This window comes from Equus caballus, chromosome 4 (genome assembly GCF_041296265.1).
Source record: "Equus caballus isolate H_3958 breed thoroughbred chromosome 4, TB-T2T, whole genome shotgun sequence".
Lineage (NCBI taxonomy): Eukaryota > Metazoa > Chordata > Mammalia > Perissodactyla > Equidae > Equus > Equus caballus.
In genome coordinates this window covers 58785221-58929399 of record NC_091687.1, presented here as the reverse complement: position 1 = coordinate 58929399, position 144179 = coordinate 58785221, and the positions used below count along the sequence as shown (strand labels likewise).

At 37.2% G+C, this 144179-nt stretch overlaps 1 protein-coding gene across 6 annotated transcripts; it reads left to right on the top strand.

Moving 5' to 3' along the window:
• The first annotated feature begins 59040 nt into the window (after nt 1-59040).
• On the top strand, nt 59041-134374 carry HYCC1 (hyccin PI4KA lipid kinase complex subunit 1). Of its 6 annotated transcripts, none has more exons than XM_005609256.4 (12): nt 59139-59396; nt 91877-91955; nt 98339-98440; nt 102976-103155; nt 104244-104324; nt 104812-104927; nt 105313-105408; nt 110371-110487; nt 113464-113551; nt 114066-114225; nt 128430-128725; nt 129528-134374. In XM_005609256.4, exons 2-11 carry the CDS (start codon nt 91905-91907, stop codon nt 128696-128698), a joined length of 1260 nt encoding a protein of 419 aa, XP_005609313.1. In that variant the 5' UTR covers nt 59139-59396; nt 91877-91904; the 3' UTR covers nt 128699-128725; nt 129528-134374. The 6 variants fall into 6 exon arrangements, with proteins under 6 accessions (XP_001916158.3, XP_005609313.1, XP_023495125.2 ...); XM_070264699.1 differs by lacking the exon at nt 59139-59396 and adding an exon at nt 59573-60325; XM_001916123.6 differs by lacking the exon at nt 128430-128725 and having other exon boundaries at nt 59041-59396.
• The last annotated feature ends 9805 nt before the right edge of the window (nt 134375-144179 follow it).

Below are 144179 nucleotides of genomic sequence, written 5' to 3'. Positions count from 1 at the left end.
AGATTTAAGTTGGTAACTAGTCTTAATTATTTAAGCCATTTTTTCCTGCAATAAAATCAACAAAAACTGACATTTCCCGAGCACTTACTACATGCCGATCACTGTTACCTGTTTTCTCTGTATTGTCTCACTTCATCGTCACATGGCCCTCTGAGCTAACAGACACCTTAGGCACTGACAATTTGGATTTCACAAAAACTGAGAACTTCTTCTCTTCAAAAGACACTGTTAAAAGAATGAAAAGACAAGCTACAGACTGGGAGAAAATATTTGCAAATCACATATCTGATAAAAGACTCATTTCCAGAAGATATAGAGAACTCTCAAAATTCAATAGGAAGAAAACAAACAAACCATTTGGGGGTGCGGGGGAAACAAGCAAAAGATGAGTAGATACTTCCCCAAAGAATATATTTGGATAGGAAACTAGCACACAAGATGCTCAACATCATTAGCCATCAGAAAATACAAATTAAAACCACAATATGATACCACTTCACACCTAGAAGAATGTCTCAACTTAAAAAGACTGACTATATCAAGTGTTGGCGAGGGTATAGAAAAAGTGGCACTCTCACACACTGACAGCAGGAATGTAAAATGTATAACCACTTTGTAAAACAGTTTGGAAGTTTCTTAAAGTTAAACATATACCCACTGGATGAATCAGCCATTCTACCTCCAGGTATTTACACAAAAGGAATGAAAGCACATGTCCTTACAAAGACTTGTAAAAAATATTTATAGAAGATTTATTTGTAATAGGCCAAAACTGGAAACAACCCCATGTTCAACAGGTGAAGATATTAAAAGAAAGTGATGTATCCATACAATGGAATACTACACAGCAATAAAAAGGAATTAACTATTGATACATGAAAAAAATGGATGAATATCAAAATAATTTTGCTGAGTAGCAGAGGACAGACAAAAAAGAATATACATCGTATGATTCCATTTATATAATTCTAGAAAATACAGACTAATCTGTAGTTACAGAAAGCAGAACAGTAGTTGCCTGGGCCATGGGTTGGGAACAGGGAGGGATGAGATGGAAAGATTACAAGGTGGAAAGGGGCATGAAGAAAAACTGGGGGAGCTCTAGGGTTGATGTCAACAAGATGGCTGATTCAGACTTCCCTCACTTGTATCTCCCCCTCAACAACAATAATTTGGCATTCATCCGTGGACAAAAGTGCCTTTGTGGAAGCTGTGGGGTTCAAGTAGGTGATTGTAAAATTCCTGTGCAGTCCATGAATGAGGAGAGCTGTTTTGAGAAGACAGGCCTGCACTCAAGTGGCTGGCCCACCTACCATGGTCCCAGCTATAGACCCAAAGCATCTCCCTACCCCTGACGACTTAGCTACAGTCCTGTTTGGCTTCGATTCTGACATTAGCACCATACACCAAGGGACCTGGGAGGAGAGTTGCCTAATGTGGGTCAGGTAATAAACATACAGACCTCAGTCCAATCTGTGAACCCCAAAGAGGCCCATGAACTGGCTCCAGCTTCTCTCAGCCAAAGTCCAGGAGCTCCTGGAGAACACTGATTTAAGACAATCATCTGCAGATGACAGAGCCTTTGTGGAGGTCCAGGAGCCCAACAGAGAAGGTTCAGCACCTGTTGGAGCAAAAAAAAAAATCCAAGGTTGAATGCATTAGAGAGAGTAAGAGAAACAGTTTGACTTTACCTGTGTCAACCCTCCTACAAGGGAGCACAGTTCAAGCCCAAGAGAGCCCTTCTCAGCCCATGATTTCTCCTGTGGCAGAAAGTGAAAGCATGTGAGTGAGCACCTGACTATCCCACCTGTGCAGGCTGCTGCCAAAGAGGCCCATTTCTCTCTCATCCCAATCCAGAGTACTGAGTCATGAGCTGCATGATTGAAGGGTGGTAGTGGCTGGGAGAACAGCAGCCAGGATTCAGAATGACTGTATCAAAGGGACATAGATCTCACTGACCATAACGCAGACTCCATTGGGAGGCCTGCCTGTGAGCCACTGGGGACATCTTGCCTGCAGATCCCCCTGACTGGCCCATAAGTACCCCCAGTACTCTACATGCCTCACTCACATACACCACCACCATGTGGCCAACTCCCTGTGCACACTCTCAATGGCAGTGAGAAGGAGCTTTTGCAGACAGCTAGTGAGCATATGTAGAAAGTCAACCAAAATCTGTGAGCCTGGGAGAGACCACAAACTCAAGCATTTAGTACCACCCTTGGGAAAGCAAGAGGGAGGCTATCAGCACTAGACCTGGTGCTTTGCAAGATCCAGACAAGGCATATAAGCTTGAGAATTCTGCCACAGAGGGACCAAAAGGTGTGAAGCAGGCATATCTGTACAAGCTCTGAAAAAGCCTCAGAATCCCTGGCAGGCCTGATGGAAGGTATATCTCTCCCAAAGTTAGTCACTAAATGCAAAGGCAGCAACAGAAGACTCCAAGGAGGAGTAAAAATCAAGAAAATATGACACCACCAGAAGATCACAATAATTTTCCTATAACCGACACTGAACACGTGATTTACCTGGTAAAGAATTCAAAATAAGTATTTTAAGGAAGCTCAATTAGCCAACAGAAAACACAGAAAAATAATTCAATGAAATTAGGAAAACAATACATGAACAAAATGAGAAATTTAACAAAGAGAAATCATAACATAGAACCAAACAGAAATTCTGAAGCTGAAGAGTACAATGAATGAAGTGAAAAATGCAATAGAGAGCACCAACAATAGAATGGGTCAAGCAGAAGAAAGAATCTGTGAAGTAGAAGACAAGACCTTTGAAATTATCAAGTCAGAGGAGAACAAAGAAAAAAAATTTAAAAAGTGAAGAAAGCCTATATGAACTATGGGATCAAGAGAAGCAATCTGTGAATTACTAAAGTCACAGAAGTACAAGAGAGAGAGAAGGAGAGCAGAAAGCTTATTTAGAGAAATAAAGTCTAAGAACTTCTCAAATCTAGGTAGAGGTTTGGCCATCCAAGGTTGTGAAGCTCATGGGTCCCTGCAAAAATTCAACTCAAAAAGATCTTCTCCAAGACACAATATAATAAAACTGTCAAAAATGAAAGACAAAGAGAGAATCTTAAAAGTGGCAGGAGAAAAGAAGCTTGTCACTTACAAGTGAACCCCCATAGCCTATCAGCAGATTTCTCAGCAGAAATCTTATAGGCCAGTAGCAAGTGGGATGATATATTCAAAGAGCTAAAAGAAAAAAGCTGCCATCCAAGAATACTTTATTCAGCAAAGTCATCCTTTGGAAATGAAGAAGGTAAAGACTTTCCCAGACTAACAAAAACTGAGGGAGTTCATCACCACTAGACCTGCCTTACAAGAAATCCTGAAAGGAATTCTTCAAACTGAAATGAAAGGATGATAACTAGTAACATAAAACATGTGAAAATATACAACAGACTGGTAAAGGTAAGCATATAGTCAAATTCAAAATCCTCTAATACTGTAATATGGTGGTATGTTTACAGTTAACTCTAGTAAAATGGTTAAAGAGCAAAAGTATTAAAAACAACTATAGCTACAATAATTTGTTAATGAATAAACAATATAAAAAGAGGAATTTTGTGACATCAAAAATATAAAAGGGGAGGGAGTAAAAGAGGAGAGTTGCGGGGCCAGCCCAGTGGCACAGTGGTTAAGTTCCAATGTTCCACTTCAGTGGCTCGGGGTTTGCTGGTTCAGATCCTGGGTACGGACATGGCACCACTTGGCAAGCCATGCTGTGGTAGGCATCCCACATATAAAGTCGAAGAAGATGGGCACAGATGTTAGCTCAGGGCCAGTCTTCCTCAGCAAAAGGAAGAGGATTGGCAGCAGATGTTAGCTCAGGGCTAATCTTCCTGAAAAAAAAAAAAAAGAGGAGAGTTGTATATAAAATTGAAGTTAAATTGTTATCAGTATAAAATAGACTTTCATATCTATAAAATGTTTTTTGTAGCCTCATGGCAACAACAAAGCAAAACCTACAACAGATAAACAAAAGACAAAGAGAAGGAATCAAAGAATACCACTATGGAAAATTATCACTTCACAAAGGAAGACACCAAGAGAGGAAGACAGGAACAAGGGAACTACAAAAATAGTATTCGTTTCAGTTCAATTCAATTCAATAGGACAGAATTCTCATTCATTCATTACAATGAATGAGATGGCATTAGTAAGTCTTGCCTATCAATAATTACTCAAAATGTAAATGGATTAAATTCTCCAATCAAAAGGCTTAGAGTGGCTGAATGAATAAAAAAGCAGGACTCAACAATATATTGCCTACAAGAGACTCACTTCAGCTTTAAAGACACACATAGTCTCAAAGTAAAGGGATGGAAAAAAATATTCCATGTAAGTGGAAACCAAAAATAGAAGGGTAGCTATGCTTATATCAGACAAAATAGACTTTAACTCAAAATCTGCAAGAAGAGACAAAGAAGGCCATTATATAATGATAAATAGGTAAATTCATCCAGAAGATAAAACAACCATAAATATATATGTACCCAACGTTGTAGCACCTAATATATTAAGCAAATATCAAAAGATCTGAAGGGAGAAAGAAATAATATGATGATATTAGGGGACCTCAATCCTCCACTTTCAACAATAGATAAACCATCCAGCCTGAAAATCAATATGGAAATTTTGGACTTGAACTCACTTTAGACCAAATGGACCTAACAGACAATACAGAACATTCTATCCAACAGCAGCAGAATACACATTCTTCTCATGCACGCACAGAACGTTCTCCAGGATAGATCATATGTTAGGTCACAAAACAAGTCTCAGCAAATTTAAGAAGATTGAAATCATACCAAATATCTTTTCTGTCCACAATGGTCTGAAAGTAGAAATCAATAACAGGAGGCAAATTGGAAAATTCACAAATATATGGAAATTAAAGAACACACTGCTGAACAACCGAGTCAAAAAAGAAATCACAAGGGAAATTTTTTAAAATCTTAAAACAAACAATAATGGAAACACAACATACCAAAACTTATGAAATGTAGCAAAAGCAGTTCTAAGAGAGACGTTTATAGTGATAAATGCCTAAATCAAAGAAAAAAACCTTCAAATAAACAACCTAACTTTGCATCTCAAGAAACTAGAAAAATAAGATCAAACTAAGCCTAGATTAGCTGCAAGAAGGAAAAAACAAAGATCAGAGCAAAAACAAATGAAATAAAGATCAGAAAAAAACAATAGAAAAATATCAGCAAAACCAACAGCTTTTTTTTGAAAAGATAAACAAAATTGACAAACCTTTAGGTAGACTAACCAAGAAAAAAATGATAGAATGCTCAAATAAACAAAATCAGTAAATGAAAGGAGACATTACAACTGATACCACAGAAATATAAAGGATCAAACCTGGATGATATAGGCTACTATACCCCTAGGGTGTGTGTTATTAATCTTATGGGACCACCAGCACATATGCAGTCCATCATTGACTGAAACATTGTTATGCAGTGTATGATTGTATGTTCCAGTGAATTTGATAAACTAGAAGAAATGGATACATTCCTAGAAACATACAACCTACGAAGACTGAATTATGAAGAAATAGGAAATCTAAACAGACCAATAATGAGTAAGGAGATTGAATCAGTAATCAGAAACCTCCCAACCAAGAAAGGCTAGGACCAGATGGTTTCTCTGGTGAATTCTCCCAAACGTTTAAAAAAGAATTAATACTAACCCTTCTCAAATTCTTCCAAAAAACAGAACAGGGTGGAACACTTCCAAACACATTTTTTGAGGCCAGCATTATCCTGATATCAAAGCCAGATAACGACACTACAAGAAAAGAGCCATAGGCCAATATTCCTGATGAATATAGATGTAAAAATTCTCAACAAAATATTAGCAAACCAAGTTCAATAGCATTTTAAAGGATCATACACCATGATCAAGTGGGATTTAACCTTTGAATGCAGGATGGTTTGACATACACAAGTCAATAAATGTGATACACCACATTAATAGAACGAAAGATAAAAATCATATGATCATCTCAATAGATGCAGAAAAAGCATTTGACAAAATACAACATCCTTTCATGATAAAAACTCCCAAAAAATTAGGTATAGAAGGAATGAACCTCAACATAATAAAGGCCATATATGACAAGCTCACAGCTAACATCAAATTCAATGGTGAAAGGCTGAACGCTTTTCCCCTAAAATCAGGAAAAGATAAGGATGCCCACTCTCACCACTCCTGTTCAACATGGTACTGGAAGTCCTAGCCAGAGCATTAGGCAAGACAAAGACATAAAAGACATCCAAATCAGAAAGGAAGAAGTAAAATTGTCTCTGTTTGCACATGATATGATCTCACATATAGAAAGTCCTAAAGATGCCACCAGAAAACTGTTAGAACTTATCAATGAATTCAATAAAGTTGAAGGATACAAAATCAACATATAAAAATCAGTTGTGTATCTGTATGCTAACAACAAACTGAAAAAGAAATAAACAAAACAATTCTATTTATAATAGCATCAAACCCAACAAAATTCTAAGGAACAAGTTTAACCAGGAGGTAAAAGATTTGTACACTGAAAACTATTCGACTTTGATCAAAGAAACTGGGGAAGACACAAATAAATAAAATGTCCCTACTACCCAAAGCCATCTATAGTTTTAATGCAATCCCTATCAAAATTCCAATGGCATTTTTCACAGGAATAGAAAAAACAATCCTAAAATTTTTATGGAACCACAGAAGACTAACTAAAGCAATCCTGAGAAAGAAGAACAAAACTGAAGGCACCACACTTCCTGATTTTAAACTATACTACAAAGCTATAGTAATCAAACAGTATGATACTGGCGTAAAAACAGACTTGTAGACCAATGGAACATAATTGAGAGCCCAGAAATAGACCCTCACCTAAAAGTCAACTAATATTTGACAAGGGAGCCAAGAATACTCAATGGGTAAAGGATAGTCTCTTCAACAAATGGTCTGGAAAAACTGGATAACCACATGCAGAAGAATGAAGTGGGACCCCTAACTTACACAACTCACAAAAATGAACTCAAAAGTGGATTAAAGACTTAAACATAAAACTTGAAACTGTAAAACTCCTAGATGAAAACAGAGGGCAAAGACTCCATGACATGGTCATGGCAATGATTTTTTTGATAGAACACCAACAGCACAGGTAACAAAGGTGAAAATGAACAAGTGGGACTACATAAATTAAAAAGCTGCAGGGCAAAAGAAACAATCAACAAAATGAAAAGGCAGCCTATGGAATGAGAGAAGATATTTGCAAACAATCTATCCAATAAGGGATTAATATTCAAAATATATAAGGAACTCATACAACTCAATGGCAAAAAACAAACAATCTGATTAAAAAATGGGCAGAGGACCTGAATAGATCTTTCTCCAAAGAAGATATACAAATGACCAACAGGTACATTAAAAGATGCTCAACTAAACATCAGGGAAATGCAAATCGAAACCACAATGAGATATCACCTCACATCGGTTAGAAGCCCTATTCACCAAAAAGACAAGAGATAATAGGTGTTGGCAAGGATGTGGGGAAAAGAGAACTCTTTTGTACTGTTGGTGGAAATGTACAGCAACTATATAAAACTGTATGGAGACTCTTCAAAAAATTAAAAATAGAATTGCCATATAATCTAGCAATCCCACTTCTGGGAATATGTCCAAAGGAAATGAAATCAGGATCTCAAAGAGACATCTGCATTCCTATGTTCATTGAACCATTATTCACAACAGCCAAGATATGGAAACAACCAAGTGTCCATTCACAGATGAATAGATAAAGAAGATGTGACATACGTATATTATTCAGCCACAAGAAAGAGGAAACTCTTGCCATTTGTGACAACATGAATGGACCCTGAGGCATTATGCTAAGTGAAATAAGTCAGACAGAGAAAGACAAATATTGTATGATCTCCCCATATGTGGAATCTAAAAAGGGCAAAGTTATAGAAACAGAGTAAAATGGTAGTTGTCAGGGGCTGGGGGGTGGGGGAAATAGGGAGATGTTGGTCAAAGAGTATAAATTTCTAGTTATAAGATGACTAAGTTTTGGGATCTAATGTACAGCATGGTAACTATAGTCAGTAATACTGTATTATATACTTGAAAGTTGCTAAGAGAGTAGATCTTAAATGTTCTCACCACACACACGAAAAAGGTAAGTATGTGAGGTGATGGAGGTGTCAACTATCCCTATTGGGCAATCATTTCACAGTATATGTCTATCAAATCATCACATTGTACTCCTTAACCTTACATATGTCAATTATAAATACATACGTACGTATATGTCAATTATATCTCAATAAAACTGTAAAAAAAGAAAACAATTTTGAGTGCTGGATACATTATTATCTGTGGTTATTATTTCATAGTTGCATACATGCCTCAAAAATTGTCAAGTTGTACACTTTAAACATGTGCAGTTTATTATATGTCCATTATACCTCAATGAAGTTGTTTTAAAAAAACTATGAGGTCATGGATCCTTTTGTATATATATCAGCAATAACACTTTGTTATTTGAACTGCTTGTATTTTTAAAAAGCATCTAAGGATTTAACAGATTTAAGTGTTGCAGCTTGTTTACTAGATGCAAGATGTCTTCTCAAATCTAACACTTACCGAGTACTTTGTGTCAAGAACCATACTACTATTTTCCTCATTTTGTAGATAAGAAGACGAGGCTTAGGAAAGTTAAGAAACAGCTGGGAAATGGCAGTGCCAAGATTTTTTTTTTTTTCAAAGATTGGCACCTGGGCTAACAACTGTTGCCAATCTTTTTTTTTTTTTTTTCTGCTTTATCTCCCCAAACTCTCCCTGTACATAGTTGTATATCTTAGTTGCAGGTCCTTCTAGTTGTGAGATATGGGATGCCGCCTCAATGTGGCCTGACGAGCAGTGCCATGTCCACACCCAGGATCTGAACTTAACCACTCGGCCACGGAGCTGGCCCCCGTGCCAAGATTTTAAACTAAATCTGCCCAGCTCTAGGGCTCAGGTGCTTAACAACCATGCCATATGCTCTTTTGAATTATATTTATTGTTGAAATTTATATACTGTGTGGAAGGTAATCAAGAAATGAACAAACATTTATCTCTCATTTTCTATGAGAAATACCATAGGGGAAGTCAAAGAAATATAACATGGTTCCTGGCTCCCTCTACCTCCCTCAAAGGCTTCAATTCTCTTTAGGATTACAAGACACCTGAAAGCGTCAAAGGTAGCAAGTGAAAATAGTCAGAGGAGTGGTTTGCAAGACTGTCTTTTTATCTATCTCTGTCCTGTGCTGTGCTCAAGGGTAAGTGAAAGAATGGACACTGAGAAGAAATCGGTTGTTTAGTTGGACCCACATTGTTTTCTTAGCTTTTAAATGTCAGATGACTTCCCTTGTTCGTTTTGTTAAAATAATTGATGAATGGAAGATCGTTCACCTGGAGGGAAGGGTCCTGAGTAACAAAGGAAGCTGGTAACAAGTTCGGAGACAGTGGGATCACCTTTTTAAAGAGCTCTATAACTGGGGAACCCTTGGTTTTGGAAACCTTTACCAATATGACAGGCAAAAAATGATTTTGCAGTGTTATTTTTAAATTTCCTAGTGAGATTGAACATCTCTTCATATGTTTATTGGCCATTTGTGTTTTTTTCTTTTGTGAATTGCCTATTTAGATCCTTGGTGCATTTTTCTTTTGGACTTTTTTTGCTTATCTATTTGTATGCATTCTTTGTTGAGGTGGGTTTTAGGCAAATTGAATTTGAGTTAATGTATGTGTAAAAATGTCCAGTAAATCACTGAAGATGCAGGATGAGGTCTCCAAGAAAAGAATACAAATGATCAAAAGCAGATTGCTGATCATAGCTCAAGGAGGAACTGGATCCAGCAGAGGCAAAGTATTCAGAGTGACGTGAAAAAACATGTCTTCGTATGATCCTTATCAGCCACACTTCCTTTTACTGTACAATTTAGTGTGGCATGCATGACTGCAGGAAGCCCAGTGTTTTTCTAGTTTTCCTCTCCAAGTATATCCAAGAAGCCCCAGGGGTGCTGATTCATGTCCAAATGTTTGTCCTTCTAGGTATCATTTTTTCTTAGCAAACCCAAAACTCACTATGCCCCCTGGAGGCTAGAGGATTCCACAGAGTGGCCCTGATGCTGTAACTCTAGAATGTGCTCTGATGCAGTGCTAGACTAAGACACCGGGTGCACCACCTTCTGAAACCTGACCAGTCTGAAGACATGCCCTTACCGGGCCATGCTCCCATTGCCCACTGACCGTCTGCACCATCGCTACTGTTGCTGAAGCTGAATCTCACAATTGCTGTCTGCTGACCCAAGCTAAGCCAAACAGCTGTGGCTCTAATTATGCCACCAGGGATATTGCAGATCCTGACCGAGGCTGTGGTTGTTCCTCACTGTACAGAGGAGAAATGCAAAATTTGTTGGCAAATAGGATCTACACCAAATTAGGGCCACACTTTACCACCTTCAAATTCTTACTCACACAGCTGCTTCCCTGGAACCTGAGCTTGTCTCTGGGTGGCTGTGCTGGGGACGTATTCACTAATGAATCCAGACTCGGGATTCGCCTTTCCCGGCTGATCGCTTCACCTATCTTTTCCTGTTTTCATCGTAAATTAAACCCTAGGGATCTTGTTGCTCTTTCCTGTTTCCTAATTTGGGTTGGTCCTCTTGAACTTGGGAGCGAAAGTGACAAGTTCTCATTTCCATTCCTCTCAAGAGCACCATTATGTGTTGAGGGCGCTAACTGACTCACCCTCATTCCCAGCAGCATCTAAATTTTCAACAGCAATGGACACGTTTGGGGATGGGAGGGTGCTATCAAAATGTCCTGTTGCATCACAAAAGCACCTTCTCTCTCTCTCTTAACCTGGCAGAGTTGACCTGAACGTTTGAATCCCCAGCTGAGGTGGGCTTTCTATGATGTCAATGAAGCTTAAGTGTCACTAGCCCTGGCCCCTTCCAGGTGACAGGGCCTTCAGAATGTATTCACACGCTCATATATTTTTGTAAAATTTGCAAAGTAAGATATTTTTGTATCCTTTTTCTTAAAGAGTTCTTTCTCCCCAATTATATAAATTTTAGGCTCCACAAAACCTGGGTCCATTACCTGATCTCAGGCAAAACTTTATTTTAAATTTTAAGAGGCAAAGTGGCATAATAGAATCAGGCTGACCTGATTCCATCCCTGCTTCCACTTCTTACTAGCTGTGCAATGCTAGGCATGTTACTTAACCTCTTTGAACCTGAGGTTCCTCAGCTAGAAAATGGAGATGGTAACGTGTGTCTTGCAGCATTGTTGTGGGAATTAGACCACTTAGTATGGTGTTTGGCACACAGTAGGTAATCAAAAAGTGTTGTATGTTATTGTGGTTTTTATTATTATTGTTTTATTAACTGCATAAATATCTTTCTTGGAGAGTGGGAACTTATTTCCCATGTTTCCTACATATTGATTTATTCTCACTTCATACCTAGACCTGATCAAAATGAGCCTTGAACGAGAAAGAAGAAGCAGCCAGAAAAATGGGGCTCTGCTCTGAGCTCTTAGCTGAGTAATTCAATTACCAAACACTATTTTCTTCTTTCATATCTCAAATTTGAGGTTTTCTGGGTGACTACTGTTGACCAGTTATGAGGTAGGCTCTGATAGAGTTAAACAAAAAGAAGTTCATTTGGGGTTTGTTGGGGCTGCAGCCCAGGAACACAGTTTCAAGTAGCACTTGAATTGCGTTCCGGTGGTTGGTCGAAGGGAAAGGAAAGGTTTTATAGTCATGGTAACAAAGGCAAAATAAAAAAGGGAAAGGAATGTGCTTTAACAAATCCCAGGCACAAGGCAATTTAATCATCAGGGTGAGGGTTGGTTGAAACGAGCCATTAAAACTTAGGAATGTGGGAGATGATTCTGATAGGAAGAACATCTCTGTCCCAATAATCTTGGTGAGGAAGATTGGCCCTGAGCTAACATCTGTTGCCAATTTTCCTCTTTTTTTTCTCCCCAAAGCCCCAGTACATAGTTGTATGTCCTAGTTATAAGTCATTGCAGTTCTTCTATGTGGGACGCTGCCCACAGCATGGCTTAATGAGTGGTGTATAGGTCTGCACCCAGGATCCAAACTGGAAACACAGGCCGCTGAAGTAGAGCGTGCGAACTTAACCAGTCGGCTAAGGGGCCAGCCCCCAATAATCTTATTGTCCTTGGGAATGAAGTCTCTGTCTCGATAATCTTATGGTCCTTGAGAAGACTTACAGGTGTATTTCAGGCATGTAATGAGTTCAAGAGTTCATCCTGAAGGAGCAATTTGTTCCTCTCCTCTTCATGTCCACCCGGCTCCATTTTAGTGCCTTAACATGAGAGACTCCATCATTTTTTCAATTGCACACTAGATTTCCTTGACTTTCCCAATGTTATACTACAAAAAATTTTCACATCCAGGCAAGAAGGCTAGAAAATGTCTTTCAAAACCATTCACTTTTGGTCTAAATCTCAAAATGAAAATCTGATATTGAAAGTATAAGGTGTCAACATTCTTTCAAATGCAATGGGAAAGTGACAAGATGGTAGTCTTCAACCTATATGTCAATATGTCAATTCAAGTGGCCATGCCCGGGAATGTAGTGGTTCTTTTATTTTCCCATTAAAGTTCCAAACATATTTAGTCTTCCAAACTCAGATGTGTCTTAAGGGGCGGGGGGAGTATAATTTAGTCACATCCTCAGTTTAAAAGATGTGAATTATATGCACAGGTGCTCTAGTGAAAAAGACTCAAGAGTGAAAGACAATATCTCATATACCTTCAAGCAATTATTTGGAACACAGGGGAAATCCAAGGAGATTGAAACCTTTCTTATAATTGCTTAATTGACTGTTTTGCTTGCGGGTCATACACTAATTCATTGTAACCATTGCTTGTAAATGAAATGCTGTTTTAGTTAAGAAAACAACATGACAACGAATCCTTCTATGAAAGGATTTCAGTCCAAGGCACTTAGTTCTGCCTCAGAATTCAGATCAAGCTGGCTGGAGGAAGCACATGCTTTTCCTGAATTCCTTCCCACCAAGCTTCAACATCTTTGTCCAGCTTATCTTGAATATCCATCTGCTGCCTCTTTCCTCCAGCCTCCCCCCCCTTTTAAGAACAGTTGTGTTCTCCCACACTTAAGTTTATCTTCATTCTTCCTTACTGCCCTCCCGTCTATGCCACAAACCCACATCAGAGTGACTCTGTAAAGTCAGTAGGAATTCTGCTCCCCACTCTCTTCTCACTGAGGACTTGCAGACCAGATTTTCTAGGTAACTCTTTCCAGCTTCTCTAGACTTATTCCCTATCCTCTTCACCTCCACGTTTCCACCTGCCTTTCCCCATAGGCCGCAAGTGTTTCTAACAATAGATAAAAAAACAGAAAAATTGCAAACAGTGATTTGCTAAATCCCCAAATAGGTTGAACACAATTCCCGAGTATTCCACTGCTATCTGTTTCCAAACATTCAAAATCTGTTGGGAAAATCTTTCATAATTATGAAGAAATGGTTCAAAAAGACAGGCTTTTGGCGTGGCAAGATAGCCGAACATATTGAACATACATAGAAAAAACTATCTGGAAACCAAATTATAAACCAAATTGTTAACAGTACTTGTATATAGGGGATGAGAGATATTTGAACAGAAATAAATAAATAAACAAATATATATTCTTATAACCCCTCGACATAGGTTCTTCTTATTTTAAGTTTTACCACTTATTTGAGACAAACAAATAAGGAGTAACAGAAACAGAAAATATAAGAAAATTACAAATATTGCAAAGTTCATTCAGAAAGGTCCCCTGGGCCCATTTCTCTTGGCACAGAGCTTTGGTAGTTTATTATAGTGAGATCTTGATATTTTTTCACAGCAAGATGGTTATAGCGTTGTGTTTAAAACTCCAGGTCAGATCCTTCACAGCGGCAGTCAGCTGATGAGAGGCTGACAAAGAGAGGTCTGGGGAGCTGCCGTTAGCCAAAAATCTCTCTCTTGCTCACAAGCACAAAGGCATCCAAACTATCAAGAAAGCAATACTCTGGAGTGGATGTTAAGATGGCTTCCTCCTTCTATTGACAGGTAGGAGCTAAGAAGAAAGTGACATAGGTCAAGTACCTGTGTACTTCTGTAAGTCTTTGAAGGGTGGTAGGTATGTCAGATAATGTGTGGAACAATCAGAGCTTTAAAAACAAAATTCTTGAACAAGTTATTTGTTAGAGTGTATCTAATTTTAATTTAAATCACTAATGAAGGAACCAGGAATTAGACAATTGACAAAAGGATTGGTTTCCGTGAATGCTTTCAGACACACACATGCACAAATTTGCGTACAGTTAGTAAAAGAAAAAATTGCTAATTGAGATACAAAACTGGTTAACATTTGACAGGGCAAGAGAACCATAACATATTCTGTGTTAATTCCTCTAAAGGATATAAAATCATAACCCCTTATCAAATCCTTCAAGGTAACCTCCAACTTTACAGGGCTGTAGCACCGTTTGCCCGTTTGCCCTTTTATCGGTTGTGGGTTGTTAGTCAAATATACTTTGAAAACAAAGTTACAGTAGGCACTAGAAACAGGTGAGGTAAACCAGGACTGCACGGTTTTGCTCTGCCTTCCTGCTGGAGAGTCTCCTTCCAATGTTAACCTGAGAGTTCTCAAAATTGATCTTTGTAAGGGAGCCGGTATTTTCGTATGCCAATATTACTAGAATTGTGTATAGAGTAGGAATAAACAGGCTCCAGGAGGCGTGTCTAGGAATTCAACCCATGACTTTTAGTATTTGGAATGTGTGCAATCGGTTTTGGCTGCTCAGAAACCTCTTTTGCTCACCAGCTAATTCCCCACTGAGTTCTCTTTAGGCAAAATGACCGTTCCCTTTCTAGCTGCCTTCACATGTAGTGCTGCTTCTCTTAAATGCAAGAGTCAGAGAACCGTTTTACAAAGGACCAAGGGAAATCTTGGTGGCAGGGATTTATTCCTCCTAACCTTTGTATCCTTAGTCCTAACATGGGGACTGGCCCATAGTAGGCATTCAGTAAATGAAGTAAGCTGAGCTAGATGATAAATACCGCTTGTCCAGGAAGTTGACCTAGTACTGGAATGTGATAAAATTGGGTAAATGGAGTTTGTGAATTGCCTGTTCAAATTTCAGTATCTTTTCAGAAAGGGGGGCAATCCAGTATCCTGTAAACCTCACCCTCATGTCTTTGATTATGCAAAATCTTTTATGCATTTCTTCATCCTCCTGCATTTGTGACGCTAAGTACCCCAAATTTTGTCTTTTATCAATGCTTCAAAAGGCATAGTAACTTAAATGTGCTCCCAAATTTGGTTCATTTGTGGTTTGTAAAGGATAGCTTCTGTCCTTTGGGGTAATATAACTTCTCGCTGATCAGGAACAAACACGGCACTTCATTGCTTCATACTCACTTGGCATTAACTACTACTTGCTTCAGACAAGCAGGGAAGAAGCTGTTTTCATGACTGAAATATAATAATGTCAGTTGACAGGCCCTATAGTATTCCTGCAAAGTGAATAAAAATTGAGTATATATATATATATATTTTTTTTTTTTTTTTAAAGATTTGCACCTGAGCTAACAACTGTTGCCAATGTTCCTTTTTTTCCCTACTTTTTCTCCCCAAATCTCCCCAGTACATAGCCGTATATTTTAGTTGTGGGTCCTTCTAGTTGTGGCACGTGGGATGCCACCTCAGCATGGCTTGATAAGTGGTGCCATGTCCACCCAGGATCTGAACCAGCGAAACCCTGGGCCACCGAAGTGGAGCGTGTGAACTTAACCATTCGGCCACAGGGCCGGTACCGTGAGTACATTTTTCACCTAGTAATCTGTGACATAGTCTTGGGAAGAATCTTATTATAACACAATAGCATTTAACTAATTTGTGTGTGCATTCTTTTGTGTGTGTGTGTGTGTGTGTGTTTGTGTGGTGTATGTAAGAGAGAGACAGAAGGTGCTTAAATGTTTGATGTGATTGTCTTTGACGGACAATCTAGATTTTTAGAGAGACATCAGCCCCAGGTGACATGAGGTCTGTGCTAAGGCACAACCAATCCATGAGACAGGAGCTGTCCTCTCTGTCTGCCTGCTGACTGCCTCACAAGGGGACTGGGAGGATGCTGGAGCCCTCTAACTTGGACGTGGCTGTGTCTAACTGCTAGATACAAGAATCTGACATTAGCCATGGTTCCAGTCCTCTAGAGGAGTAGAGGAAGGCAGGATGCAATTTGTACTGACGAAAACTGCAACTAAGGGGAGGAAACTCAGTCGGGAATTAGCTGGCAAGAGGAAAATTCTTTAGAATCAAGTGATATTTGATTCTCATAGATAAAGCAAAAAACCCCACAATGGAAAAAATTGTATTTCCTGCTTTAGAGAAAGGTCCAGGGGATCATAATCCACAGGTTCAGTGTCCTTGGAGAACATTGACTCCTGTCACTGCTAAGGGGGAGGTTAAATGAATATTTTACTTGGTCTAGTTTCAGAACCTAGTTTTAACCCAGAGGAACGGAGACTGATTGAGACAGAATATTTGATTTCTTGCTCATGGTTCGTATCTTGTCCTCATTCTGTTTCTAAAGTGATTTTCCCAAATCCTTGTGGTTTCTCACTCTCTTCCTTTCTCTGGTTATATATAAATAACTATCCATACAAGATATAAATTAGAAATAAATAAATTAAAATTAAATTTATTTAATTTAAAGAAATGCAAGGAAATAGAATTAAAATACAAAGCTTTGTTTTGCAGCCCTCCCCCAAACCCTTCTCCTTTGTATCTGGAAAACTATGTCTCTGTGCTTTTTTATGGGTCCAGCATCTTTTCCCAAGCAGAAACACACACGGGAGAAAGTCTCAGAGGTCCACAAAACCCTGGCCTACAGGGAAAGTAGGGTATAGCAACTTAATATACTTGGGAAAATCAGTGTAAACCCAAGACTTTAAAAAGACGTATTTTCCAGCTCTGTGACTTCTCAAATGCCACAGCAGCAGTAGCACTCACTTACCTCCAACACTCATGTGTACTTACAATGCTCAGATTTGAGTCTTTGATATTTTTCTCCACTAGAAGGAGACTGGACTCCTTAGACTGTAGTAGTTTCCAAGATTAGAGTCTGGAAAAAAATTTAAATGGATCAGGAAATATCCTATCACCAGAAAACAAGGATTCTTTAAAAATATATTAGAGTCAAGGCTGAAAGGGCAAAGGAGCCAAATTAGAGGTAATCCTATTGCTAAATTTTGAAAAATCAAGAATCAAATTATTATTTTAAGCTCATAATGATTCTCAAAAGAAAAAAGGTAAAATAAAGTATAAGAAAAAAGGTGGATATAAGAAAAAAGAATGGTGAAGATGAACAGATTTGTTTAATTTTTACTTATTAATGAAATTCATTAGTAAAAGTAAGTAAGACAGTGGGTAGTTTCTTCTTTTCAATTTTTTCCCCCCTGAGGAAGATTAGCCCTGTGCTAACATCTGTTGCCAATCTTCCTCTTTTTTTTTTTTTGCTTGAGGAAGATTATCCTGAGCCAGTCTTCCTCTACTTTATATGTGGGTTGCCACCACAGCATGGCTGACGAGCATGTAGGTCCACACCTGGGATCCAAACCTGTGAACTGGGGCCGCTGAAGCAGAGCATGCTGAACTTAACCGCTATGCCATGGGGCTGTCCCCTTCTTTTCAATTTATATGTTCTTAAAAAAGAGACAAGAGGCCTAAAATGGAGTCACTTGTGCTAAGCTCCACGTCAGCAAACCAAGACTTAATACCTAATCTAATTGCAATTTCAACCTCTCAGGACTGTGACCTTCAACCAGTCAGTCTGCAATTTCTGGTCAGCACCAGTGAGGTAATTTGCCACATAGACCCTTTCCATCCCCTAAAGGACGATGAGGTAATCTGCTCTTTCCTTATCCCTTCCTCTTTTGCCTATAAAAGTCTTCCATTTTGTACAGCTCCTCAGAGCTCCTTTCTGTTTGCTAGATGGATGCTGCCAAGTCGTTAATCATTCAATAAAACTGATTAGATCTTTAAAATTTACTGAGTTGAATTTTTATTTAATAATGTCTTGCTAAAGGATGTCTTTTTAAAAAGAGCATTGTATCTATATGACTCTCTTATGTAGGTATAAAATGAATCCATGTGAAAAATTTTGTTTAACTCATTAATTAATGAGGGAACAAGCCCTAAGTTACCACTTGGTCAAAGGAGAATTCAAAGAACCACACATATTTAGGAAATAAGGAATGCTGAAATGAATTTACAAATAGATTCAAAATGTGTCTATCCACAGACAATAATAAATTGGGTTCAACAGTTAATTTGCATTCCTATGTTCAAGAATCCTTTGTACTACTATTTGTTACTGCAAATTACAGAGTTGTAACATAGTTTGTAGTGGAGGAAAAATACTTTCTTCTACCCTTCTAAGTTCTCAGCTGAGACCTCTGTAACAAAAAGACAGATTCACAAGAGAAATGCATTCACATTTGTTTAAGTTCTACATGACACAGGAGGCTTCATTAAGAAATGAAGACCTGAGTATTGTAATGCGAGGCTTGATGAAGAGTGGAGAGTGGTGGAGAAGTGTGATAGGACAAAAAAAGAGTATGAACGAAGTATGGTAAACATCTAAGTATAGTTTGTTCCTGTTTGTTCGGATTCCTCTTGGAATCTTGGAGATAAGGGTGTTCCTTTCCTCCTGGCGTAGGGAGAGCATTTCTCCCGTGAGGGTTTTATGGCCTTCTTCAGGGGAAGGTCAGAAAGTCCTTCTTGCACTGGTCATTTCTCAAATTCCTTCAGTTTAAAATATTCAGTATACCAACGTGCCGTATTTTGGGGTAGCTTGTTCCAAATCCCATCAAGTTCAAAGACAATGAAACCTGGAAAAGTGTGCTAGTCAGGACAGCCAACAATTTTTTTTTTTTGCCTATTTCAAAGTCTTTCACAATTTTTCCTACCAGTCTGTTTATAATTTATGAATGTCTTTTTTCTATGTCTATATACGGAAAAGAATATACACAGGGAACATGAGAAGAAGTAGATATGGTTCCAAGAAAGAGAAAAATTGATTGACACCAGCAGCCACATGAAGTAACCAGCAGAATGGGGGTTTGACAATTATTCAGTACACACGATAGCCATGCTGGAAGATAATGTATTCCAAGAAAATGAAAGAGCGAGATATCCCAAAGAAGAGAATTAATGACATAGACTCAATCCCTCACCACCCAGAAGAAGAATCTCTACATACTTACTGTGCAAAGTGTGGTTCAAGGACCAGCAGCATTTGCATCACTTGGGAGCTTGTTAGAAATGCAGAATCTCAGGTCTCACTCCAGACCTACTAAACCAAAGTTTGTATTTTAACAAGATTCCCAGATGACTCACATGCACCTTAAAGTTTGCAAAACCCTGATCTAGATCTTCTGCTAGCTATAATGAGATACTCATAAAACAGAAGTCTCCAGTGATTCCTTCAGGTCAGACTATTACACCGTAGTGGTAAGACTATGGGTTAGATACTGCCAGACATAGAAAACATGAAAGAATGTATCGTTTAGTAGAGAGAAATCATGTGTCAAAAAGCTAAAATCTATAGGAAAGGCTATTAATTAAAAGTAAAAGTGAGTTTTAGCTGTAATAGAAGCTTAATTTTATAACTAGTGGTTTGGGGCAGAATCATTTTGGACTGTGTGATTCAATTCCAAAATCAGTTGAAAAGCAGTCATTTGATCACTCAAATCCTGCAGCGCAGGTAATCAATGTAGTAGTTTGTGTGTGTTCTATCTCTATTATAAGTTGCTTAAAACATTTATAAAAACCTTGTAAGTTAAATTTGTCATTTTAAGTAATTATTTAGAGAGTATAATTAAATAAGTTTATAATCAATGTTTGAATATCTGGGAAATTTTAACTTGTTAAAACTCTGATTGGGTTTATCAGCTGTGTGAATTGTGTATGAATGTTTAAAATAATATTGATTGTTTCATATTTAAAGAACTGCTAAGGGCCCGGCCCCATGGCCGAGTGGTTAAGTTCGCACGCTCTGCTTCCGCTGCTCAGAGTTTCACAGGTTCGGATCCTGGGCGCCAACATGGCACCGCTCATCAGGCCATGCTGAGGCGGCATCCCACATGCCACAACTGGAAGGACCCACAACTAAGAATATACAACTATGTACCGGGGGGTTTTGGGGAGAAAAAGGAAAAATAAAATCTTAAAAACATAAAAACCCCTGCTAATTGCTTAATGCATCAGGCAGGTTTCTGCTGCAATATTGATGTATGAAATGCAACCCCCAAATCACTTATTTCATACTCCTAGCCTGCAGGTGAACTGGGGAGGCTCTCCTTCAGAATGTGAGTTGAGTTTAGGCATGTTCCACGTGTTTCTATTGTGGGACCAGTGCTCAGGGCTCTTCCCAAGGCAGACGGCCCAGGTGAAGAGAGAAGGGTGCAAACATGTGAATACCTTAATTCACTGGCTCAAAACTGGCAGGCTCTTTTCCACCCACATTCCATCGTCTAAAGCAAGTCACATGGCCAAGGCCAACATCAAAGAGGGAGGGAAGAATGCTCTGCCTGCAGTGAACCATGGCAACAGTCAGGAGGGAAGGAAGAATTGTGAGCAAATAATGTAATCTACCACACTTAATACATCATGAGATAAAAATATTGGATACTAACCAAAGCACAAATATTAGTGATCATTCTCCATGCACTAAAATTTCTCATAAATAAAAGACTTTATAGCAAAGTTTGGAGTAGTGAAAGACTATTTTTGTGGGGTTAAATGCACTATGATGTGAACTTAACATTATTTGATCTTAGTGTTTTTGTAGCAAGATTACAAAATTACTCATGATACAGAAATGTAGAAAAGATTTAGTTTCTCTATTTTGTCTATAGCTGATTTGGTCTTGTGAGCTGGTAGGTGGTGGGAGAGGAAAAACAAAACCAAACAAACTCGATTTAATCTGGTTTAACGTGTATTCTGATCGAGTAATTTAAACCGCTTCATTAGGTAATTCTCAGGTTCTCCGATTTCCCACATTTCACTCCTCGTTGCCCTCTTATCTGAAAGTACATGGGAAAGGATTATAGCTTACCATATTCTGATGGTATGAGGTGGGGAGAGGGGCCCCTATAGCCTTGTCCTGGTTCTTGATTGTGTACTGATCAGTTTATCCAAGTTTTGGCTAAAGACTTCAGTGGTTGCTAAAGTTGTCTATTTTTTTCTGGTTCTGTCAGGGCCTAGTCATGTTCATTGTTGGCTTGGCCCCACTTCAGCTCTCTCTGGCTGCAGAGCCTTTCAAGTCTCCCTCTATCCAGCCCCTAGCCAGGCTGTCCATCCTGATACGTCCACTATGGGATCATCTCTCCTATTGCCACAACAGGTCCTATGTCAGGCTGCTGGCTCTCACCTCTGCATGCATGTTACCAAGGTAGGCTTTGGAGTGCAAATTAGGTTCTCTCTCTCTCTCTCTCTCTCTCTCTCTCTCTCTCGTTCTCTCTCCCTCTCTGTCTCTCTTTCTCTTAGGGACCTCAGCACTCCAGTCTCCTAATCATGCTCAGACATCCCACGTTGAGATGAAGCTGCTCAGCGTAGCTCTCTCAGGATCCCACATGGGCAAGATGACCACGTTGGAGCACGCGCTTTTCACTGTCCACCTTTCCCTTCCTCTGATCCATCTTTTCCTTCTCATCATCCCCTGGAGCACAAGAGGAAGGTTTACTTTACTTCTTTATCACATCCTCTTTCCATCACAGAATAGGAAGTTGCTTGGCATAGTTTTATAGGCAAAGCGGGAAAAGCTCTATGATCTGGTTTGTCAGGTCTAGCTCCTGACATATTAAGTGGGAAATAAAGGGATGTAGAAAATCTCTTTCACCTTGACATTTTCTCATGGTAAAATCCTAGCTTATATGTCAGAAACTGACTGTTACTTCTTTCTTTCCAAATTACCATCCTCCCCACAAAAGGCACCCAGGTGGATGCTTTTAAGCTCTTTGAAGAGACAATCATGAGTAGGAAAAGCAAAAGAGAAAAGCATGTGAATTCTTCAAAGTTTCGTTGCTGTTACACTGAGGCTTTGTATTGATCAGGGCTCAAGTTGAATAATATTTCAGAAAGCCAGATTTATTTCCACTTTTAGGTCTATTATCTTCTTAGGCCATATGGTGGAGAGCAATCTAGGACATACAAGACATGAAGGTTGACGTTCACTTGTAAACAGCCGTTAACTTAGTATGTGTGTATTTTGGGGATTAGAGGGCAGCCAGGGATGATGAGAACTATGTAAGAATAGGAAAGAGAAATAAATTACTTATCTTCAAACTACCTATCACTACAGGCTAGGCAATAGGAGTCCTTGTCATGTTTATCACTTATCCTTAATATCTGATCAAAAGAAGTCTCATTTGCATTGTCATGATTCCCCGTGCCCTCTCTCTGTGGCCAGATTCTGGGATATGCAACTTTAGGACAATGAGCTGCTGTTTGTGGCATTCAACGTCTCAGAAGGAGATACCGCCTCTTCTCTTGGTTGACAGCCGCCTGGGGAGATTAGGAGCACTGTTCTAGGAGGAGCCATAACTCACAAAGTTAATGCTGCTCCTGCTCTTCAGGGTTTTTAAGAAACGGAAACCACTTCATACATACTGTTCAGTTTATCAAATCCTATCCAGAGTAGAGTTTTGTAGAATCCCCTAAAGGAGGTTTCAAACCCATCTTCAACTCCATCAGGACTTACTAAGATTTGGGAGATAAATTGATTTCTCCAGTGGGAGAGAAAAGCCACATCTACTGCTTCTGTTCTGTTACTGTGCTGGCACTGGGGCTAGCAGAGATATCTTGATAACAAAACACTTGGATAGCATCATGCCCTGTAGAGAGAGACTATGAGAGTTTCAACCTTTTCGGTAGAAGATATTATCTCCCTCATATATCTCCCCGGGACTGTAAAATCCTTTTAAAACTCAGAACCATATTGATATAAACTTTATGGGAAAATCCAGACTTTTAGATTGATTATCCAGTCAGGAGGAGAGCTGCTTGTATTGGAGAACCACTCTGGGCAAAGGGAGGAACAGCATTCTAGGGACCACTACTGTATTACTCACCGCTCTCTGCAGTATGAGCATGAAGCCAGTGAGGCTAAAGCTGCATGTTCAGATCTCCAGGGTACAGTTGTCTTGACTCTATTTCACAGCGTTATACAAGCATTCCAACCTCAAGCTGCTCCTGGGCGTAAGGGAAGCAAACAAATGCCTGGAATGATGTCTCAGAGCTCTTTAAAGTTTATTTACTGTTATAATATACTTTGGGAACGAGATATTAAATAAATTTTGCCTATTATCTCAAAGTTTCAGCAGAAGCTTCAATGGCCAGAAATAGTACAATAGGTTCCAAGTACTCCCACACCCTAAAAAAAGGCTAGGCTACCTCAGGATGTCCCCATTCTGCTGCCGTGAGCCCAGGACCGACTCCCAGACTGTTTCAGAGGATGGGAAGTGTTAGAGTTTGAAGAGATGTGGATAGAGGGGCAGGGTGCTGTGCATTTCTTCTTCCTGCTCCAAGAAAGAGAGATGCAGAAGAGAGATACTTAACTGACTTCATCTGAAGCCAGGCGAAAAGAGGCTTCAGTAGAGCCATTTGGAGAACTTGGCATATATCCCTGGAGTTAGAGGGACACGAAGATTGACAGTGGACTCAATCCTGAAAAATATGAAGTTGATTGGCTGCACTGGGTCTGACAGGGTAGAAAGCACTTCAGCAGGTCTAGAGCACAGGCATATTTCCCCTGGGCCGGGAGTGCACCCTGCAGATTAAACCTGAGCATGGGTCCTGCTGTTGTCTTGAAATGGACCATGCCCAAGAGGGCCTCCTGATAAGGGTGAGGCACACAGCAGGAAGAAGCTGAGGATGAACCTTCAGATGCAGAAGCAGAGGCAGGGCAGCCTGAGGAGGCATCACCTACATTAAGGGAAGTGGAGACCACTGATGCCAGAGGTGGGAAGGTGCCCAGGGGGGAAGAGTTGGGGCTTCACCAGAGAACCCAAAATGGTGCCCCAGAGAGAAAGAGGAGGCATTTGGAAACTAGCTCACCCAGGTTACAACTGTACTGGGTAAGCAGGACCCTTCTTGCCCCCTATACTTTTCCTTCATCCCTGCTCCAAACCTGTAAGGGGTTCTGGACCGCAGCCAGTAGGAGGGGGAAAGGACAACCTGAGACAGGGAGGAGAGCCTGAGGCAGCGGCGCTGTAGGTCTCGATTCTAATTCCACCCAAGCAGAAAGGAAGGAGGAGAGACTTTTTCAAGTGGTTGGGAGTTTCGAGTTTTGATATTTCACTGGACTGGATTATTTAAGACCTGGAAAAAAAGGAGAACATTCCTTTATTACCTGAGAATGGCAAGAAAAGCTATGAGCCCTACCAAAGATTTTATCTGAGGGACAGAAAAGAACAATCAGAGAGGATTTACAAGGGCAGGGGGAAGAAAAAATTTTGTTGTTTTCTACTTGCCCCCTATAGGGTCTGGATTGTTTAATGAACTGGTTATAATTTTATATTTGGAAAATACAAGCCCCTATTGTTTTCTCAAACAAACTACGGAGGGTTGAGATACTCACATTTATTAAAAGGAGGCGTGACATAGAGAATCACCAAACACTCCTCTTATAGAGAGAGTATATAATACAAATACAAAATAATTGTATTTATTTCCCAAATTGTTTTCTACAAGTGTCATATGTTTAAAACTAACAAACAAAAAATAATTCATCTCTCAGCTGCCAGCATTTGGGAATGATAGTGATAATGTGAGGATAGGAAAGAATAACGATAATGATAATATAGGTTTAACCTTTTTGCTTTTTGTAATATCCTCAAGTCAAAGGATGTTTCCCACTTAGGCAGATGCTCAAAGGAAAGGCAGAATGAAAGAGTGTATTTTCATAGAATTTTATCTTCTTTTCAGAACATTTTCCTGTAAGTCATTTTATTTTGCTCCATAACAACCATGTGAAATCCATCTATAAACTGATACTATTAAAAAGAAGGGGAAGTGGAGTGGGTGCTACCATTCATAGTTTTCAGATGAGAAAACTAAGCTGAGTGAGCTTCCCAGGGTCCACTAGCTGGTTAGTGTAAACTCCTTAAAAGTAGATATAAGGTCTTAAAAATCATTGTAATCCCAGCACATGGCACAGTGCCTGATACAGGAGAGGTTCTCAATAGAGGTCTGTTGAATGAATAAACAAATGTATAACATAGGGACAGAGCTGGGACCCAGCTCAGCCTACTTCTAGCTGAGTGTTCTTCCTGCTGACCAGTGTCTGGACACACAACTTACATAGAACTTACGTAGATCAAGGTCTGGCTGCAGACTTTAATGTTCTGTGCTTCTGGTAACCAGAGGGTTGTTTCAGGGACATCCTTCGCCTGAGGACAAACAAGGCTTGGTAGATGCTGGGGTCGCCTCTCCAGAACTGCAAGGTGGAGAGAGAGCACTGAAGTAGCCTTGGACTCAGTGGTCTGGCCTCCCCCAAAGCTGCTTGGCCTGCTCAGGGTGGTGGGATGGTATTAGGAAAGCTCGTGGCTGTGGACTGCGTGGGGCCTACGAGAGTGGCGGGCTGAATCCCTTAGTTGAGTTGGTCAGACTTCTTTCGCTATTCACTTATTTTCATCATTTGGTAAAACTGTATCGGGATAACCTATATACCAGACACTGCTTAGGAGAAGAGAAACTTCTGCAATCAGTAAATTTGTCTTCCCCTGGACACCCCACCATTCCCAATTGTCTCTGACATAGTTTTGGCCAGAGAAGATGGGGCTGGAGGTCAGAGACATAGATCCTAGTCCATTTCTGTCACCAGCTCCCTGTGAGATCTTGGGTAAGCCACTGTGCAGGACTTCTTTGAATGTCCCCTGCAGATTTACTTTCTACTCTCTTCCATATTGCTCCTGGCCCTGGGAGGCTAGCCTGAACGAGCTGCAACAGGGGGCCCCTTTCTCTCTTGCTTCAGTTGAATTCAGCAAAAACAGGGCACTGGCTGGAGATAGGAGGGAGGACAGTAATGTCAGGTATTTATTCCCTAAGCCCCTCCCTCCCAAGTGACCACAGGCTGGCTGGGTCCTCCTGTCAGGTAGCCTTTCCCATACAGCCCCCCTGGTTTTAGTAATTGCTCTCTTTTCTCTCTCCTTCAGACCTGGGATGGTAAAGCTTTTCCAATGATGCTGGCTCTGTTTGCTTTTCCTAAGCCCTAGCCACAGCTTTATTATAAACAGAACTTTTACTAAATTCTCCTTAATTAACCCTCTTGATATAGTCACCAAATCTTTCTGAGGTTCAAAATTTGCATATTGTAATATGGGGAAATTTTTATTATTTTAATATTATAACAACTTTTAAGCAGAATTTCTCTCAGGGAGAGAACCATCTTCATTTGGAAAAACACTTTGCTCAATAGTTGGTGTATTAGTTATCTAGTGCTATATAGCAGATCACCACAAATTTAGCAGCTTAAAATAACACATTATTATCTCACAATTTCTGTGGGTTAGGAGTCTAGGCACAGCTTAGCTGGGTCCTCTGATGAGGGCCTCACCCAGTTGCAGTCAAGATGTGGTCTCATTGGGAGGCTTGACTGGGGAAGAACTGCTTCCAAGCTCACTTAGCTTGTTGGCAGAATTCATTTCCTTGCAGTGGTAGGACTGAGGGCCTCAGTTTCTTGCTGCAGCTAGATGCTATCCCCAACTTCTAGAGACCATATAGTTCATAGAGACTGCCCATAGTTCCCTGCCTCGTGGACCTCCCAATATGGCAACTTAGTTCATCAAGCCAGCAAGGAGAGGCTCTAGAGGGAGTGTGCTAGCAAGACAGGGTCTTAGACAATGTAACATGATCACGGAAGAGACATCCCATCACCTTGTCCTCATTCTATTGATTAGAAGCAAGTCACAGGTCTTGTCCACACTCAACGGGAGGGGATTAAACAAGGGCATGAACACAGTGAGGTGGGATCATGAAGGGCATCCTAGAGAGTCTGTCCGCCACATTTGGGAGAGAAGGTAAGTCCTGCTAAGGGCATGGATGTTGAATATGGTCAAGATTTATGGGTTGGGGGTAAGCCGTATCAACCTAGGAGACGGAGAGAGAAAGGAAAGACAGTGGAGAAAGGAGCTGTCACGATTAAAAGAGGCCAGAATTAGGCAAAGCCAGTGAATGTCCATGGTAGTAGACTGACCAAAGGGTCTTTTAAGAATGACAGTGCCTATGTTACCTGAGTGTAAACCTTCCGTCTCCCTGAAATCTTCAGTAGAATCTGCTTTATTCTGAAATGTTAGCTGTGAGTGATTTTGTTTTTGATGTTGTGGAAACTAACGAAGGTCCCAAGTTTGACATGAGAGGTAACGAGGTGTGGGGCTAGAGCAGCTCAAGAAGACACAGAGACTGGAAATAAGGGGTCCTGAGGAGGTGATTCATTGAAATCTTGGAGAAGCCTTCAAAATTCCCTTAGCCAGGAAAGTGGCAGAAGATTTGAGAGGCTGGGGATCCCTCCAGCCATAATTGGTGTTGCATGTAAAAATGAAAGATTTAAATAAGATTATCTCTAAATTGGTGAGGGAGAGAGATAGAGATAGAAACAGAAATCTAGAGACAGAGATAGAGATAGAAATAGAGATGAGAAAGAGGGAGAAAGAGAGAGCCAGGGCAGGAAAGAGAGTGCATTTATTAAGCCTAGGATGACCATATGTCTTGGTTGCCCAGATTAGCCCCAGTTTAAACAACAAATTATTCTGTCACAGAGTTAAGGCCATTCTATGTGCTGGGGTCTGCATAGTCAAAACAGAGATTAAGCGAGAGTATGCTTTCTATGTATTTCTATATGATCCTAACCACAAATGCTACTAGGTAAGTTTCATTCTTCCTGTTTGGCAAATTTCAAAAGTGAGACTTAGAGATGTTAAATAATTTGCTTAAGCTCACACTGCTGATAAGTGGCAGAGCCAAGATTCAAGTCCATACCTGTCTCATCCTAAAGCTTATCTTCATTTCATTCTTTTTTCATCGTAATGTATGAGGGAATTTTGGAATATATAACAACATAATGTTATTATGAGCCTAGTTAAATTGTGGACTGCTTATTTCCCCATAACATATGCCTAAGTTAGTAAGTAAGGAACTCTCTTAACTTCACACATCAATAATTTTAGTTTACAACTAAATGGATTATGGTGTGAATTAATTAGAAAGCTTTTGGTTGCAAGTAACAGAATATCTTACTAAACAGAGCTAAACAATAGGAGTCTATTATCAAACATAAGAAGAAATCTAGAGGTGGGAGGTTCCAGAAAGTTTACTGATGGTCAGCAAGGTTGCAATTCTCTTGACTTTCTCCTCATGGTCACAAGAGAGCTGCCACCGTTCTAAACATTACATCCTTATCTAATAGCACCAGCAAAAGGAAAGAATTTTCTTCTCATATGACTCTTTTATCAGGGGAGAAAATCTTTTTAATAACTCTCAGCTGATTTTCTATTATAATTAATTGACCCCCCATTATAATGTAATGTAATTGACCCCCATTACCAATGTAAGTAAAAGGAAATGAGAATACCATGATTGGCTTGGGCCAATTACGATTCATTCTCAGAGGCAGAATCAAGCTTCCCTGAGCATATTGCTGCCTGATACTTGCATAAATTTGACTTTCTAGTAGCAATGGGGAAAGGAAGAAAGGTAGTTGGAACCACAGGGTGTGCTACAGGAGTCTATCCCAAGGCTCATAGAATCAAGGGATTCTATGCCCTGCCCATGCAGGTCCACTGTGCTGAGTCACTGTGATTATGTGTTGGAGAAGATCCTCCTTAATAACTAATGCCTCTCTCTCGTCATTGCCCCACGGCTTAATGCAAAAAGTTGGATGCAATTTTCTGACTTTGCACTTGTGAGAAATAATTGCTATTCTTTGCTACATGTTGTTTTAACATAAAACATATTATTGTTCCAAATACTTACTACTTTGCTTCAAACATTTTTGAAGAAAGAACAAGATGAGTCATCTTTCACAGGATTGGAAGTGTGAGTACCACCCTTTGGAAATAGCACGAAAATATATAACCAAAAATGGCAAGTATTCTTGTCATTGTGTTTTGTGTTCCTGGTATCACAGTAACACAGTAATGTAATTAATAACAGTAATGATGATAATGATGATGATGATGATAATAGTAATAGCTACCATTTATTGAATGGTGCCAACCACTGGGCTAAGAATGTTTATATACACATATTTTTTAATCTTCATAACAATTATGTGAGATAAGGTTAAATATCCTCATTTTACAGATAAGAGAACTAAGAGGTAGAGAGGTTATAGGACTTGCCCAATTTTACATGGCATGGAGCCAGACTTTGAATCCTGTCGACTGACTCAGAGTGAGCCTGGGGAATGACTGTGGCGTGCTGCTCTCACTGAGCTCATGTCCTCACCTGCTACAGATGAAGAACCAGGGTGGGGAAGGCGAATGGGAAAAGAGATGTTTTCTAATGGCTGAAACTGATCACGATGGGAGAGGAATTCCAAATTTATTTGTAAGAAGGCAAATCCTGAGTTATAGTTTTAGAGAAGCATTATTGTATTGTCAAGGCTGCTCAGGGTCAAATCCCAGCTTTACCTCTTACTAGCTGCATGACCCTGGGCAAATTATTTCAGCTGTCACTGCCTCAGTGTCTTCGTGTGTAAATAGGGATAATAGTACCTACTTCACAGAGCTAGAGGGAACATTATGTGAGTTAATGAATATAAAGCACTGAAAACAGTGGCTGAAACTTAATGGGTCATTGAAAGGATGTGGAATTAATGTGAGCTTCAGATCGGATTGGCTTGGGTTTGAATTCTGACTCTGCTACTTAACAGCTGTGTGGCCTGGGCCAAAATGCTAGACTCTCTGTGCCTAACATACGGTTTGCGTTAATAAGTGGGTTCGAAGAATATGACCTGTTTTAATATTATGTCTACAACATTATGCTTTCCCCATACTCATTTCTTCCTATTTTGATAGGTCTAATTGATAACAAGTGACTTATTAAAATCAGGTTGATGCTGCTTTGAGTGTAACGCCTCAGCCTCCTCTACCTTAAAGATAACAAGACCTCAGTGTAGTATCTCAAATTAATGTCTGGCTACATGAGTGCCACAAGTAAAACATTTAGTACTAAAAGAAGGGGGAGTGTTAGGAAAGGTGGCAACAGTTATCCACGAGGTGTTTTTTCCTCTGAATTTCTCAGTAAAGGAATCTGGATACTGAGTAGGAGGCAAAGATACATGATTAGTTGCTGTTTCTGCTTGTAATAAACACTCTGAAGCAGAAGTGCTGCTGCCACAGGGCATTTGAGCAATCCCTCAACTGTCCCAATTCTTTCTTCTTCCAAAATTATTCCTCTTCCCTAGCTTCAATATATGCATAAGAGTCTATGATTTCCTTAGGGCCCTGTTCTTGGCCAGATGCTACAGAAGAAGGAAATTTGACAAATGCTTTCACCCGAGGGTGTCAGCGATCTCTGTAACTGCAGTTTACAGCGAGCGACCAGAAAGAACTGCAACTTGCAAAATAAGATAAAAAAATGCATTTCTAACAAGAGTCTAGGCTGGTGGAGATTTTAGAGTAGGAGACGCTCTAAGGCCCCTCACATCTCACACGGTCTGCTCTCTCCATCAGAGAGATCCTCTAGTCCTGGTGGACTAGACTTTAGTATACCCACCAAGTTATGCCCCAAGCAAGCTAAGTGCAAGGTAGGACTCCAACGGGGGTGCAGAGATTCGCTTCCTTTGGGATTATGTCTTTGTTTGGGGCAGAGTCTTTTCCTTAGACACAAACCAAGCACATTTAATAGCATCAGACCAAAATGATGTCTTTTAACCTGGATAATATGAACAGTTATGGCTAAGATCTTATCTTATAATTTTTTTTTCTGTTAGCTAAGGTTATGCCTGCTCAGTAGTGAAGGCAAAAAGTTGTTATTTTTTTGAAATTTTTATTATAATAGACCCAAACTCCAAATAACTCAGGCCAAAAGACAAATTGCTGTCATGAAATTGCTCAAGCCGTTACCCAAATGTCCACTTCTCTTTGAGCTTTATGGAGATGGACTAAAAATATTTCCGCTTTGGTAAGCATCATGGATTCAGATGAGGACTTACAGGAATCCTGATCGGCTGAGCTGCCATTCTGCTTTTTGGGATAAAACGGTAATCAATTTTAAAGCCTAAGACTTTTTACGATGGAACTGATAGGGCAAAAGCAGTTTTTGGTTTTTCACGAAGATCCAGGGAGTAGAACTCCCTACTTTACTATTAAACATTTCTTGGTAGCAGCTTGCTAGATGTGCCTGAGAGCTCTTGGCAGAAGCCATAATAGAATCGTCCTTCATCTGTCTATCACCCCAGCAATTCAGTCGATTCACAGCACTTTCTGAGAAAGGCAATTCTCAGTCCTAAGGGACATCAGATGAAAAGCACAGCAAATGAAGTGTTTAATTCCATCAACCCAAGGAGTAAGTGAAAAGTCTTTGTCTCGTTAGGGCCTATAATAGCAAAATAGCCTTCTGTTAGACTTGATTACATGAGCACTTAGAAAGTAAACTTCTGGCACAGATTATGTCATTTAAAATTGTAGCAGAGAAAAATGTGGAAATGTAAACTTGTGCAATTCATTCCTTATGGGACCACTTGCAATTTTTGTTTTTACTGAAACAAATAGATCCTATAAATGTCTCAATATGATGAAAATTTATTTCTTTTTATTTTTTTAAATTAATAGACTATTTTTTAGAGGAGTGTTAGGTTTACAGGAAAGTTGAGCAGAGAGTACAGAGTTCTTTTATACCCCCTCTCCCTTCCCAGTACCTCCCCTCTCCTCACAGTTTCTTCTATTATTAACATCTTGCATTAGTGTGGTGCGTTTGTTACAAGTGATGAGCCAATATCGATCCGTTATTATTAACTAAAGTCCACAGTTTATATTAGGGTTCACTCGTTGTGTTGTACATTCTGTGGGTTTGAACAACTTTATAATGACATGTGTCCACCATTATAATACTGTACAGAATACTTTAACTGTCCTAAAAATCCCTATTCATCCCTCCCTCCCCCCAACCCCTGACAACTACGGAAACTTTTCTGTCTCCATAGTTTTGATTTTTCCAGGATGTTGCATAGTTGGAATTTATAGTATGTAGCCTTTTCGGACTGGTTTCTTTCCCTTAGTAATATGCATTTAAGGTTCTTCCATGTCTTTTCATGACTTGACAGTTTATTTTTATTGCTGAATAATATTTTGTTGTATGGGCGTACAACAGTTTGTTTATCCACTCACCTACTAAAGGACGTCTTGGTTGCTTTCAAGTCTGTGAGATTACGAATAAAGCTGCTGGAAACGTTGTATGCAGATTTTTGTGTGGACTTAGTTTCAACTCATTTGGATAAATACCAAGGAGCATGAGTTCTTGGTCATACATAAGATATGTTTAACATAAGGAGCTGCCAAACTGTCTTCCAAAGTGACTGTAACATTTTACATTCCCATTAACAATGAATGAGAGTTCCTGTTGCTCCACATATGTGCCACTATTTGGTGTTGTCAGTGTTTTGGGTTTTAGTCATTCTAATAGGTATGCAGTGCTAGCTCATGGTGGTTTTAATTTGTCCACACGCATTTTAAAGTGTCTTAAAACGTATTGCTATCTCCTGATCTGGGGTTCTTAACCTGGAGTTGAGAGAGAGAATTTAGGCCCTTCAAGAAATTCTATGTAAAATTGTGTATGATTTTTCTGGAATGTGGGATTTACTTTTATTGTTAGAATTTAAAAGAGGTTTCTCAACCACAAAGATGAAGAGCCTCCATTTTAAAGCATTTTATTGTTATTATTTTTATTTTCAATTTAAATCGCTTTTACAGTTTTGAACAAAAATATTTTAATGGATTCCATGAGTTTTAAAAGGTTATACTAGGGGCAATTACATTCACCATCATCCAACGCATCTTTGGAGCATCTTTAACGTGACAAGAACAATCTTAGGCACTGGAGATGTAGAGCCCAAAACCATACGACCTCTGTTCTTAAGAAATTCAGGCTGGTGTAACTCATGTTATCAGCTAGTAGTCGTATAGGAAAACCCAAAGACTACTCCGTCATTTTGAAGATTACCTCTGGGTGCTCAGTCCTGGTTGTGCCAGTAGATGTCATTGTAGTGTAGGCCAGCTAACTGATCAGCTGCCTTGAAGGCATGGAATTCAGAAATGTATTTTTCTTTTTTGTCTTGATGCAAGATGTACCTAAACATTAAAAGGCATTGTGTATATTTCTTTCTCTTCCTGTCACAGACACGGAGCTACTATGAGTATAAAATTATGGTTATTTTAAAAGTTAAAGGAGATTTTGAAGCCTACCTAAAAAATAATTCTGCAAAAGGAATATATATAAACAACAATATTATAACTCCGAATATATAATGCAGCCGGCAACTTGTGACTATTAAGCTTTCAACGTAATCTTGAGGTTTATTAAAGCCTCCATGTAAAAAAACCCCAACAATAACCATTACTCATACTTAATAACATCTGACTTTTTTCCTGTAAAGCCCAAAGGCAAATTGAATACTTCTAGTAGCAGTGAAAGACTTCAGTTTTAGCATTTATGACATATATGTGGTTTCAGAGAGTACTCTACTCTGAAATAAGAAAAATTTTGTTCAAGGGAAAGCTGAGCTAAAAATCAAAAGGCTTTGTTTTAATTTTTTTTCATTCATTAAATACATGGTGTATTTATATTATCAATATAATTAATAATTTAATGTATATTATATTAATTTTAACATTAATTAATAGATTAATTTAATGTATACTAATTTAAAGTATATTAATACAATATAATAATTTAATGTATTATTAATACATTAAATACTAATGCCCACGATTTTCCAAGCCTTGTACTAGCATTGTGAATACAGAGATGAGTAAGTTATACACCTTATCCATGAGGAGATTATACTCTAGTGAGACAGAATTTTGTTTTTGTTTTTGCTTTTCTCTTGGAAACAAAAATTAGAGCAGCAACATAGACCCAGATTCAACTGGACTTAACATGTGTTTTTTGGCTAGTCCCAAGGCAATAAGAGATCAGCGAGGTACTTAATACACAATTGCACTCAGGCTTAGCATTTTCTCTTTAATAATAGCGAGGTGGGCTTTGGATCCAGTTACTGAAGAAATGAGTATGTCTAGCTTACTGCTTGGCATCCATAGCCTAAAGAAGTTTGTCAACGCACACTCTTTTTCATATAGGGAATCACTCAGAAGAGGCTGTTTTGTTTTTATTTTTTATTTTATTTATTATTTTTGGGTTTTTTTGAGGAAGATTAGCCCTGAGCTAACATCTGCTGCCAATCCTCCTCTTTTTGCAGAGGAAGACTGGCTTGAGCTAACATCTGTGCCCATCTTCCTCTACTTTATATGTGGGACGCCTGCCACAACATGGCTTGCCAAGCAGTGCCATGTCCACATCCAGGATCCGAACCGGCTAACCCCAGGCCGCCGAAGTGGAACATGTTAACTTAACTGCTGCGCCACTGGGCCGACCCCTGTTTTGTTTTTAAATGTTCATCAAATAAGCAGGTGAAAATTGAAAAGCTACCTAATTTGTACTGGGAGGCTTGACAGGGGAAACTCATTTTATGAGGCCAGCATTATCTTGATACTGAAATCAGACAAAACTGTGACAAGAAAAGAAAACTACCAACCAATATCCTGCATAAACATAGACCGAAAAATTCCCAGCAAATATTAGCAAATCAAATCCAGAATGTATAAAAAGGATAATGCATCCTGCTCGAGGGGGTTCATCCCAGAAAGGCGAAGTGGCTCAATATTGAAACTAAATCAATGTAATTCACTGTATCAATAGACTAAAGAAGAAAAACTATACGATCATCTCAGTAGATACAGAAAAAGCCTTAAAAAAATTTCAATATTGGGGGCCGACCCAGTGGCGCAGTGCTTAAGTTTGCGTGCTCCACTTTGGTGGCCCAGGGTTCACTGGTTCAGATCCCAGGTGTAGACCTATGCACCACTTATCAAGCCATGCTGTGGCAGGCATCCCACATATAAAATAGAGGAAGAGGGGCACAGATGTTAGCTCAGGGCTAATCTTCCTCAAATAAAAAAAATTCAATATTCATTCATAATAAAAACTCTTAAGCAGATTAGCAATAGAAGGAACTTCCTCATCTTAATAAAGGACATCTATGAAAACCTTCTAGCTGACATACTTAATGACAAAAGACTGAATGCTTTTCCCTCAAGGTAGGAAACAAAAGAGGATTGTACACTCTCATCACTGCTATTCAGCACCTTACTGGAGGCAATAGCCGGTGCAATAGGGAAAGAAAAAAATGCAAAGAGATGCAATGTAGAAATAACACTGTCTCTAATTACAGATGACATGATTATCTACATAAGAGATCCAAAACAAAAATCTATGCAATAGTTCCTGGAATTAATAAGGGAATTTAGCAAGGTTGTAGGTTACATGCTCAATACACAAAAATCAGTTGTATTTCTATATATTAGCAATGAACAATTGGAAATTGAAATAAAAAATATCGCTTCACAATAGCACTAAAACCATTAAATACCTACGTCTAAATCTAACAGAATAAGTGTAAGTTTTGTATGCTAAAAACTTGAAAACATTGATGATAGAATTAAAATCTCTAAAGAAAGAAGTATTTGTGTGCATGGATTGGAAGACTCAGTATTGTTAAGATGCCAATTATTCTCAAATTAATTATAGATTCAGTGAAATCCTAATCAAAATTCCAGCAGAATTTTTCTTTTATCGAAACTAAGTGTTTCCTAAACTGACATGAAAAAGCAAAGAATAGCCAAAACAATTCTGCGAAAGAGTGACTAAAACAAACGAATGGTCAAAACGATTCTGAAAAAGAAGAAAACAGTTGGAAGAATCACACTAGTTAGTACCTGATTTCAAAACCTACAAGCCATGTTGATCAAAACAGTGTGGTATTGGCAAAAGGATAGAGACACACATCAGTGCAACAGACTAGAGCGAGAGTTGTCAAACTACAGCCCGAAGGCCTAATCTGACCTGCTGTCTGTTTTGTAAATAAAGTTTTACTGAAGCATAGCCAGGCTCATTTGTTTACATATGATGTATCACTGTTATTGTGCTGTAATGACAGAATTGAGTAGTTACAACACAGGCTGTATGACCTGCAAGCCTAAAATCTTTCTTATCTGTCTCTTTACAGCACAAGTTGGCCAATTCCTAAAATAAACATCCTGAGATGATTCAGTGGAGAAAATATAGACTTTAGATACATGCTGCTGGAACAATTGGACATATACGTGCCAAATATGAATCTTGACCTATATGTCAACCATATTAGAAACTTAACTCAAAACGGGTCATAGACCTAACTGGAATACCCAAAGTATAAAATTTCTGGCAGAAAACAGGCAAAAATCTTTGTGAATTTGAGTTAGGCAAAAATTTCTTAAATAGCATCCCCAAAGTGTAAACCAGAAAAGAAAAAAGTTAATAAATGGGACTTATTCAAAATTAAAAACAACTACACTTCTAAAGACACTGTCAAGAAAATGAAAGAGAAGCCACAGATTGGAAAAATGTTTATAAAACACTATCTAATAAAAGACTGAGTTCCTTAATAAGGAAAAAACTCTGACAATTCAGTGATAAGAAAACAGATAATCCTATTAAAAAAACGAACAAAATATTTGAACAGATATTTCACAAAACAAGAAATACAGACAACAAATAAACACTGAAAAGATCATTAGTCATTAAGGAAATGTAAGCTAAAACCACAATGAAGGGGGCCAGCCCTGTGATCGTGGTCGAGTGGTTAAGTTCTAGCACTCTGCTTCGGGGGCCCAGGGTTTCACAGGTTCAGATCCTGGATGTGGACACGGCATCACTCGTCAGCCCACGCTGAGGCTGTGTCCCACATGCCACAACTAGAGGGACCTGCAACTAAGATACACAACTATATACTGGGGGGATTTGGGGAGATAAAGCAGAAAAAAAAAAGATTGTCAACAGTTGTTAGCTCAGGCACCAATCTTTAAAAAAAAAAAGACTGAAAAAAAAGTCTTTCATGTAATTTGCTATATCCTGGATCGTCAGAAAAAAAAAATTACACAATGAGGTATCACTCTAGAACTCTTAGTGCTGGTGAGGATGCTGTGCCACGGGAACAATCATACATCGTGAGTGAGAGGTAAAACGGTGCAGCCACTTGGAAAAAACAGGGTGACAGCGCCTTGCAAAGTTAAACATATACTTACTATACAACCCAACTCATCTTCTAGGTTTTTACCACAAAAAAAATAAAAATGTATGTCCACACAAAGATTTGTACATGAATGATTATAGCAGTTTTATTCATAACCACCAAATAACCTGCAAACAGCCCCAAATTCAACTTGTGAAGAGATAAATAAACTATGGTATATTCATATGGCATAGATACATACTGTGATACATTCCATACAATGGAATTCCATATAATGGAATACTACTCAGCAACAAAAAGGACCAATCTCAAATGCATTATGCTAACTGAAAGAAGCCAAATGTGTAAGGCTACATGCTATCTGTTTCAATTTATATGACACTCTGGAAAAGTTAAAACTATAAGGACAGCCATAGGCTGGGGATTGACCACAAAGGATATGGGGGAACTTTTTGGGGTGGTAGAAATGTTTTATATCTTAATTGTGGTGGTGGTTATATCACTGGATGTGTTTGTCAGAACTCATAAAACTATACATCCAAAAAGTGAATTTTAATCTACATAAATTATATCCCCCAAAACTTGACTTTGAAAAATGGCCGTAAAGTAAGAAAAAGATTTTGAGTAAAGTCAAAAAGCTGGCTAACTTGTGCTGGGAGGAAACCCGGGATTCAAGCTAGGAATTTAATTTAGAAGAAATCTAGAAGCTCATATAAGCAGTTGCACGTTCAATATTTGTATCTGTGAGGTCTCAGGGTGTACACCTTGGGAATATCAAGAATCTACAGCGTATACTGTAAAGAACAAGAGCCTAATAATCATTTTTTTCACATAGATCTCTGAGCATGCAAGGGAGGAGGTAGGTAACTCTGCCTGGAGGTTTAGGCCAAGTCTAATAGGTATAATGACGATACCTCTTGAGTAGCTTCATGAGGGAGGCGCTAAGGATAAACCGGAGGAGAAAGGCATTCTAGACAGAAGGAGCAGCTTAAGGTACCACGACTTGAGAGAATAAGGTGCGTTCTAGGTAAGATAAGTATTTTTGAAAAATCAAAGCACAGTTATTCACTGTATTACATTTGTTAACTTTTCTTATGCTTAATTTATTCCCCTCATTCATTCTATGTAATCCTGAGCACCTACTCTGTGCCAGGTACGAGGCAAGGCTTAAGGAGGTAAGGATAAACAAGCTATGATTTTTGTTCTCCAGGAGCTCATGGGTTAGTACACACACAAAACACAGACATAGAGAAATTCATGTTATAAGATTTTTGAATCAGGGTATGTGCCTGCATAAGCAAGTTACTCAGAGAATAGAGTGTCTAACTGATATGGTAACTGTGAGCAACTCTAGAGAAAAGGCAATCTTGGCAAAAATAAAGGACATTTGAGCTGAGTCTTGAAGTATGAGCAAGACTTGTCAAATAGACAAGGGATGAATAGTTTGTAAGGCAGAGGGAATAACATATCAAACAGCAGCAGAAGAGAGCATAGCACTTGGAGAAGAAGACAAGTTGTTTAGTATGGCTAGAGAGCAAGGGGCAAGGTGCATTTGAACGTATAGACACAAAGAAGATGTGGTTAGAAAAGTGGATGAGGGTCTTTGTATTCCGTGGTAAGGAATTTGGAGTTCTCCTGTAGACAGCTGGGAGCTACTGAAATATTTTACCCAGAGTAATGACAGAGTAATGTCATTTGTGTGTTTTGCCAGCATTCTGGAATATGATTTGAAGAAGGAAGAGACTACAGATAGAGAAACCAGTTTGATGATTGCTACAGAAATTTAAGTGTGGGATGCTGAGGCTGACCTTAGGCAGTGACAGTGAAAATATAGACTAAGGGACACTTTCAAAGGATATCTGAGAGATGAAAACTTATGGACTTGGTGTAGAGAAAGGAGCGGTGAGGGAGAAAAGGGAATTGAGTATTCCTAGCAGAATACTGGTTCAAGTAGATGGATGGTGAAACCATTAACTGGCTTAAGTTGTTAAAGAGGAAAGAGCAAATTTTAAACACAATTGTCTACTAAGAATCCACTTTGGACATAGGAGATTTAAAAACAGGACAAATTTAAATTAGAGAAAGATGTCAATATAAAAAAATTCTGGATCCTATATTCTTCTTCTCCAGTCAAGGACACATTTCTTTGCTTCTTCTCATTCAAATACTGAAATGGAATGGAATCTGAGACCTTGCAAACCATGTCAAATTTATGCCTGAACTGCTTCACTCGCAATACAATGGTTACCCTAGAAATGAGATAAAAAGCAAGTTGTTCCCTTTTGTGTTTCAATAACTGCCCTGTTGCCTAGGAAGATAAGTTCTAACCTCAGCTCTCTGTGAAAGAACACCGCCTCTTCCTCTTTTCAGTTCACTTCATTCTGCTGTGAGACTTCCATTGAAATCTCAAAACACGTTTTTCCAAGTTTTTTTGGAATGCCTACTTCTTCAATATCTTGTACAATTATAACAATAGTTACTGAGTGCCTACTATGTATCAAGCACTGTGCTAGGCGCTTTAGAGATAGTATTTCTTTTAATTCTCAATATCCCAATGAGGTGCTAGTTAGTCTAATCATTTTAAAGATGAAAAAGAAGCTCCAGGAGATGTTAGCTCAGGGACTATCTTCCCCCAACCCCCTCAAAAAAACAAACAAAAAAAAAGAAGCTCTGTGAGTTTAAGAATCTTGCCCCAGTCCCCCTAACTGATTAGTGAAAAGAACCAGTATTTGTACTTGGGTCTAACTTACTCCAAAGCCCTTGAAATTTCCATTATGTTACACTGATTAGATCTATCTCTCTATATAAACAAAACTTTATAATGGAAAATTTTAAGCATAAACAAAAGAAGAAGGGAGAGTATGATGAACCTCCACATACCCATCACCCAGCTTCTCCAATTATTAATATGTAGCCAATCTTGTTTCCTTTATCCACATACTTTTTCTCCACTCCCTCCCTCTACTACTGAATTATTTTGTAGCAAATCCCAGACATCATATCATTCTATCTAAATATTTTTTCATGTAGCTTTAAAAGATAAATATTCTTAAAGAAAACCCCTAACCATAATACCATTATTACACCAAAATAAGCAATATGTTTCTTAATATCATCAAATATGTATAGTCAGTATTCGTATGTCCCTGATTGTCTTACACATTCTTTTTAACAGCAGTTGTTTGAATTAGGATGGTTGGAGCTGGTTTTTACTTGCCCTACATTGTTTAAATTAGTTAAAACCCCACCTCATTTTGGTCTATCATTGTATCCACATGCACAGGAACCAGGAGGAACCCAACAACAAATTATAAATGAACTACTGAATTAGTGAGTAACCTTGTGAGTCTCTATTTCTGATATAGACCGGGACAAACATGGCCAGAAGTCAATCCCATTGGTGATCTGTGTGAAATGAATGATCACTTTGGCATCTTAAATATTGTGCAAAGTTTCACTATGTTTGACCATCTATGGCAAATCAAAGATTATCTTGGCTTCCTTTGCTAACTGCTTCAGAAACAAGATGAAGAATTAAGTGAGCGCAGAACTGAGCTTAAAAAAATACTGATGCTTCTATCAGATTAAAATGTCACACAACAAAAAATATGATATGTATATATTTGGTTTCTACTCTACGCAACATCTAGTAATATCCAGGTATCCGAACGGTGTTCGTGTTTTTGGAGTAGGTGATGTTTGTCTCCAGTGCATTCTCTCTCCTTGTCCTTCTTCTCCAGCTCCCTTGTGGCTGGGCTCCATGTGTCCCCATGTCTTCCTAGAGACTCCTACTAAAGAAATTATTAGGCCTGGTTTATCCCCAAAATTGTCCATCTTTTACTTCATCCTCTAACCAAAACCCCATTCCCCAAGGACAAGCAAGTGTAGTGGAAAGCCGTAGACTTTGGAGTCAGACATGTGGAATGGAATCCCATCCTCACCACTCTGTGACCATGGTCAAGTTGCTTAAATTCTCTAAGCATTGGTTTGCTGACTTTTAAAATAATGAGATTAACTGTCGGGTTGTTGGAAGGCACAGAAGCATTTATGTGCCCTTCAACTTTCAGGCAGCACCTTTGTCTTTTGTATGATGAATCACAAAGATTAGTTCAGTTCCCAGGCCCTGGAGGAGGGCTCAGTGGATGTGAAGACTAGTGGTGGAGACTCAGAGGTGGCCAGAGAGAGAACATGCTGTCAAACAGCCTTTCTTTGTTTTGTTTTCTTTTGTTTTAAATAAAGACAATGACTCACATGCCACATGCCCACAACTACTTTCCAAATTGCCAAAGCAAAGTAGACAAAACTGCCCTCCCTTACTCCTCACACCCCTTTCAGGCCACATATTGTTCTTTCGTGACAGGCAGTCCTTTTTCAGGTCCTTTGAGATGTTCCCTGAGACCTGATTTAGAGACAGGGGGACAGCAGGGAGGGGAGTCCATGGTATGGTTTGTTTTATTCCACCACTTGTTAGAAAAGGCCCTGCTTAGAGCTACTCATACCAGGAATTGGAGGAGAACACTCCTCTAAATATCCACAGTTATTGGTGATTCATAGCATGGCCATGGGCAATGGCCTGCCTGGGTGGAGTTGCTTATTGTACAATTTAGCAGATTGTTCGGGGGTCCTTCCTGTCCATTTGAAGTAAGCCTTCTTCTGGCAGCCACTAAGTGAGACAACGAAGCTCTCTAGTGTCTGAGAGGCAGATTTTAAAATGGTGCTCTAGGAAGCCCTGGGGTTCCGATGATGATGAAGAAAGGGTAGGAGAGCAGAAGCAACTTGAGGCACTCCACTTCCATTCTGTAAGTTCTGCTTTGTTCAGTTTCATTTGTTGAGTCTGAAGGGAATATCATCTGGAAAAAGAACAAAAAGCTTTGCTATTACACACACACACACACACACACACACACACACACCCCACTGTCTTGGATACTCTGCTCAAGGGGAAATTAAAAACGGATACCAGGGTGAGGAAGCAGGCAGAGAGCAAGCAGCAAGGCCCTTGAACTTGTCTGTACTATGAGACTACATTACTAGGAGTGGGTGTTCCCAGTGAAGTTAAGAAAATATACATGTTCATGTTCATGTGTGGTTGGTAGAACCTCTGGATGAGTGGTTCTCAACTCTGCTTGCACATTGTAATCACCTAAGGAGCTTAAAAAAAACACTGGTGCTTGGGTTTCACCCTTAGAATCTCAAGATCCTTGGTTATCAACCCAGTTCTAGTGGCTAGTAATTAAAAACATATATCCATATTGTAACAGTAGAACAACTGTATATTATATAAATATACATTTATAAAATAGATGTATATTATATATAAAAACGTTATAGGGAAACATGGCATAATTATAGAGTTGAATTATTAAGAGTAACTATCAATAGTGATATTTTTGGATATTTTCTCAATTTTATATTCTCCTCTGTTCTCCTGAAGACACAAGATAAATGGCCATAGGTTTTCTTGGCATTGTGTTAGATAAAAAGAGGCTATAAAACAAACTTTTATCATTTTGTGTTTTCTATATCAACCAGAGAGATAATAACATACATTCATCTTCACGATCTATTACTGTCTCCTGGTTACAATAAAAGACATTTTAGAGAGTTGTTCTCTGGATGAATTATCTGATGTCAAACACCTGCTTCAAAATATGACTATAAGGGGTATTGGTTATGGTCTTGGAAAACACAAGGCCATAAATGTCTACTCTGCTTGAATAATATTGCAAGAAAGTACAAGCATTAAATAACTTCAGAAGCCATTTATTATAAATTTATTCCATAAGTCTCTGTTATTCTTCAAGATGACAAAATTAAACAGCCTACAACCAACTATAACATTAAAATTTAAAGCGAACATAGGAGCTTCTTACTTTTCAAGTGTTTGAAAGGGTTGCGTTTCTTTATTTTATGACTTTTCACTATTAAAAATGATGTAATGAAAGAACCATAAAACAATTTATCCTAAATAATCCTTTAAACCCCATGGAAACGAATCATGAAATATTTATAATGCATACCCTTATGAGTTCAGAGGGTAAAATTTTTCCCTCCTTGATATAGCTGCTTCGAAGGGAGCATTCTTTCCTTGGGTACCTTAGCCTTTGTTGTCATGAGCCAAATAACTTTCCTAAAACTCTGTCTGGGGGTGCTGTTGTCCCTCTATTGCAGAGGAGCCTGTGAAAGGAGAGAGTGGACTCCTTACCTCATAGAGACTGTTCTATTTTGAGATTAATACAGGTTAAGAAGAATGCTTCTGAAATTTGGAAATGGTCTTCCAAATTCCAGTGTAGACCCACATAGCCCACTTGAAAAAACTCTGCGAAGAGCTTGTTAGGAGAACAGGGATATGGGGGGACTGACAGAAGATCTAGGGTTGTAATTGTCCTGGACAAAGTTCTCTATCTGGGTTTTTACACCTAACAAAGTTTTAGCCAGGAAGTTGCAGATGGAATTTTTCCATTCCTGATGCTACTTATAAGGTCACCTATGAATGAAAATATTTGTGGAAATAAATAAGTAAATAAATGTTCTCAAATGTTTCCCCCTCATTTAGCGAATAACATTTTCCATGAGGTAATAGGAAGGGGAGGAAATGGACGTTTATTGAATACCTGTTGTAGTCCAGGTGCTGTGCTAAGCCCTATTACATGGTTCATCTCCTTTAATCCTTATAAATGTCATGTAAAATGTTTTACAGATTGAAAATTAAAGTTTCAGAGAAGCTAAGCAACTTTCCCAAAATCATAGATCAGGAGAGTGGTGAAGCCAAGATTCAAATTATAGCCTGAATTCAAAGTCCATGTTCTTTTCATTATACTGAACTGTGTCTTTCCTAAAAAGCATAATGAACTGAACCATAAGAAACCAAATGAACTACAGAATCACGAAGAAGTACTTTGATGGGGGTGGGAGGAGATCAGGTCAGAATATAGCAGTGGCTTAGGAAATGGACTATGGAGTCAGACAGACCTGAATCCCAGATGCTTCCCTCAGCAGCCCACTGAGTTTGGGAAAGTCACATACTTATAGGGGCTATTCTAAGCATTAGATGATAGTGTGTTAAATGAAATCCTCAACAGTCCGTGACATATAGTAGGTGCTCAATAAATGCTGGTTGCAATTGTTTTTATTTTCAGGAATTTATGGAGTTTCTGTTCCAACCCTTAGGAAGTAAAAGCTGGGGTTCAGAGAGTCTAAGTGAATTTCTCAAAGATGTGGAATTAATCAATGACAGAACTAGAATTGGAACTCAGCTCTTTTGAGTCCTGATAGGATCTAAATGTCATTTTAAGATGTAGTACATTCACAATAGGATTTCAAGAGAGTTTTTGAGATAGTCATCTTAATGATAACCATGCTTTACAAACTCCATGGAATGGAATTTTTGAAACCAGTGCTGTTAGTATCTCAAAGGGCATAATTTCCTCTTCCTCCTTTCTAACATAACCCTGATTTGGTCCAGGTCTACCCCTTCCCCATCTCCAGGGATGGATTCTCTTTAGTCTAAAGCAGTGGTCCTCAAACTTTCGAATACCTGGAAGACTTGTTAAAACTCAGATTTGCGAACTCCACTCCCAGCATTTCTGATTCAGTAGAGCTGGAGTGGGGCCCAACAATTTGAATTTCTAACAGATTTCCAGGTTCTCAGAAGCCTAAGCTGCTGATCTGGGGACAACAGTTTGAGAATCACTGGTTTAGGACTATCAAAATCATTCCTATGTTCTAGGGATGGTTAAGTGTAGTAAGTCGTGCAACCTGACTAAAGGCCAGGATTCATATTCCTTGGTTGGAAGATTTATTCTCTCCTATTGTAGATGAATAATGAACAATTATTGGTTGGTGGCAGCCATTTTGTTGTCATGAGGAGAAAACCAGCCTCAGTAAAAAGCCGGTGCTAGCGATGGCAGAGCAGAGAGAAGGATAGAGCCCACTCCTTTGAAAACATCAGTGAGCCACTGAATCAGCCAAGCCTGAGGCTTGGTCTTCTTCTGGACCTCCTGCAATACAAGGTTGTGCAAATTCCCTAGTTTAACCTACTTCAAATCAGAGCTTCTGTTGCTTGGGCTGTGCTTAACTACTTAATGTCAGATAAATTGCTAAAACACAATAAAATGAAAATGAATGTATTTGAAATAAGTAACATTTTAATTTAATGCCAGCTTTTCCTTTTCCAAATAACTGGCAATTTTATCTTTTGTTAATGAGATAATACATATATAAATCTATTTCTTGCTTTAAATCACAGAAAGTGCTCAAAAAATTACCCTATTCTTAATGCTTTCATTGTAACCTGTGGGCAGGAAGAACAATTTTCTTTCAAAAGATTCAATGTGATTAGTTAGTAGTTGTCAGTGGGAAACATACTCCAGTACATTGCTAAATTAGGAAACACTTGAAATTCTTAGACAGGATACGTTCCTTCTAAGGAAGTTGATCCACATAATCTTAATAGTTACCGTCTCTTAGAGCGTCCATTCTATTTTATAACTCCAGGTTGGAGTGGACGTGAAATACATTAATTCACCTCTTTCATGTTTTATATTGTTACTGTAAGTAACTGCAACTATGATAAGGAAATTAAAAATAAAAAACCAAAACTTTCAAATAACAAATTAGCTTTTCCTTCTAGCATCGCAGAACTGGAATATACGTATATGTTTACCCAGTTCATTTCTTTCTTGTAGAAACGTGGGGTTCGCTGTTTATGACTGTAACCAAATGGCATTTTTGTCTGTGATTCTGACACATTTCCATGTAAGATTTGTCTGTGTGCAAGGTCATTTGATTGTGGCATGATCATTTAGTTCTCTTTCATAAAATGTATGTTACTTAAGGCCAGAGTCTTTAAGTTATTTTGAAAATCACTAATAACAAGTTTTGAGTTTTTCTGTTTCTTCGAATCCAAAGATCATGATGAATAGCAATAGCAGCATTTGTTGCCACTTACTCTGTGTCTGGCATTGTGCTAAGTGCTTTATAGGAAGTATCCCATTTAATTCAATCATTAATTCATTCAACCAACATTTTCAGAACACCCAATATTTGCCAGTCTGGTACCATAGACCATTTTCAGCTAGAATGTTCATCAGGGTGGAAAAGAGCAGCAGTCTGATTTTGGATCCCAGGGCAAGAGCCATACTGTCCAGGAGGTAGGATATGGAGAGGATATAAATCGTGTTTTCTTCTTTTTATTCCCCGAGTTTCTGCTCCCAGTATAACACTGTGTTTCTCCAAGTTTGTCCCTTGATACTTCCATAAGGCAATGATAATATGTGTTATTTTAAAAGTTTCCATGACTAAAAGTTTTGAGGGGAGACATGAGGATTCAACCATTAAACAGAATTCTTTACTACAGGAGTTCTCAGTGCCTTTAGTATGCTTTGGGGCTCTCCAAGAAGTTGCCACAGTTTGCACTATTTCCCAAACTTATTTGATCATAACCCCCTCTCCTGTTTTAGGGTTCTATGGCACACATTTCAGAAAGGATTGATCCAAGCTATTTTTGTTTTTCGAAGTTTTTTCATTCCTCCCTCCACTTCAAAGCTCTCTGGTTCTCTAAAAGCTCTGGGTTTTATTCTCCCCAAGTGCAAACTCCCCACCTTGCTGCCAATCTTCTGCATCTTCAACGCAACCAGTTTTCACACCTCACAGACATTTCTAGTCAAATTTGAGATATCTAATAGAAATTTAGCTTTCAAATCCCTTCGTCCCTGGATGATATAGTGGCTTCGATCCACATGACTGGGGGAGGAGGGAAGAAGAGAACATAGGGAGGAGGGTTATAAGCAGAGAGAAAAAAATGTAAATTTCAATAAATAAATGAAACTTGGCACAGCCCTTCTGAACAACTGCCAACTCCTGGCTGAAATCAAAATGTATACAAATTAAAGTCATGGATCTTGTATATCCTGGATGCAAAATGAAAAGGAAAACTTGGAAACTGCCTGCTTAATCTGGTCACTTTTGAAAGTCACGTCAAATAATTCTTGTCAGAGGAGGTGATGAGGGGGAGGAAATGATCTTTGGAAGCTGGATCATGTAGTCTGGCATTTACGTTACCCAAATAACTTAACCATTTCCAGACCTGAATTTCTTTTGTGTGAAGTGAGTAGCTGCGTATTGTTGTGAGTTACTGCACTGATGAAGTCCAGTTGGAAAACGATAGTGTAAGTAATAAAACGGGGAAATCTCTTAAGTCTGTATACATTTCCCCTCCTCCAAGTGAGTACATCCCTCAGACCTCATCATTCTCTGGAAATGAGAAAAAGTAATAGTTAGCATCAAGTGGGGAGAGGGGGAACTTATGGAGTTTTGTAATTCATAGCCTCCTTTTTGAAGAGGAAGTTTTTGTATCAGCCAGGATGCTGGTAGGAAACTGAATTCCCCACTCAAAATAGTTCAATGGGAGAGGTTTTAGTAAAAGGGCCATTTACAGAGATGAGGGCATGATTAAGGGAGCCAGCAAGGGTGTTGAGGTACCCAGGGACTTGTGACAGTGGGAAGATAATACCATCAGTAGGTCTGAGGGGGCGAGGAGAACAAAGGCGTTACCAGCAGGAGGAGGGGTCACCTCAAAGCAGCTAGACCTGTACACCAAAGCAGGAAGGAAGCAGGAAAGAAATAACTCCCTCCCCTACCCAGCCCCTCTCTTTCTCTCTCTCTCTCTCTTTCAGCACTCAGTTCTCCTGCAGGTATCTCCCACTGGCCAAACCCAGAACTAGAGAGCAAAGGAGCCCAGAAGACGCAGTGTGAGTAGTGAGAGCCTCGTGGGAACCAGAGCCAGCAAGGCTGTAAGGGAGGAAATGAAGAATAACTAAGCCTCTTTAGCCACACTTCTAACCTCCGGGTAAAAACTTTGAGTAAAACCCCAGTACGTCAATTAAGGGAACATTTTACTTTTAGATCAGAGACCAATCCTCTCATTTTATAGATGAGAAAACTGAGATCCACAGGGCTTGTTCAAAGTCACACATCTTACAAGATCAACGCGTGAGGTTTCAGCCCAATCCTGACTTCTAGTTCCACAGTGCATCTTCTCTGCCCTCCCATTCTGCATCTTTTAGACCCTCTGGATCTACTCGTTATCTTACTTCTGCCTCAAAATGTGGTTTCTCAGATCTCCTGTGTCTCCTAGAGAAGGATAAAGGGATGAAGATTTCCTCTCCAGCAGACATATGCCACCAGCACTGGGCTCTTCATCTGAATATGGTGCAAATTGCACGGAAATGAAAATGTGATTATATTTGAGCCCAGCCACATCTTTTTAGGCAAGCTGGATAGATAATAAAAAACTGGCTCACCAAGAGAGGTCAACTTGATCCTTCCAAATGTACCACAGGTGTGTTGTGTGGCAATCTGAGTGGATAATTAAGGTGGCCAAATTCTGGGTCTGTTGTTAGATTCAGTGGTGGTTTTGGCTACTCAGGGAATACAGGGCACTTTAGGTTTCAATACTTCAGGACCAGCCTTAGGGAAAATTGGGAAATGGTTGACCTTTGCCTTAAGTCCCCTCATGCCCGCTCCTCTTTCCAAGATTCCTTCCTCACCCTCATTCCCTGTCACCAACAGCTAGTTCCTAGCTTAGCCAGGAGCTGGTCTTCCTCCCCCCACCTCCTTGAATGTGGCCCAGCACTTCAGACTGTCCTTGGCTCTCTGCTTGGTGGAGACCTATCTGCCTTTAGTATTTCCCTTTCCTCTGAGATTTCAGCAGATCTGCTAAACAAAGGTGTGTCTAACCATTCAAGGTTGCTGCTTAGCGTGTTAATGTGTTACCCTTCCCAAACACTCTCCCTGTATTCTCATTCCTGGCCTCTGTCTCCACATTTACAGATCTCAATCTGGTAAAGAGAACCTAGGATGGAATATACATGTACTCTAGTCAACCAGTGACAGAGGCAGCAGGGGGAAGTTCGTCCAGCACCACTTCTTGGTTGAGATGCTGAGGAAGGTAATTTGCAGGGTCTTTTTCTAAAACAAAAAAGAGCTTCTTGTTGGCCCCTGTTGCCAGCTCTGGAAAAAACTCTGCCAGGTGGGATTTGAGGCCAGGTAAACCTTTCTTTGGCTTTCAAAGAACATCATGTTAGAAGAGGTTCACCTACATTTTCAGAGAACCTGTTCTGTCTATGAGTCATTCAGAGAGAGATCTCTCTGGAAGATTTTTATTTCACGCCACCATCAAACACCTATCAAAGTTCGCTTTTTCCTTTCTTATAAGGACTAACATTATCTGTGTTAGTATTGATCATCATCGTGTTTTGTAGCTGATAGGTTAAATTATTTAGTTGTAGATACTGTCATCAACTATTTTCGTGGTAAAGTTTGAAAATCTAGCTGGTTTTCTCTTTTCCGTTCCTCTGCCTCTGCCCCTGCTGGCACATTTTTCTCCGAGTAGTGTTCTTTCCACAATGTCAGTGACAACATACTGGAGCTAAACCAGCAGGAATGACCAGAAATCACCTAGTCCAGAAAAATCTCTCACCACCACCTTCAGGCCATACAGTCAGCGGCAACTAGTACACATAATCTCAGACTCACATTAGGAGCTTAGTAAATGATTGTTGATCTTGCAACTGGTAGACAAATAGGTCCTGGAGATCTGATGCATAGTATAGTGAATATACACAACAATTTTGTATTATAATCATCAAACTTGCTAGAAGTCTAGATCTTAATCATTCCAACCACAAAAAAGATAATTATGTGACATGATAGAGGTGCTAATTATAGCTACATACTACAATCATATTACAGTATGTAAATGTATCAAATCAATATTGTATCAAATCAAATGTATCAAATCAACACGTTGTACACCTTAAATTTACACAATGTTATATGCCAAATACATTTCAACTTAAAAAATTATTGCTGATTCTGAATCAAAATGTGGCTGAGGGGCTGGCCCTGTGGCCGAGTGGTTAAGTTCGTGCGCTCCGCTGCAGGCGGCCCAGTGTTTCGTTGGTTCGAATCCTGGGCGTGGACATGGCACTGCTCATCAAACCACGCTGAGGCAGCGTCCCACATACCACAACTAGAAGGACCCACAATGAAGAATATACAACTATGTACTGTGTACTGGGGGGTTTTGAGGAGGAAAAGGAAAAAATAAAATCTTAAAAAAAAAAATGTGGCTCAGGTGTGATTTGCAATGAAACAGACATGTAGAGATACTTTAAAATTGCAGAGTATGAAAAGTATGCATTAGTCATCAGGGAAATGCAAATTAAAATCACAATGAAACAACATTTCATATCCATCTGAATACTTAGAATTTATTTATTTATTTTTTACTAAGATTCACCCTGAGATAATATCCACTGCCAATCTTTCTCCTTTTGTATGTGAGCTGCCACCACAGCATGGCCACTGACAGATGAGTGATGTGGATCCATGCCTGGGAACCAAACCTGGGCCAACAAAGTGGAGCCTGCTGAATTTAACCACCAGGCCACTGGGGCTGGCTCAGAATACATAGGATTTAAAAGACTGGTAATACAAATATTGGCAAAGATATGGAGCAACTGGAACTCTCATGTTCCTCTGATGGATGTATAAATGATACAATTACTTTGGAAAAGAATTTGACAGCATCATGTAAAGAAGAGCATATGCTGACCCTAGACCCAGCAATTCCACCAAAAGTGCACATACATGTGCACTGACATCTACATACAAGAACGCTCCCAGCAGCATTATTTGTAATAGCCCTCCACTGAAAACAACTCAATGTCCATCAGCTGTAGAATTATCAGATACATTGTGGCATATTCATATGGCAGAATGCCATACAGCAATGAGAATGAATAAACTATAATTACAACAAGAGATATGGATGGAATCCACAAACAATTTGGAGAGAAAAAAGCCAGAGTCAAAAATATATTCTGTATGATTTCACTTATGTAAAATGTAATACACATAGATACATTTAAGTACTAGGAGTCTAAGCAGAGGTTATCTTTGGGAGGGAGGGAATGGTGATCAGGAGCAGGCTCAAGGCAGATTCCCAATTGTTGTCAATGTTCTTTTTCTTGATCTGGGTCAGTGGTCGCGGTGTCCACCTGTGACAATCCACTGAGGTAATCATATTTTTGTTTTCTCTGTTTTTCTATATGTACATTAGATCTCAATTGAAAAAAAGTTGCATGGGGCTGGCCTGGTGGCGCAGCGGTTAAGTTCACATGTTCTGCTTTGTTGGCCCGGGGTTCGCCTGTTTAGATCCCAGGTGCAGACATGGCACCGCTCATCAAGCCATGCTGTGGCAGGCATCCCACATATAAAGTAGAGGAAGATAGGCACACATGTTAGCTCAGGGCCAGTCTTCCTCAGCAACAAGAGGAGGACTGGCAGCAGATGTTAGCTCAGGGCTGATCTTCCTCAAAAAGAAAAAAAATTGCAATTGCAGAGCTGGCAGGACTGGTCCAAGTCAAGGTATCCTTCCCCTCCATGACATGTTTAGCATATCTTATTTCCTTCAACAGTCCCTCTGATTCTTCTCATCACCCAATAGTGTCTTATTGCCCATGGTATCTCAAGTGGAGACCTCCCTAGGTCAGGCTATCCTATCCCAGGCTCAGATATCTACATTCCTTTCCTCTGCTCTCCCAATTGCCTTTCCTAAAGCCCTGCTCTTTCTTAGGGACATGATCAATTAATCTTTGCTAATTTTTTGATGACTGATGTGACTTCTCTTCTTGGCGTAATTCAACTGAAAAAAATCCTCATGAGTGACTTTAGGGGTTAGTATCATGATTCAGCCAATAGAGATAGAGGTTTTTTTAGGGATGACACCCTTTAAATGGCACCAGGTAGCTGCGCTGGACATGTATCCCATGCCTGTGCTGAGGGCTTGCCTCAGGTAAGCAGAGAAGTCTAGAGAAAGTGTTCTTTGGTCCTGCCTGCATAATGGATATCAATAAAGACCAGTTTGATGATGGACTGGGTCACTTCAACATGGTGGTGGAAGAAATAGGTGCCAGGCTTGTCCTTACTGAACATTGGTGATGATGTTGAATTCACTCACTGAAAGTTTTTCTTGGCATAAATATCAGGGTGTGGTGATGATGACTAAGTAGATGAGAACAAAATTGAAAAATGGAAGTATTATTCATACATTGGACGCTTAACCCAAGAATTACAGACCAGAGTTACAACCCAGAGGGGTGGCAAAACTCTTTGAGAGTGAGCCTCTCCCTGCCGTTGCTTTTCATCCCTCTCCTTGTGCTGGGCCTCAAGGTCTCAGACTCATCTACCCTTCAACCAGCACTCGTGCTTGTTGAATTGCTTTGGGGGTGCCACTCGGCAAGGAAACCAAGGAAGCAAGTGACTCAATTGCTGCCTCACATGGTGGGAGCAGAAACTTAAAAGTTAAGCAGTAGAAAGAAGCCCTGAGAAGTGTTAAGAGGGGCAAGTTATGAGTAAACTGAAGCCATTAGGCAGAGAAGAGGCATATAAAGTAGAGGATGAAGTAACTGATAACAAAGGAGCAGTTTGGATGCTCTCCAGATGAGAGGTTAACACGTGGGAAGCAATTCTGGAAATATTCAAGGTGATACACAATTAAGTGGTATACTGAATACAGCTGAAATACTTTGCATCTGGTGAATGCAGTTAGTGGTCAGAAGGGGGAGAAATCATGTTTCCACTTGGCCTATGGACTTGGGATAGGTGTGCAAACCTGTAAAAGATTCCTAATCCAAACCGAGACAGAGGAAGAAAACTGCCATCTTTTCACGTTCTCCTTAAATCTGTGTTTTTGAAGTTGCTCTATGAGAACTTTATTATTGTAGGGGACCCAAAGATGACAAAACTCAGTTCCACTTCCTCTGGGGGGAGGGGTTGTCACTGTTTATCACAGTTATATATATATATTTTTTTCTGTTCTCTGGGCCCTCATTTGGAAGAGAAACTCTACATACAAGTTCGTGCTTTTATACTAAACACTCACTAGTGAGGTCTTTTGCTTGTCAGCAATAATAAGATCTTCCTGTGGGATTTATGAGAGCACTTGAAAGGATTTTGAATAACGCATTGGCTAAAAGTAAAAGGAAGAATGTTTAACTGAGGTTCACTTAGGCAGAATTAACAATGAGTGATGTGCAGTCTGCTGTTCCTTCAACTTAAAAATAGTGTGCATAGTGTGCACTTTTTTTTGGATTATAAAACGAACATCTGTTTGTTGTAGAACAGTTGGTAAGTTAAAAACACATATGAAGAAGAAAATAAAATTCACCCGTGATTTCTCCATGCTAACATGTTGCTGATATATCCTCCAGACACAAACATTTGCAAAATTGTGACCATGTCATATATGCAGTTTTGTATCCATCTTTTTCATTTTTTTCCCCAAGTCATAAAATATTTTTCAAAACCATGATTTATAAAAGCTGCATAACAAGACTCTTCCAACAATAATTCTTCTAGAAGACATTAGCTAATAAACTGTCTTAGAAGGTATATGTGAATATTTTTCATTTCCAATCACTTGAGGGTAGCAGTTAGTCATTAGGTTTTCCACCCCTATCTACATGGGTTTCTCATAAATATGAACAAAATTGGCTGCAGAGAAAGAAGACTTTTTTCCCCTTAAAATATGTTATAAAGATATTGAAATTTTGATTTTAATTTATGAATCCTTTTTTAAAGATGTGGAGAAGGTTTTCTTCTTCCCAGGATGTTATTCCTAGAAAAACCTGTAAGCAACCTTGAAGGATAAAGTTCTCTTTGCAAAATGCAATTGATCCAGCTTCTTTCACTTGGTCCATAATTCTTGAAGTCTATTTACTGGCTTATACAAGAGTGAAAAGTATAATTCACCTAGAGTATCATAGGTGATGCAGACGGGAATCTCATGGGACTCTGGAAACAGCTACAGCTGGACCTCACAGATGCTGGATGCAAACACACAGAACTGGTGTGATTCAGTGCATCTGCAGGAAATGGTTTATATCATTGTCCCCTTGACAGCAGGACTTCAGTGATCCTCATCTTTGTTACCATGACTATTCTACTCCGTCTCTACTTCTACTTCTCCTTTGTTATCAGTTACTTTATTCTCTACTTTATATGTCTCTTCCCTGCCTTAATGGCTTCAATCTACTCATAACTTGCGCCTCTTAAGGCTTCTCAGGGTTTCTTTCTACTCCCTGACTTTTTAGCTTCTGCTGCCATCACATGATTGATTTTCTTTTCCTATTTCCAGTTCAAATTCTTGAAAGAGAATGGGTGTGGGTAGTCACCACCGTCCCCGTTTGGATAGAGTGTTCCCATCAGGTTACCTTAGGCCTGGCTGCCCTTGGGTTACATGGTTCTATGAAGCGGGTAGTATGGCATAGATCATGGCTCAGGCTGCTGCCTCAGCTTGGGGCACTGGCTGGAGCAGCTCTCTTAGAGGGATACTCTGGCACACTAAGACAGAATGACCTCTGAGGCACATACTTTTTGCTTTGATTTTTAAAAAAATTATATGTTAATATACTGCCACTAAAGTAACATATTTTTCAAGACAAAATTCTCCTTATTCTTTCACTTAAAATAGTCGTGTTGCATAGAAACAAAGAATAGATTGGTGGTTGCCAAGGGCTGGAGGTTGGGGGAAATGGGGAGATGTTGGTCTACAAACTTCCAGGTATAAGATGAATAAATTCTGGGGATGTTATGTACAGCCTGTTGACTATAGTTAACAGTACTGTATTGTACGCTTGAAAGTTGCTAAGAAAGTAGATCTTAGATGTTCTCACCACAAAAAAAAGGGAAAAAAAGGTAGCTATGAAGGTGATAGAAGTGTTAACTAACCTTATTGTGGTAATCATTTCATAATATATATGTATATCAAACCATCACGTTTACATTTTAAACTTACACAGTGTCAATTATATTTCAATAAAGTTGGACAAAATAGTCATGTGATTTAGCTGTTTTCCGACTGACTTTAATAGAAATATAATTGAGCTAAATTTTTCTTAAAGTTCCTGAAATTTAATATTATAGGGAAAATGTTCAAGCTTTATAATGTTCAACTGGCATTTTAATAAACTTATTTGCAAGAAGGTAAATGCATTTTAATAGTTAATGTGGAATTGTGCCTACAGATATCAGAGGCTAATAAAGACGGGTAAGGAAGGTCTGGAATGTGCTGACTTTCATAAAGTAGGTTAAAAGCATTTCCCTTTTGAAACAGAATGTTCTCAGGCATTTTCCTGGTGCTTTGCTGCTAAAATATAAATAGTTATGTGTAACAGTCAACTACAGACTGTTATTGTTGGAAATTATTTTTACATGCTCAAATTGTAATGAAAAGGAAAGTGGATTGCAAACATAAATTTGTGTCTTGGTTTTACTTTGACTGAGAGGAAAGACAAGTTGCCTTCTTGATCATTTTACCACTGCAAAACAGGAAGTGAAGTCAGGTAATAAATACTTCCTGTCTTCTTGCAGAAAGGAAACAAATATATAAATATACATAGGCAGTCTTCAGTCTTTCTCCATTCAATCCATTCTATGCCCAGTCCTGATATAGCATTAGTAAAATGCTAATGATGTCGTCCCCTTCTTCTCAACCCTGGGTGTATGCTAGATTCACTTGGGAAGATTTTAAAATAAGCCCTATATCCAGGCCCCACTCCCCAGTTTTCTGATTTATTTGGTGTGGATGTGGTTTGCGCATTGATATTTTTGAAAGGCATCCTGAGTAATTCAAATGAGGAGACAGGAAGCCACTAGGCAAAAGGACAGAATCTGAACATTCAAATTTTGATTCAAGGCACTCTCTTATCCATCCCCAGCCCAGCTTGCCAGGCTCTGGCCAGCCCAAAGGGCCTCCAATGCCCTCCGTATATTGCTTGTGCTTCTCCTCTTCTGTTCCTTCTCTAGGCATTCCAAGAGTTTCCTCCTCACACATTTTTTTGTGATTCAAATCATGTCCATTTTTCAAGATCTGGCTCAGTTTTTACCTCCTCTGTGAACCGTTCCCTGACTGCCCTTGGCTGGAGGGTTTGCTCCCTCTTCTGAACTCACATAGCAGTTACTCCTCAGCAGATCATCTGAACAATGAATCAATCCTGTACTGCTTTGTGTCATCTCTTCTATTGTTGTGTTCAGTGATTAATCTTTGCTTCACTTTTCGCCTGTTTGTTATCCAGCCACCTACACTGTAAGCTTCCAGCGTTCCTTTGTATCCTTGACAAACTGAGTGCCTTGCACAGTGCAAGTAGTCAATAAATATTTGCCTTCCCTTCCATCCCCACTTCCACAGGTGTGGTTCAGGCCTTCATCTCTCCTGGAGTCTTGCCCTGGTCCTAAGGGGTCTTCCTGACACCAGATTCTCAGGCTCTTAAATCAGGCCAATACATTGGTGGCCCACACTGCTAATGACCAGTAAAACTGATTACGTGTGTGTATTCCTCTGCTCACTCTTGCCCCTCCCCCCATTTTATGATGTAGCTGACCTTTTGGCTTTCTTTCCCTCTCTGGCCCCTCACTTTCCTACTCCCTATTTTGCCAGGACTTGATGACAGAATTCAATTCCTCGGATTTTGATTGCTTGTGTTCTCTAAGGTGTCAGAGTATAACATACTCTCTGGATCTTCCTGTCTGTATTTCTTTGGGTAAACACTTCCCCTGGCCAGACTCTGGCCCAGCCGACCTAGATTATCTTGCCAATCCTCCAACAGTACCCTGGTCTGATCTGTCAACATTCCCCTCAAAGAGAACAGACACTCTCTACACTGTCTTTAGGATTCTCACCCTTTAAAAGAAACCTGATTGTACTATTCACGTGATTAAAAGTTTCTGTTGTTCTCTCATTGCCTGCAGAATAAAGTCTAAACCTGAACTGTCCAATATCGGAGTTATTAAAATTCAAATAAAAGATTGAGCTCCTCAGCGATGCCATATTTCAAGTGCTCAACAGCCACGTCTGGCTTTGTTATTAGTGCCGTGGAGTCAATTCCAACTCCTAGTGAGCCTGTGTACATCATAGCAGAACCTGCCTTGTCTTTTTTGTGCCATCCTCATTTTCTGGTGCTATATCAGACAATGCCCTGCTGTTATTCATAGAGTTTTCATGGTCAATTTTCTCGGAAGTGAGTGGCCAGGTCCTTCTTCCTAGTCTGTCTTAGGCTGGAAGCTCCGCGGAAACCTGTCCACCACGGGTGACCCTGCTGATGTTTGAAATACTGTTGGCATAGCTTTCAGTATCACAGCAACATGCAGCTGCCACAGTATGACAACCGACAGAGGGAGGCGTGGTTCCATGACCGGAACACGAACCTGAACTGCAACGTGAGAACACTGAATCTTAACCACTAGACCACCATATGTGGCTAGTGGTTATCATAGTGGACAACACAAATATAGAACATTTCCATCATTGCAGAAAGCTCTATTGGAAAGTGCTGTCTAAATACCTTAGATCTCATGAGGCCTTTTACAATCTCATCCTAACCTTTTGCTCTAGCTTGGTTTTTGGCTGCTACTCATCTTTCAGCCCCACCCACTTTCTCAATGCTCCCCAACCACTCAGTACCCTTTCACAACTCCACGCCTTTAAACAGTCCTTCTTCCTGAAATGCCCTTTGACTTTCTTCTCTGGCAGACTCCTATTTACATTTTAAGATCCAGTTCAAACGTCACCTTCCTTGTGAAGTTGCCTTATTTTCCTAAACACAATAATTTCTCCCCTGTGTTCTCCTTGCTTGCTGAACCTACCTCTGTTGCCTTTATCATCATTTGTTATTATTTGCTTATAAATCTGGCTATGCTCTCGGAAGGGGAAGCCTGTCTGATGGTTCTATAGATCTGCCCTAATGATTACCTGAAACTATTTGCTTGATGCTCTTTTGATATCAAGTAATGTAATTTCTTATTTATGTCCTTGTTATTTATGTGTTTGGCATATTTGAGATCACTTAGTGCTTTAGGAGAAGTCCTTCCCCTTTCCAGTGTAAATCTAGAATGACTTCCTGTCTTCCCGGTCGAAGGTCCATTTTTCTTCTGGTTAATTCTGATTGGACGAGAGGGATGTGGTAGGAAGAGTTGGCAAAGTAAAGAACAGAGGGACTATACGTAGGAGCTGGTTCAGCTGTTCTCAGGTTCCAGTCGTTACACCAAATATTCAGCGTGAGTTTGAGAGAAGAGTAGGGAGGGAACATGGAGAAAATAAAGAGAGCCCATGGAAAGAAAATTGAAGAATTGTGTTTGACTTTTTCCAGGCTAAGGCCAAAAGCAATGATACAATAAGATGGGAAGAGTTTTTATCGCCATTTTGCAAAAACGTACATTTTTCCTCCTGGGATTTGACAAGATTTTGATAAATTCTTGTGACTTGAAATACTGGGAAGTAAATCCTCCTGACCAAGAAATTAAAATATCAATGTTTCCCCTCTGTGATGATAGTTAACATCTCTCCGAAAGGCTTACTTTCTTCTGAGAGGGCCATAAATTCCACTGGCTTAGAGTCTAAGCTACCTTCACTGATAACTGTCGCCTAGCCACTGCCGAAAATCTTACGGTCAATCTTCTCCCCTTGGGCGCCCCGACCACGCCCATTGCTCAGACCACGCCCACCGAGGGCGCACTCCCTCCCACCGCACGGCTCTGCCTCAGGCCTAGCAGAGGAAGATTCTCATTGGTGGAGAAGTTGTTCTGGTCCCGCCCTGGGGCACGGCGATAGGCCGAACTGGCGTGGGGCGGTGGCGGTTGGCTGCCTGGCGACCGGTCCCCGGTCGTGCCTGTCAGAGTGGTTGGCGGCAGTGGCGGCTCTCGGGGCTGGCTTGTCAGTCAGTGAACGGAGGGGGAAGATGGCTCGCCCGGACCCGTTCTGCTAGGAAGAAGGGGGGCAGTTGGTGCTGCCACTCGGGGGAAGGCAGAGCAGCGGCCGTCGCTGTCGCTGCGAGCCAGACAAGTCGAGGTTCTGGAGGTGGAGCTCGAGGAGTCACTCTGGTGAGTCCTGCCGAGCAACCCACGCCGGGCCCCCAGGGCTGCCCGTGACCGATAACTTTTTTTGTCAGGGAGGAGCCGGGGCGAGGCGTTGGCGGGGAGGGGACCGGGACTTTGTCCCCGGGGCGGCGGCTTCGTTGGGGTAACGGCTCCCGCGCGAGGCGTCGCGGGTGGGCTCGGGGGCCGTCCGGGGGGCGCGAGCGGCCGGCCGGGTGAGAGGGCTGAGGCCGGCGGCTGGTGGCCCCGAAGTTGGGCGCAGCCCGCCTGTGCCTGGGCGGCGGCGGCTTTGTGCGCGCGGACTCGGCGCTTTCTCCTTCCCGGCGAGGAGCGGTGCAGACTCCGGCGTGACCCGGGTGCAGCCGCCTCGGCCCGACCGGCGGCCCCTGTGCGGGGTCGGCCTGGGGTGGGAGCCCCCAACCCCACCCCGCCGCGGCGGATGCTCCGGCCTGGCCTCTTCCACCCCTTCCAGCCCCTCCCTCCCACTCCAGCGAGGCCACCGCTCGCCGTCCAGTCTAGCGGCCAAAATGGTCACCGTCGACCCCCTCGTCTCTGAAAGCAACGTCCTCCTCGGTCTTTGGTCCCCTGCAGGGCGAAGAGATTCAGAAAGCAACCAGGATTCCTTCCCTGCTCATTACACTGGAGATCTCTTCAGCCCTTGCCCCTTCTTTCTATGAGTTATTCTTCTCCCGAGGCTGATTTTAAAATACTCGAGAATCTTCGGGGTTTTGTCTAAGAATTGTTGCACTAAAACACCTCAAGTTTGCACGCTTTGGCAAAACTGGGTATCCGCCCTTCAGCGTGCACACGTGGGCTTTGTACCCTTGGAGTTCAGACATTCCTGAAGGATTTCATTTTGCCCTGGCGGTTTCGTACTGCACAGAATCGGTCCTCTGATACACTGTCACACGCCGGGCAGCCGCTGCGCTCTTCAGGTAGGGGGAGTTTGTTCCACGGGCGGCTGCTACTTGTCTCAGAGCCCGTTCTGTAGGCTGTAGGGCCAGGTTGTCCTTTTGCAAATTATTTGTCCTTTGGGTCACACAGTAGTTTTTGGAACAGGTATACCACTTCTTTGGTTCATGTAACACTTTACAGTTTGAAATTGTCAGCTTTTAAAATCTTATCTGCTCAAAGTCGGAAGGATCTCGGTAACCTTGAGGCCATCAATGTAATAGTCCTGGGGGCCTTGTTTTCCACATTCTCCTAAATCCACAGACTCCCCCTCCCCTCAATTTCTAAGGATTTTTTTTAAGGACATTTTAAGGTTTACAAGATGAATATTAGTACAAAGCACCGTATTTGTGAAGTGCAGTGAAAGGCAAGAGAGAAAAGAAATCTTTAGGATCTGCTTGGCCAATAAATAAGTAGCTTCAAAGTCAGTTTTTCAAATAGTTTATTAGTTCCTTTAAACAAAGTGGCAAGGCAGAAAATCATCACCTATTCAGAAAACAAATTCTGAATTTGGCTTGTTTTATCCTTTTTCGATTTACTACAGTTCTTACCATAGGGGTATTATAAACCCTCTTAGTTATCAACATTAACAATAGGTACCTGGATCTGACTACCCAGATGTAGCATTAGCTAGGTCAGTATGTTATCCCTGCTATGCTTTCTTTGTTATGTTTCTATTTTATGAAATCTGCTCTTGCTTGCATTTTTTAGAGTGGTGTCATTTTGATAGTCAGAGTTTAGATATATCTTATAGTCACCTGTTTTATTCAGGACCCTGTTGCCTGGTATTTATTTTATAATGAATATTAAGAAATTTAAAAAATGTTAGCATCAAGACCATTTTTGGGGTATTAAGTTTACATTTTGTAAATAACTGAAATTATGCCAAACAAAAATTTATTTTGCACTGACCCAGGCTGAATAGGTATTAGGGGTACAGAAATGAATGTCATAGCTCTTGTCATCAAGGAATTTACTGTCTAATGTTTAAGATAGATGAGTAAAGTAACAATTATAATACTATGTAATAAGTGTGAATAGAGATATGCCTAGTGTTGTAAGGGAGCAGAGTAGGAGATGGCTAACTCAGGGTGGATGTAGGTAGAGTCAGGAGCACACAGTAGAATTTTGAAGTATGATATAGTTTTGCCAAGTGCAGGAGGTAAGTGAATAACCTTCCAAGAGGAGAATGTAAGTGAGAAGGCAAGGAGGCATAAGAAACTGTGGCAGTTTAGAGAAATCATTGTCAATAATAAGTCTAAAGTCAGTAAGATTGTCATTGACATGACTTGAATGCACAAGTTAGATAGAGAAATGGTGGAAGATGAGTATAGTGAGGGTGGTAGAGGGCCAGACCAGGGCATTGTATCCCCTTGCCTACAGGGATGAATAAGAAGACATTTAATGGATTTGTGTTTTAGACCCTCACTCTGGCAGAGTGTGTTAGAATCTGATAGGTCCTGTTACCTTTGGGAAGAAAGAAGGAGGAATAAGGACCCTGAGGGTTTGACTTGGTTCCATTGATTGGAAATGAGGAACACATAAATGGAGGGAAAATGATGAATTCTATTTTGGAATTTCTGAATTTGAGGAAGCTGTAGAGCATTCATGTGAAGGTGTAGATAGATGTTTGGATCTATGGATGTGGAACTTATGAAAGAAATCAGGATTTGAGGGAATACTGGGGGTTGAATTGAAGCCATGTTGATTTGGTTGTGTTGAAATGACTCAGGGAAAGTCTTTAGCATGATAAAAGCAGTAGCTAGAGAACAGGCTGACAACGGAGCAGAAATAGGTAGAAGAATAACGTGAAGGAGATAGAAGAGTAGTAGTTAGGAAGGTAGGAGGAACATTGGGAGAGATGCTAAGATTGGAGAGATTTTCAAATGGGCAGGGAAATGAGTCAACAATTTTGAATGCTGTAAAGAGGTGGCAAGTAAGTAGAGGACTCCAAGGTCCTGTGAATTTGTCGGGAGTCCATAGGTGATTTTAACAAATACAGTTTTAGCTGAGTGGTGGTTCAGAAACCAGTCATTGGAAGATTGAAAAAGAATAGGTAATGATAAAGTAGACGTGATTGAGTGAGGCATTTCAAGAAAACCGAAGTGAAGAAAGGAGAGAATGATACCTATAGAGCAGTGGTTCTTAATCTTAGCTGCACATTTATAGTCATCTAGGGAGCTTTTAAGAATCTTCATTTCCGGGGGAACCTCCATACCAATTTGAGGGGTGGGATGTGACCCAGGCATCAGTATTTGTTTCAACAGCTTTATTGAAGTATAATTGGCATATAATAAACTATGCATATTTAAAGTATTCAATTTAATGTTTGACATATGTTTACACTTGTAAAACCATCACCATGATCAAAATAATTGAACATATTCATCACCTCCAAAAGTTTCCTCGTAATCTTCATCCTTTGTAATCTCTTCCTCTCATCCCTGGGAAACCTCTGATCTATTTTCTGTTACTGTAGATTAATTGCATTGGTTTTTTCCGAAGTGGGTGGCCAGATCCTTCTTCCTAGTCTGTTTTAGTCTGGAAGCTCCTCTGAAACCTGTCCACCATGGGTGACCCTTGAAATACCACTGGCATCTCTTTCAGCATCACACAGCCACCACAGTATGAAAACCAACATACAGGCGATGCAGTTCCCAGACTAGGAATTGAACCTGGGCCATGGCAGTGACTGTACTGAATCTTAACCACTAGAGCACCAGGGCTGGCCGTTGCATAGGTATTTTAAAGTTCCCTGGGTAATTTGCATAGGTATTTTAAAGTTCTCTGGGTAATTCCAATGTGCAAGCATGGTTGAAAACCACTGCAGAGGGATACAGGTTGAAGGAATGTTGTTTGTTCCTTTACATACATTAGGAAAGTGAGAAGTAAGAGATTCAGGGAAGATAAAGTATTTATTGGAACTAAGTCCCTAGGGAGATAGAAGTGAATGGAATTCAGAGCTTTGACCAATAAGAAAGGAAGACAATTCTGGAACAACATCACTAACCAAGAATGTGATGTTAAAGGTAGTATATTTCTTTGTTATCAGCATAAAAGTTGTCATCATGTAATATCAAAATTAGTTCTCTTAAGTACTCAGAAAAATTGGAGAGCATCTTAATATTGTAAAAATGGATGCCGCTCAGGAAAATCACTTAAATGGAGCCTGAGACCCCTGGTACCAGCATGTTATGCTTTGTCGTTTTTGGGAGGGAAGCAGATGGAATTAACAGTTTGACTCTTGCTTATTGTTCAGAGCCAAGTACTGCCAGAGTCTTTTTGACCCTCTTGGAGTTAGGCTGCATATCTGCACTGAGGAAAGAGAACATTTAACATTCGAAAATCTCCTGTTTTAAGCATCTTTGCTCAGAAGAAATCCTGCTTGCTTGCCCTTTGTATATATGCCTTTTAAATACATTGGAGGAGAAAATCAGTCCTCTGTCTCCCAAATGAGACAAAGAAGAGTTGTGATTAGAAGTTGTGGAAGGCCCATACTTTGTATCCTGAGAAAAATAATACCTATATTTCCCCCATCCACTTTTTAAAAAAGATTTCTGGCTCAGGATTTGGATATAGGTAAAAGCTGAGCCCTACCGGTTCTGAGTTCCGGGGTGCGTTCCTTGCTCTTGATTCTTACCTTTGGCAGGGGGCTGAAAGCAGAATGGCTAATATATAAATATTATTTGACTTTGTATTTGATCATAAACAAAGGTGGAGTGAAAACTTTTGTCTGATTGTTTCTTAGAGTTCTGAAAATTTCTTTCATTGTATACAATTCAATGTATCTTACTATATGGTTGGGTGAATTCCTGTTATCTTTTCCAAAACATTTTCAGCATTTCTCATATATTTTTTCAGATTACTTTTAATTCAGTTTATTAAGATCCCAAAAGAACCCCACTGGAATTTCTAAATTAATTTTTTAGTTGTGATATCACTACAGTATTTTCATCAAGTCATCTTTTTGCAGTTTTGTAGTTTTTTTCATGTGGTTCTGCCTATTTTTAAAATTAATTTTGAGTATTTTAAAACTTGTTGTTGCTAGTGTGAATGGAATCTTTTTCCATTGTATTTTAAAGAGGATTACATCTTCCTGATGGAACATAGAAAAGTAGGTGATTTGTGTATACTCTTTTCCATTGGTCATCTTATGAAACTCTTAATTCTAATAGTTTTTTTTTTTTTTTTTTTGAGGAAGGTTAGCCCTGAGCTAACATCTGCCGCCAGTTCTCCTCTTATTGCTGAGGAAGACTGGCCCTGAGCTAACATCCATGCCCATCTTCCTCTATTCTATATGTGGGATGCCTGCCACAGCATAGCTTGACAAGCGGTGTGTAGGTCCACACCTGGGATCTGAACCAGTGAACCCCAGGCTGCCGAAGTGGAAGGTGTGAACTTAACTGCTGTGCCACCGGGCTGGCCCCTTAATTCTAATAATTTTTATTGGATTTTGTAATAAGGCAGTTGTAGATTTGTAAATGATGATAATTTTATCCTTCTGCCAATATTTAATCCTTACTTCTTTTTTTAAATTACATTGATCAGAATGTCTAGAATAATATTAAATTATAGTAGTGAATAGTGAACATGTTTGGCTCATTTCTCATTTGAATGAGAATGCCTTTAGGGTTTCACAGTTGTGTATTCTTTTTGATAATTTTTTTCGCATATTAAGGAAATAGTCTTCTGTTCCCTTTTTTTGGAATTGAGATAAAATTAGAAAAAAGATATTAAATTTGATCACATGCCCTCATAATATACATTAAGATGATCATATAGTTTTTCTTCTTTTTTCTTTCTGCTTTATCTCCCCAAACCCCCCGTACATAGTTGTATATCTTAATTGCAGGTCCTTCCAGTTGTGGGATGTGGGATGCCGCCTCCACGTGGCCTGACGAGCGGTGCCATGTCCGCGCCCAGGATCCAAACCCTGGGCCGCTGCAGTGGAGCGTGCAAACTTAACCACTCAGCCACGGAGCCGGCCCCTAGTTTTTCTTCTTTTACCTATTGGTTGATGAATTATATTAGAAGATTTCCTAGTAGATTTCACTAAATAATTGATCTCTTTGGAATACAAGGAACCTGATAATAGCATACCTCTTTAAAGTAGTGCTAGATTTGATTGCTCTGTAAGATTGGTTTTTACTGTTCCTTTTGTATTACCTTTTTTAGGTTTTGGTTTCTGAATATGCTAACTTTGTAAAATTAAAAACAAAAAAAGAGAGAGAGAAGCTTTCCATCTTTTGGTGTGCTCTGGCAATTAATCTCTTTCTTGAAGGTCTGAAATAGTTTAGCTGTAAAAATGTCTAGGTCTTTTTGGATTGAATACAATTTATTGACATTTTAATATGTGCTACTTCCTAAGTACTCTGCGTAATTAATTTTGTTTAATCTGTGCACAACTTTATTATTATCCTTATTCTACAGATAAAGATACTGAGACTCAAAAAGGTTAAGATACTTATTCAAGATCAACAGGTGGTTAGAGGTAGAGAAAGTTTAAACCCAATTCCTACCTGTAGCCATAACTCATGTTTTTTAATCAGTACCTTAATTTTTTCCTAATCAGGACTCTTCCCTCATTCTCTATTACTGAGAAGTAAATTTAATCATTTTATTTGAGTGTCTTATTAAGTGTTTTCCTCTTTGGCTAATTAGTTTCAGTTTTTGGTACCCTATCATAATTTTTACTGATTGTTCTGTGTTGATATCATATCTTATGCTATTTTAACAAATACAGCCCAGTGTGGTTGAGAGAAGATCCCAGAATGGGAATGGGATGAGATTTGTGTAATACAGTTTATATAATTCATATTTTAATTTTTTGGATGTTCAAGATCAATTTGCATTCCTGAATCCTGTTTGTACCTTGTTAAGAATGTTAAGTGTAACACATGAAAGATCAAGGAGTTTTGGAAACAGTACTTCTCCATTCTAGTTTAAATATTTGTCATTGTGGAAGCTTGCATCAGGGTGGCCTTTTAGTGGTAAATGTTCAGTGATATTTGTTTGGTGTGTGTTTTCTTGGACAAAGAGTCTTTTGATTAGCTGATGAACATTAGTTGCTTTCTCATATAAATGTATAAGGATTCCTTCAGTTATTTGCATTTGACTTAATGAAAACATTGTATATGAGTTCTTAAACTGTATTATAAAAATTATTTGAGGTTTCAGCTATTGGAAGACTTGCATTTACACTTTTATAGTATGATTTATAGGCTTGGAAATTTAAGAGAATAATGTCAACCTTAAAAGTGCTTAAATTGAGCAAGCATTTATGAACTCTGTTTTTATCTTTTTGAGCTCTTCAGGTTTCCCCCCCCTTTATATGTAGCTAGCATTTAATTAATTCAGTTAGGGTATTGGTTCTAATCAACATACACATACTATACTACCCACCTCCGCCCATGGAGGGCATAAAAAGTTGCCAGGCTGGCCTCTGTAAACTTACCAGGCACGTCGATGCCCTTTTGATCCAAATTTCAAGGTTCCTGCTGATTTGTTAATCCATAGATATTACCGTGGCGGATGGAGTGACAACATACCCCCGAAAGCTGTGGACACTTTAGTATTTAGAAGAGAGAGAGAGAGACTATTTTTGGAAATTATGAAACTTTAAGCAGATCCTGATAAGGGAACTGAGAGGAAGGTGGAAGTATTTTAGAAATGGAAAGGGAGAGAAGCATCAACTAAGTAGGGAAGGTAGAAATGTGCAAATCAAATAAACTGTTAGAGAAGTACAGAAAATCACAAGAATGTTTATACAGGTGAAAGAACCAGAATATCAAAGTCGTGAGGTCTTCTTAGTAGAGTTTCAGAAAATAAGATGCTTGTGGTAAGGTTAAAGAGAAAGAATGAGTATTGAGAAAGAACTAATAGATTTGTCATTTATAAGGTCATGGAGAGTATATGATGAGAACCAAATACGTACTACTGTAAAGGGGTTAAGGAATAAATCAAAGGTCAAATAATTTGAGGCAGTGGCAGTAGATTAGGCTACTAAATCAGAAAGTTAATCAGTGAAGAATAAGTAAGGAGGGGAGTAACTGGAGGGCCTCGGAATCTGTTGAAGTCTCTCTCCCACCCCACCCCCATCCCCTCTTTCAGGAACTGTAAGATCCTGACATGCGTTCTCAGTTGTCCAGTTGATAAATATTTTGTTAGTGATAATTAGAGCTATCATTATTGAGCATCTACGGTGTGCCAGTGCTTTATTTTTGTTATTTTTAATTCCTAAAACATTCCTGTAATGTAGATGTTATCACCTACTTTTCACAGTTGAGGAAACTGAGACTTAGAAAGTTTAAGTAACTTGCTGAAAAGTGGACATGAGTGTTTTGGACTCTTTTTATTATGCCTTGTGACTTCTATTTATTGAGCTGTGTTAAGACACTGGGGGGGGGGGTTATAAAAGGAAGAATATAATCATAATCCCTCTCTTCATAGAAAGGTGTGCAAGACAAATTTCAGTTATCCTTGCTGTAATTTGTGTTAACTATATTCTCTACTTAAAATGTTTTATGAAAGGATTCCTTTTAATAAGCTCCTCTTCTATAATATTTAATTTTTAACAATTACTTTTATTTGGAGATAAAACATTCTTTTTATCCATGATAATGATAGGTTGAGGGGAAAGGAAGGACAAGTCAAGAAAGGCGAAGGCCAAGAAAATAGTAAAACTCGTTCTTTTCACTATGAGAACTTAAAATATATTACACAATTTTAGGTAGCATCTCAGAAAGGACAGCCTCTTCATAGAAATCACATTAAGCTGATAACAGATGGTAATCAGGGCAGATACTTTTCATGTCACCAGATTATACAGCTCCAAAGTTTATTATAATATAATGTTATTTATTGAATTTGAATGCCCTCAATCAGGAATTGGTTATTGATGAAAGAGTTCAAACAGATGTTTAATTTTGTTATAAACACTTTCTTCAGAAACAATGCATAATTGAAAAAGAAATACTTGAACTGCTTTAGGGATTAAACATTCTTACAAGACTTTCAAGTGCTTTGGGAGGAACTAAGATAGAAATTTTTGCTGTACTAATTTTGGTTTCAAATTCAGCTGTAAAGCAATGTCTAAGTTACATTTTGTTATACTAGTATAAGACAATATTATTGAAAACTTTATTTTAAAAATAATTTTATAATTCAGCCTCTGCTAAAACAAATTGACTGTTACCTCAGTTAATATAAATCAACATGATCATACTAAACTATTTATTTCTGCTTTGGTTACTATAATTTTTTAAAACGAGAAAAACAGCTATATTAATAAGATCTACTGAGTTTCTGATTGAGAAGAATCAAAAAAAGTTTTGTAGTGCAGTGAAGATCCGTTACTTTTATTATTATGGCTCTATTAGTACATATTACCACCATTAACTGTGTTTACTTGCATTTTCTCATTGCACCCTCCCTCTGCCCTAACCATTTTCTAATTGAACATCTGAGCCTCTATTGGCAGACTTCGTTAATGGTTGAGAGGCTCATTCCAATTTACAAAAGGGCAGTGACTCACCCTAAGACATCACCCCAACCCGCAAGTCAATTGGAATTTAGTTCTCTTAACATTTCTCTCTTCCTTTGTTGGCAACATTAGAGCAGGGAAAACTGCCACTTAGAATGCAAAAGGCTTTAAAGGAATTAAAGTAGAGCTGTGCTTTGGAAAGTGTATTTCTGTATGCTATTATTTTTGGGGAAAGAGAGAGGATGGAGGGGTGAATGATAGCAAAATGATTGCAAGATAATATTTACATTGGGCTTTCTTTTACATTCCCTCTTTTTCCTCATAGCATTTGTTTTTATCATTTTACTTTATTTGCATATACCCTGATTTGCCTTGATTTGTTTCAAAAGGGATTAAAGGACACTTAATTCTGCTGTTTTAGGTTTACCTGTCCCACCTAATGGACTCTTAATCTCTCAAGTCAGGGACTGTCATGTTTATTTTTGTAAACCGAGCATCTAGGACATAGACATTTAATAGTTTACGAATAAATGGATGATACTTAAGCACCTCTAGTACAAGAAAAGAGAATCAGATTAATTGCTGGGATCCTAGTTTATTGCAGCTTTGATGGTGTCAGTATGCTGAATGGTGTCCCCCGCCTCCCCTCAATTGATATGTTGAAGTCCTAATCTCCAGTACTTCAGAATGTAACCATATTTGGAGACAGGGTCTTGACAGAGGTAATTAAGTTAAAATGAGGTAATTAGGGTGGGCCCTAACCCAGTATGACTGATGTCCTTATAAGTAGAGGAAATTTGGACATGACTTGTATAGACAGAAGACGATGTGAAGACACAGGGAGAAGATGGCTACAAGCCAAAGAGAAAGGCCTGGAACAGATCCTTTCCTTACGGCTCTCAGCAGGAACCAACCCTGCTGATGATACCTTGGTCTTGAACTCCTAGCCTCTACAACTGTGAAAAAATAAGTTTCTGTTGTTTCGACCACCTAGCCTGTGGTACTTTGTTATGGCAACCCTAGCAAACTAATACAGATGGCTTGTATGCTTGGATGTGGCAAAATCCCATATACCTTAACCTGTCTATCCCCAGGGAACAATGTGCCCAGCTCAATGCCAAACCTTAAAACTTTTTATATTTTCCCCCGGCAAGACATGGGAGAGAGAAATTGGGATGGCTTAATGGAGAAAGTAATAACTATTCTCCTCCTTCCACCTCCCCAACAGTACAGTCAGTGGCAAGCAGACTGCCAGCTATTTAGATCAATTGAATTTGTTTGGTTTGGCAAGGAGAAAGTGTTTATAGGGTATTTGTATTCCTAAGGGTTCAAGAGCCTCTGCCAATAGACCTGGTTACTTTTTCAAAGTAGAAAATGGAAGAGGAAAATTGAATAAAATACTTTTTAATATGATGTTAATTTAAACTAATTGCTTGTAGAAAATCTTAGCTACATTACTTTGCCTGTGTTATAAAAAACAGGGGCAGTATAATGTTCTTTTGGCTCATGCCTATTGCTTTGATAGTTGCCATACCCTCAGATATCAACCAGTCATACTGAGTTGCCACTGCCATTTTCAACATTTTTTTCTTTACATGCTTTGGCCATAAGCTAAATATATTTGCAATTGTTACCTTATTTCTTCTTGTCATTTTTTAATTTGGGTCATTTATCAAATAGTGCTGTCTTTAGTCAACTCTTTTTTTGGTGAGGAAGATTGGTCCTGAGCAAACATCTGTTGCCAATCTTTCTCCTTTTGCTTGAGGAAGATTGTCACTGTGCTAACATCTGTGGCAGTCTTCCTCTATTTTGTATGTGGGTTGCTGCCACAGCATGGCTTGATGAGTGGTGTGTAGGTCTGCACCTGTGATCCAGGCCCGTGAACCCCGGGCCGCTGAAGTTAAACATGTGAACTTAACCACTATGCCATGAGGCCGGATCCTAGTCAACTCTTTTACAGTGTTTTGAGATAACTTTGCTAAAAGAGAAAATTTTGAACATATACAAAAGTGGAACACTTCCTCCTTCATCATTTGGAAGTAGTTTACCAGAGTTCTGAGAATAGGGTAAACTAAATTAACAAGCAAACTGAATAAAGTTCTCCGTCTCAGAGTTAAAAAAAAAAAATTGTGTTTGCCATAAATCTAAACAAAACAGGCAACAAAAAGCTCTAGCTTACGGGCAAGTAAGAATTTTAATCTAATTTTGGTATTTAAACTTCAGTCACATCCATGTGCTCTGGAGCACCCTTGTTAGCAGTCTGTAGTCACTGTGGTGAGTACCATTTCTTTTCATCCTTCTTTTCCTTCATTCCAGTTGTTGAGAAAAATACTGAAACCAGGAATTTCCTGAGTCACATGCTAACAAGTGGCAGAGCTAGGTCTAACCGAAGACTTTCACTCCAGTACCTCCCATGTTCTTTCTACGACCCTGTAGTTCTCAACTTGGCTGCCAAACAGAATCACCCAGGTGATTTATTTTCCCCTACCAATTTATTTTGGAATGAAAATATTTTAGTTTTCAATTTAGAATGAAAATATTAGGAGAAGAAAAGAATAAAGAGTCAATTATTCATGAGACAGGGTATCATAAACTTTGAACTGTTGTGTGCTGGAGGGGAGGGATTGTTGATAGCATGAATAGTGATGGAGAATGGGGACTCTGGAGCTGGGCTGCTTGGGTTCTAACCCTAGGTCAACCATTTACTATGTGTGAACTTGGACAAGTTATTTCTTTAAGCTTCAGCTTCCTTTTTTTGTGAAATGGAGATTATATTAATTTGCTAGTTAGGAAAGGTGTGAGGATTAAATGAAAATTCCCATAAAGCACTTAGCATAGTGCCAGACACATAAGTGCTTGAGGAATGTTAGTCATTATCACAATATTATCCATGAACATCTATCATTGCTATGTATGACACATTTGACTCACACTAAGTGTTTTCCAGACTGTATTCCCAATGATGCCAGTTGTGTCTGGACAGTAAGGGATGCCATAGTCAAATATATGTGGGAAAATATTTCATTCTAAATACCTTTCTTGGAAATTCATAACATAGATTTAGCATATTAAAGGCTCTGAGAAGTCCTTTTGTAACCATGGGCCCTGGAGGACCAGTTCAACTGGCTGCATCTCTTATCAGCAGAGTGATTAAAAATTGCCTTTCAGAAAATTTGCAGTCACATAGCCAGAGCATGTGCAGAAGAAGAAATTTTGACCTGAAATGACGACGAGACCAAAGAGTCTCCTCCCCACGGAACCAAAGGACCGGGACATAGCTGGAATTTAAAAGTCAGACTCTTATCAGAAGTGAGGGATCCCTCATTAAGGAAGATCCAGTGTACAGTGATCTTATTTTCCCTGATTGTTTGTATTCTACAATGATCATATGAGGTGTAGTTGGAAGGAGCCAGGAGTTGGTATTCTGGTAGTAGTTCTGTAACTGACTAGGAGAGTGGTCTTGTACTTAACCTCTGTATGCGTCTTGATTTCCTAGTGTGAGGTGAGTGGGCTAGATCTCCAAAGTTCTTTTCCTCTAACTCTGAAATTTGAAATTGTGGACTTAATAGAGATTTCAAAGAATATATTTTTTTCCTTCTTTTTTTACGTAGCAAATTAAGTGAGGTAAATGACTGTAAAGAGTTGGTTTCATTAAATGTATGTCATTGAAACTTGCTTATTAAATTTGACTTTTTTAGCCTTGGTATCAACTGTCATACAGCCAGTCTTGGAAATATGTTCTAGAAATAGGAGCTGTGCTCCTGATCAAGTTCCTGATGACAAATTCATTAAAGAAATAGTCACAAACACAACTACAGAAGCTTTGAGAAATCTGGTTATGAAAAATTTCTTAAGCAGGTCAAATTGTGTGTATGGTAAGAACTTGAGGGTTTTTTTTTTACAGTCTTAATTTAGATTACTTTGTCATATCCTGATAAGTTTGTAGCTAACAAATAACAAATAATAAAATCTATCCTCAAATATAGATCATTTGTTGAACGGCATTTTCCCAAACCAATACTAGTAATGGTAACTTACGTTCACTTATCATTCTACAATTTACAGTGGTTTAACATATTTTACTTCCTCCTACTAACTATTATGTGTAGTAGGTAGAACAGCTATTATTTTTTACACTTCAATGTCCCTTAACAGTCAAGTCACTTAAACTTTCTGAGCCTTAGTTTCCATATTTGCCTGGTCACATTGGAAGAATTGATGGAAACAGAACTCTGATGCGAGCTGCTGTTCTAGCTTTTCCCTGTGCTGTTCTTCAATATCCTTAGAATATCGTGTTCTATTGCAGGTGTCACTCATTCAACTTCCTTGTCCTAAATATTTCCTATTAATAGAGCCCAATAAGGCATTAACATTTTGGGGGGTTGTGTTACGTTTGAAAATCCTTACTGTTTCCTTAAGCACCTAAATTATTTTTTCTGTATGTAATCGTGTGTCCCTCATTTTTGTTTATCCAGTTCATTTTTTAGACTCAAGTATATGATCTTCATTTAATTTCCATTCAGCTTTACCTTTTAAGATTAAGTGTGTGATACCAAGCTGTCACAGGAACGTGCTTTGTATAGGTTTGCAGCATGATTAAAATGTCTGTGCCTCTTTGTGAGTGTGTGAGGAGTGAGGATGAATTGGCACAGGTTATTTGTTTGTGGTACTGATAGTTCTCCCTTATCTATAAACTAAACAAGCAGATAGTTTTATTAGCTATTTAGGTTAATATTTTTTTCTAATTGGATTATTTATTTATCTATTATAAATTCAGGAATCTTTTCATAAAATAACATTATATGAAACTTTTCTCATCTTAGCAGCTGTGCCAACTTCTCTTTATTATCATATCCATAGCAGCAAACTTTAAGATCTGTAAGTTTAAAATGTTTGAAATGCAAAGTATGGAATGCTAACTGAATGGCAAAATTCTTATAGGTAAGATTAAATTGGAGATTAACATTGAGGTGGAATAAAAAGTTTAACTGTCAGATGGAACAGTTATTTATGATTAATATGATTGTCTAGAAAATTCAAGATAACAGACTGAAGAATTATTAAAAACTCTGAATAAATAATTCAGTAAGATTGTTAGAAATAAAATAAACAGGCTACATAGGAAAACAATGGCCTTCCTAAATACCTAAAATAAGCAATTATAATTACATAGAATAAAATATAAAGTATAAAACGAAAGAGATGAGTTCATTTATAATAGCAACATAAACTAAACTCTATCAGATAACAAAATGCACTTGTAGCACAGACTGCTGGTTGTTCACAAATATTTGTTTTTCACTTTTTAGGAATAGAAGCCAAATTTTTAGTTGACTATGTGTCACCCTGCTCAAGGTGATTTTGCTTAGCCTCCCATAATGCTGTGTGGCCATTAATACTAAATTTGGCCAATGAGATAAATATGTAAGTTTATAAGGGGCTTAGAGAAGGAAGTCTCTTTAAAAAGAAGGAGGAGGGCATTCTTTTTCCTCCTTATCCTCTTTCCTGGAATGTGGGCAGGATGGCTACAGTAGCCATCTTGAAATGTGAAGTAGCTTAAGGATGGAAACCATTTTGCTGGGATAGTGGAGCAAAACAGACAGCTGCCACCATACCAGCCCTGGACTCCTAACTTCTTCCATTCATTTTTAGTGGGAAGGAAATAAACTTTATCTTGTTTAAGTCACTGTTACTTTGGATTTTGCTATAATGTACACTTAATTAAATTCCTAACCAATAAAGCACTTAAATTATAGTAATTAAAATAGTGTTGTACAGATGCAAGAATAATAAAAAAAGATCATTGAAATAGAATAAAGAGGGTCCGGCCTGGTGGCATAGCGGTTAAATGCTCACGTTCTGCTTCGGCAGCCTGGGGTTCGCCAGTTTGGATCCCGGTACGGACATGGCACCACTTGGCAAGCCATGCTGTGGTAGGCGTCCCACATATAGCTATAAAAGAGGAGGATTGGCAGCAGATGTTAGCTCAGTGCTAATCTTCCTCAAAAAAAAAAAAAGAAAGAAAGAAAAAAGAATAAAGAGTCCAGAAATAGACCCAAATAATTTAGTGTATATTAAAGGTACCAGTTCTTATCAGTGGGAAATGATTCAATAAATGGGGTTGGTATTATTGGTTATTCATTTGGGGAGAATGAGTTAGCTTCACACTGTATGTGTGTAAAATAAATCCAGAAGTATTGAAGATCTATCACATAAAAAATAAAACTGTAATAACTGTAGAGGAAAATATTGGAGAAAAATTTTATGAAACAAAACTCAATGTTAATAAAGGAAAAGATGATCAGACTTGATTACAAGAAAATTTAGAACTTCTGTATAGTGAAAAGTACCAAAAACAAAGTTAAAAGGCAAATGACAAAAGTGGGAAAATATTTGCAACATTAAAAAAAAATAGTCTGTGATAAGCTCCACAAATACATTTAAAAGAAAATAGGCAAGAAAAAGAAAGAGAAAAATAGACCAAGTATGTGAATAGGCAAGTCACAGAACAATGAATAGAGATAATCAACAAATATTTGAAAAGATTTTCAAAGAAATGCAAATAGAAGTCTGCACTATGGGTTTTTTGGCCCATAAAATTGGCAATAATTAATTGCCAATTAATTAAAGATTGATAGTGTCTGCAGTTGGTTAGGGCATAGGGAAATGGGCACCTTCATCTAATGTTACTGGAAGTATAACATGATATGATCTTTTTGGAGGGCAATTTAGCAGTTTTTAATTGAAATTTCAATCACAAGTAACCTTTGACCCAGGAATGCTGTTTCTGTGAGTCTATCCTATAGAAGTACTTGCAGAAATACAAGAAAGTTTGTCACAGCATTGTTCAAATAGCAAAAATCAGAAATAACCATGTTAAAGAACTAGCAAATGTTTCAAAAATGATAAATACCCATAAGTTAACAGATTTAACTAAAATCGTAATATTCAGAAGTTTTTTGTTTTTTTCAAAATAGACCACTTTCTCTATATGTATTCTATGGTGTTTTAGTTACCTGTTGCTGTGTAACAAATTATCCTAAAACTTGGTGGCTTAAAAATAACAAAGATTTATTATTCTCTTGATTTTATGGGTTGACTGGGTCCAACTGGGCTGTTCTGCCTTTGTATAGCTAAAATCAGTCTGGCTGAAATCACTTGTGCAGCTGCTTTCGTCTGGGAGCTTGACTGAAGCTGAAATCCCCAAGATGGCCTCTCATCCTCCAAAATCTTTCTCCATGTGGCTTCTCATCCAGATGTCTATGCTGAGCTTTTATAGCATGGTGGCTACTTTCTAAGAGGAAGTATTTCAGGAGGACGTGCCCCAGGTGCAAGCTCTTGTTAAGCCTCTGCTGGCATCATGCTTGGTAAAGTGCACTGGCCAAAACAGGTCATGTTGCCAAGCACAACATCAGTGTAGGAGAGGACTACACAAAGGTGTAAATAGTAGGAGGGGTTTTTTTTGAAGCCTATAAATATAATAGTAATAGTTTGCCACACATGAACAAAAAGGTCCAGGATACAGTAAGTGGAAAAAGATCAAGTCTTGTTGGAGAGTGATTCCATTTCTTCTGGTAAAAAATCAAAACACAGAATTGACTATTCATATCAGTTTGAGTGCAGAAGCAGCTATGAGGATCCAGCTGTGTTCCATTAGCCAAACGTTAAAGAAATTTGCAAAAATGTGAAACAAAACCACTCTTCTCAATAATTTTTTTTGTTTAGGAAAATTATTTTTAATAAAAGTATGTTATATTGACATGTAATGGATTTATTATTGTCATAAATGTTTAAAATTTTGTCATTAAAAATTTCAAATATGAATATCAGTAAGTATAAACCATAAACAAAAGCTCTTTGGGGTTCTCAATTTTTAAGAGTAGAGAGTTTTGAGAACTTCTGATTATATAGTATATGTATAGAAAAAAGTTTGAAATAATACACAATAGTACAACAGTGCTTTCTTTTGAAGAGTGAGATAGCAGCAGTGAGAAGGATGAACACTTCTTTTAATTATGTGGAAAAGATTTAATTGTAGCAATTAAAAAAAACTCTCCAACAAAGAAAATATTAATTAGTGGAGATGGGAGATTTAATGTTCTGCCAAAGTGTTTATAATTTTCTATTTGTTTTATTTTCTGTCTTAATGGAAATTTTGTAATTTTTTATAGTTGCATAATAAGCAGAACCCTTGTTTTACACTCTATGTTGCTGATTTTGTGTATGATGATCTTATCATGATTCTATTACTTGTAATTATTCCTCTAGAAAATATAGAGTGCTATCTTGATTAATTTTTCCCCTTATCTATCCTCCTCTCCCTTTGCCATCTGGTTTACAGGCTCCTACGGACAAAGACCATATTTTACTGTTCTTTTGCTAATAGCACAAACTAATAGAAACACTTTGCATTATGTTCAGTAGGCACTCAAGGACTTGTTGAATTATTAATGTTGCAATTTGAATATATAATAATATTGACTTTTTGCATATATAAAAATATTGAGTGAGTTATCCACATGACTAACCATCCTATGTCTGTTTTTGCCTAGTCTTGTTTTCTCTCTTTCTTTGTTCCCTCTCTGGCCATGCCTGGCCTCCCATCTAGATACATTGTGTGACCTAGACAAGGGATGAATAACAAATCTTTAACTTGAGGTTCTGGTCTAGCGAATATGTAAAAAGCATTGCTAATCACTATACTACTTATTACTTGTGCAATAAGCATGTCAATGAGTGGTATTGAGATAATTTTTATAGTTTGAAACTTTTTCACTTCTCTGTTAAAATCTGTCAACGTAAACTTTACAGTTTGTGTCTTAGTTATTAGGATTTTATGAACTTTGATTTACTGAGGTAATACTTGAATCATTTAGTATATACATAATTATATTTTTTAAAGGATGCTACAAACATTTTGGAAAATCTTATTTCAGCTAATAATTGCTCTTATAGATTTCTACCCAGTATTAAATTTAAAATCATTCAATTTGTGATACTTTTATTTTTTAATGAAATGCAAAACTAATACAAGTGAACTCTTTAGAATTCTTATAAAATTCTAGTAAGAGATTTTCTCAGCCAATGTCAGTCAATTCATCTTTAAAACAATCAATCAGATGATGCTGTTGTGGCTCGTAGATGCAGCGCCATAGTTCTCTCCTGACAGTCTGCCTTCTCAGCCCATATATTTCATCAACATGGGCCCTGAGTTTTTCTTGGGTAGGTTGTAAAAAGCTGAGGAGTAAAAGGAAGATATAGTAGAAAGGAAAAGTGTAGACAAAGATATGGAGGTTGGAATGGCATGACGTATTTTGGAGAATAGCAGTAAGTAAAATTTAGATAGGTAAATTATCGCCATATTATAGGGGGAGCTTGAGGTGGAAGATCTGATAGAAATGATGTGGAAAAGTGTCATAGTATGTTCCAGGAGAAAGCAGTGTTTCAGGAAGATTAGTCGGGCAATAATGTGTGTGGCACACTGGAGAAGAAGCAGGAGTGGGAAGGCTGTGTGAACTGAGCAGAGACAATAGAGGCCCAGACTGAGGGTGTTGCTTTAGAGATGGAGAGCAGATGGTGAATCTGACAGGCATTATGAAGGATGAAATTTATTCCTTTGTTCAACAAGTATTTATTAAATATGTACTGTATGTATTTACGCTTCTAACATCTGGACTGAACTTTACCTGTAGTCCCAACACAATTCTAAACTTCAAACTTAAGTAAACTGGTAGTGAAGTTCTTAATATTCTCTTTTCTGGTGATTTGTAATTTTAGAAATTATTACTCTTATAGACCTGTCTAAAATGAAGAGCAAACATTTTTTTCTTAATCTTCCAAAATAACTTGTACTTTATTTGAAGTACAAAATTAACAAATTTAACAAATTGAAAGACAGCTACTTAATTATACATATGAGAAATCCTCTGGCAAGCAAATGGACATTTCTTAACCAAAGGGCTTTACTTTTCAAGAAAGCTTACATTTATATTCGTGAACAATTAAGAATGTTCTAGTGCATAAAAAACTCTTTTCTTTACAGTCTTGTAATGCCAACTACCACTTTTTGCCATACTTTTAGCATCTTCTAAGTATGGTTTCTGCATCGAGCAGTGCTTAAAATAGGTCATTAGTTTAAAAGAAACCGTAAAGTACTTTAAGTTCAAGGTCACTTTCTCTGATGAAAGACAATTACATAAAGTATGTATGAATTCACTCATAGAGCCACATTAATCATACTTATAAAATAAAAGAACATTTTTCTTAAGCAAGATTAATAATACATAATAGTTTGCACGTTGGAATACAAGTGTAAGGGCAGAGTGAGGCAATGGAGGTAAATCATCATGCTATAAATAATTTATACCTTCGTTTGTGGATGGGAAAGTCAAACTTGAAATTTTCAACCTAATGTTATTATCTTCACTTACAACAAGCAAAAATGCATTTTTTCCCTTGCCGCCTTAACTGCGAATATACTGCCTACATAATTGCTTTTATTTTGCTCTCCAGTAGAGCCCAGTGAAAGCCCTGGCTTTCAGTGATTTCACTCCATTGGAGCTGTTTTGTTTTCTGTTTTGTCTTCCTGTGCATTTTTATTGCTTTCCTCCTTGATGTTTCTCCTGTTATCTATTTCAGAGATTCTGTTTCATTGGCCTATCTGGAATCTTCCTCAGCGTGGACCCCTATTCCTTCTCTATACTAAACATATTAAAAATGTATTTTTGCCATGGATATTTACTTAGATTGGAGCCTCCTATACTTAGCCTATGTCCAATTTGGGAAAAGTTGTTTGTTGTTATTGCACTAATAGTTACTTATGCATGAATGGCTTTACAACATATTTCTAGCTCTGAGTCCTTACTTTTTCTCTAGTACAAAGTTTCTTGCATTGAGGATGACTTTTATTGCATGCCACATTGTCAGCTACTATGGAGGGCTAATTAGTAAGGTAAATGTTATATTAAAAACTCAGAATGTAATTCAGGGCCCAACCTAGCAAAGATTCAAAGGTTTGTTCATTTATTCATTCTCTGGGCAAATGTTTATGTATCTGTTATGTGCGAGTCAATTTAAAAAGGCTAAATTGTAACTTATGTTTTTAAGAATGAATTGGGTAAGTACAAGATAGGAGTCATCTGATTTGCAAGCAGTTTGTTTGAAAATGGTCTTGGAGTTTAGCACACTCCAAGCATAATCTGAGCTCTTTCTGTGAGAAGGAAAGTAAAAAATTTTAGATTTCCTTGACTGAAATGTTGTGTCTTCATATTCAGCTTGTTAGATTTCTCCTAGAATATTATATTTATATTAAATACTAGTTGTGTTGATCACTTCTTCCCATGTAAAACCCCTTCTAAATAAACCTGTCTTTAGATGAGTCTGCATCCTTGATCTCAGCTGTTGGACCAGTGGGAGATATCTGTCCCAAGGATGGCCAATCTCCGCGCTGGCTAGTGAGTTATAGTCAGGATCGAAATAAGGGACTGGCACAATCAAAGACTTAAAGAATTTAGATTTGGGAAACTGAGGAATACAGGTTTGGTGCAGAGGAGAGTGTGTGCCTAGAGCAAAAAAGTCATGATAGTTAGGATTAGAATAGCCATAATGGGCCATAGGCAGGATGAGTGAGTCAGGAAGCCGTTCAGTCTATCAAGAATGAGACAGATGCACTGAGCAAAGCAGCGAAGTTACAATAGATTGACTGCCTTTAGAAGATAGGGATCTAAATTCTAGTTTCTGGTTTTTAGATTCAATTTCCTTAAGTGCCTTTTGTGCTACAGTTCCTGCCCTTGGATTTCTGCAAGCTCCTTTGCAAATATTCTCCCTAATTTTTTTAGCTAGCATTTAAATAGCCTTGACTAAAATAGTGTGTAATTTATTGACAAGATAGATGTCCTTTAGGTAAGAGCAGCCAGGATGGTGAGATCTCTGGGAACTCTGTCACTGGGATGAGCACTTCTTGTTGAGATTAACATAACATGTGCCTCAGTGGTTCAGCATTATTTTTAAGTGTTCTATTTCATACTGTGGTTTGTGATGGGTTTTATGACCTGTGGTTTCCTGATGGAGTGAAAATATGTTTCTTGGTGATTTTATTATGCAGTTACCATTTCTGTTTTTTCTGTCTTTCTCCTCAGCTTTTGTAGAATGGAAGAGATTGTAAGCTCCAATATTCAAGATTAGTTTAAAGGTATTTTATATAGATTTATGCTCTGAATTTTGCCAACAAATTAATAAAAATCATCCCTTTGGATAGCATCAACACTATGAAAGCAACCTATGTTTGTCTTGTACTTTGAGATATGGATATTGGACGTAGGGATTTTGTGGTCTTCTACATATATCCCTTTATGTAACATTAAGATGGTACATTGTCTGAAAATGTCTAACAATGTAATAACGTTTTACTAAACTTTCTTTTGAATAATTTATTGTTATATGTGGATGTAGGATGAGCAGGGACTTTAAGAATCTTCTAGTTTATACCCTAATTTTCATGAGAGCTTTACTTAAAACATCCTAGACAGATGAAAAATCTATCACAGTCTTAAAGAATTTTGAAAACTGTATGTTTTCTCTCAGTAGCATATTTTATATTGAAGCTCCCAATAGTAAGAGTTATTCATTATTCTATCAAATCTGAATCCCTTATAGTATTGTTTGACTTTAAAAAATTGGTATTATATTAGTTGTCTTAAAATTTGCAAAGATCTTATACTATAAAGCAGAAAATGAAGATGAAACTTTATTCTTTTAACTGAAAATCAAAATGAAGTCATTTGACATCTCAGAAAAATTCTGTGGTGCTGGAATCAGAATATCCACATGTACTGGTGAATAAAAGCAACTTTTATATAATATAGTGGAAACTGTGATGGTTACTGTGGCATGTTGGTTCCATTGATTAAGTATAGCATTTATGATAGGATGGTTATTAGTGAGTTTTGTTTTGTTTTGTGGCTGTGGACTTCTCCAAACTTTGAATTCTAGCCAACCATTTCACAACATCTGCCATTATTAATAAGAGAATCAGGCAAAAAAGTATACATCAGCAGAATGTAATCAAATTTATTGGACATTCATAGATATGTCCTATTTACAATAAGTATTACTACAAGTTTTCAGAGAAAAATCTAATTCCTTGATGGCAGGGACCATGTCTTGATCAATCTAATATTCTCTGATAGGAATTAACACAATGCCTTGCACTTAGAAAGATATGCCCTAAATGTTTGATTAAGACAATGTTTTGGTTATCTATTGCTGCCTAACAAACCATCCCCAAACTTGGTGACTTCAAATAGCAAATTTTTTTTATCTCTTACAAATCCCAAATTGACTAGGTTTAGCTTGGCAGATGTTGTGCTCCATGTTGTCAGCTGAAGCTTCAGTCATCTGGAGGCTTGATTTGGCTGGAGTGTCCAAAATGGCTCAGTCACTTAGTTGGTACTTGGTGCTGACTCTCAGCTGGTAGCTCAGCAGGGGCCTTGGTTCTTTTCCATGCAGCCTTTGCAGCCATGATGGTTTGGGCTTCTTACAGAATGGAGGCTGGATTCCAAATGCATGAAGATGGAAGCTGTAGATTTCTTAAGGTCTGGCCTCAGAAGTTTCACAGCACTGTGTTCACTGCATTCTTTTGATCAAGTTCTTTTGACTTATAGGGGCAGCCCAGATATCAAAACGGTGGTTGACAAATAGCTTTTTTCTACCTTCTATTGAGTTCAGATCAGATATCCTTTCCCCAGACAAAATATTCTTCTGAATTCCTGGAGGATTTGAAAAGAGTAGTAAGATGGAAATGGGAAATGAGAAGAGGGATTGCTACCTTTCTTCTAATCCTCCTAGCTTTTCCAACAGAAACACACTGGCCTGGTTGCCATAGCACATTGCTATCCCAACATAATTTTATTTGTCCTTGCAGTAGGCAAATGATGCTTTGTCAAAAAACTTTTTCCATAGTAAAAATCTCTGCTCCATTTTTGATAGCCAGATACTTGTTTTGTGATTTATGAGGAAAATAGGGCTAAGTTACTGGTTTTCAGAAAGACTTCCCACACCTCTCTTACTGGCCTACATATTATATTTCTTCTCCCTGTGCCTTGAGAGGAAACTTTATTCACTTCAGGACACAGGTAGGCAGTGAGCAATCAGCAGCGCTTCCCTTCAAGCAACAGCACAGATACCCTGCTCTTTCATAGGATCTCCAGTTGATTGGTCAGTTTCTAAGCAGTAAAATCCCTAAGATTAAATTAATTTTATTCTGTAACATAATCTGAACATTTTCTTCTGCTCTGTTTTCCTGAAATTCAGCTAAGAATCTTGATAATCTTCTGGTGGTGCTTAAATTACTGCAGTGGCCTTATTTCATACGAAGTTTAAAACTTTGTAATATGTCACAGTCCATTTATAGAAATTTGGTTGTTCTAGAGATTTAGAGAAGCTTGATTTTCATAATGACATATAAAGCAAATAGTTATAAAAGATTTGGTGGTAATTTATAGTTAATACTTCATAGCAGTTTTATAGTGTTAGCTCTTAGAGTTAGGTCGTTAATCAATTTTGAGTTACTTTTTTATTTGGTGTGAAGTAAGGATCCAGTTTCATTCTCTTTCATGTGGATATCCAGTTGTCCCAGCACTGTTTGTTGAAGAGACTATTCATTCCCCATTGCATGACCTTGGCACCCTTGTTGAAAACCAGTTGGACTCTCAATTCTATTCCACTGATCTATATGTCTATCGTTATACCAGTACCACAGTAGTTTGGTTACTGTAGCATTATATAGTAAGTTTTGAAATTGGGATGTGTGAGTCTTTCAATTTCATTTTTCTTTTTGAACACTGTTTTGACTTTTTGGGGTTCCTTGCAATTCCATATGAATTGTAGTATTGGCGTGTCAATTTCTGTAAAAAGGCAGCTGGGATTTTGAGAGGAATTACATTAAATCCGTAAACCAATTTGGGAAGTATTGCCATCCTAACAATATTAAGTCTTCCAATCCATGAACATGGATATTTTTCATTTATTTAGATCATCTTTAATTTCTTACAATAATATTTTGTAGTTTTCAGTGTACAAGTCTTGAATTTCTTTTGTTAAATTAATCCCTAAGTATGTTATTCTTTTTGATGATATGGTAAATGGAATTCTTTTCTTAATTTCAGTTTCAGATTGTTCATTGTTAGTGTATAGAAAATGCTTTTGATTTTTTTAATCTTGATTTTGTATTCTGAAGCCTTGCTGAACTTTATTAGCTCTAATACATTTTTTTCTGTGGATTCTCTAGTGAATTCTTTGTGGATTTCTAGTATAGGGTCATGTCTTCAGTACATAGAGATAGTTCTACTTCTTCCTTCCTTCATTCTATTAATGTACTGTATTACATTGATTGATTTTTGTAATTTTGAATCATCTTTGCATTCCTGGAATAAATCCTACTTGGTCATGATATAGCATCCTCTTAAAATGCTGCTGTATTTGGTTTGTTAATGTTTTTTTGAGGACTTTTGCATCTATATTCATAAGAGATATTGACCGATAGTTTCCTTATGACGTCTTTGTCCATCTTTGTATCAGGGTAATGCTGGCTTCATATACAGAGTTAGGAAGTATTCCCTCCTCTTCTGTTTCTAGAAGAGTTTGAGATGGATTGACGTTAATATATTAAATGTTTGGTAGAATTCACCAGTGGAGAAGGAGCATTTAAAAGCCCTTATTACTTCCTGTATCTCTTTTTCCAACCTTATCCTTCCCAGGCTTTTCAGTCTGTCTGTTGCTTATGCTGACTGTTATCCCTAACCCACGCTGCTGTGGCAATATTTTTGTCTTTAAATACTTTCAGCATATGTCACCCAGGAAGCTGCCCTCACCTAGGGAATACTCTGTAATGGGCAAAACAAAGGCAACCCCTTACACTAGTCCCTCAAGGAGTAGCCAGGCAGTTTGAAACAATGCCAGTCCTTTGAGAATATGGTCCATGTTGCTTCATCTGTCGCTAGCAATCTGCACCAAGAATGCAGGCTTCTGTTTTTGTGGCAACTGCTGATCTGAGAGGTTTAGGATTGTAGGTGGGCAATTTAAAAATGCCCCAGTGCTCTCTTACCACAATGCAGTGGCTTCTTTCTTCACTAATCTTTCCCCTGGTTTTTGTACGTTTTTGACTAGATTACAGAGTTCTACAGGAGTTGACTTGACAGTTTTTGCCAGCTTATTAGTTATGTTTGTGGAGAGATGGAGCTCTGGAATTCTCTATTCCTCCATTTTGGTAACATTGCTCCTATACTATTTTTTGCAACTTCCTATAAATCTATGAGTATTTCCAAATAAAAAGTTTAAAAAATTATTCAAATTCTGTGAACTTCTATGGGAACAAACTGTGATGAATTCATAGAAAAATGCTATGTGGCTGTGGTCAGACTTTAGCTGTAGAAAATATTTTCTTCCTTCTTGAGTAGTTTGGTTTAGAATGTGACAGCAACAGGAATTGAAAGAAAGAGATAGAGATTATTACCCTAATTTAAAGATCTCTAAATCTCACTCTCATTCTTTTCTTGATTTCCTAGTTCTTATCATACTCACCTCTCATTTTGGCAAGATCAATGTCAGTTTTCCTTGTGTTAACTCAGGCCTCACCTTATGAATACCCTTTTGGGGAGATTGAAGAGGTAGGTATGATATGGTGGAGTGGAATTTAAAGGATATTTTATAAATATCTTCCATATTGAGAGTAGGATAAGTAGATATGAATAGCAAGTAAGGCAGGTGCAATTAGGATTTAAGTAGAACTGAACTCAATTACTGTTAGTAATTCATTAGTGAATTAGTGAACTTGTTACTTCTTTGCAGAGAATAAAGTTAAAACTTATAGTTATTTGCTTTGGAATTAGCTTTCAAGTTGTGGTTTCAAGTTGGAGTCAAGAAATCTGAGCAATTTTGAAAACTTGTTCAAGTTGCTCAACTAATGTATGTCAGCTTTATTATATTGACAGTAGCTATATATGTGTATAAAATAAGATAGATTTGTTTTAAAAAATTGCTTACAGTTATATGTAAATGCAAGCCATTCATTAACTTAAGAAATCTTTCTCAAATATCTCCTATCTGATGGGTACTGGATTAGATGCTGACAGTGCAACACGGGCAAACCCAGACTTGGTTCCTGCTCTTAAGGCACATACAGTCTAGTTGGTATATTATTTACATATGTTGCAAAAACAGGCTGCCCAGCAAATCTCCACAGCAATAATTTACTTCTTGCTTATATTACCTGTAGGTGATAGTTGATTAGTTGTGGCTCTGTCCACATGTCTCTCATCCCTGGATAAAGGAGCAGCCCTTATCTGGGACATTTGGTTTCCCCCTCACTCTCTGCACTCTATCCACATAGATTTCTTTCTTTTCCTTGAACAAACCTGATGGTTCATTTTCCAGGGCCTTTTCCTAAAAGATTCACTCTGCCTGGCACGCCTTCTCGTCCCCTCTTCTTTTCGTCCTGATTAACTCATACTTATTTAAATCTCAGCTCAAGTGTCAGTTACTTTGGGAAGCTTTTCCTGACCCCAAAGTCTGTTTCAACCTAAATTAATTTAAGGTGATCAGCCAGTATTTCAATTGATTACTAAAAAAAAGGTCAACATTCTTTAGAGGATTATAACAGAAACCAGAGTCTTTACAATATATCATCCACAATGTCCAGTATATATCAAAATTTATAGATATGCAAAGAAGGATGAGACTGATACTCAAGAAAAATGAACAGTCAATAGATACCAACCCCAAGGTGCTCCATTAATTGGATGTAGCAGAAAAAGATTTTAAAGCAGCTATTATAAATATGCTCAAAAATTAAAGTAAAATATGTTTAAAGAGTTAAAGGAAAATAGTATCTTAATGAATGAATAGGGAGTATCAGAGAAAAATGGAAAGTGTAAAAAGGGAACCAAATGGGAATTCTGGAACTGAAGAGTAAATAAATAAATGAAAAATTTCCTGAATGAACTTAGCAGATTGGAGATAGCAGAATAAAGAGGATACATCAATAGAAGTTATCCATTTGGGAGTTCTCTTCTGATTGTTCAGAAGAAATGAGAAGTAGGAATTAAGATCATCAGCTGAGAGTAAGGATGGGGAGGAGATTTTGGAGTTTTGAGGATCAGGTCAACTGTATGAAACAAGTAGGAGAGTGGGAAAGTGAATGGACTATAGGGGAACACTGTGTGATTGCCAGGCAACCTTAAGGGCCCCACTTCAGGTTTTTGGTGATAAATTTTGTGTTATTTTAGTTGTTTTCTCCACCTTATACAGCTGTGTGGGTGCTGACATGGACTAGGTGGAGAGTTGTATTTTACCAGGATTGTATTTTGTCAAAGGAGTAAAACAAGTAAGGGCAAAGGAATTGAGAGAGTATATTCAAAATCGTGATTATAATTGACTAAAGAATTTGAAATGAGTAAGGAGAGAAAGGAGAATATTGGGAGATGACATTAGGTCTTGGTATGATCAAAAGATTTTAGAGTCTAATCTAATGCATAAAAGGGTGTGCTGAAAAGATAGGAGAGATCAGAGTGGGTAATGACAAGGGCAAGGGTGATGGTTCTGTAAGTATCATCTGGGGACCTCTTGGGGGTCCCCATGACCCTTTTATGTGGTCTGCAACCTCAAAACCATTTTCATAATAATACTGGGACTTTTATCTGCCTTTTTCACTCTCGTTCTGAGTATACAGTGGTGCTTTCCAGAGGCTACACAGTAAGTGATGACTAGTGGGATATGTGATTATGTGTTCTTGTATTTTAAAAATTTCTGTTTGGTTTTTGAATACAGTAAATATCAATAAATATGATAAAACTCCATGTATGGTATACTGTAATTTATCCATTGTACTCTTGGTGGACATTTGGTTTGTTTTTAGTTTTTGCCTATTTACAGAAACTCTTGCTGTGAATATTCCTGAACACGTCTTTCAGGGAACATATATCCACATTTCTGTAGGGTATATTTTTATAGGTAGAATTGTTGCTTCCATAGAGTATGCCTGTATTCAAGTTTATAGGATGTTGCCAAAGAGTTTTTCAAAATGTTGTATCAATTTACATCCACACTAGCTGTGTGTGAATGTTCTGTTTGCTCCATATCTTTTTCAACACTTGGTATTATCCTTCATTCTAGCCATATTTGCAAGTGTGTATGTGTGTCTATGTGTGTGATATATTTCATTGTGGGTGTTAATTGACATTTCCCTGATGACTAACAAAGTTGAGTACCTTTCATATGTTAAGTTTCCATTTGGATAAGTAACGTGCTTGTTTTTCCTTTTGGATTGTCTGCCTTTTTCTTAATAATTTATGAGTTCTTTATACATACTGGATTATGAGACTTTTGTCAAATATATGAATTGCAAGTATCTTCTCCCACTCTATGGCTTTGCCTTTTCCTTCTCTTAGAGGTATCTTTTGATGAATAGAAGTTCTTCCCTTTTTTTGACCCAGCTTTATTGAGGTATGATTGACAAATGAAAACTGTGTATATTTAAGGTGTACTTGATATTTTGATATATCACAATCAAGCTAATTAACATATCCATCACCTCGCATAGTTATTATTTCCTTTGTGTGTAGTGAGAACACTTAAGATCTACTGTCTTAGCAAATTTCAAGGATACATTATTATTAACTACAGTTACCATGCTGTACATTAGGTTGCCAGAATTTATTCATCTTATAACTGAAAGTTTGTACCCTTTGACCAACATCTCCTCATTTCTCCCATACCCTAACCCCTGGAAACCACCATTTTACTCTCTGTAACTATGAGTTTGACTTTTTTAGATTCCACATATAAGTGAGATCTTGCAATATTTGTCTGCGTCTGGATTATTTCACTTAGCATAATATCCTCCAGGTTCATCATTTTCTTGCAAATGGCAGGTTTTCCTTCTTTTTTAAGGCTTAACAATATTCTATTGTATGTATAACCCACATTTTCTTTATCCATTCATCTGTCAATAGACAGAAGTTCTTATTTTTAATAAAGTCCACTTTATCTTTTTTTTTTTTTTACCTCCTTATGATTAGTTCTTCTGTGCCTATTGTTTAAGAAACCTTTACCTACCCCAAGGTTATGAAGATATCCTCCTATGTTTTCTTCTAAAGTTTTATGTTTTACCTTTCACACATGGATCTGTGATCCATCTGGAACTGATTTTTGCATATGGTATGAGCTAGGAGGTCCTGGTTCTCCTACCCACACCCTATACCATGTATCTGTCTAGTTGACACAGGCCCATTTATTATAAAGGCTATCCTTTTCCTACTGAATTACAGTGTCAATTTTGTCATAGATCAGGTGACCGTGTGTATGTAGGTCTGTTTCTGGCCACTTTATTCTGTTCCACTGGTTTTTTTTGACCCTTATGATAATACCACACTGGCTTAAATACTATAGTTTTAGTTAGTTTTATAATAAGCCTTGATATTTAGAAATCCAAGTCTTCTAGCTCCATTATTCTTCAGATTGCTTTAACTATTCTTGATCCTTTGTGTATCCCTCTTGATTCCTTTTACTCTTTTAAAAATTAGTCTTAATTTAACTAGAGAGTTATTTTGAATTTTTGTAAAATTTTACATTCCAGTTCTCTGTAAATTGATGTAGCATGGTTCTAGTTGTGATAACTTTCTGTTTTAATTTACTAGATAAACAATGGATAAATATAAAACTCATGTGCATTTATATTTTCTTTGCTTCATTTTTCCTCACAAAAATGTATAATATAACAGGATAAAAATAGGTAGATTCAGGCAGAAAGAAAATAAGAGTATAATATAAAACAATAGAAAAGATTAATCCAGGCCTGCTTTTTTGTGGACAGAGTTAGGGCAGAAACTTTGACTCCCATTTTATTAGAATCAAAGCAAAGAGAATCAGTTTTGAGATTCACAGTATCTATAATATAAAAGCAAATCAGTTACTCTAAGGAAGAGTTTTTCCTGGTATTGAAAACTGAAGATGTGAATTTTCTTCTCCGTTGGATTTTAAAGAGGATAACGTGTGATCTAGCAGTGTTTTCAGTAACATTTTGGACATAATTCCAAAGCCCAGTTTATCTGAATGGGCAGTTCTAGAAAATCAGTAATATGGTACAGATATGTGGTTTTCTGATAGACTGACTTGATTCTTCATAAAGGAATGTATAGATACATATATTTTTTTCTTTTTTTTTTTCGCTGAGGAAGATCTGCCCTGAGCTAACATCTGTGCCAATCTTCCTCTATTTTCTATGTGGATCACCTGCCACAGCATGACCACCAGTGAGTTGTGTAGGTCCATGCCTGGGAACTGAACCCAGGCCACTGAAGCAGAGCTCACTGAACTTAACCTTTAGACCCATATGTTGGCCCTTATATATTTTTTTCTTAACCATGTTTTTTGTGGGAATTAGACAACAGAAACCTTAGAATGTATTCTGTGGCAAGAATCTGTGTTGTTCATTAAGGCATATCTGTATGCTTTGATAGACAGCTGAACAGAGGCTAAATGAATTGATATTCTTCAATAATAATAATGCATAGTAATAATACTTTATTGCCAGGTACTGTAATAAGTGATTTATTTGTATTTTTTCATTTAATCCTCACAATAACCCCTTGAAAGTGGGTACCATGGTTATTCCTATTTAATAGATGAAAAAATTAAGTCAAATAACTTGCCCAAGGTTATATACAAGTAAGCAATAGAATCAAGATGCAGTTTCTGGCAATTCTGCCTCAGTTTCTACATGATAATGCTGATGAAAATTAAGAAGCCTAATGCAGGATTTGTGCCAGAATTAGGAGCTTAGGAAATTCAGATAGAGCTAAGGTTTTCCCTCAAGAAACAGTTTCATAGGGCCTGGCCCCATGGCCTAGTGGTTAAGTTTGACACACTCTGCTTTGGAGGCCCAGGTTCGGTTCCCAGGTGCAGACCTAACACCACTTGGTGGTGGCCATGCTGTGGTGGCAACCCACACACAAAATAGAGGAAGATTGGCGGCAGGCCGGTGGCATAGCAGTTGAGTTCGTGTGTTCTGCTTCAGCAGCCCAGGGTTTGCCAGTTTGGTTCCTGGGCATGGACCTATACACTGCTTATCAAGCCAGGCTGTGGCAGGCATCCCACATATAAAATAGAGGAAGATGGGCCTAGATGTTAGCTCAGGGCCAGTCTTCCTCAGCAAAAAGAGGAGGATTCACATTGAATGTTAGATCAGGGCTAATCTTCCTCAAAAAAAAAAAAAAAACGAGAGAGGAAGATTGGCACAGATATTAGCTCAGGGTGAATCTTCCTCAGCAAAAACAAAACAAAACAAAAGAACAGTTTCTAAGTCTACTCTCATATAGACGGATGGGTGAAGAAAACCACATTGTGCTTTGACAAAAGTTTTGCTTGAGATAAATTTGTTTTGTGTTTCCTTTAGCTTCCTTTTTTTTTTTTTTTCTTATTAATGCTTAAGTAAATCCCATTCTTCTGAATAACTGTTGTTGAATATGGTCATTGTCTTGGATATTATCACTTTTATTTCTGTTTTGTGAATATTAAGGTTTCAGGGAATCAAGTTGCTTCCTAGATAGATTGGTACTGTTGTAAAGAACTGAAATATAAGCAAATTAAATTACTTTAATGCTTTCTAAAAGGCAATTTTGGATGCATGTCTTTTTTATATTTTCACAGTTTTAAAATATTTTCTGCAGTTTTCTTAAGATGCATGATCTATGTGGAATTATTTAATTGACACTAGTGGAACTTGTCCAGTGTGTTTTGCAGCTGGCATTCCTGACAGCTAAATGAAAATTGCAGATCCAATTTCATCATGTTATGATATTTATACTTTTTTCAAAATTCTTGCATTTTAATGCTTGTTTGTGCACATTGGTTTTGAAATGAACCCAGTAATTTATGTTTGAAACTGCTTTAATTTCCCAAAATAAGTAACTAAATTTTATAGGATTACTTCTATCTGTAGTGATCTGGCTACAAAGAAAATATGTTCAAAATTTTAACATTTTTCTATGTTAATTTTCAGGTTGAAGGTTTAGAACAGATGTGGAAAGATGTTCACTTCAGAGAAAGGGGTTGTGGAGGAATGGTTGTCAGAGTTTAAGGTAATATTTACTGTTTTAATATAATAATTATATTCCAAAGAAGGTTTATCTGGGGTTAAATTCCAGTGACTTTTTACTTTTTATGACTGAAAAGCTAAATATCTGTGGAAGCAGAATATGTTCCAACATATCTTAATGATCTTTTCTAGGAAATCAATTCCTTTTTTCTCCCAAGTAGTTCAAAGAGTTTGCTTGTTTTCTTCTCTTCATGACAACACCACAAAGAATGGTTACAGTCTCTGAATGTTGATGTCACTCCCTCCAGTCATCATCAAAGATTCAGTGTTGAAACGTTTCTCCCAATTTGAGGGGCAATGGGAGTAGACATGATCAACAATGAGGAGAAGATGGGAAGCTATTTGCCCAGCTTTCCGCCAGTGGATCTTCATCTAGTTGGCTAACCCAGTGCCTATATAAGGGGTGTATAACTTTGGTTAGTTGACGAAGAAAAGAAAACTTCTGTTTTATTGTCTCATGAACTCTTCTCTCCGGTAGCTGAAATTGTGTTGCTTTAACCAGCTAATTACCTTCTCCTTGTCCTCTGAGTCTCATTGTTACACATAATTATGTGAGCTTCATGATCTGGAACGACAGGAATGAAGGTTTTGGGCTACAACTGTCACTTTTTTGTCCAGCTCAATCAGCCCAAGATCTTTAGGGACAAATGTATAGTCTGACAAAGTCAGACTTACTGGCTTGTTTCAGTGAGAGAGACTACACAACAGATACCATTTGGGCATCTCACCAAACAAAGAAAAAGGTAAAATTCCTACAGGATTTGGAGGAAGGGTGGAGTTTAGAAGAAATTTATTTTGTATTTTGAAGGGCTCAATATAAAGCAGAACTGTGTGTAATGGGATCAAAATCTGCTTTGGACTGTGAAGAGAACCCAGGCTCCTGTTGTCTTGGAAACCACAAAGTTAACATCTCTGTGGAATGTTGTGTTCAGAAACCACTTTTCTACAACTCTGCACCTAGGTGGGAAATCCCCAACCTACTTCTCTGTTTCAAGGTGACTTAGATCCTCCGGGAAGAGTAGGATGTTTCATTCTTACTGATACATGTTTAAACAGAGAAGTTTTTGATATCTATGATTTTAGATAACAAGGCTTCTCAGTGAGTAAGAGTACAGTAGTCAATCAAAAAAAGAGGTTGTTATGACACTTTTCAGCTGCAGTATGCCCTTGAGAGAAGCAATGTTTTCTGTTAATGTTGCAGCTGGCCTTATTTGTCATTGTTATCTCATCCTGATGAATGGCTGGGCAGATTTTTACTTTGTTAGCTTTTATAGTCACGAATTGAATCTCCTTCTGTGGATCCCCTAAGTCATCATAAAGTGATGTAAATATTATAAAAATGTACTCTATATAGTGTCTTCTTCGTATTTTAATAGTTTGATTGAATCTTATATATGCTTTTTTTTCCTGCCAGTGTTGTCTTTGTGAGTAAGTGTTCAAGGTGTTTTTAAGCCTCTTTCTTTCTGCTTCAAGAATGTTTAATATGGTTCATTCTATCACATTTTTTTCTTTTTAGCCACTTGATGGAAGTTGTCAAGTTTATAGTTGAGTACCACGTCTAGGACAAGTTTAGTGGTGAAGTCAAATTTGCCAAAGCAAATATCCAGTTGGCCATTCTTTAATATGGGAGTTGTGGAAAGAAGGCATGTTAAAGGATGGGGCATAGGGGAGGGGCAACTATTAAGGCAAATAATTGAAAATCATGACTGATTCCCTTCCCTTTCCATCTGTTTATTTCCTTCCCTTCCTAGCTTCCATATGTAAGTCGCCTAGAGAGTGCAGTAGTGAGGGGAAGGGGATAATGAAGCAGTATGGACAGCAGTGTGCCCTAGTGTTTGAAGAAGTGGGGGTTGGAGCAAAGGGTTGTAGAGGTGGCATGTAGAAGATTCAGCAGGGCGGTTACATTGGTAGTTTGGTTACTTTGAGCAAATAAGTAAATACATGGAGAATAATGGGAGTTAGGTTTCTTCATGTCTGAGAAAGGAATTAGAATGGAGAAAGACAAGAAAGAACCCTAAGGTGTTGTATTAGAATCAGAGGAATCAGTGTGAACTCATGGGTCTAAATATGTATATGATATATTTATGTATGTGTATCTGTACATAAATGCATACATGTATTTCCTAGCTTTGTTTACTGAGAGAGCCATGAAGCAATGGCACTCCAGTAGCAATGAGTACACCAAACTCCCAGATCTTGTTTTCTAAATACCATCTTCTATTAAAAGAAACTAGGATATGAATAAACAAAGTATGATCTAAGTAATATTTTATCAATATAACATATTATGTGAGTAGTGATATTTTATAAAAATTTTCGTAAATTTAACTCAAGGGTAAGGAAATTTTGCCATTGAGAGGAGGGGAGTGAAATCCTGGGACCTATAAAATAAAAAGAAATTTAATTTTTCTTTAACTCCCGAAGATTAAATTTACCCAATTTTCAATCAGTTTGATATAGCAAATGTTTTAAATTATTGTCATCTATATCATAGCCAGTTTAAGGGAAGTTATTTCCTATTCATTGGTTAATTTAGTAGGTATTCCTGAAAATTATTTTGAGAACATTATTCTGAATTGTGTTAATGTGTGTTGAATTCAGCTCTGTTTATGTTTGATAAAGAGATTAAGGTTATCAGGCAAAATCAGCAACATACTAAATGTAATAGAAGATAGAAAGTTCTTGAGAACAAATTTCTTAAATACTTTTAAAATAGAGTATCTTGTCTTTTGAAATGGTTTGTGATGTTAATTACATATTTTGGTTAAAATATTTAAGAAAGGAAGTTTGGGGGTGTATATATATATTTTAAGAAGCCTCTGCTTGGTTAATTTAATAACTATGGTGCTAATAAGGCCAAGGTCATGGTGATTGATAAAGTGATACGGAGTACATTGGGCTAAGAAGTCAGAGCCATTTGATCTAATCACAATTCTTCCACTAGGTGGTTTTATGATGTTGGACAAATCATATGCTTCTTTAGTCTCAGTATCTTCATCAGAAAAATTGAAGTAGATGCTCTATGAAGATGGTTTTAACTCTACACTGTTCCATGGTCACAGTCTGAACTCCCTTCCTCATAACCTCACTCACTTTCTCTCAAATGCACAAAGGCAACACAATCTGCTTGTGCAAGTGTTGGGTTTTTTTTTGCCTTTGGGAAAATTATTCAGTATCTATTCTAGCTATGGGCCCTTGTTCGTATTCTCTTTATATACCAACAAAGTCATTAGACTGGGATTTCATTATTTAAGATTTCATGAATAGTTCAATCTCTATCTTTTCAAAAATTTATTTGTAAAATATTATCTTTCAGATTGTTTTTCTTATTATTATTCAGATGTTATTGTTCAGATGTTTTTCTTAATACGATGTGTAGATTTATCTAGCAGATTTCCAGACTCCTAATTTTTTCAATTTTCTGGTAGTCACTGAATCTCAATATGTGACTCAAAATCCTATCTTATGTGTGATGTTGTTAAACCAGAGCTGTTTTATTTATTGGTTCTCCACCCATCTGTCTGTCTTCATTAATTCTCCTCCACCCAACCCATATCACCTCCTTACATTTTTTTTTTTTTAAAGATTTTATTTTTCCTTTTTCTCCCCAAAGCCCCCAGTACATAGTTGTATATTCTTCGTTGTGGGTCCTTCTAGTTGTGGCATGTGGGACGCTGCCTCAGCATGGTTTGATGAGCAGTGCCATGTCCGCGCCCAGGATTCAAACCAACGAAACACTGGGCCGCCTGCAGCGGAGCGCGCAAACTTAACCACTCGGCCACGGGGCCAGCCCCCAACCTCCTTACATTTTTTAAAAACCGTCTGCCAAACGGTACTTTTATTAAACATCTGTCTTCTTCAGATTTTGCCAAGACTAATTTCCCATTAGTACTTTTTTTTTTGTCTCCAGTTCTGTCTTCTGAAAAATGAGAAAGCTTAGCTGGTATTTAAGAAGGCCAGTACTTTTGAACTGGTACAGTACAAGAAAATTTAAAGGTTTGCTGTAACAATGTTTAATCCATTAGGCTCCTTTAAATCTTAAGTTTTTCAAAACACTGTTCATAAACACAGCAGTTATATTTTCTCTCCTTCTTTAGACAAAAGTAACTTTTTCCACCTTCACAAAATGAAATAATGACAGAATTGTGATAAAATGTAATAGTTCACTGCACTAATTTTTGGGAGACCCTTCCTCTCATTTAACAGTATTAGCCTAAGTCTAGAATATTTTCTACAGCTTATCTTTTCAGAAAAAGAGCTGTCGTTTTGCCTTTGGCTGTTTCACAGAAAATATTTTACCTCATGAGGGTTAGTTGGTACATAAACTGAAAACTGTAATTCACGTTTTTAATGTTCCGGTTTTAGCCTAGAATAGTATATATAATGTTATAATGATCTTTCTATTCACTAATAGTTTAAGATTTATATTTCAATTCACTTAGTTTTAAATTTTACAGTTAGACACATACACATATATATATAATAATGTAGTTTCATATATAATTCAGACGTATTTCCATTCAGGGGATTAGAAATCTGCTGCTTGTTTGACTATGATTTCCTTACATATAAATTCTCCTAGTATTAGGTTACTCTTGATCAAATAATGGAAATGGAATGTTCCCTGGGGATCTTTTGTTACCTGCTTTTGAAATATTGAAGAATGCCCTAATCTCCTCTTTATGTAAGCAGTTGCAGTGGAAGCTTTTTTTTCTGCTCTGGATAATGGTAGAAGGTTCCCAGATAGTTCACATTTACTTACCACTCCGACAAACAAAACTATCTTATTAAATTACAAAAAGCATCTATTCACTTATATATCCTAAGGTGAAATGTGACCTATTTTTAAAGAATCTGCTGAAGTGTAAACAGTGACAGTATTTATTTCTTATTCTGTTCATCCATAATAAATTCCTTCAGCAAAGGATTGAGACCTTGTGCTGAGTGCTGTGGATGGAGAGACAAAAAGATAGTTCTTGACCTCAAGGAGCTGGCAGTAAAGTAAAACTGAATCAAATATCCTTAGTATAAAAAATTATGCCATTTACTTTTCTGTGTTTATTTATGCACACACACACCTGTATATACTAACCATAACCCATTTTAAATCATGAAATACTAGGATATGGGACATGTAAGTAAGAGAGTATATCTTAGACTGACTGTTAACAATATCTTGAGATTATCATTTGTTGATTGATTGATTGATTGAAGTAATTTACATGAGAAAGAATAGTGACTTGGGAGACAGATGTTGTTAAGAAGTATACTCTATAGGGATAGATTTTTTTATCGTATGTTATAATGAAGTGTTTTGTTTTGTTTTCAGATTTCTCTACTCCTTTTACCTAACATGATCTGACTGGAGTTTTCCCTCTTCTCGTTCCTCTCAGTCATGGTGTCCTTTCTGAATGGGTGGTACTGGCAAGCTGTGACTAATTGTCCATGTTGGTTTTTTTTTTAAGATTTTATTTTTTTCCTTTTTCTCCCCAAAGCCCCCTGGTACATAGTTGTATATTCTTCGTTGTGGGTCCTTCTAGTTGTGGCATGTGGGACGCCACCTCAGCGTGGTTTGATGAGCAGTGCCATGTCCGTGCCCAGGATTCTAACCAACGAAACACTGGGCCCCCTGCAGAGGAGCGCGCGAACTTAACCACTCGGCCACGGGGCCAGCCCCTAATTCTCCATATTTTAAATGGCATTAGGAAAACTAGTTTGTTGGTAGCATGGCTATCTTTTTCTCCAGTTCTAAGAGGTTTAAAATTTTCCAGTTCTGTAAAGTAGAAGAGCCTTACCTAACTTAACAGTCACAATATGTAACTCAGGAGTGACTTTGCTAATCTGTGCCTTTAAACATTTGAAGGTTTGAGACATTACTAGATCCTTATACAACATATTTATTAAGAAGCAGGATCAGTAGCGCTAATGAAATTTGTAACTTGTATAATGCTACAAAAAATATATCTCTGGCTTTAGATATGGTTTGTGTTCTCATTTCTAACCCCAAACTGTGATCAGAGATGAAGTGTTGTTAATTTATGTTCCTGTTGATGATAAGAGGATTAAATATATTTTTTGTTTTATTTTTGCAATTTTTTTGTTGAGATATTCACATAACATAAAATTCACTGTTTTAAGGTGAAAACACAGTGGTTTTTAGTGTATTCACAATATTGTGCAACTAACACCAGCATCTAATTCTAGGACATTTCTATTACCCCCAAAAGAAACTCTATACCTGTTAGTCACTCCTAATTCCTCCTCCCCTCTCCTCTCCCTGGCGACAACTAATCTATTTTCTGTCTATGGATTTGCCTATTCTGGACATTGCTCAAAAATAAGATGTATTTTTTAAAATTTGTTTAGACACTGCCAGAAACATCTTTACCAAATTACGCCACAAATTTGAAAGACAAGAGTTCTTTAGTTTCATCTCTCTATAAAGTTATCCAGGAACCACAAAGTGAGGTAAGTGCTCTTACACATTATTGTGCTGATAGTATTAAGTTGATTGATTTTTAATTTTTTATTGTGCAATATAACATATATAAAAGTAAGAAAAGTATATTTTTAAAGAACTATAATATATATTGTAGAGTGTTTAGCTCATTACCCTTGAGAAATGAAGTAGAAGGTATAAGAGAAGACTATGTTATGTCCAAAAAATGGCAGAGTGAAAAAAAACTATAATAAAAAGAATTCCAGTTTACCATCCCCAGGCCAAGAAATAGAATTATTACCATATTCCAAAGCCATCTCTGAACATGTTCTTCCTCCTCATGTATCTATCTACCTGTCTTGCTGGAGGTAGCCTAGAAAGTTTGGGTCACTACATTCGTTTATTCATTCAGCAGATATTTGTGTGCCCAGTATGAGCCACCTGCAATACTGGGCAACAGAAAATCAAAGATGAATAACACGTGTTCTTTATCCTGAAAGAGGAAAGGGTGAGAAAATAAGTAAACACATGCTTTCAAAGCAATGTTTAACTGAGTCTAGATGGATATGCACAAGTTTTCCAGGTGTACAGGTAAAAGGACATTCCAAGTCATAGGGAGAGTGTATGGAGGCCTGAGAAAATACAAGGCGTTTAAGGAGTGGCCAGTAGTTTGGTACAGCTGGTGCTTTTCCCAATCTTTCCTTCTTTCCTTTTGCCCTCCATCTCATTTCCTCTTTTTGGATAGCAAATTTAATTTGAAAATGATAAAATGATCTGTACTTTAGATTCTAGTGCTTATAAATCTCATCATTCATAGTAGAAATAGAAAAGGATTGGAAATAGTGTGGATAACAAAAAGACATGGCATTTGGAAAAAAGCAAATAGGCTGATATAGTAGTTAACAGGAGAGGATAAGACGATGGTAGGAACTGAAGCTGGAAAGACAGGTTTAGGTGGTAACCATGGTGGGCCTTGAATTCCATAAATAGTTTAGAGGGTTTTTTGCACTGAAGGGATGACTTGATCAGATTATTGTTTTAGGAAGGTGGCTGTTTGGAGGGTAGATTGGAGAATGGAAAAGTGGAAAGCAAGAAGACTAGGGGGCTATGAAAATAGCCTGAGAGGAAGCCCCTGAGAACCTGAACTAGGGCAATGTCAGTGGGAATGGAAGGAGATGGAGCGAAAGGGAGAGATGTGAGGTATGTAATTTTTTTTGTGCTTGAGTTTGGTAGATGACATGATAGGCTCTAACACCGCTAATATTATTATTCACTGATAAAATAACTGTATCCTGGAGTCCAGTCCAATATGGACCTATGTGCCTTTGGGATAAAACTATCAAAACCAGAGTCTTTGGTTGTTTGAGTAGTTTACCCCTTTTGGTGGGAATCTGGAATAACCCAGCTTCTGATTATGCATCATAGATTTTAGGTGCTGAAGAAAAGATTAGGGATTATATTGACAAGCCAAAAACTTTAACTGGAATAACTGACTAGAACAATGATATTTCCTTATCCCTTCCTCCTGCCCAAAGCTTCTTAATTTGCATAGAACAAGGTAGCTTGTTTCCTTGAAGAGTTTTAGTTTTTAAAGTATTTGGTTAGAAGCTGTTTTAAGGTCTTCCATGTTTAGTTGAGAATTATTTCACCAAATAAAGTATACTTATATGCTTTATTAGTATTTTTAACAAATTAAATCTTGTTTATCATTTACTGCTTAGTATTTTGAAAGACTTAAAAGTTATGCCTCTGATGAAGTTGTCTTAACTAGGCTACTCTGGATAGGCTACTCTTTCCCATCTTCTATCCCTGCTTTAGTCATTTAATGGCATTTTTTTTTTTTAAGAGTTTATTTTTTTTTCCTTTTTCTCCCCAAAGCCCCCGGTACATAGTTGTATATTCTTCGTTGTGGGTCCTTCTAGATGTGGCATGGGGGGCGCTGCCTCAGTGTGGTTCGATGAGCAGTGCCATGTCCGCGCCCAGGATTTGAACCAACGAAACACTGGGCCACCTGCAGCAGAGCGCGAGAACTTAACCACTTGGCCACAGGGCCAGCCCCCCATTTAATGGCATTTTTTTTTTTTTAAAGATTTTATTTTTTCCTTTTTCTCCCCAAAGCCCTCCAGTACATAGTTGTGTATTCTTCGTTGTGGGTCCTTCTAGTTGTGGCATGTGGGACGCTGCCTCAGCGTGGTTTGATGAGCAGTGTCATGTCCGCGCCCAGGATTCGAACTAACGAAACGCTGGGCCGCCTGCAGCGGAGCGCGCGAACTTAACCACTCGGCCACGGGGCCAGCCCCCATTTAATGGCATTTTTATGTCACATTTCTATTACCAGTAGAAATCAATCTCTTGGGGTACAGACTTTTTACATATGAATGGATTGTTGTAAAAGTTCATTTGTAACTTAGGTGTTTCAGAATTCAGAGTGTATTTTAGAATGGAAAGTAGGTACCTGATGATTAGGTTCTCATTAGATCCATCAAAAGTCCATTTAACACAAGAAAATATGTTTGAGGTGCAGTTTTCTCTAATAGTACTGTAAAACCTCCCCACCAAATATAACAATGTTCCCATGAGAAAATACATTCAAGAATTCAAACCAGACAACAGGAACACAGCATGTTCTAATGCTCCGTTGCTTGTCTCAAATATATTCAAAGTAGGTAAGTCAAACACTGCCTGTATTTCCAACATTTTATGTCGGTTTATTCCCTCCTGACATTTTTCAGCTATGTTTATAAAGAGTTCAAAAAGCCTTGGCTCTACTTCTGACCTTCGTGAGCTGTGTGATTTCGATCATAGCAGATAGTCTCTTTGTCTCAGTTTCCTTATGTAGAAAGTATGGATAATGATATTCTACCCTACAGAGTTGTGGGAATTGAACAGGTTCATGTACGTGAAAGTACTTTGCAAGCTGTAAAACACTGCACAGTTACTGGTATTTATCTCTATTGGTTTGATATGCATAATTTCATCTAATCTCATTGCAACATATAATTTCTACATCCCCTTTGAATCTGTCTTCATTTGGTTCTGCTTTCATAAAGCAAAAATGCTTTTAGTTTTGGATTTAAGCTGGTTATAAGGCCTTTTGAAGGCGTTTTGATTAAAATTGATTATGTGTTCATGCAGACTGTTGAATAAATTTTCAACATAAGGTTTCATAATTTTGCAAATGCTTGTTAGACTATATCAGCTGATTTAATCAAAGCTTTTCCAGGTATTTAGAGATGAGGGATGTTACACCACATTACAAGATTATTGATACTGGGCCACAAAGAAATTTTAAAAACTCCACCCTGAAAGCTAACCATCCCCTTAGCAGTCTGTCTTTTTTCCTGCCACCCCTGACTTTATTATTCCAAATTCCTGCCCTAGATGCTTTTCTTGCTGTCTGTGAATGGGGTTACTTTGCCTCTGACCTCTAGTTTCCTGTTACCTTTGCCATGCCACTGTGGACGCCTGTTGCCCTCTAATCACCATGTTGAGAGTGGAAAAAATATTCCTTGTCAGAAGTTAGATAATTTTTCAATAGTTAAGACTAGTTTGACTTATTGAAGTGTAACTTTTGCTATACCTTGTATAAATAATACTGACTTTAATTACACCCAGCTTACATATTTAACTTATTTGAAATCAGAACCTCCACTGTGAATTAGTTTTTGTTCATTACAACTATTGGTAGTAGAAAATCTATTTAGTAAATTGACTTAAATCTATTGCCTAAGTTAGTGAAGTGAATGAACTACACTTCATTGAAAATGTAATATCCTGATGGTTTGAAAAATCAATACCCTGTGAATTTTTTGACATATTTGTTTGACTTGTGTGATGATTGCATATGCTTTAAGGTAACACTTACCTATAAGAGTCTCTTATCTTGACTTTCTAATTTAAAAAAAAGTCTATTATAAAGACACAGTCAGTTGTATTAACTAAATAATGTTAGGGGTGTGGTGGGAGAGGAAAAGTTTATAGATAACTCCAAATCATGTTTAAAACAAAATGACGTCAACGTTTAGGTTATCCAGGGGCCACTAACCATGCTTGCAGTAGGGATCTAGACCTAGGGGCTCTATTATTATTCAGCTACTCTGCACACCAGTCATTGCTGTCAGGTGCTGCCTAGTTATAAGCTCAGGAGGATGATATGACAGTAACTACCTAGGATTCTCATTTCAATTTCTCCAGCCCTGTAGGTAATCATTTATATATTGGCATGTTTTATCAAGAGGAAAGAATATGAAGGAAGAAACTTCTTACAACCTAGCTATTTTAAGAAGTTAAAAAGATAAGGGTTTAATTACAATACTACCTTAGAGTTATAGAATATTAAAGTTTACAAAGTGCTTCCATATACACTTGTTTTGCACTATTTGGCCTTCCACTAGAGTTCAAAGGTTTACTAAATAGCTTAGCAGTGAATAGTTTTCCTCCCCACAAAATGCAAACATTTGTGTATTTCAGTAATTACCATTCAGGGAAAACCTTTTGTATTTCTTATATCACTGTCATTCAAATACAGTCCAATCCTTGAATTAACGTTTTGTCTTTCTTCCAGTTGCTAGAACCTGTCTGTCACCAGCTCTTTGAATTCTACCGCAGTGGAGAGGAGCAGTTGCTTCGATTTACTCTGCAGTTTCTTCCAGAACTGATTTGGTGCTACCTTGCGGTCTCAGCCAGCCGAAATGTGCATAGCAGTGGATGCATTGAAGCTCTTCTTCTAGGGGTTTACAATTTGGTTTGTATTTAATGTAGTTAATAAAATGTTTTTTGGCTAAAGCAAATACGTAATAGCAGCTACTTTTCATTTTAGTAAAGCTAATATTTGTTTTTCATACATCAAGTGACGCATAGCTCCTTCTCCCAAAATTAACTTTATGAAAGTTGAGGGCTGTACGGATGGACATACATATAATTATGTAAATATAGCTTTTTGGATTGATTGAAGACTGAAAATCAGACCGTTTCAGTTCTTTTATAGAGGTATCTGAAAATATCAATGTTGAATTTTAAACTTTTTAAATTTAAAATTCGTTATCTATAAATTGTCTGTTTGTGACCTTCACGAAAAGTTTGGGAGAAAAGATCTAGTCTGGTATCTATCACTAATAATTTCATGGAATCTGTCTCCAGGTTTACACCATTGATTTAACATATAGTTTGTATTACTAATTGTATTTGTATGTTAATTTGTATGGTATTTTAGTTATTTAAAGTTTGTAATGTTTTTTGAGGAAGATTAGCTCTGGGCTAACATCTGCTGCCAATCCTCCTCTTTTTGCTGAGGAAGATTGGTCCAGAGCTAACATTTGTGCCCATCTTCCTCAACTTTATATGTGGGATGCCTGCCACAGCATGGCTTAATAAGCAGTGTGTACATCTGGGCCTGCGATCTGAACTGGCAAACCCTGGGCCACCAAAGTGGAATCCATGAACTTAACTGCTACACCACCGGGCTGGCCCCTAAAGTTTGTACTTTTTAAAATGGAAAAGATATGTAAGGGCCTTTTTCTTGGTGTATTTCATAACTATGTTAATTGATTTAGAAAATGTAACTTTTCACATGAGAAAAATGAGTGATTATGAAGACATTACATCTGTATTTTAGCCATCCTTAAAACTATATGTTACTTACACTTTAAAAGTGGACGGTTAACTCCTGGTGTTTATGGATAACTGATAATGGGTTATCATAGTTTAGGATTTTGATTGACTTCAAAATTCTTTTCTCCTCAGGTATTTTTTTTAGACTAACAATTTAAATTTAGCTTTTAAATTTATGTTTAAAAAATAAATATTTTAAGATATTTTCTTTCACTTTTGTAGGAAATAGTTGACAAACAGGGACATAGCAAAGTATTGAGTTTTACGATTCCATCTTTATCTAAACCATCTGTATATCATGAAGTAAGTGACATTTTTTCTAAGTAAGTTTATTGGTTCTAAGATTTGAAGTTGCTATAAATTAGGGTCTGGTTATTGCAGCAAAAAAATATTGATCAATTTATTAGTACCTTAAAAAGTATAGAATACCATACAAAGTATTTACTATTCCGAAAGTGAAATGGGAAATCAAAATCATTAAACTTTGAAGTAAAACCTGATTGTAAGAGATCTATTGAAAGTATTCATTTTGAAATATTTTTCTTTCCGTCTGGTGGATAAAACTAGTCTAATTTCTTTGTATGGCAATTATATATTTCCGTGGTAGAATTTTTGAAGTTAATCTATTTCTATTTGTGATTTAATTCTTAATTATTTGTTAAATCTTTGAGCAGAAAATTAGTAGGCAGTCTGAATATTTTTATGATAAATGATGCTTATGGCAATCACTCTTAGTGGTATATATATTCTAAATATCACATTTTCCACAGAATGGCTTTTTTTTCTTTAGCCTTCCAGCATTGGGTCCATGGCTCTGACCGAGAGTGCACTATCCCAGCATGGTTTGTCAAAAGTTGTGTACAGTGGACCTCACCCCCAGAGGGAGATGCTGACAGCACAGAATAGGTATACTGTAGAGACACCACCTGCTATCCTACCGCACTGATTTTTAAAAAATTATTTTAGTAGATTTATGAATAATGTTTAATGAGTTGTGTGTAACAATTTTTAAAAAATAGAGTCATTTTATGCAAGAGAAAAACACGTCTTCCTGATTTGTCGCTTACACTGTGCTTCAGGTGTTATCTGGAACACTGAATTTTTAAGATGAGTTTCATATGACTGTTACTTGGGAAGTCTTCTTTTTCCTTTTAGTTTCATATTATTATTGGTATGATTACATTGTACATGTCTGTTCTGTAACATAATCTCTCTCCCCAATGCTTGCTTAGTTATGGTTGACTTCTTAGAATTCTAAAGATTTGTGAATATTGTTTTGGTTTATCTTTAGGTTTGAAGTGTTGACATTCCTTTTGTTGTGTTACAATGCTGCCTTAACCTATATGCCCAGTGTTTCTCTTCAGTCACTGTGTCAGATTTGTTCAAGGTAAATTAAAATTCAAATGTTTTTAATATTGAAATATAGATTGCTAGTTTGCTACATATCTAAGTTATTTTTGTTTTATTTAATCGTTTGTTTAAAACATTAAATAAAATTAATATGAGGCTCAGCCTAGCCAAAACATAATCCATAATTACACCGATTATGGTGGAATTGCTCCCTATGAATGATAGTCACAAAAAACACAATGAAGAGGGTAAAGCTGAATAATATTTCAATGGAATATTTAATCAGAAAATGATCATACTATATAGTTAAAAAGATAAAACTGTTATGACCTTTTGATTTTGGGCATGTGGTTAGTTTCTGTTTTGTTTGCTTTTAAAAATTATTTTATTATGCTCTAATTTGGTAAAAGAAATAAGTAAGAGATGCTGATTTTTAAGCTTTGCTTGTTTAAAAAAGTTGAGCTAAGAGGTTGGTTAAATAAATAATGTAGTCCTTAGGTATACTATGCAAACACTTAAAAATTCCTATTAAAAAGAGTATTTAATGATAGTATATATAGTGTGATTCCAGCATTGACTGAATATGACCAGGATATTAACAAAAATTATGTCTAGTTGGTGGAATATGGCTTAATTTTTTTCCTGTGTGATTTTCTTTTATTCTCTAAATTTTCTATGATGAACATGTTACCTTTTTAAAGCAACTAAAAAAAGACATAGAAAATGCCTTTGGTAATTCAAGTAAATAAGGGAAAATATAGAAATAAAAAACTTGTAGAATAATTTAGATTTGGGGAACTTATTTAGAAAATTCAGCTTTGGAAAGTTAGTAAGAGAGAGGGTACATAAAGCAATACTTAGAAATCAAATCAAGACAGAACAGACAAAAAAGCAGAAATTGATACTGAATAGGATAGAAAACCATACAGGACCAGAGGGAGAAGGGAGGTAACGAGGCAAGGGGCTTGTTAGAGACAACAGAGAAGTGAGAGTCTTTCAGATGAGTCCTGAACTGGAGCATAATTACATTTCCTAGGCCTTGGAAGATGGTACCAATGTGCTGTCTCTCCCGCTTACTGAGTCTTTCCACTATGTTTCTTGTTTTAAATCCTTTAAAGGTAGAGGTGCCCAGAGTTTTGAATTTCACAGATCTGTAAAATTTCAAAAAAGCTGGAGCGGGTAGGGTATCTACATAGTGTTGACAACTTCTTATTTTGCCAAGTCATTATATTTTAAATATCTGCCATCCACATTATTTAACAAATGGGGAACTATTTTAGCACCAAAAAGGGGGAAGAGTGGAAGGGAAGGACAACAATTTATAAATTAAAAATAGGATGTTTAGTTTTCCTTGTTTCTTTCCTGTTTCACTATGGTCCAGTGAAAACTTTGTTTTGGACTAAAATGAGTGTAAGGACCAATACTTCAGAAACGTTGGTTTAAGGAATAACTTGATGCAGCAAGTTTCACCTGTAGAACTGAAAACACACTGCAAAACCCAGGTCCTACTCTGAAGTAGCATCTTAGATAGGTAGGACCCAGGAATGCATGTGTATGTATATATATGTCTTTTGATCATGTCATTCAGGCTATATTGGAAGAGTTCATTGCAAGTGGAGAGGAGAGTATCAAAATATCCCATGAGTGAGACAAAGGGGGCCTGACCTAAAGAAGTAGTTGTGGGGAGAAGGAGGAAGGGTGGGATTGAGTCACATCTTGGAAGTATAATCAGGGGGTGAGACTGAAGGAATAAGAGGAGTGTGTAATTATTCCTACATTTAGTTTGAATAGCCGGCTGGATGGTAGTATCATTAAATGAATTTGGATAAATAAGACATACTGTTTTGGAAGATGCTAAGTTTCAGATATGTTGATTTTTAGATATATGGCATAGATGTCACTTTTGTCTGTCGTGTCCTCTCTCCCCACCCCCAACGTCTTCCATTAATAGCACCTCTAGCTCTCTTACCTTTAGGAACTAATCTTCCTCTATATAATCAAGTATAATCATGTAATTATGGTGAGGCTGCCGATAAAATTATCTGTGACAAGAGATCACCACCTTAATATCTATTTTTTCCTTTTTCCTTTTAATAATATATAAGATACACTTCCCTCACCTCTCCCCAAAGAATTTTATCTAGAACAATGGTCACCTGCTAGAGACCACGTTTTCTACCTTCCTTGCATCTAAGTGTAACCATGTGACTAGTTCTGAACAATGATCTGTTAACCGAAGTGGTGCAACTTCTAGGTTGTACCCTTGAAAAGCAGCTCCACGCCTTCCACTCTCTCTTTCTCCCTCCTTGCAGGATAGAAGGCAGATGTAATAGTAGTGATCCATCACCATATGGACAAGGGTAACATCCTAGAGAATGGCAGAATCCCAAGAAAGAAGGAGCCTGAGCACCTTAGGAACATAGCCAATCTACCCCCAGACCATCTGCCAGCTTGGACTTTTATGTGAAAGAAAAATAAATATCTACTTTAAGTTACCATTATTTACCTCTGTTAAAACAGCCAGACCAATATTTACACTGATACACTACTCTTCCAATAGTACTACCCAGGCTACCCAAGACCATTTTGATCATGTCACTCCCTTGCTTAAAACAACGAAACAAAAACCTTTGCTTGCTTTCCGCTGCCTGCTTGATAAAGCCTAGCAGGTTATAAGACACTCCGTGATCTGACCCCTAGCCAGCTGGCGTCTCTGTGATTTTCTATTGTCCTCATATTCTATCCTACTAAAATTTCCCTAGTCTCCTCGATGTCATGCTGTTTCATCCCTCTCTGCTTATGCCCTTTCCTATATTTTCCCTTAGAAAATACCACTTTTTCTTCAAGGCTCAGTTCAAAAGAATCTCTTTCTGGGAACTCTTCTCTGACCCTCTTCTTCTTCCTCTAGAGTTTACCACTTTCTCCTTTTGCCACCTCTGTAATTTGTTCATGGTGAATATTTACAACACAGTCTCTGTGATTAGATTGTGAATCCCTGTGGGAACTCATCTTTCATTTGTATCCCTACTGTCTGACAATAATATAAATCTTTAATAAGTATTTGCTGAATGAATAAATGAAATAATTGAAAAATACTATCGTATATTGGTTCTCTATTATTTACTGCCATCCCTATCATAAAGGTGTAAGGCGTAAGAAAATAAAATTTTTCTAAGTTTGCTTCCTTAGATAATAAGAGTAAGAGGAGTCTCTATTCTAGTTTGGATATAAGTTTTTGTAATATGAAACGAAATTTGAGTTGGTTTTATTTCATGTACAGCTAATTTTTCTCAGTTTCTGTCTTAGTCATCTCAGGTGCTATAACAAAATACCATAGACTGGGTGGCTTAAACACTAGGTGTGTATTTCTCACAGTTCTGGAGGCTGGGAAGTCCATGGTCAAGGTGCCAGCAGATTCGGTTTCTAGTGAAGGCCCTCTTCCTGGCTTGCAGGTGACTGCCTTCTCGCTGTATCTTCACATGGCAGAGAGCAAGCTCTAGTCTTTCTTTCCCTTATTATAAGGGCACTAATCCCATCATAGGGGCCCCACCCTGGTGATCCCATCTAAACCTAGTTACTCCCAAGGGCACACCTCAAAATACCATCGTATTGGGGCATTAAGGCTTCAACTTGTAGGGGGCACGCACATTCAGACCATAAATATCCCTGTTCCCTTTTACTCTTGATTCTAAAGAGTTCTAAGATCCTCTCAATATCAAATGAATTTATATTTATTCTTTAAAGTTGCTTTGAATTAATGATGTCCTAGGGACATATTTTTGAAATGATCTGTGGTATGCTTGGGCATGTTTAAGTGAAGGCTTTGATTTATTGAGTAGAGGAAATATTAAGTTTCAGGTAGTAATTGTATGGGAGGAAGGGGTAAATAATTACAATCTGTTGACAAGCACTATGTTAAGTGAGGGTTGAATTATAGCAACCACTACATATTATGAAAAAACAGCTATTTTCCCATTTTATTAAAAATAGAAACTTACTGTTTATTTTAAAAGCAGTACGTGTTGATCATAGAAAATTTAGAAAATACATGTAAATATAAAGAAAAAAATGAGTCTATAATCTCACAACTCAGAGATAACTTCATGACTTTGTATATATGTTCTTTTTGCTGTGATGTACACCATTCACATATTTGTTTATTACAAAGTAGGATTAGGTTGTATGTGTTGTTTTGTACAGTTTTTTCCTGTCATTTAAATAGACTTTCAAAACATCGTGTTTAATTTTTTCATAGTATTCTCTGAATGATTTATATAATTGGTCCCCTGAGTTGGATTTTTAGGTGGCTTCCTAGTCGCTATAATAAATACTCCTTAACTTAAGTACTCTTTAAATATTGTTCACTATAATAAGTACTTCTTTACATTTCAATTTTGCTTATAGTAGTTTCTTTAAAAAAATTTAGTAAAATCTATTGAACTTTCTTTGGGGTTCTACCTTTAGTGTCATGTTTAGGCATATAAAGAATATGTATTTGCTTGTGTTTTATTTCTCTTATGGTTTTCTAACATTAAAATTTTCAATCTATCTGAAATTTATTGAGCTGTACTGTATGAAGTTTGAGTCTAATTTTAGAGTATTTCTTTGGAGCCTGCAGTTTGTGGCAAGAACTTTGTCAGGAATAGAGGATCATACCACAGATCTATTTATGATAAGTAGTGCTGAGTTCCATGTAATTGGTTTTACGGTAATCAAAAGGTATTAATAATTGAAGTGAACCAAATTAGTGAACCAGCTCTGAGAATCTGATTCACTTATTATATATTAACATACCTCTAACTTTATACATTTTTTTCCTAGTCTAACTTACTCAGGAAAATGTTACAGACAAATGTTTCATTTGGAAAGATTCTTTATTTCATAGCTATTAGGTTTGTTATGAGAGTACACCTAGTACATTATTGGCTTATAAATGCTGCAAAATAAATCACCTAAATTTTTACCAACTTTACAAATATGTTTATTTTGGTCTTTCTAGAATCTGTGTTTGTGGATATCCCCGACAACATGTGAGAAAATACAAAGGTATAAGTAGCAGGATACCAGTTTCTTCAGGATTCATGGTACAGATGTTAACAGGGATTTATTTTGCCTTGTAAGTTTATTTCACATATAAAGTAAACCTTTGATCCCTTTGAAAAATTATGGTCTGTTTTATTGTTACTATATTCTAATCTCAATAGATAAAAAATCAGCATATTTTTGTGGAAGAATATGAATCAAGATCTTGATAATAGTTTTATTATTTAAAACATACCTTTTCACATTCTGAAGTAATCAACTAAAAGACTTCATCGTCTTTCTTTAATTCAAGGAACTAAATATACTCACAGTTCCTTTCTCCATTATTCTTTTTTTTTTTTTTGCCATAATTTCCAGATAGCTTTTTGTCCCCAATGAATATCTTTTGCATTTCCAGAAATTTTAAGTCTTTAAAAACATCTTAGATCCTCTTTGATCACAAATAGTTTATTGTTAATTTACTATTAGTTTCTAATGTTGATGCTCAGTCTTACTTAATGCTTTAGATAGTAGTATTTTCCTTTGAACTCTATCTTTTACTTGGTAATTCTCTTACTACAAAAATCTTACTATACTCTGCAGTATATTCACTTGATATGTTAATTTTCCCTAGTAGATTATAAACTTCTTGACTGAAGGCAGAATTTATGATCTTTGGGCCAAGTCTGGCCTGCTGCCTTTTCTTTAAAGTTTTATTGAAACACAGTCACATGCATTTGTTTATATTTTATGTATGGCCGCTTTTGCGCTACAGTAACAGAGTTGACTAGTTGTGATAGAGACTGTATGGCCCACAAGCCTAAAGTATTTATTTAGCTGTTTAAGAAAAAGTTTGTTGATTGCTGTGTTAAACCATTATTATTCCACATCTCTTGGATGCTCTGATCTGTTTTATTTTCTCTCTTTTTTGCTTTGTGTTTCAGATTGAGTAATTTCTGTTGATGTCTTCAGGTTCATTCATTCTTTCCTTGACTGTGTTCTTCATCTCTGTTTACCGTGGTTTATTTCTAGCCTTTTCATTTTACTCTTTCTTCTAGTTCCCATCTCTCTGCTGAAATCTCCATCTGTTCATACATGTTGTTCATCTTTTCCACTGGGGCCTTTAATATATTAATCATAGTTATTGTAATTTCATGATAACTACAACATCTAAATCATCTCTGAATTGGTTCTATTGTTCTTTGTCTCTTGACGTAGGGTTGTTTTCTTCTTGCTTTTTGTGAGCCTTGTAATATTTGGTTGATCATCGTTTTTTTCACAGGTAGGACAGTAGAGGCTGAGGTAAATATTATTTATGCCTGGAAATGGGCATGCTTTTTTTCTTCTAGGCCATTAGTGGAGTTGTTATAAGCGAGAGTGAGCTGGGGTTGGATTTTGTTGTTTCTGTGGTTACCTTCATATCTTCATGGCACTACCTATTTCAAATTCCTCTCATGTTACCTCATACTTAGGGTGAGAGCTCGATTGCTGGAGGGTTTTCCTCAATACTCTTGCTTCATCCTCAGCTTTCAGCTTTCCCTGTGTGTCTGTACCTCAGAGAGACTCTCTCTCCTTGTTCTTGCCCCTCCTCCCGCAGTAGAGTGCTGTTGCTTGTGTCTAGATGTGTACTAGCCTGCTGGGGCAGGGCAGGGGGAGAGGAAGTTGTGTTCTCTGTCCTGGTCTGTCCTCCATTCTAAACAGGCCCTTTGTCCCTGAATCTCAGGGGAGTGTGGGTAGGGGGAGTTTCTCAGTGGTCCTGCCCCTCCTCCAGTGGTAAGAGATCTCTAGTGGTCTCAGCATAGGACCATTTCCTGATCCTCCCCACAGGAAGAGCTTTCTTTTTTCTTTTTCTTTCCCGAACAGCCACAGTCTGTCTTCATCTCTGCCTTCAGGGTGAAAGGGTTTGCTGCTCTTTCCCCAGAGGCTTTAAAACTTCTGTTCCAGTGAGAGAAGGTCTGGCTGCATCTTCATGCCTTTCCTGCTCAGGCAGCCACTCTTCTCCTTCAGGCTGGGACTACCAAGGGCAGCTTTCTCTGATTGCTCTAGTCCCTTGCCTTGCCCCGTTTTTCTTGTGAGTGTCTAAAGCAGTTTTGTGGAGGAGAGCTTGTGAGTGGGTGTGAGCATCCCTTGTATCTACTCCCAGAGATTCCGTACTCTCATGCTGGTCCATGCTTGGCTTTTACTAATTTGTTAAAAAGTTTAGCTGAATTATTCTTACCCGCTTGCATTGTGGCCTGTCTCTCCTTAGAGGCACCTGTCCCCTCAGGTTTCAGGCTACTTGGTTGACCTATGGCCAGAGCTCCTTGCTGGATTCATGAAAAGTTCTGATTTTGTAGATTACCTGGCTTTACTTTGTTTCTGGAATGAAACCAAAGCTCTTTCCATTTTTTTTAGGCCTCACTTATACTCTCGATGTAATTCACACTTCTTTATTTTGTTGGCGGATGACCAAGCCATTATTTCTCTTTATCAAATTGATTCCTACAAATTGATTTTTATCAATCAATTTGTAGGAAGAGTTTGGCCATGTATTTGAAAATTAATATACACACACACTTTTTTTCTAAAATCTCTCTGCTGTTTGTGGTGTAAATCATGTACATTTCTAAATGACTCTCAGACTACAAAGAAGTAACTAGTTAGGAAACTGCAAGACACAGTAGTTGCAGATTCTCATTAAAAACCATGGGAGTTATAGAGTAATTTGACGATTAAGTGTTCTGAACATTATTCTGAGGTGTATAATTTATTATGCTCTGACTTGCTTTGTTAAAAAAAAAAAGTATAAAATGCTTTGAGATTGCTTAGCTTTTTTGATATCTGTTCTATAAATAGGCATGTTCTTTAGAGAAAAAATGTACATCTATAAAATTTTCTTTGTTATTAATAGGCTTTCAGATACAATTGAAAAGAATTCAAAGATTTAAATATGTTTTTAAGGAGGGTGAAAAGCTAAACAGTCTGCTAATATGATCTATTATTTTCATCAGTAAAGACAGTTTCTCGTTATATTTATTCAATTATGTAGAGTTAATTAAAAATAATTATACTTTCTTCATTTAATTTTCAGTTATAATGGAGAATGGGATCTAGCTCAAAAAGCATTGGATGATATTATATACAGAGCACAGCTAGAATTATATCCAGAGCCACTGCTGGTAGGTGCCTCGCTTATGTAAATTTTGTAATTTAAAATTTCTCAATTTAGAACTATAAATTGAGAAGTAGCCATTCATGGTGCATTAATATGTCATTAATACTCGGTGAGTCATGCTCCTGTTATACTAGGAAAATTTTATACTTGAAAAGGTATGTATAATAAAATTTGAAAATTTCATTAGACTAAATTTTTGACCCCTGATAAATAGTCTTTTTAACTTCTAAGAATGTTCTCCTTAACATGCTACAGCTGTATTTCTTAATTAGCATTAGATATTTGGAAATATAATTTAATATTTTGGAATTTTTAATTTTATCACATATATTATTTTTAACATACGTTTCCTTCTGAGCTCTTACTCCTTATTCTGGAGAATTTATGCATCATCTTATGAATTACTTTGGAGAAAGTATTCTTTTTTAAAATCTGTTAAAATTTAGCATCTTGTTTTATTTAAGGGTATAATAATACATCTGTTAGTATCAATCTTAAACTATATGTTTCCTTCTTAGGTTGCTAATGCAATAAAGGCTTCACTGCCTCATGGTGCCATGAAATCTAGTAAGGAGGGCACAAGGTGTATTCAAGTTGAAATCACACCCACTTCCTCTAGAATATCAAGAAATGCAGTAACCAGCATGTCAATAAGAGGTCATAGGTGGAAAAGACACGGTAAGAAATAAAAAACTCTCCAAATTAAAAGATTGTTGATGCTATCACATTTTTCTCTGTTCTTACAACACTATAACTTCTAACGTTAGTAAATAGTGTCATAATGGCATGGAAGAAAGAGCTGTTGGATCACCTTTAACTCCTAACTTATTATCCATCAGTGACAAGCAATAAGGAAAATAGAGCCCCTTATGTTACATATATGAAAGAAAATTTATTTAAACGTTGTATTGGCTTTTAAATTTCAATAGAGTAGGAGACTAGAAAATGAATTTTAAAAGTACTTATACATTTTAGGTTTCTATTGACAACTATTTGCAAATGTTCCTTAACGTTTCTGATTTCTCGACTAAGGTAAACTTGCACGTTGGAGCAGAACAACTAATAGGGACTTTAAAGTTTTATTCTGGACTTCTTGGTAAAGAATGCCATAGTAGTGATGCAACTCTAGGCATTTCTCTTTTCTAAAAGTTAATTTTCTTCCAAGATTGTTAGTTTTAATATTTCTTCTTGACTGCTTTATTTTATTATTTAAAAATTCTAGTGGAAGTTCATTTTATTCACCATGGCCTTCTCAAGTGCTTTCCTATTTCTCTCCTTTCTCTTATAACTTATTATTTTTTGTTTAATTTTGTATCCTTTTGTTACTCCCCTCCTACCTAGAAGTTATTGTAGTGTCAAGAAACTTTTTTGCCCCAAGCAAATATATATTAGGGGTAAAACAAAATCCATTCTCTGTTTTCTTCTTCGTACCAACTGTGATGAAAATGGTAGCTCCTTTTGGTATATTTGATTCCAGTTGTCTCTATGGTCTCTACAGAGAAAATGCAAAAGTGAGAAGAATGAGATTATTCATTATGAAATAGAAAGTTGATGATAAGAACTGTTGCCATTGTTTCTATTCAGAGAATCTAGGAGATAGTATATCAGAAAAGAATGATGATGAAATTTTTCATTTTAATGATCACTTTCAATTTTTTTCGTTTTTAACGTAGTGTGACAATTCTTGGAAGTCCTTTAGGAAGGCATGAAAGAGGTGATAATGTTTGCCATTAGCAAGGCAAATTATACTACTATTTAAAATATACAGTCAGAGTCTGAACATACTTCAGTTTATTCAGTGAAAATTATGCGACTGCATTGGACTAGATTACAGGTGGAAAGTCATTCAATTATATATGTTAGTACCCTAGAGATCAGCTTTCTGTTTTGGCATTAATAGGTAAAAATAGGCACAGAGGCAATGAACCAGATCATATGGGTCATTGTAACCATAATTACTCCCAAACTACCACTGCAGGAAAGGCAAGAATGAATTTTAATTCCTTTTCACTTTCTCTGCTTGCTATTTAGGTGGACATGTTGGGAATTAGAGGGGGAAATATAAATGCTGCAGTTAAAAACATGAAATATTGAAGCTCAATTGTATTTGTGCCTGTGTATGTGAAAAAGAGAGTGTGTATGTATGTGTCAATGTATGCATTTGACAGAATAAGATGTGTACCCTGCAATAAAATGGAAGCTATTTTTCAGAAATATTTTATAGGAATAAATTACGAAAACAAGAGAAAAGACTACTTGAATATATTCTATCTATTAGATTCTCATATATCTCCCAGATTCCGTTTTGGTTACCACTTGAGGGGTTGGCACTGTATCTTAGGACTACAGCCTCATTAAAGTAACCTTCCTTATCGTCTACCCTCCCACATTTATTCAACATTCACAACTCTAACACTTGGGCAACTCCTGAATATGGTAACAAAAAACTGACAGATGAGGATTTAGAAAAGTATGAACTATAAAAAGCAAGTTAGGTGCATGGAGCAGGTACAGAATATGGCTTAGTCTTGTTTACCACTCTTCTGGAATGTGAATTTCCTTTATCCAATGGACTCTAAAGTATTTCTAGTCTAAGATCTTTATCTCTATTGCTAGATTGCATTCTTCCTTTTTAGAGTAGTCTTGGCTTTCCTTCCTAAAGCAATATTTTTCATTGTTACCCTGTTCTGCTGAATTAAAAACTTGTCTGTTTTCCATCTTCATGGTCCTGATTCCTACTTGAACAGATTATTATTCTGAGCTCTCTAGCTGACACTGGCTTCTTGTGGAGAAGATAGGTATCTTTGCTATAGGTCTTAAATATGCAATCATGCACCACGTAATGACATTTTGGTCAATGATGGACCTCATATATGGTCCCATAAGATTAGTACCATATAGCTGAGGTGTGTAGTAGGCTATACTAGGTTTGTGTAAGTCCCTCTATGATGTTCACACAACGACAAAGTTGCCCAACGACACATTTCTCAAAACATATCCCTGTCCTTAAGTGACACGTGACTGTGTAGACAATTCCCAAGTTAGAAATAGATTTTTAAATTGTTTATTTATATATAAACTTTATTATAATATATTTATATATAAATTTTATATATAAATTATGACAAAATGTAATTTACTTATATATTGCAGAAACAATGTTAAAGGGCTTGTTGATTCCAGGATGATCCACAAAAACCTTTTCATCCCATGTTTCTGAAGCAGAGTACTGTAGAATGTAGGTTTAGTTTATGACTGTGTGAAAACACATTTAGAGTTTCTTTATTTGTTGGAACTCTAAGTGCATTTCCCATTCCACCTGTATCCCTACCACTCTCTTACCATACCAGCACTACTCTAAACTGTATCACCCAGTAGGAAGATGGAATATGCAACTTTAAGCCAGTGATGATGAGGGTTGGAGAAAGAGAACAGACAAGAAACATGACCTTTAAGGAATATTATTATTTTTTTCTCCTTGCCTCTTTATTTGTTACTGCCAGTGCCAGGAATGAAGGAAGCAATTGGCCTTTTTTTCCTCTTTTTTTCTTTTATTTATGTCTTTTTAAAAAATTGAGATATAATTGACAAGTAACATTAGTTTCAGGTGTACAACATAATGATTCACTGTATGTATATATTATGAAAGGATCACCACAAGTCTAGTTAACATTCATCACCACCAGTTACAAATTTTTTTTCTTGTGATGAGAACTTTTAAGATCTATTCTCTTAGCAACTTTCAAATATACAATACAGTATTGTTAACTATAGTCACCATGCTGTACCCTTAATAACCCCAGGACTTACTTATTTTATAAGTGGAATTTTGTACCTGTTGACCACCTTCATCTCTTTCCCCCATCCCGCCAACCCCTTCCTCTGGCAACCATGCGTCTGTTCTCTGTATCTATGAGTTTGGGGTTTTTCTGTTGTTTGTTTATTTGTTTAGATTCCTCATGTAAGTAAGATCATATGGTATTTGTGTTTCTCTGTCTGATTTATTTCACTTAGCATAATGCCCTCATGTAGTTGCAAATGACAGGATTTCCTTCTTTTTATGGCTGAATAATATTCCACTATGTATGTATATATATACACACCACATTTTCTTTATCCATTCATCCGCTAATGGACATTTAGGTTGCTTCCATATTTATGTCTTTATTTATCGCCTCTCTCCTTTTTTCAGCCTTTCTGGGGAGAAGAGGGAGAGGTGTAAATGAGGTTCTCCCATGGATATAGCCAAGCAGGATTTTCTTTTTTTCAGTTTTTTTCTTTCCATCTGCCTTTATCTGTAAGGAATATAGATAATTAAGCCCTGTGAACATATTGGTGTGTTTGCATTCTGGAGTCACCAGAAATTACACATGCTCATAAGTACATTAAATTGGAGCAATTAATCACATTTATTCTTTTCTCTTATTTGTAACAGAAAAATCTATTTATCTTTACAGCCCAAACATTCATATTTTAGTCTTTTTAAAATTAATTTGAAACAGTTTTAATTATTTGCATTTAAAAGATTTTTTTCTGAGATCTTCTAGAATGTATTTCAGGATTCTCTGAAGTGTCACACATCTGCCATTCTTTTCTTAAAGTTAAGAATTATCCACAGCTTATATTTTAATGGAAAGAATTCTTCTGGAAGGGAAAAAATTACTTTAGCTTTAACATTTCCACATGTTTCAGAACATATATCTCTTGCCATGGTCTTGTTACTGTTAAATAACAACACAAATGTCTAGAATTGTATTTTGACCAGTTTTATTATTTGCTTGGCCCTGTACGGTTTTTTTTTTCTAATTAATAGACTTTATTTTTTTAGGGCAGTTTTAAATTCACAGCAAAATTGAGTAGAAAGTACAGAGAGTTCCCATATACCCTCTGACTGCCCCTACCCTCTCTCACTATCAACATCCCATGTCAGAGAGGTACATTTTAAGGCCATGTAATTTTAATTTTGACTGGACAGTGCATCCTCATATTGACTAAATAGGGTGATTTTTAAAGAAATGTTGGTTTCAACTGAGGTATTATTTTGGAGAGTCGTGTCTGACAATAGTATGTTTGCCTGGTTTTCTCCACTTTTTACTTGATTATTTTAATATTGTACCGATGTGGCTTAACTTAATGTTGTGTTTTCAAACTTTTTAAGCTTTGTGTCTAAATTTTTGAGAAAATTTTAATGACTTTATAATTCTGTGTCAATACATATGTTTGGAAAATAAAATCACAATGTAGAATTGCTGCCTTTGACTTTTAAGGTCATAATTTCAGAATTAATAGCTTTGTTTATATATTGTTAATTCTTTTAAGCATATTGTTTCAGTTAGTGTGTATTTTTTGAACCTAAATTTTCACACCACCTACAGATTGTGGGCTATTTAGAAGTCATAATTTGAAAGTAAAATGCAATTAGAGAAGGATGATAATAGAATAAACATTAAAAAATCGCTAAATAAGGTAAGAAAAGAATGAATAGTTTATGACCATAACAAGAATCAAAATGAAAATTCCAATAAGAAATATAAGATAAAACAGTGAAATAATCTATTAATTTTTAACATTAATAATAAAAATGCAATTTTATTTTCTTAAATCTTTATTTCCTTAAAAAAATAAACTGAATAACTAAAAGGAAAACAGAAAGCATTTCTTTACAATATTGCTTCAATTCTATAGTCATTCTTAAATGTTGCTTCCAAAGCTATCTTCATCACCTACCAGTTTAGCTATAAGAGCTTTTTTTCTTAAATCCTCGATGATGCTCTACTACTTTGATTTTATTATACTATCTATACTTATCTATTTCCTTGCGCTTTTCCATTCTCTCTTCTCTTCTAGAGAAAACCTAATTACTATTTTTTTGTCTGTTTCCCCACCACCACCACCGTTATAGCTCACTCTTCTTCCACTTTCTAAAAAATCACCTATAACAACAATGTAACCAAGTTTCCTTTCTTTTAAAATAGTTGTTAAAATACCACTCTTTCGTTCTATAAAAGTTCCATAATTAAGTTATGGTTGCAAATTATGAGTGCTTATCATTTTTCTCAATTAGTTATCTAATGAAAAGGGTTATCTAGTGAAATCTCAGTTCTTTAAGTGCCCACAATTCTTTCCACTTGGGCATTTGTGAAATAATGAGACAAATAAGTGAAAAGCTTTTGGTGTGCTTTAAAGCACCAGGCTGATTGTTAATCAATTTAGAACTATTTAATTTGTTTTATTAGCTAAACAATAATTGTATTCTTGATAAATTTTTATTAGCTAGCTTGCTATTTGAATGATCCTGTGATTGATTAGGTCTTTCATTAAACTGTAAGGTTTTTTTAATGGAGTTCATAATAGTTTACATCATTGTGAAATTTCAGTTGTACATTATTTCTTGTCTGTCACCACTTAAGTGCTCCCCTTCACTCCCTGTGCCTACTCCCCACCCGCCTGGTAACCACTGAGCTGTTTTCTTTGTCTATGTGTTTGTTTATATTCCACATATGAATGAAATCGTATGGTGTTTGTCTTTCTCAGTCTGGCTTATTTAGCTTAACATAATTCCCTCCAGGTCCACCCATGTTGTTGCAAATGGGATGAATTTGTCTTTTTTTACGGCTGACTAGTATCCCATTGTATATATATATTCCACATCTTCTTTATCCAATCATTGGTAGATGGGCAAAACTATAAGTTTTTTATAGTTTAGATTTTCTCAATTTGAGATAAAGGTGTTTAGTTTGAGTGTAGTATCAAACACAAAGGGACACGTATGTTGTATAGGAATAATAGTTAGTTTAATGATCTTTTTGTAATTTCTATATCCCTGAAGCACGGTACTGCAACTCTATTATCTGACATTCATATCACCGTTACCATCAGGATTTTTTAGAATGTTGTTTTAATACCTATTGTCTCACTTTAATCCAGAATTAACATGAAAATAGAATAGATTGAACTTGTATTTCTCATTTATGTATGGTTACAACCGTTTGTAACATGTAGGTATCAATAATAAAAGCCATACTTATAAACCACAGGTCCTTTGGATTCTGCCGACTGCTTTTGGTCCTGGCATATGTTAAGTGGTTTATTTGTATAACATTGCACTTCATTATTTTGACTTAGGGGATTCAAGAGTATAAAGTTTTAAGTAGTGAAAATAAGAACTATATATATTTTAAGTCTTCTAACTTAGTAATACAAAGTAAGTACCCTGAGAATTTTAGAGTATTGAATTAATTGTATGGAATATTTAAGTGAAAAATCAAACAAACTACAGTTTACATAGATTGAATCTAAAGAAAGTGAAGTTTCATGTTGTTACTGTAGTTTTATTGCATTTTCAGTATTAAGTTTCTACTTAAACAATACAAAGTATTTAAATAAATTTAAATGATTACAACAAAGTTCACAGAGCCCTGTGATTATGTTTTTAAAAATGACCAAAAATGTGATTTGTTTCAATTTTCTGAGTGATTTAGCACTAACTTATTAGATGAGAAAATAAAAAGAACAATAAAAAGATGCAATTCATGTTGGAAAATAGTTTATTTAAAACTGGTTATTGATTTATAAAATGTTAATAAATTTTATCATATAATAACATTAATGAAACAGGACATTACTTTCTAACTGTTGCACAAATCTGGGTAATTATAAGAGATACATTTCAGTTAGGTATTTTAAAAATAATCATTTATAAATATTTCAAAACATTTAAGGTAGTATTTTGAGATACTGCAGAAAATAAATGTCATAAGTCTTGAGATGGAACATTTATTTTGTGAATCTGATTTTCTGACTTTATAAAGCATTTAGTTGAGGAGAAACAAAGTTGCTAATAATTACAAAAGTGTTTTGAAAAATGCAGAAATTGTCATTTTAAAGTCAATAGTAGCAAATTTTAAACACTTGGCTATTGGAATTTTACATCTGCGATTAGAAATTTATAATGCTTATACTTTTATTTTAAAAGTTGTCCATACTTATTAAGGAAATTTAGGGGAAAAAACCCTATCTGCTAGTTTTATAAAAAGGCTTAAATGATTTTAGTATCATTTTGAGAAGCTCCATTATTTTCAGATTCTAAAATGCTGTTTGAGGAACACATTTTCCTTTCCCAATATAGATGATAAAACATTTGGGCCAAAAATAAGCATTTCCTTCTGACCAAAGTTAGCACTGTGTGAATTATAACTGACATTCTTGATATGGAACTTTATACTCATGGAGGACAAAATAAAATATTAGCAAATATTAGATGACTCAAAGAAATATGACATATTAACCAAAAAGCTAAAATAAAACGTTGGTACAACAGACACATACGAACATTAGGTTTAAAGAGGAAAGACAGTAGTCTCAGAATCCTGGCTTAGCCAACTTTAGAAGAAAACAAAAAATCTTAGTCTATTTCTAGGTAGAATAAAACAAAATAAATTTTGACACAGAGAAGCAAGGTATTTCAGAATTTTTGGTCTTATGAGGCAAAAACACTTGTTTATAAATTATTGTGTTCCACATTTTTTACTAAGGAGGCCCATACAAATTCTTGCTGTAGTTAAGGAAGTTGTTATTTATTGTTACTTATTATTGAGCACTACCCCCACCACCTCTTTAGGAGCATTTGTTGCACATTGCACACAGAGGAAGAAGTAAGCTTGTATAGATAGTTTTGTAATTGTTGTTGCTTACCTCCTTTTGGTCTGCCTGGTCACGAGGATCTAGTTATCTAGAAGAATTCGTCTGGTCCAGCAGCATCCATATATTGCAATTTTTGAAGGAATTTTTTTTCTTTTTACTTGAAACTTAGTAGAGATGATAAAAGAAGTCATTGAGAGTGACTGAATCCACTTAGATAAGGAGAATGATATCATTTACTATAAACACAGCAAAAGCTAAAGATTTGACTATTTTTAACTTAAGGAAACTGGTAATAGCTCCTAACCAGTGTGCCTATAAATAAATTGTTCTGGTCCAGACTGTGTTTTTCTCTGTGCCCCAGGCTACTCTTTTCTTATCTGGAAAGTCTGCTTCCAGCTTCAGGACCCAGATTTCTAAGTCTTAGGCTTTGTTTATATCCTTGCTCAGAGTGCAGCCCTGTAACTGCCAGGTCCTTATTCTGTGTTTCTATGGCAGCTTCACTTTCCTATTATCTGCCTTGCAAATTACCTGCCAGGCTGTGGATTGTTACAGCCCTGTTCTTTCTAACCCAAGACACACTTCATGCTCAATATTGTGTGTTACACACATGTGACTTCTATTAATAAAAAATGCTAATGAAGTATGCAGATAGTTTATTTGTGTACCTGTCAATGGCTGCTCATCGCAGTGAGAACAAAGTCCAAGCTCTGTAGTGCGGCACCGGTGACCCTAGTGATATGACATCTTGCCTATCTCTTCGACCTCGACCTCGACCTCGACCGCGCTTGAAGACCACTCTTACCCTTCCTTCTAGCCCTTCAGCATACTAAGTTGTTTCTGCCTAGGAGCTTTGTACTAACAATCTGGGCTATTTGAGCTGAGATTTGAATGATGAGAAAGTGCCAGCTTGAACTCTCTTCCTCCACATCCTCGTGTAGCCAGTGCTTTTTCATCATTCAAATCTCAGCTCAGATAGCCCTTCCTTAAAGAGGTCTTCCCAGGCCTCCTGTCTAAAGTAGACTTTCTCCTCTACCACCCTACCTACTCTTTCCCATTATTCTTATTTCTTCCTTGCATTTACCACTGTCTAAAATTCTCCCATTTACCTAATTTTTTTTTTTTCCTTTTTCTCCCCAAAGCCCCCCGGTACATAGTTGTGTATTCTTCGTTGTGGGTTCTTCTAGTTGTGGCATGTGGGACGCTGCCTCAGTGTGGTCTGATGAGCAGTGCCATGTCCGCGCCCAGGATTCGAACTAACGAAACACCGGGCCGCCTGCAGCGGAGCGCGCGAACTTAACCACTTGGCCACGGGGCCAGCCCCTCCCATTTACCTAATTTTCATACTACAGTGTGAGCTTTGTGAGGGCAGGGTGTTTGTCTGGTTGGCCATTGTATGTCCAGCACCTACAAAAATGTCTGGCATGTAACAGAGGTGAATAAATAGTAGTTGAATGCATGAGTGAGTGAATGAATGGTAAAGAAATTTATAACGTAGACTGAACAATTCGTTCCTTCTTTTCTTATTAACAGTCTAACAGCATGACAGGAAGCTGTGTAGAGTGGTAGTCACTTATAATCCCAGTACTTAAAGAGTTACTGTTTTACATTTTTTTCTGTATGTGTATATGTTTTTCATAGTTATGCTCTATTTAATTTTTTTTGATATTTCGTTTTTGTTCAGTTAACATTGTCTAACATTTTCCCAAGTTCTCCTAGTAAGTCCAGTTATTTTAATGGCTACATAATAGTGCGTTGAGTTGATGTTCCATCATTTACTTAACCATTTCCTTAATATGTTAAATAATTTGTTTCTAACTTTTCGCTATTATAGATAACACTGCAATGAATAGCTTAATGAATATAGATAGCATTTTCCTTCCATTGAATAAAACAAATTATAAACATAAACTGACTGGATTAAAGAGTATGAAGGTGTTCAAGTGTTTTATGACATTTAAAAATATTTGTATCTTATAAATTGTAAAGGAATTTGTATGCCTTTCTTTTTGGATTTACTCCAAAATATTTTTCATAATTAATGTCAAAATTGTATGATACAGACATTTAAGGTATAGATTAATCTTTTTAGAGCTTCAACTTATTTTTGCAAATAAATTTGTAAATGCCTTGGGTCATAACCAGACTCCTTTAGACTTATAAAGTAGTCTGAGTACAGAGCTGTGTAAATTCTTTGAATAAATAACATGTTCCTTTATTTAAATTGTCACGTAGTAAACAGGGCAGCTATAAAAATTAAAAGCTAAAATTAAGATAAAGAGTTTCATGAGTAACATAATGAAATAGGCATTTGAGATTATAAAATTACATGACAGAAATCACAACTTTTCATGATCAATTTTAATAATATTCACAATTTGTTTCACCTTTTTTCCCCTCAAAGCTGGAAGAAATTTTGTAGGGACAAATGATTTGAGTGCCTTTGAGAACCAATTTGGAAATGTCTATTAGAAGTATTCTTTAACTCCCCATTTCTTTATAATATGGAGAGAAGGTTACCTATTCATTTATAGAGGTTATACAGATAAAGTATTCTCTGAGAAGTTTCTCTTTGGATCTTTTTTGAACTTTTCAAATTATTTGGAGTCAAATGTAAGTATTATTTTTTATAGGTATAGAACAATTATGATACCTTTTGCATAGACTTTTAAGTTCTGGGCTTTTAAATAGATTCTATTTTCTTATGCATTTATATTCTCTTAAAACATCTCTTCTATAATTTTCTTAAAGAAAATGCTAACTTCCTCTCCTTAGCTAGATAATATATCCTCTAGATAACATAATAAAAGAACTATAGATTAAAAAAATGTTTTTGATGTTACTAAGCGTTTTATTAAACCTTCGTTTAGAGGTGGCTACTTCACGTTTCCAAAACAAAGAGCGTTTGCTTTCCTCTGCCATCTAAAAATTCTTAATAGCATAGGCTGTATATTGTTTGTCCTTTTATGAAGTAATATTCCCAGCTTACCTTTCTCATGTCTTCTGCATGGTTTTTCCTCTTTATTTTAATAATTTCATCTCATAACAGAAGATTCACTCAATTCTTCAAACAAATATTTATTGGGCACCTACTATATGCAAGCTACTTTCCCAGGTACTACGTATAACAGCACTGATCGGGGAAAAATCCCTGCCCTCATGGAACTTACATCTAAGAGACAAGATAAATAATTGTAGGTTAGGGAGTGATTAAACTTTAAGAAGAAACAAAGTAGGGAAGAGGATTTATGAGATATGGGGATATTGAAACTTAATGGGATAATCAAGGAAGGCTTCACTGAGGAAGAAATTTTTGAGAAAAGACCTGAAGGAAGTAAAGAGGTCAGCCATGTAGCTATGTGGGGAAGAGCATTCCAGGCCTAGGGAATAGCAAGACAAGGAAGAAGGTCTGTGTAGGAGGATTGGATCACAGACTTACATAGCTGAAGAAGTTGGAGAAACAAGAGAGAGCACGATCATGTAACAAATGTTTGTTTGAATTGCATAATTTTCTTTATTCTATGATTTTGCTGAGAATTATATTTCTGTTCTTTCTAGCTCTGTACAGAATTACATGCTTTTCTTTTTATGAATTTACTTTAATAAACAATTAAAAATTTTGCCATTTTTACCATTTTTGAGTGATAACATACATAAACTAGTCAAAGATTTGTGCTTGTGGGAAAACACGTGATCTCATTTTTCCACTTGCCGTTTAATTTCATGATTTAAAAAAATTTAATATTGTTGTTTCTTGGGCTGCAGATCTTTACCACTATGCCAGTAAATGTAATTAGCAATCCAATCACCTAGTCCTGTTTTACATAATATTCTTCTTGTCATTTTCTAGTTTTTCCTGAAAAATTCTACGTTTTCACCATTGCAGTACAATTTTAAATGAATAATTTTCATTGGCATCTTTTAAAAAATAAATCCAACTTTAAAAAAATAAACTAACCTTGAGAGTTATGACTTATTTAGGTTTTCTTAGAGACTTTTATTTGCTATTGCCCTCTGTTCAGCCAAAGTAAATTATTTGCTTTCTATGAAACGACCAGGAATCTAAGCAAATAAGTTAAACTAATTGAAGGATGTCAGAGAATATTTAACTCAAACTGACTTTAGTGAATGGAAGAGTTAGAATTTATAGTATGTTAGAATGAACATTTGAGATCAAAAGATTTTACTGTGTGGCTCCCCCACTGAATAGTTGTGTAGCTTTTTCTGAATTTCAATTTCCTTGTCTGTATATGGGAGTCAAATTGCCTACTTGAGAGGCTCACCAATACATTGTTTTGAGAATATAATTGAATAAAATATGTGAACACGCTCAAAAATGTAAGTAGTATTGTTCTCTATTCTATTAGACCACTTATGCTTATCTTTTAAAGTTTTGCCAAATTTTAATATTCATTGATTTTGTCTGGATAATTTCCATAGTTTATCATTCTTTTTTGGACTGATGGTCCCTTTAATAGATTTTGTGAAACTGCTTTTACAATGTAAATGGCCAAGTCATGGTTTTTACCCAACAGTGCCACGGTGATTTTACTCTCAGTTGCAGTAGCCTCTGGTGTTTACCTCAATTAGATTTTACTTGCCCTCACTTTGAAGACATCTGTTAGCAATGGGAAATAGGCTTGGTTGGAACTTTTTAGTCTCATTAAACCCCTATTAGGGAGTACCCAGAAGCAGCAGTGTGATACTATCTCACCAACCTGCTTTGGCCTGTCTAGGAAATGAAAATTTCATTTAGAGACTCTTCAGTCAAAACTTTATGAAACACTAAGTAAATGGGAAATTATTATACCAACACATGGGTTCACCAGCCCAGGGCAACATGAAGCTTTGAGGACCCTAGAAGTGCATATTGCAGCAAGGTCTGGAGTACCCAAGCCATCCATATTAACTTTTGTTTTAAGTTTTCAAAATTTGAAAGAATCAGAATAGAGCAGTGCTTCCCAAACTTTGCTCCATGTCAGTCACTGGGGAGCTTGTAAAAATCCCAGTGCCCAGGTTATACCTTGTGCTGATTAAATTAAAATATCTAGGGTGAGAGCCAGGCATTAGTTCTTAAGGATGCCCAGGTGATACCAGTGTACAGCAGAGTTTGAGACTCACAGGAATACGTGGCTCTGGCCTCCATTCTGTTACCACCCACTTCTGTTTCACATGCTTTAGCACCATTAGTGACAGCTCCATAATCCTTTCATGAAAAAACATTTGAAAGTAGTAGGTAATGTCCCTCAAGCAGATTTTTGGTCTACAGTTTTTAAGAGTATATACAGGTTTACATAGTCTTATGTTGTTTTGAACTTTCACTTTCCATTACTGGCCCATGGTAGATAAATTCATGTTGTTTTTTCCCATTTATTACAGATATTTGCTTGACAACTTTAAATAAAACCATGCCTTAAGACACTGAATAAAATACCTACAAGTATTAATTAGTTAGGAATTTCGTTCCTTTGTTTTGATTACAGTTTGCCATTTTCACAATAAAAGACCAACAGCCATTTCGTTTTTCCAAATACGTTTTTATTTGTCTCCAGTTTAGTAATGAACTGTTACAAGCTGGCCTGAACTTATGGAATTAGTATGAGTCTGAAGGAATAGACTGTTTAATTATATCACAGGCATATTAATGTTTACTAATATACAAGATGATTGGTATGTGAGACAAATACTATACCTGTAGCATTACTAACCATGGTGTCACACATGAATAAGCAGTTTTCCAGTATCGTGGTTTATTGTCAGCCTCAATGTAATCTAATAAAAAAGTGGAATTTTAAGTGTGCAAGGGGAATTCCTAAGTGGCTTGGTTCCTCATGTTGACAAGAGCTAGTGATTTGGCTGTACATCCTTGAACATTTGTCTAAGGCTTGACCTAAGTTCACGTGGTCACAATATTATCTTAAAAGCAATAGAAATTCTATTTTGATTTATAAAAAAAAGTCTGTTTCATAGTCCATGTCAAATATATGTGTGAAAAAATGCAGAACACGAATTGATGCTCTGTGAGTTTTTTCATTGTCATTTCAAATAGAAGAACATGACCCTATTGTCTCTAGTGCTGTCAGAGTATTGTAACTTATGGAAATTTTACAGTACAGATATTTGGCTTAACTCATAACATTCAGTCTTCCAATTTTTGTTTGAGATATTTTGTTTTTCTTGTTTTGCATTTTTATTTTGTTTTGTTTTCAGCCATCATTTTGTCTTATCATCTTCAATTCTAGAGCAACCTGACAACAATAATGATACTACTGAATTGGGCATCCTTGTCATTCCTGAGATTAGTGTCACAAATGTGGCCGGAGAGAGAACCGGGAATGGGGAAAAAGGCAGAACACTAGGAGAGATTGATGCTCAGCATATACAGGGTGTGCAGGAAACAGCCACAGATCCTAGGACTGAGAGCAAAGGCTTGCCAGAGATCAGGAGGCAAAAATCTGTAAGAAAAATGATGGAGGATGGAATAAACTCACCTGGCAGAGTGCAGTTTTAGCAGAGCACTTTATAGCTGCACTCCAAGGTATCTCATGGCAGAGGGCCACTGCTGCATGTTTTAAGCAAGAGTTGCACAGTCACAAAAATTTTGCATGTCACCTAATAATCAAAATGCATGAATTATGCACCACAATTTCTCAATGACTCTTAATGCTCTTTGGAATGGTCATACCTATATTGTCTCTGAGTAAATGTTACAAAAACTGAGGTGGAAAGTTGCTTCCAAAATAATTTTCTGCTCATGTTTTGAGATCTAAAATTATTTTTTCATCTGTGTATTTTGCCATCTTTAGTATGAAGGATAATGTATATAGAATTTTAACAAGTTTGAGCTTGAATACGTAATGTTCTATGTTTTTTTCTCTTAGTAAAATAATCTGGAAGGTAGAATGCAACCTTTTAAAAGAAATCTTTAAAATATTTTAATACCATTTTTTAATAAGTTCCTTGGTAAGGCCTTTGAGAGTATATTCTTTGCTACTGGGGGAGAGTTTACCCCTAGTTTTACTGTGTAATATTTTTCCTAATTGTTTCTGATCTTTTGCATGAGTAGTAAGAGAACTCTTTCTAAAAGCACAGTGGGGTGTGATTTATGGCATGCTTTTTGTTTAATACACTCAAAATTGCTCATTTAATTACACTGAACTGTTTTTTGACATTTTGTAGAATGTTTTGATTATCCTTTGATTTTGGTCTATAATCTGTTGCTTTATGTAATTATGCTAAAGTTTACTTTATTTAAAGTATAATTGATTTGGTATTAAACATGAAAAAAGAATTACTTAAAATACTTAATGTTAATTTATCTTTGTTATTTCTTTGTTTAGGAAATACCGAATTAACAGGTCAAGAAGAATTGATGGAGATATCTGAAGTTGACGAGGGATTTTATTCCAGGGCTGCGTCTAATACCAGCCAGTCGGGTTTATCAAACAGTAATCACAATTCTAGTAACAAGACAAGTGTAGGAAAGACTCAGAGACGGTCAGGAGGAAGCAAAACTGGAGGAAAAGAAAAAGAAACTACAGGGGAGTCTTGCAAGGATCACTTTGCTCAAAAACAAACTCAGAGAGCCCAAAGTGAGAATCTTGAGCTTCTCTCTTTGAAGAGACTTACGTTAACAACCAGCCAGTCCCTGCCTAAACCTAGTAGCCATGGTTTGGCTAAGACCGCCGCAACTGTATTTAGTAAATCCTTTGAACAAGTCAGTGGTGTCACAGTCCCACATAACCCATCATCTACTGTTGGCTGTGGGGCTGGGACAGATGCCAATAGGTTTTCTGCTTGTAGTCTCCAAGAAGAAAAGCTTATTTATGTTTCTGAAAGGATTGAACTTCCAATGAAGCATCAACCAGGTCAGCAGAGACCTCCTAGTATTAGCATTACTCTAACCACAGATTAATTTGTAATCGTTTTCTTACATAACCAGTGAATCTGGGAATACGACTGCTTCTTTGTGAAAGTGCCCAGGGTCTTTCATCCCTGTTGCTGACAGGAGCCCTGATGGCTAAAAGTCTGAAGGCTGCCTTGACTTTATGAAGGGAGTAATGTCTAGGTTGCAGTAAGTTGAAATAATGGTTTTGTTATTTCCCCTTGATTTGAGTCTTTTTTCTTTGTTTCTGTTGCCCTAAGATTGTCAGTGTGACAATACGTTTTGGCAGGTTGTCTGATCAGATTGGGTACATCTCATGTGCGGTGGTTAGTTTTTTGTTTTGCTTTTTTGTACCTCCTCTTTTGGTAGTGTATGTTTGGCCTTCAGAGTAAAAGGGAATCTCCATGTGTGGGAACTGTTTTTAAAGGATGAGGCAGAGGTGCAAGCCCAGGAACTCTACAGCTGCCTGTTCAGCAAGCCAGTCTGAAAATCAGGCATGTGAAAAACAAGAATGAAGTGTGTGAAAAGTGCCCGATAAAAATATTTGTAACCAGATCATCTTTAAGATTAGTAGAGCAATTTATATAAAGCACTGGAAAGTGCCTGATAACTCAGTATCTAGGTTATTATAGGATTCCAGGGGATGGACAGACAGATTTCTGTGGTTATCTTTGGAACATTTTATATCAAAAGTCAGATTGCAGTAGATGTATTGTTTGAAGTGTTTGAGCTGGATTTAACAGGTGAAAATCCCTTTCACTTCCTAACATGTAACCATAAAGTTGACTTACCCTGCCACTTGGCTTTGGAAATCCTAGTTAGTTTGGATTCCTATAATTCAGAGCACAGATCACTGAAGACTTCCTGGAAATCGCTGTAAATCTTGCAACACAGCTCTCAAGATACCAGTGTCAACCATGTGATATTGAATTGTTGGTCTGCAAATGAAGGAAATTAGGTAATTTTTCATCTATAAAATGTCATGAAAGAAAATAAAGATAGTGAAATATGGACAAAGGACATGTATGTGCTAACTAATTTAGGGTTATTTATTTTTGTGTTCTTAAATTTAAAATTATAAAATATGGAAAAAACTAAATGTGTTTCTTGTTTTGTGAACAGGCCTATTTTAAATGTTCCTGTTATGAGAGAAAGAATAATCAATGTAGTTGCCCCAATCAAAAAATAAAAATAAAAAAGGCAACATGGCAGAAAAGCTAAACAAACTTGTATGTAGCTATAGAGAACTGTGTGACCTCTAGATCAACTTAAAAGTTTGGTGTTTGCTAGTGGTGGTGATCTCAGCTATGTTTGAGGTTCCCTGTAAATCAAGAATACGTAAGTAATAACTCAGAGTGAGAGAGAAAGCAGGCCTGAGGAGGAGAGTAAATTGGTTGGGGAGGAGGCCTTGGGGGCTGTCCACTTGGTCTCTTTAACTGATAGCACATGGCGGTTTCCTTATTCACAGTCCCTACCCAGGGTCACACAAAGAAAATGCTAGTTTTCCTCTTGTACTTGCTTATGCAGAGCTCAAATATGTGAAAAATTTGTATGTGTTGAAGAGTGCTAAAGCATTTACACTATGAATGCAGTTTTGACCATAACTGCTTTGGCTACCATTTTAAATCTAATTCTTCAAAAGGCATGAGCTAATTTTCATTCATCAACCCTGAAAAGAATATGATTCTTAATGTAAGTGAATTTGATTTTTTTAGTTCCAGTAATAAAAATGGAATAAGATCTACTAGCATAAATTGTCACAAAAAAAAAAAGTAAGGCAACCAGACAGTGAAAGTTGATATAGTATTAATTTAATAGGAATCCTGTGTACAATTTAAAATATTTGTAAAATGTCACTGTGAATTTCCTATTGCCTTGTTGTAATTCTTTAACAAAGAATTTCCCCTAGGCATAGCTACTAACAGTATTAATAGTCTTAACTAATTTAAAAGATCGCAAGTTAAGGTGCTTAGGAAACATTGTAGAATAAGTATGAGGAAACATTAGCTGGCACAAATGAGAGACCAGATTTTAATGTTTAACCTCTGTAGTGGAACCTCATTTTGGTAATATTGTAGATCATTGCTGCTCATGTGGTCTGAGGACCAGTAGGTAGTAATTGGCATCACCTGGCATCTTGTTAAAGATGCAGAATTTCAGAGCCACCCCTGATCTGCTGAATTGTAATCTGCATTTTAACAAGATCTTCAAGTGATTTTTATGCACATTAAAGTTTAAGAGAGGATCAAAGTCCAAGCAAATCGCTTACCTAATATTTAGAATTCTCAGTGGTCTCACCACCCTAGATCAAATGTTAGATATTAGATCATTGTAGTCTTCATTGTTTCTAACAACTAATTAATTTCTTAATAGTGTCAATGATACTTGACTTCTTAAGTCCTCTAATTCTAAATTTTTAATGATTCTTATTTATTTTTACAACAAAAATGTAAGGTTTTGTATTTTTCTTGTCAACCATAAGTGGAATCAGCTGTAAATGCGTACAATTTTAAGTATGAAAGGGGTACCGCCCTTTTACACAGTGCACAACAAATCTGTATGTGTATATTCCTTTAAAAACTCTGAAGGCTTACTAAGTGGAGCAGTTCAGAATTTTTGCTCCAAGTAATTTACACCAGTTGATTTTCTGTGGCGTTATGTTAACAGTAAAATTCTTTTATAGTACCTTTGATAATGTGTCAAATAAGGATTATACATTTGAAAATTTTTATAGCAATTATAAATTTTGGATAATGCTATCTCTGGTAACAATTGCAATTATCCCTACTACTCTCTTCCCACTCACCTTTCCAAATTTGAATATTGGGGTAGCTTTCGTAGGTCATTTTCTCATGAAGATGTTCATGTTGACCATTCAGTCACAGACTTCCTATACATCCAGAATAATCTCTTTTATCACAACAAGGATTCTGCACAAAATTGGAGCCTTGCACCCCACAGCTCACAGGATTTGAGCAGAAATTGTACACTTTAAATCTCTAGAGATTCTTGAGATTACCTAACCTCTCACTCTTCGAATACCCAACTATCTGGGGTATTCTAGTGAAGCTAGATCCCGCCATTTGCCTTTTGAAATCCAAGTGGGAATAGAAACGAAGTAGACTTTTCAAGGGAGTGTCCCAGAGGACCCAGGGCAAGTGAGCGCCCTGGAACCCCTCGTATACCATCCTGGACTCTTTAAGGCCGCTCTGTAGACTTGAAGAGCAGCAATTCTCAATTCTTAAATGACGGCAAATTGTCTTTTGAAAAAGCAATATTTCATGGCCCTTTTCAATTATGAAGCAACTGTTTAACAAACATTGCTCATTTAAAAACAAAAAGTTGAATTAAAGGGAAATATACTTTTTAAACCAAAATAGATAAAAGTGATCCTAGTTTTAAGGGATTTTGCCTATTTTGGAAGAATAAAAGTATTAAAATCTTTACATTTAAATTATAGAGAAAAAATGTACTCTGAGACATAATTTGAAACAAATGTTTAAAGTAAGACTAACATTTGAGTTTATAGGCACAATAAACCTACACTTTATTAAAGGGAAGCACATCAAGGAAATATATATGTTAAATAATGTAACTGAAAATATATTTTTAAGAATCCATTTAAAAAGAAGAGTAATTTGATAGGTAGTTAAGTTAAGCATTGTAGATAGAAATTAACATGTAATAGTGTGTTCCCAATCTTTGGACAAAATTTGAACTCACTAGTCCTTTTAATTAGCATGAATTTAGACTTTTAGATTTGTTGCTTAGTAAAATTATATTCAGTACTTTGAGTTATTCACATTTATGTTTAATATTGTTAAATTCTTCATCACAGAACATAAATATGTTGTCTTCTGTGCTTTGTAACTTGTGCATATCTAATGAGACTGGCAGCGAACATTTTGGAAGATGTTTTTGTTTTTTTGTAGTAGAGTTGTAGAGTATCTGTGTCTTGGTATGAAGTTTTTACTGGTAAACTCAAGATCCTTTTTTGCACACTGTTGCTTTCTCTTATGTGCAGTTTGTTGTATCCCTCTTATCTTTGCTTCTAATCATGTAGTGATAGTGATCTTTACATAGTAGATATACTTGCTTCTAATTGTGTTCCTAGAGTTTACATTCCTAAAGACTAAACTATGACTTTGGATATTTTTATGTGCTCTCTACTTTTTAAGGTTATGGAAATAAACTGGAGTTTAGTTTTTTGAAATTTTGTATATTTGTGTAAGTGTTCTCCACATGCAATACGTATACAGCAGTGTTGCCTCTTATTTTACTGAAATAAAAATTGAAAAAGTATTTTTTCCAGATTATTTTACTCATTAAAGAATTATCATAAAATATTGCACAAGTCATGATGCAGAGGAAGAGAGTAAGGGAGGAAGACTTAGGTGAGTTGAGCCATTGAGAGCTTTTGGGAGTAAGCCATAGGACAGTGACATCTCATTCCTGGCTTTATGTTTTACGTGGCCTGGGGATGAAAAGTGTGACAAGTCTATTAGTGTCTATCCAAAAGAAGATGAGGTCCGTGGGTCACGCACCATTGGCTGATTATTTGTCACAGCAGAAGCACAGGCAAATTTAGGTAACGATGCTTTGCCTTTTTGTCTTTAATATGACTCTAACTCTTGAATGCAGAGATTATGTGCCCCTAGTACCTAGCATGGGACTTTGTGCGTGGTAGGTATTGAGACACTTAATGGATGAGTAAGTTAGGTTGATGTTAGTTTGGGGAAAGAATCAAGGATAAGGTCTCCAATGTATTATATTACAATAAAATTTTAGAATTTTGTTTATTGGCTCTAGGAAATCTCCATGGCATTACTTGAATTGCATTACTGTGTGTGCTTAGAAACAAGACCCTCTTAGAAACTTGAAAGAAAAATCCAGGTGTGTAGTTGATTATATATTTGGATAATTCCATTTCATCTAAGGAACTAAGTAATTGAGGAGATATTTTCTGAACTACTGTTAGAAGAGTATTCATAGAGAGCCAGAGCAGTGACTTTGTAACCAATATGTTAGCTGTATGAAATATTCACTCTTCTAGTGACTTTAGTTATCCCAATAAATAGTCCACTCACCTAACTGAGTCTGACTTTAGTAATACCAACATAATTATTTTATAATTATTAAGAAAGACTAACAAACAACTGTAGTCATTTGGTAATTTCCTTTGCATCATTATTGTGGTGGTAATAATAACTAATATCTATAATTAAAATTATAATCTCATTTAATCTTCAAAAAAAATCCATAAAAGGAGTAGAATCCCTGTTTTACAAAAGAGGAAACTGAAGCTCTCAAAAGAGCAGTTGACTTGCCCAAGGTCACCTGGATGCTGGGTGGCAAAGCGAGGGCTTGAATACAGGTCTTATGACTTGGACTTTTCTTTTATATCACTTGGCAAAAGAAGTTACTAGGTAAATACTTACGTAATGGACATATATTTGAAATTCGCTCATCCCATCTGTCTTATAGGTGATAAAGTTTTAAGATAAAAATGAAAGTTTTTCAAAAATGGATTATGATATGTTTTGTAGAACGTCAGCTAATTGTGTTTCAGTGGTAAACTGAATGCTGGTTTTTCTGATATTAAAAACATGGTAAAATGCAAATTATGATTTTTTTTTAACCTGTCAGATGAAGATTTAAAAGATTAATGCTAGTATTGGTATAGATGTGGAGAAATCATTAGTCTCCAAGTCCATTGGCAGGAATCTAAATTGGTACAACTAAGTTGATGGGCAATTCAGCAGGATCTGTCAAACTTCACAGTGCACTTAACCCTCTGACCTAGCCATCCTACTCTTCTGTGTTGATTCCACTTTCTATATTCTATAGAAACTTCAGCACAAATATGTAAAGGTATTCATTGCAGCATTGCTTGTAATAGCGAAAAACAAAAACAAAAAAGAAGCAATCTAAATAGAGGACTGGATAAATTATGGTACTTGCATATAGTGGAATATGATGTAGCCGTTAAAAACAACGCACATCTGTATGTGATGATTCAGAAAGATTATATAGTATTCCTTGAAAAAAGTAGGTCATAGAACTATATATGTGTGTATAGTATGATCCCATTTTCACATGAAGTGTTTGGAACATTTAATATGAGTGTGTATATATGTAGAATATATTTATATATACATATATATGTTTAATATATTTATATAAATACACATGCACACACATGTGTTTGCTGGTATGCAGAGAGGAAAGCGTTGTTTCTCTAAGTGTGATCTAAAGACAGCCTGGTTTAGGAAAAACTGGTGCTTTATACAGTGGAGATTCCTGGGCCTCGTGCTAATCCCCTTAGTCAGAATCACTGTGAGTGAAGCATAGAAACCTAGGTTTCTAAGAAGTTCCTCATGTGATTCTTATACAAACTTAACATTTGGCCTAGTAGCTGACAGCAATGAATTGGTTATCTTTGTGTGTCTGGTAGTGGTTTGTACTTAGAAAGGACAATCTTTTTTTACTTTATTTATTATTGAGGTACAATTGACATGTAACGTTTTATTAGTCTCAGGCGTAAAGTGTAATGATTCAATATTTGTCTATATTCCGAAATGATCACCACAATTGAGTCAACACCCGTCAACATTCATAGTTGCAAATTTTTTTCTCTTGTGACAAGAACTTTTAAGATTTACTCTCTTAGCAACTTTTAAATATACAATACAGTATTATTAACTATAGTCACCATACTGTACATTACATCCTCATGACATGTATTTTGTAATTGGAAGTTTGTACCTTTTATCCCTTTTCACCCGTTTTGCCCCCCTCTCCTGCCTCTGACATATTTCACTTAGCATAATGCCCTCAAGGTCCATCCATGTTGTCACTAATGGCAAAATTTCTTTCTTTTTTTATAGCTGAATAATATTCCATTGTATATATATATGCGCCACATTTTCTTTATCCATTCATCCATCCATGGACACTTAACTTGTTTCAGAATGCTCAGACTTCTTGAAGAGATCTTGTGTTCTAACCAGGCCCTCCCTAAGATAAAGCCAATTAGCACTGATTAACATCAACATAGACCTGTTAGTGAAAGATGAATGGGCCTGACAGAAAAATGATTCTACTGTATAGTACATACAAGTTAAATGAGCAATCCTTAAAAAAGAGAGTTTGTTATTGTTGAACTCTCCCAAATATCATCAGATGACCTGTTAATAAAGCAAAACTAAGTACTAAAACTTACTGCAGTAAGAGAATGCACTACCTTGATATACTTAGCTATGTCTCAGAACTGGAAAATTAGATATTTGTAGAGCTTTAGGATCTGTGCTCAGCTGGTTTATGGCATATCTGTCAAGACAGGAAACTAATTGGATCTGGCAAAGTTAATGAAATGGTTTAGGCTTGGTAAACACAACCAGCAAGGGCCTTGAAGAGTCTTGATAAGTAAACTGTTATTTGATAAGCCGGCTATTTGCCCAGGTAAGCAGATTATTGGCTCCATCTTGTAGGAATTTCATTATGCAAACAAAAAATTAGAGATTGTTCTGTTTGTTTTTTTGTTTTGGTTTGTTTTGTTTACAGTCTTATCTTTCCTTGGCAAGTTTCCTGGCTGTATTGACCCTGATGGTTTCAAGTCTGTTTATCTCTCTCTAGTCAAAGATTATAAGTCAATATTATAAATACAGTATATTGATATGTCTTTAATAATTATTTAGGGTTCTACTACAGATCTCAAAAATTTCTTCTGAAGTTTCTCGAGCCCTATCACACTTGGCTCACACTTGTTGAGTGCTCTAACGTAATCCTCATCACATTGTACTGTGATTGTCTTTTCACACATCTGCCTCCCTCACTAGACCATTGCTCTGTAGGAGTTTAGTAGACTGCCTAAAATGTGACAATAAATAAAGGTTTGTTTTACTAGATAGACTGTGAATCCAATCCAGGAAATGGGTGGCAACGTAGGAGATACTGTGTTACTCCTCTTCCATTCAGAGGAAGTCTGTGAGACTCCTTTGATTCTCTAATGTATGTCTCAGGAGAAGAGGAAGGATGTAAAACTTGACTATTTTGATTCTTTAAAGTGTATCTGCATTAAAGGTTTTTGAGAGTAAATTATGCTGCATCATATTTCTTTTTACTTAATGTAATGAATAGCGTGAAGATTTTTCTGGGCTAGTGTTTGACATTTTTTTTTTTTTCTTATTTTCTGTTCTATTCTCTTCTGTATATCTGTGTTACACATGAATGATATCTAGACTTGTCAGAAAACGAAGTAGGAAAGACCTAACTTTGACACTACAAATTCTCACTTCTTCCTTCACTTTCTTCATTTTATAGAAGCTACAAGTATATTTAACTTTTGTATCCCAGGTCCACTCCTACTTAGTGAAGGCCTGTGGTGCATTTATCTTAAAACTTTTACTCTCTTCATTTAGCCAAGATGCTTCTACTTCTGTCTTGCCCCCTGTATTGTATAATTTTTACTAACGTTGTTGTCTTTAAATCTCTTGAAATGGAACCCTCTGGAACAACATGTCACTGCTTCCTCTTGTATTCTAATTCCACTTTAGCATAGGACTTGTTTCAATATTCATTTATATCCACCAAGTTGAATTTAACATGGCGGGATGTGTTTGCAAAAGGAGAAAGCAAGGAAGCAAACCCATGAACTATATTTATAGTAGGAGAGGATATTTTATTCTCCAGTTCACTGAGGAGGAAAAAATTGAGCCTGGCTATACAAGCAGTACCGCATGGTATACTGGTAGTGGCTAGAAGCAGACTATGGTACTGTAACCGCAGTCAACAGCAGTTGTGGAGGACAGTAAGGAAAGGAGCTCTTGGGGCTGGCCCCATGGCCTAGTGGTTAAGTTCATCATGCTCCACTTTGGCTGCCTGGCTTGTGTTCTACACCACTCGTTGGCAGCCATGCTGTGTCACCAACCCACATGAAAAATAGAGGAAGATTGGCATAGATGTTAGCTCAGCGTGAATCTTCCTCAGCAAAAAAAAAGAAAGAAAAGAAAAGAAAGAAACTCTTTACAGTAAGAATAAATCTGAACAGTTTTTTTTAAGATTTTTATTGTTTGTTTATTTATTTTTTCAGTGAGGGAAGATTGGCCTGAGCTAACATCTATTACTAATCTTGCTTTTTTTTTTTTCTCCCCAAAACCCCAGCACATAGTTGTAGGTCATTCTAGTTCTATGTGGGATGCTGCCTCAGCATGGCCTGATGAGTGGTGTGTGGGTCCGCACCCAGGATCCAAACCAGTAAGCCCTAGGCCCCTGAGGCAGAGCACACGAACTTAACCACTCGGCCATGGGGCCAGCCCCCTGAGCAGTATTTTTTGTTGTCTGCACAGAAGGCGAGATATCTCAAGGTCCATATTTGTACCATTTTATGACTCATAGTTGGCCAGGTGGTAGAGGACATAGAAGTAATAAGCTTGGAGGGTGAGTGAGAAAATTTGGGAGCTAAATGTATGGTTGGACTTTTCAAAAGGGGCTCTGATTGTAGAAATAATTGTTTCCCACATAAATACTGAAGAAGGGCCCCATTGTGAAGGAGATGCTAAATGATGATAGTCAAGATGATTCTGAGGATGTCAGTAGATCTCCTTTTTTGATATCCCAATCCTTGTTCAATCAGCTTACGAACAAAGTAGCTATACTGGAAGAACTGGGGCTATCCATGGACTTCAACAATATGGCCCTCCTTTCATCAAGGCTACCCTGATTACTGCCACTGCTAAGAGCCCAATCTGCCAACGGGAGAGACCAACCCTAAGATATCATGCCCCAGGGTGACCAAATAGTTGCTTAGTGGCAACTTTCGATTGATTGATTATATCAAATCTCTTTTCTCTGGATAGGCAGCTATTTGTCCTTGTAGAATAGTTACTGTGAATCTGGATTTAGATCTCCCATCCCTGTATGCCATGCTTCTGTATGCAACAGTGAGCACTCTATTTACCATCATGATTTTCCTCAAAAATATTGCATCTAAAGAATTTTTTTTATAGTGTAAGAAGTAAGGTAGAGACGGAATTCTGCTTCCAGTACTGGCAGGCTAGGTAATTCACATCAAAATTTCCATGGACAACTTGATAATCTGAAAAAAATCTTTTTAAAATGTGAAAATCTAGACAAGCAAGCCCAGCACTGGGGCCACTTCTTACCTAGAGGTATTGGCTGATTCTAACAGAAACACTTAAGGGGATAAGCAGTGCTTTATACTACCCCTGGAAGGCTAGGAGGACAAAAACTGCATCCTGGTACCTGCCAAGTCATGGGGAGAGCTTAGAAAACTCCCATGCTTTAGTTCGGGACACTAAAAAGCTCCAGCAGAGAAGTACAAATGAACTGAAGATGCACCCTCCCCCCACACATACACAGGGAATTCAGCATAGCCTCAAATCATCCCAATTCTGAAATTGGATTAAAGTAACCCCCTAGGTGCCTGGTAATAAACAAAGAAACAAATACTGCATGGAGGAAAAAAAAACCATCATCTTTAGCCTCGAGTTCTACAATTTTTCAAATTAAATATATAGCAGAGAAGAAAAAATAACCAGACACTTCTACAGCAGAGCAACACTCATTGAGAACAACTAGCCACACTGGGTAAAATTGTTTAAAACTTCTGTTTGAAACCATTGAAGAACTTTTAGGCAAAATCCTAGAAAGTATGTGCTCAAAAAAGCATTAAAAATAGGCCTGATACTGACTAAAGAGCTTCTTCAAGGCAAGGGAAAACAGGATTGAAACAAAAAAACAGCCCACTAATTGGGAAAAAATATTCACAAGTTATTTATCCGACAAAGGGTTAATCTCCATAATATACAAAGAACTCACACAACTCAACAATAAAAAATCAAACAACCCAATTACAAAATGGGCAGGGGACATGAACAGACATTTCTCCAAAGAAGATATACGGATGGCCAATAGACACATGAAAAGATGCTCATCATCACTAATCATTGGGGAAATGCAAATCAAAACTACACTAAGATATCACCTTACACCTGTTAGAATGGCAAAACTATCCAAAACCAAGAGTGGCAAATGTTGGAGAGGCTGTGGAGAAAAGGGAACCCTCATACACTGTTGGTGGGAATGCAAACTGGTGCAGCCACTATGGAAAACAGTATGGAGATTCCTCAAAAAGTTAAGAATAGAAATACCTTATGACCCAGCCATCCCGCTGCTGGGTATCTATCCTAAGAACCTGAAATCAGCAATTCCAAAAGTTCCATGCACCCCTATGTTCATCGCAGCATTATTCACAATAGCCAAGACGTGGAACCAACCTAAGTCCCCAGCAACTGATGACTGGATAAAGAAGATGTGGCGCATATATATATATATATATATACACAATGGAATACTACTCAGCCATAAAAAAGGACAAAGTGCCATTCACAACAACATGGATAGACCTTGAGGATATTATGTTGAGTGAAATAAGCCAGTCAGAGAAAGACGAACTCTGTATGACTCCACTCATAGGTGGTAGTTAACATATGGACAAAGAGAACTGATTGGTGATTGCCAGGGGAAAGGGGGGTGGGGAGAGGGCACTAGGGGTGAAGTGGTGTACCTACAACATGACTAATAAGGATGTACAACTGTGATTTCACAAGGATGTTAACTTTCATAACCTTAATAAAAAAAAAAAAAAAAAACAGGCCTGATACTATTCTTAGAAAGCCCTGCTTGCAAGGTTGGCATTTGGCTGGTATCTGGGAACTTGGATTACAGGAATGTTCCCACCATTCTCTAACTGATCAGGCAGTTTACTATGTATAAACTGTTGATACAAACGACATGGTTTATGCTGAACACCTACGTTCCTCCTGGGAGTGTGTAGTTAGGATATGTGCTAGGCAGACGGTGCCTGTATGACCAGCTCCCAATGCAGACCCTGAGCAGTAAGTCTCTAATAAGCGTCCCTGGAAGAAACATTTCACATATGTTGTCACAATTCAATACTGGAGGAATTAAGCGTATCCTGTGTGATTCCACAAGGAAAGGATTCTTGGAAGCTTGTGCCTGGTTTCCTCTGGATTTCACTCCATGCACTTTTTCGCTTTGGTGATTTTGCTTTGTATTGTTTTGTTTTAATAAATTATAGCCATGAGTATGAATGTATTCTGAGTCCTGTGAGTCCTTCCACAGACTCACTGAACTTGGGGATTGTCTTAGGGGCTCTCAACACAGAAGGTAACCAGAGATGTGAGCATTCTGCAGCTACTTCTTCCTTTATGGAATTTCCACTTGTGGAATTGACACAAGCCTGGGTAGAAGGCCCAGGAAAAGAGCTACTGCTAAGAATCAGAGAAGCAAACAAATCCCAGCAACCACACGGGCCTGGAGAGACAAAAAGGTGAGGGTCACCAAGCCAACCAGCACTTGGGAGACCTAAGATCTCATTAAGACAGGAAGGTTCAGAGAAGTGAGCCTGACACTCTGCTGGTTTTCCTCTTGAGTATTTGCTGTATTTTTGGACTGCTTGGAACAGAAAGATTAAAAAAGAAAGAAAGAAACCTGCTGAAAGCCAAAGTGAGGTATTTTTTTAAAATATATATTGTATCATGGCATTGAAGATGCAAAAACCGCATTTCAGGACCCATCAAGAGGGAGAGGGCCTACTGCATACCCCAGAATCTCATTCAAGAACTCTGAGGGCTACACTCTAGGAACGGGAGAGAATCAGAGTAAATTCAGCCTTATAAAAATTGCAACCTAGTTTCACATCCACTGAATTATAGATTGGAATAATGGAATCTACCTGCTACCACCCTATCCCAGGAAATAGGGTGATCTCTCACTGTATGAAGATAACATCCAGAGACTGTACAGTGTATCATCTACAATATCCAGCATTAAGTCAAAAATTACAAAGAATGCCAAAGAGGAAAAAGGCAATAAAACCAGATCAAAAGATGACCCAGTTATTAGTGTTATCAGAGATGGACTTAAAAATAGTTTTGATTAAATAAATCAAGATGGAGAACTTCATGAGAGCCAGAATCTGTTTTTTCTCAAATTAATTAGAAAATCTAGAAATGAAAAATGCATTGGCTAAAATTAAGAACTCAATACATATGTTTAAGCATATTAGAGAATGGATTAAACAATCAAAAGAGATTTTTAGACTGGATAAAAAAATCAAAGTATATGTTGACTACAGAAGATACGCTATAGATTCAAAGACACAAATAGGTTGAAAATAAAAGGATCTGAAAAGATATACCATGCAAACAGCAACCATAGAGAGCCAGAATGATTATACTAATATCAAACCATTACTCTTTAAAACAAACAAAACATGTTACTACAGATAAAGAGAGACATTTTATAATGATGAAAGGGTCAATCCATCATGAAGATATAACAATTATGTATGCATTAACAACAGAGCCCCAAAATACATAAAGCAAAAATCGACAGAATTGAAGGGAGAAATAGACAATCCAATAATAGTTGGAGCCTTCAATATCCCACTTTCAATAATTGATATAAAAATGAGGCAGAAGATCAACAAGAATTTGCCCTAGTAGTTCAAGGATGGTGTATTCACTTCCTAGAGCTGCAGTAACAAATTATCACGAATTCTGTGGCTTAAAACAACAAGTTTATGCTCTCTCAGTTCTGGAGGTTGAAAGTCTGAAATCAAGGCATCAGCAGCCCCGTACCCCCTCTGAAGGCTCTAGACAAGAATACTTCCTTGCTTTTGACTCAATTGTGGTAGCTCCCTGAAGGTCTGGCTTGTAGCAGCATCACTCCAATGTCTGCTTCTGTTGTCACATGGCCCTCTTTTAAGAACACCAGTCATCGCATTTAAGGTCCATCCTAATTGAGTATGACTTCAACTTGACTAATTACATCTCTAAAGACCCTGTTTCCAAATAAGATCACATTCTGAGATTCCAGGTGGACACGAATTTTGGGGGGACATTATTCAACCCCTTATAGTCCTCCCTGTGGCCTCCCAAAATTCATACCCATCCCACGTGTAAAATACATTTACCCCATCCCAACATTCCCCCAAAGTCTTAGTCCATTCCAGCATCAACACTGAGTTCAAATTTTCATCTAAATACCATCAACTCAAAAA

What these genes read in the sequence shown, in the direction of transcription:
- HYCC1 (XM_023639356.2), top strand. Translation starts at nt 92,809, where the DNA reads ATGGGATCAAAATCTGCTTTGGACTGTGAAGAGAACCCAGGCTCCTGT. An exon ending in ATGCTGACAGCACAGAATAG is followed by an intron (nt 104,928 to 105,312) that starts GTATACTGTAGA and finishes GTTTATCTTTAG; the next exon opens with GTTTGAAGTGTTGACATTCC. An exon ending in CTGTGTCAGATTTGTTCAAG is followed by an intron (nt 105,409 to 110,370) that starts GTAAATTAAAAT and finishes TGGTCTTTCTAG; the next exon opens with AATCTGTGTTTGTGGATATC.